This window comes from Mizuhopecten yessoensis, unplaced genomic scaffold, assembly GCF_002113885.1.
Source record: "Mizuhopecten yessoensis strain PY_sf001 unplaced genomic scaffold, ASM211388v2 scaffold4899, whole genome shotgun sequence".
Taxonomy (NCBI): Eukaryota; Metazoa; Mollusca; class Bivalvia; order Pectinida; family Pectinidae; genus Mizuhopecten; species Mizuhopecten yessoensis.
Window position 1 is genome coordinate 80,012 of NW_018405777.1, and position 144,179 is coordinate 224,190.

Below are 144,179 nucleotides of genomic sequence, written 5' to 3' on the forward strand. Positions count from 1 at the left end.
TTATAATAAATGTTTTCTTATCACAGGGATAATCCTGGAGGGGGCCATGGGGCCACTGACCCTTCAAAACTGAAATTGACCCCTATATGTTCCAATATGTTTTTATTTTTACATAGAATGGCCCCTTTTAATTTTAATATGGACTGAAAATTGCTGAAAATGGCCCTCTGCTCTCAATTTCCAGGATTTTCCCTGCTAACAGAATATCTAAATTATTATTCTTATTCCACAAACGTTTTTCTAACACAATATTTCATATACTGTCCTTATTCTATATTTTATTTTTATTTTCTAATAGAATATCTCGCATACTGTCCTCTTTCTATTTAAATACCTCTTCTCCCAAATAAACATTAGTAATATTGCCCTGGTTGTGAAGCAACATAATTAATCAAGAGGGGAAACAAGGAATAATGTTTCCCTACCACAATGAATATTCAATTATTTTACCTAAGTAGAACAAAGATGTAACAATAAAGACGATCAAATACACAGGTTATATCCGACACCTGCTTCATTCTCTAGGATCTCATTAGTGACACATCTTCCTTAATATTCTAGAGAAGCCAAAGTCCGGGAAACTCAAGCAGGTGAGGGAAAGACAATATTTCCCAGTCATGTGATGAAAATAATCCAATCAATTGTGCCATTAGATAGATATTGAGACATAATAACACATTTTCTCCAACACCCTTTTTTCTACTTTTTAAAATTAAAAAGTTTTCACCAGATTACTGTGCATGTTAACCTACAAACTGTCAACATACCTATTTTAGTGCACTATCGTTTTTAACAATGCAAGCTCTGATGTAATAATAAACATAACAAAGGAAGTTGGATTAGTACAATAATGTAAGTGTGGAAAGAACCAATAAAATATTATTACAGTACTGCTAAATTACGTATTTCTACAGTACTGCTAAATTACGTATTTCTACAGTACTGCTAAATAACATATTTCTACAGTACTGCTAAATAACATATTTCTACAGTACTGCTAAATAACATATTTCTACAGTACTGCTAAATTACGTATTTCTACAGTACTGCTAAATAACCTATTTATACAGTACTGCTGCTAAATTACGTATTTCTACAGTACTGCTGCTAAATTACGTATTTCTACAGTACTACTAAATTATGTATTTCTACAGTACTGCTAAATTACGTATTTCTACAGTACTGCTGCTAAATTACGTATTTCTACAGTACTGCTAAATTACGTATTTCTACAGTACTGCTAAATTACATATTTATACAGTACTGCTAAATTACGTATTTATACAGTACTGTACTTTGAAAGTTAAACACATTCAATGATTTTAACACCAAATTAATTTTCAGTTTTAATATAACTCATGGGTGCAAATTGTTCTCTTGATACCGTATATGTGTACAACTTTTGACCCTTTAACCTTGACCAATGAACACAAAATCTCATCATGTGTAGCACCTGATCATGATGTGACTTGTTATTATACTATGTACAGTGATATTATAAACTGAATAGCTAATATCCCCATCCACTATCCAGTTTGTGTGGGATTGTGGGAGGGGGCCCTGGGGTTGAGGGGTATANGGGGGGAAGAGGGGGGGGGGGGGGGGGGGCTATAACTATTATTGACCCTTCTTACCCTGAAAATAATGTAATATAAACAAATTGAACGAAATGAAACATCGACAATACTTCCCGTTCAAAAGAAAACATTAAATATTTTAGAAGTGTTCAGAATAATCAACTTTATTGAATATTGGTCAATTAAGGCCAATTAGCTGATTAATCGACTACAGAATTCACGATCAGTTTTAATTGTGTGTAGATATTTCTAAACATTTTCTTCAGGTTGGTAAGTATGGATTATGAAAAGTTCTTTTTGACCATAAAGCGTATGCACACAAAGGTGTAAAATGTGTACGAGTTGTCCACAAAATCACAAGATCACTACAAAGCATAGCTGGATTGAGTCATTTCGGTATTTATATAACAACTATTGTACATACGCTTACAGCGTAGCCGAAATCGTCGTCGATTTTGTGGCAACTTGTACATATTTTGCACCTTTGTGTGCATACGTCATTTGTCTGATGAAGGTGACAGGGTACATATCGTACAAGTCATCGAAACGTCACATAGAAAATTGTATTGGTTGTGTAAAAAAGAACTTTTCATAACTGTGTGTAGATATTACGGAGTTTTCTGTAGAGTGACTCAAGTCTATCACTTGTTAGATACGTAAACATACAAACAAGACTTAAACAGCAGAAGTGTCCTGATATTTATTGCTATGCTGGCATTATTACCGACTTACTTTTACTTTCAAGTCTGCTCATGGCCACATAGGACTATAAATTACAGACCAACCATTTGAAACGATCTTATTCTTACTAGTACAGTTTTTCATTTCCGTAAGTGAATCGCAACAACAGCATGGAGGATCTGATTATGTATATATCTTTGAAACGATTATTAATCAATAATTGGTTAGCAACGATAACCAATGATTTACCATAATATTTCAACCAATTTCCAACAGATATTTTTCTGCCAAAATTATATGTTCCTGCCGTAAACACTGCTGCTGTTTATTTAGAGAAATGACATCATCATACACACATATATATATATATATATTGATCCAGCCGAACAAGGAATTGATAGGGGAATAGAACGGGCTCCCTGACAAGCACTAGAAAACATTATACAGGCCTAGCCTGTTATCTAACTGTTTCATTCATACAATCAAATTTGTTCAAATGAAAAATATAATAATGGTGTCAAGCCAATCAAGGTTTTACTGTATGTGCTGAATTCTATGAATTCGGCTAAGGTATAGTACTAAGTGTATACAACGTATTAGTAGCCCCCACCACCACCACTACTGTATCTTCAAAGTCTTCATTTAAATGTCATTCAATCGTCCAGGAAAAATAATGCTTCAGACCAAATTTAGGAAACGCCCATTTTGCTTTTCTGTACATGTAGCATTTGGAACCAAAAGCTGACAGTGGACTTACAGAATTATGATGAAGTCACAACACAACACAGGCTTACTTCTTGCCACGTAAATTAATAGATTTGAATGAGGGACATTACATATACCAGGATGCTGTACTAAATACTTTTGTTTAAATAGGTACGTACACATCATGGTTTGTGAAAGAACATCAAAGGTTAATTTTGAAATCCGTAACAAACAAAAAAAAAAAAAAGTTACACGAACCAACCAACCAACTATTTAAGTTACACGAACCAACCAACCATTTAAGTTACACGAACCAACCAACCGACCATTTTAAGTTACACGAACCAACCAACCAACCATTTAAGTTACACGAACCAACCATTTTTAGTTACACGAACCAACCAACCATTTAAGTTACATGAACCAACCAACCAACCATTTAAGTTACACGAACCAACCAACCAACCAACCAACCATTTAAGTTATACAGGGAATCAGGCAGCCCAACAACTGTTACAGAAACTCTAGATGTTCCAGTAAAACATTGATGTACATGTAATATAAAATAAATGTTTATTTTACAAAAAAGATTAAACCAATTGTTGGCCTAAATGGTATCCTCGCTATCTAGGGGTAATGCTCACTTACACTCTCTGCACCCCTGGAATATGTCATAGTAAAATTTTCGGCTGATTGTGCGCCACATTGTTGATGAGACAATAAGACTAGCTTGATCCTTTGTTAGTTTGATGTACATCAAAATAATCTCGCGATGGCGTAACGGTAAAATCGACTGACTTTGAAGTCGGGCATCCCTTCTCTGTAATCAAAGGACAACAATTGGTCAGGTTTTTTACCCGAGACCAATCAAATACCTATTATGCTAGGACTTATTCCAGGGGTGGAGCGAGTGTAAGTGAGTGTAACCCCCTGGAGTATCGATGTGAGGATGCCTAAATGAAAGTGTGCAAAAGTTCTAATGAAATGACAGGATGACAGAAGAAAACAAACCAAAGTGATTAGCACCTTCAGGTGACAGAGACATACCAAGTGTGTGGATAAAATAAATCATAAATAAAGAGGCTTATCACTCCAGTCAACGTTGTCCTGTCATTTTTTATATCTAATGGTACAGGTAAGTATATCATACTTCCTGTTTCCAAACACCTCGACACATGGACTGTGACATGTACACAGTCATAGACTAGGACGTCCTAAGGGCAGCACGCCTGAACTCGGACAAATCTTAAATGCTATATGTATTTATCAAAACCAAACAGTCTACTGTCTATTATCAATGCAAAAATACAATTACAGCGATATAAATATAGTATATTGTGTGGCTTTAATTTAATATCAGGACTTAATTAGTATGTACATTAGAATAAGATAAAATGAAGATAATAGTTCCTTGATAAAACTGTTTTACCATTATCAGTGGGGGTTTTATCTCAATTTTACAACAGCACCTGTTCCTTTATGCATTGGGAAACTAAAGCATTATTTGTACTGAGTTTGGGGATATATTCCAGTTTTGTTTGGTCATTTTGGGAAGATAAGGCACTTTAAGCTATAGGGGAAACAGCCTGTATTTGGCAGTAAAACTGAGCAGAAAAAACCCAATGATTATTGAAACTGGAAGTGAGAGAGTGATTTTTTATTAGTACAGTGTAGTGCCATAATATATAATAGCATAATTATACCATTTACTGTGAACTTAGCCAGACTGTATTAAACGTTACGTATTAATTTAATTAATGTAATTAATTTGTAATGATATCATTAATTAGTGTTAATACACTGTGTGGTAGGACATTCGACCATGATGTCTTTGTCTGCCATATACATACAAGGCATCATTTCTTTCATTAGACAATAGAAGGGCTGCTGTACCCACACAGTACATACAGTATCAGCTCTATTGATTTTTAACAAGATAAACAACTAATTATATATATAGTCACAATGTGGTCACAATATAATTGTGTATATATATATATATATATTGTATAGTGGTGTATTTAGAGACTGTTAGGGTCTATTCTTGGAAATAATAGTCAGAAAGTCAGAAAGCAACCAGAAATTCTGACAAATTACATTATCCATGTTAACCCTTTCAACATTGTGGTGTAGTTAAAGAAATTTACAAAAAAACATCAAACAGTTATTCAGACCAGTTTTATTCATTTTCGTTATATTTTTATAGGGCTTTTAAATAAATGAGACTTTATTTTTGTTTACCTGCCCAGGAAAACAAAGGTGTCGGACGTTTAAGTGCATTCCAGTTAGTTAAAATTGCTCATAGAGGTTAAAACTAGCGCCAGTCGGGGTACCTGAAACATGTATAAATATGTTTTTTGCCTATGGAGCGACAGCTGCATTAACCATGTTTAATAGAACTTTTCTCAACAAGTCAAACCTTCACCAGGTTTGTTTTCATGTTTTAAGGGGAGACAATGATAGTTAAAGTGTTCAATAAAATTATTCTTCAACGGCCATACTTCACTTTAAGTGTTTAAATTGAATCAGTTCATGATTAACTATATATAGCAACAGTGACATTGGCCGTGAACTTGGAACACTGAAACACAACAATGTCCCAAGTATACTCATACTTGACCTTTGCATAAAGTTTGACCAAAATCCATGAAAGAATGAAGTTGCTAAGTGTTTAAATTGAATTAGTTGATGATTTTCTATATATAGCAAGTGTGACCTTGGCCTTGACCTTGGATCCCTGAAATACAACGATGTTCGAAATATACTCATACTTGACCTTTTTATAAAGTTTGACAAAATTTTGTCAAAGAATGAAGTTGCTAAGTGTTTACATTGAATAGGGACGGGACGGACATGGGCAACACTATATGCCCCCCCATTTTATGGCAGGGGCATAAAAATCCCATAAGTACGTCCTGTGGCCATCTTGTTTTTATGATCACTCTCCAAAGTAAACAAACACAACTACAGACCAAGGGAACCTACATGTCAAATTTGAGAAAGATCCTTCCAGAACTTCCTGAGAATGTTCCCTGTCAAAATCCAAGATGGCCACCTGTTGGCCATTTTGTTTACCTGATCAGTCTCAAAAGTAAATATGCACAAGAACAAGCTAAGGTAAACCTACAAACAAAATTTAAGAAAGATCCCTCTGGAACTTCCTGAAAAATAGTGATAACAAACATTCACTGTCAAAATCCAAGATGGCCATCTGTCGGCCATTTTGTTTTACCGATCAGTTAACATGCGCAACTACAGACCAAGGGGAACTTTCATAAAAAAATGAAAGATTCCTCCTGTACTTTCTGAGAAAAAGCTGTACAAGAATTGTTTACGGACGGACGAAGGGTGATTTGAATAACCCACCATCAGATGATGGTGGGCTTAAAAGCAACAAGATGATAATTCAACCCCAGGACCTTAAAACCTTTAGGGGAACGCTCTAACAAACTGAGCTACATGGTCACTAACCAGTCCAGTTTTGCTCCATCCTTCTTTTTTCCAGAATGCCTTTGATCAGGTGACACAGTGGATACTACACCCATCTTTCACCAAATTGGCAGGGGTTTGATTCCCAAATCAAACCGTGAACTAATGGGGTCACCTGCCAAAGCACATGGACTTACTACGGAATCTTCTAATATTTCAGACTACATACATGCTTTAGTCCATTGTCATCTGCGGGATAACTGAGCTACTCGGTAGTGAAGCGGACATAAAACCAATCAATCAATCTTCCATCCAGGCCAACAAGAGTGGTTAATATCACAGGGACTAGAGAATTTGTTACAGAAAGTCTATATAAACCCCTAAATCATGTAAAATTACTATGAACACCTTAGTTTAGGTCTAAATATAGCTGTAAAAAATGATCATGTCCCTGTGGTTGATATCAGTTGATAGAACTTTATTCATAACTGTTGTAAAATAAAGTTCACATACAAAATATTTCTGATCCACAAACACACAAGACAATTCACGTATTCCATTGGGATATTTAGTTGGGGACAACAGTTCGGGAATCAAACTCATTACCCAGCTGAAAATCCAATGACCAGACGATCTACCTGGTGACCAGGAGTTGACCCAAGTCAAGGTTAACACTGATGGTCTGACCAGATACGGGATAAGATAAACAAATCTCAATACCGCAGTATACAAATGCAGGGGACATAGCATACGATAAATATGCAAGTGCACACACGTACCGGTATAAAATCCAAATTTATATTAGGATAAATAATGTTGAACACAGAAGAATTGTTTTTGCTTTGTGGTCATAACTTGAGTGTCTAAGCTTAAGATCAGTTGCATCAATTTTTGACACGCAATTTTGATACCATCGATACAAATGCTGATACGTCCGAGGAAATAGAATCAGGAAACCAGACAAATCCAGTTATTAAACGATTGATAAGCAATGGCCGAGTCAGATCAGTAAAGTCTGATGTCGGCAACAATGACCTCTGCCGGTCATACAAACTTACCTTCGGTTAATCAAGTAGATGTATTACTGTGTCGACATGGTGCAATGTTCCACGCCTAGCTGGGTGGACTTGTTATCTGTTCTAACACTATCACCATATTGTGACCAATGTCCAGTGCAATATGCATGAAGTTGTTCTCACCGGACATGTGCGCATTGAATTTTGTCAACAAGCCCATTACAGAAGAAAGGACAATACTGATTGGTTGACTTTCATTCACCGACCAATCGAAATTGGCGTTGTAACCATTCCGCATAATGAGATATGGTAAAGGAGAGAACCGTATGTCGGTTCCCGGAAATCTTATAATCATATGATGCAATATTTGACACTATATACCCTCAAGACATCGGCGGTCTGCCTTATCGCAGTCACAACAGATCCATCACATCCGTAGTACTATATCTACCTACCAAGGATACCCGTGGCAGGTAGAAATGCCATTCATAATTAATAAGATTGAACCAATTTATTCAAGCAGGCCGCCTGGATACTGTTTGCTATAGGCCTACACGTCTCTGTTTTCAATAATTTTATACAATGCAATTTTCGTTCAAAAAAAATAAAAAAATAAAAAAATAAATCAGTCAACAAATGAAGATTATATATGTTTTTCAATTTTGAAGCTAGAGGTAAATGATAGACTCACAGATAGCTTCCGTGGTATAAATGTGCTTTACAAGTATGTTTATTAGAGCGGATACTAATTCCGAGTTAATTCCTACACATACAACAAATTACAGATACTACCCACAATTTCCCCCAATATCATGTTGCAGAGTTTCACCAATTAATAGGAAAACCAGGTACACACACATATATATATATATATATATATATATACACTACGTCTTCTCTCCCACTGGGAAAACATATATTTGACAAGTACCTGTTCAATAGAGGATGTACGAACGAGGATTAGCATTGGGACCCAGCAAGACAACAACTAGCTATCTCCGTCCCGTCATAACCACGTAATTCACACTGACTAATACCAGAAGTAAATAAGTGTCAACTGATGTTTACATCGACTAGTGTATGTCCCGTGGTTTATTTATAGCTACAAGCTTAAAAGTTCCCCGGGCAATTGAGAAAGTGCTATCGGATCAATGAACATTGACTTTTTGCTATAGCCATACGCTCTGGGTTCTCAACCTCAAACTTTGATTATGTGATCAAACCTATGCACTTTATTGAGGACATGGAAGAATTTTGGAGAGGCTTAAGTAATCAGAAACCTGTTTTCAATGTTTACACTTGACTTTTTGACAGTGTTACATGGCGCGAGTTGCAAGAAAGTTTGTGTATGAATACGGGCCCCGGTTTTGCGCGTTGAAAGCAGCATCATCTTACTATGTCGACCTCCTACCGGTTCATCAGTTTGGATCGCGATAATTATGAAGAAGTTTGTTTTTGTGAGCAAAAACGTTTGCCTCCAATTTAACGATTTAAAAGTGACGGCCCGGACAAAGATATTCATGAAAATAATGCACTTGTTTGACCTCCGAACTCGAAGTCAAGGTCACAATGACCTAACGATAACGCACTTATACTGCAAGTTTTATCAGGATGGTATCTTTAATTTAGCACTTGTTTGACATAACTGTTCGAAGAATTGCCAACTGCTAAATTATAAAATACATATATGAACAAGTTCTAATTGTAATGGGGACCATTACAGAAGTCCTCAAAACTGACTCCATAATCGCAAATGATGTTTGGATAGAGTTTACAATGCCATCATATACTTGCATAAAAAGTTAAAGCAAAATCTGACACAGTGTGGGACCGTTGGCATCACCTTGGCGTACACATTTAAATGTTATTATAATAATGAAATGGCGACCACTTGTATTGAAATGACTTACCTTGGAATATCATGAAATTGCAGCCTTATGTAATGAAATGACGACACCTCATAATGAAATCACAACCCGTTACATATTGAAATGACTAAACGTTTTATATCATGAAAGGACTATGTATGGTTTGGGCCTGTTTTGACCCCCAAATGCATCAAAATTCAAAACCTTTAATTGATCTTTGAAATGACTGTTTATTTATTTTCGAATACTTCCAAAATGCTATTATGAAAATATTTATTTATAATTCTAATTATTGTTGCCATGGTAACAAGTCAAAATTTGCATAAATTAGAAAAATTTGAACATTCAATGAATATTGTGATATTTTGCTTAGTTTTTCTCCTAGAAACTATAGTTGATATAGTTGTCGACACCAATGGAAAGCTTCAGGTAGCTTCTTGCGGCGCATTTTAATGTTCCTATACTAATACTCGACTTCCGGTGCGTATTGATATAGAGGAATTAAAATCCAGAAATCTTACAGTTAAAAGGTGAGTTAAGATATCAAATGATCTGACTGGATCTTGCTAATAGAAGGAGGCATTGAATTTACAGGGGTGTTCAGAACAAAACTTGTTGAGTCTGTGTTTAAAACTATTTACACTAGGGGCATTTACCACATGGTTTGACAAACTATTCCAGGACTTCACAACCCTGTTGCTGTAGCTGTTACTGCTTAATTAGGGATTTCCATTTCGGATAGAAATACTTATTGATATTGTTCTGTTTTTTTCTTACGATTTTTATATTTCCACATATCTTGTTAACACTTTATTATGGCAAGCCAATTTAACATTTATTCAAGGAGCAATGTCGATCCTGTATTTCATCGAATTATATAAGATATCTTATATAGCATATGAGATATCTTATATAATATATAAGATATCTTATATACTATATGAGATATCTTATATAGAAATTAAATGATATGCTATGTAAGATATCTTATATGATATATAAGATATCTTATATCGTATATAAGATATCTCATTTAATTTTCTATATAAGATATCTTATATAATATATAAGATATCTCATATAGCTATATAAGATATCTTATATAATTGAAGTCTCGTTACTAAATAAGATATCTTATATAGGAACGAGATTTTAACAAAATGTCGAAATTGAAGTCTCCCCGTCCAGAATATCTCGAGGATCTACGTAGGGACAGTAGGCTCGTTGTAACAACACGTGTTCCTGTCGCCGCCATTATGTCAGAGCCCACTTTAAGAGTGCGGGAAATGGCGGCCTCTGCTTTGGCCGCTATAAGAGAGACAAGGCGAGCTAGGCCTAGGGAAAATACAGCATCCGTACCATCCCTCTCCGCCATTGCGCCCAATGCAATCCTGAATGTGCTCCGAATGATTCTCGACGGAGAAATTAGTTTCTGGTTTTTAATGCCACGAAATCTCATTCTATATCAGATATCTTATATAGCAACGAGATTTCAATTATATAATATATCTTATATAGCTATATGAGATATCTTATATATTATATGAGATATCTTATATAGAAAATTAAATGAGATATCTCATGTATTATATAAGATATCTTATATAGTATATAAGATATCTCATATGCTATATAAGATATCTTATATAATTCGATGAAATACAGGATCGACATTGATCCTTGAATAAATGTTAAGTTGGCTTGCCATACTTTATCTCAAGAACGAACAAAGATATGACGTTCATATTTCAGTACATGATAAAGGACAACGATCTCACGATACCCGAACAAAATCATGATTGTAACTCCAAAGGTCAAGGTCACAGATATATAAATATAGAATTATTGAACGTTTTTCGAACGTCTCTAACTTCAAAACCGTTCGTTGTACTGCATTAACGCCTTAAACTTCACGCAGACCTTGGTCGCGGCTAACTTTTTTCCATGACATGTTTTCAGAGAATATCTCAAGTTAAAAGCCTCGCTATGGGGTCAAATATAGGTCAAAAATGAAAAAATCAAAATAAGTTCAATTTTTATCACATCACTAATGGCATGTTTTAATGAAGGTATTTCCATAGATTCAAGGTCATAGCATCAAAAATGACGAAGATATGCCACTTTGAATATTTCGTTTCCCACCAAAATTCAAAATTTCCAAAAAATACTAAAAACGCTGCTTCTCCTTCATTAAGACACATACAGAGTTGATATTTGGCACATCTATAGTATGTATGTTCAACTTCACATAGAGTTCAGCATTTTGACCTTGACCTTCATTCAAGGTCACAGGGGTCAAATGATCTTGTGGACACTCTATCTCAAGAACGAATAAAGATATATCGTTCATATTTCAGTATGTATTAGAGGACAAGGAACACATGGTATGCGAACAAATTCATGATCATAATGTCAAAGGTCAAGGTCACAGATCTAAAAATAGAGTTTTTAAAAACGTTTTTTGAACGACCATAACTTCGAACGCTTTAGTTGTACTGCATAAACGCTTCATACTTCTTGTAGAACTTAGTCGGGGCTAACTTTAATAGGGCCCCGTATCACTCTGTCTGTCTGTCCACAAATGTTGTTCCTGGCTGATAACTTTGGTATGTATTGACCGATGTACATGAAACTTTGTCAAGATGTTCAGTTCACAAAAATACACATTGAGGTAAAAAGTCAAGGTCAAAGGTCAAGGTCATTAGGTTCAAAGGTCAAGGTCAAATTTTACATCTTTTCACTGATGAACATTTTGTTATGACATTATGAATCAAAGTTGATCAGAATTAAACAAGGAGTCAACTGACCAAAGGATAAGGTCATCGGGTCAGGGGTCAAGGTCAAATTTTATAGCTTTTCACTGGTGAACCAATTCGCTATGACATTATGGAGCAAGGTTGTTAGGAATTAAACAAAGAGACACACTGAGATAAAAAGTCGAGGTCAAAGGTCAAGGTCATTAGATTCAAAGGTCAAGGTCAAAGTTTGCATCTTTTCACTGATGAACATTTTGTTATGACATGATGAAGCAAAGTTTATCAGAACTAAACAAGGAGTCAATTAACCAAAGGTCAAGGTCATTGGGTCAAAGGTCAAGGTTAAATTTTGTATCTTTTCACTGGTGAACATTTTGCTATGACACTTTGAAGCAATGTAGCTCAGAATTAAACAAAGAGTCAATTGACCAAAGGTCAAGGTCACCGTGTCAAAGGTGAAGGTTAAATTTTGTACCTTTTCCCTGATGAAAATTTTGTTGTGACATTATGAAGCAATGTTGTTCAGAACTTAACACAGAGTCAACTGACCTTAGGTCCAGGTTACGGGGTCCAAAGGGTCGAGGTCAAGTTTTGTATTTTTCACTGATGAACATTTTGTTATGATATTAAGAAGCAAAGTTGGTCGGAATTAAAGAATAAGTCAACTGACCAAAGATCAGGGTCACTGCGTTAATGGTCAAGGTCATTTGGGTCCAAAGGTCAAAGACAAAGTGGATCTCTGACTTTGACCCTGGCTCACGATGGGGGAGGTATATAAGGTGAAATAAAACAAATCAAAGCTAACAAATGAGTATTGCACCGGTATTTACATTTCTGTTAGCCCAGCAAATATGTAGGTGGAAGGAAACAAGACTCACATTATAGTACATGTAAAATGTATATTTTGCGTCCTTGCAATTCTTTTTGAAGTCCAAATATCAAACGTCAAGCTCAGCTATATGGGCAGATTGCTTCTTGATGATTATGGGGGATATATTGCCACAAGACGGGGCCCTTACTGACCTGTCAGTGTTCTAGTTCTATGACATGTTATCAGAGAATATCAAGTTCAAAGCCTCGTTATTGGGTCAAATATAGATCAAAAATAAAAATCATATAGGCCTAATCAGTTCATTTTTTTTCAAATAGCAAAGAGCAAGGACTATTCAAGGTATTTTCAAAGTTTCAAAATCATAGCATCAAAAATGACGAAGATATACCACTTTGATATTAGGGATTTCCATTTCGGATGGAAATACCTAATGATATTGTTCTGTTTTTTCTTTAAGTTTCTAATTCTTATTTCCAGATATCTTGTGGACACTCTATCTCAAGAACGAATAATAATAATAATAATAATAATAATAATAATAATAATAATAATAATAATAATAATAATAATAATAATAATAATAATAATAATAATAATAATAATAATAATAATAATAATAATAATAATATACAACATTTATATAGCGCCCTATATAATTTGTAAAATTACTCTAAGGCGCTTTACAACATATGGATAATAGTAATGGTTATAATTGTGAAAACAAACAACAAAGGCTTGCAATCACTTTCATACATTAAACAAGCAATGTGCACATAATTGAACAAATAAAAGGGGGGTGTTTACATGACGTCTTTGCAAAGATGCAAAATGCAGACGTGAAGAGGTGAGTTTTATGTCCCTCTTGAACTTGGCCAGGGTATTTGATTTCCTAATAGCAGATGGTAAGCTATTCAACAACGTAGCCGAAACCCTCCCAAAGCATCTGTTTCCGTAGGTCACAGTACGAGATTTTGGGACAAACAACAAATATTCTGACTCCGACCGCAGTGTTCTTGACGGCTGATACAGGGTAACAAGCTCCTGTAGGTACTGAGGAGCCGTTCCATTCAGTGCCTTGTATGTGTATACCAGAATTTTGTACTGCGACCTGTATCGTACAGGTAACCAGTGCAACGAATAAAGCGCAGGTGTGATGTGCTCTCTCTTTCGAGTACGAGTAACTAGCCGTGCTGCAATACGTTCATATTTCAGTATGTATTAGAGGACAACGTACACATGGTATGCAAACAAATTCATGATCATAATGTCAAAGGTCAAGGTCACAGATCTATAAATAGAGTTATTTTAAAACGTTCTTTGAACGACCATAACTTCGAAAGCTTTCGGTGTACTGCCTGACCGCTTCATACTTCTGGTAGATCTTGGTCGGGGCTTTCTTTTTTCCATGACATGTTATCAGAGAACATGTCAAATTCAAAGACCGCTGACCTCCAAGCACCAGTCACTATGACCCCTGAACTACTTCCTATCATCAGTCGCTATAACCGCTGACATCCAAGCACCAGTCACTATGACCCCTGAACTACTTCCCATCACCAGTCGCCATAACCGCTGACCTCCATGCAGCAGTCACTATGACCCCTGAACTACTTCCTATCATCAGTCGCTGACATCCTACCAAACTAAGAAGCGTGGCTACCTCTTACACCTTTGCCATCTCTTGTTACAATTATATCTAAAAAGAGATTAATAAAATATTTTATTTGTAAGTGATCGAGATCGGGTTTTCGCAGTCGAGGGCTAAGACTCTGTAACATAATCCCAACCGAGACGCAAGCCGAGGTTGATTGCTACATATTCTTAGCCTGGGACTGCGATAACCCGATATTGCTCAGTTACAGGTATCTTTTTTTCGCGCACCTTTTAGTTAGAAAAAAAATCTATTAAATTTTGCAAAAGACAATAAGCTAGTCCGTCCTCACAAAGAAGACAACGTATTTCACAGTGTAGCATATATTTTATCTACAACATCAAATATCCAACAACTTCATCGTATAACGACAAAACAGAATATTTATGATGCAGAATGACAAGTTCAAGCCGTTACCAAGCTGATGAAAACATCGTAGTGTAAGAAATATCACGTAAAGGTATCAGACATATCGGACGAGATAGAACAATCTAGCACATGGGTTATGACGTGGGATAACTCTGTTATAGGTACGAGAAAATACAATTGTAAAGGGGTTACTTCATGTACACTAAACAACAATGGAATTTCTTATTTCATGCAGTGGGTCGGAGATCCTTAGAATAAAAGATTTGTGATGGCTGTGTGTCGTAAGCACCCATGTACGTCAATCCATATTCCGTCTTATTGTGAGAGAATTGTAAGCGAACAAGAAATGTATTGGTCGAAATAATATCCTCAAGCCAAATATGTAATTTAATGGAACTACATATCAATTAACGTCCGAACAATATAATACTTGCCTCGTTCGGGCGTACGTCAACCTGGATATAACATTATCAAACTCGTGGCAATTATCAATTGAAGTCTGTCAGGGGCTAGCGGAAATTGAAAATTGAGCATTCGTGCCAAAAATTCCTATTTGAACTTGAAATCCATTATGATTGACTCTTTGAACTGAGTGCAGTTAATGTTTATTTTGTATACTTTGGCAATAAGTATTGTTTACATTTAAATACAGTCAATGACATTATAAAGATAGCGATCCAATAGATAAGCACATCACGTGTTTATTAATTCAATCATTGACGTATTTGGTATCTTGTCAACCCACTCTCACCTAGATTTATTATGAAAAAGGTATATTTCAAATGACAAAAGATCTACATCTGTAACTTCACAACAACAACTTGTTTATTTTTAAAACATTTATTTTAGGTACCTGCACAATAAAGATTGCAATGAATGCATGAGTAATTTCTGAAATGCTATCACTAGCATGCTTAAAGCCTTGGCAAAAACGTACTATCATATTCATATTTATGATAAAACTGAACCATTTTACTATGCCATACGGTCATGTCATAAATATGGTATTACACATGTGTAATAAAACCTAAATTGGTCAAAACGGTGGGAACATATCCCTATGCCACTACAGGTATTATTTTTATTAACTATACCATATCACACATTTTAAAATGAATTTGAAATGTCTATTTCGTTATTTTTATTTTTGTTGCATAAAAGGAACTTCTTTGCACTGCGCGGAACAACACTACTATGATCGGAATAAAAAGTCAGCCAAGAACAAAATAATTGTGTTTGAGGGTTTTTTCAAATTATGAATGTTATGTGATAAATTAAATCTTACATTCGTGTCCATGCCGTATTTAGTTGATAAAACTCGTTCAATAATTTGCTACGACACTCGCTTACAGGCTCGGGCCATATCCAAATATTACTCGTTTAATAAATTCAATTTGACATGGATACTCATGTAAAATCATCTATTTACGGAAAACATTGTGTCATTCGTCCAGTGAAGATAAAACCTATGTTAACTCATACTACCACTTCCTCGGCCACTTTGGTAAACAATCTCATTTCACGTTTTTCAAACGTCCATAACTTTAAAACCGTTCATTGTACTAAATGTGCGCTTGCATACTTCAGTAGATCTTGGTCGGGGCTAACTTTTTACCATGACATGTTATCAGAGAATATGTCAAGTTCAAGGTCTCGATATGGGGTCATATATAGGTAAAAATTGAAAATATAAAAAATATAAAAAAAAAACCTAAAAGAGTACGATCTTAGGATGGTATGTTGGACGTTTCAAAGACATAGCATAAAAATGACGAAGATATGCCACTTTGAAAGGGAAATAACTCTAACAGAAAACTCAACCTCTTTTACCAAATTGTCAACATTCTATGAGACATTGTCCGTCCTGGACTTAGGTGTTGCTCGGTCAAATTAACAGAGCTGTCAATCACCATTGCCTGTGTAACTATCATCATACCTACTGTTGTTTGGTGTACTGTGTCCAAATAACAGAGCTGTCATTCACCATTGCCCAGGACTATCACTGTGTGTACTGGGTTTGGTGTCGCTGACATTCACAACTACCTCAAGTAAATAACGTCCCCACAAAGGTAATGAGGTTCCCACAAAGGTAAGGGGGACGGAAGAAAGAAACACGTAACAGCTTTCTATCAATGCTGACTGTTCAGAAATAACTTGACCCTATGGTAAGGTTGGTCAAAGAAGGGAAGCGAAGGGAAGCGATCGTCAGTCCGAGAACATATCTTTGATCCTTTTCCTGTTGGAAATCCCGTGTTTTGATCTTGATCAAATCTAGTTGTCTATTGGTTTTCTTTTTAAACAGCTTTTTGTTGTTCTCTCTTGTTCAGGAATCCTGAGTTTTAGTGAACATTTTGCTGTGATCTACTATGTCTATTCCCTCTAGGATCTTGTATGTTTGGATCAGGTCAGCTCGGTGTCTTCTGTACTCTATAGAGTATAGGTAATCCTAGATGGCGCAGTAGGGTTTGTTTGCTAGACTGGGAATTAGACGAGTTGCCTGCCCTCCTTTGTACATTTTCCAGTAGTTTGATGTCTTTGAGCAAATATGGTGACCAGACAACACTTGCATATTCAAGGTGTGGGCGGACGAGAGATTTGTACAGTGATAAAAACATATTTTTGACCATAAATGTAAAGGTTCTAAAGATGAGTCCTAGGTTCCTGTTGGCTTTTGCTACAGAGGGTGATATGTGATTTTCAAATTTTGCCTTGCTGTCTACAATGACTCCGAGATCTTTTTCACTGTCTACTGTACATATATTGTGTATCTGATCATCCTGTTTGATAGGGTAGTGGTGAATGTCCCTCGTCTGTCCAATGTTGAGATGTTTGCATTTGTCCACGTTGAGTTTCATGAGCCATATGACGGTCGAGTCACAGATTAAGTTAAGATCTGTCTGGAGATGATCTGTATCCTCTCTGCTGTTAACAGTTCTATAGAGTTTTGAATCATTTGCGAAAAGTTTTGTGGTACTGGAAATGTTATCTGGGAAGTCGTTGATATATATTGGAAAGAGTATTGGTCCTAACACACTCCCCTGTTGGACCCCGCTCGTGGCGTTTATTGAACTTGACGCTGAACCGTTCACTACTACTTTTTGTTTTAGGTTCTTCAAAAAGTCTTCTATCCAGTTGAGGGTTTCGCTTTCCACACCGAAACTTGAAATTTTATGTAGTAGCCTTCTGTGAGACACTTTGTCAAAGGCTTTGCTGTAATCAAGGTACACTACATCAGTTGTCTCCCCTTTGTTTAGCCCTACCATCCAATCTTCCAAGGATTCTAGTAGTTGGGTTGTACATGATCTACCCGGTCTGAAGCCGTGTTGGCAGTTTGTTAAGAAGTTGTTTGTTTCCATGTGTTCGAATAGTTTGTCCCTGATGATTCGTTGCATAGAGCGCATGCTTGAACAAACTTAATATCAAAGGATAATGTGTAGGCACCTGTAATACATCTTTAGGAGAAATATAAAGTTTGTTCAAGAGTGCGCTCTATGGTAGCTAAGAGAAAAACTAGGTGAAAACCTGTCAAAATTGACCGAATAATCAAATTTCAATAATTTATGCAAATATGACCTGGTTACCATGGCAGCCATTAAATGACATGATCCCCTTGTATAATGACGACCATATAAAATGCAATGATGACGTCATATAATGAAATTACAATTGTCCGCAATGAAATTACGACCACCACAAATGACTTTACTATATCCCATATAATTAAATAACACATCGACATCGTTTTCCATAAGTAGATAAACATATATATACGAACACGAAGTGCAGAGATACTTAAACAATATTAATAATGATGTGCGAAATAGACCAGTTTGAGTAACTAGTATATCCTTACACATGACAGAAAATGACACAAAAAACTTTCTTTTTTAAAATGATTTATAATAGTGTATGGGGTATATAGTTGCCGTTATTATGATAGTTAACCCTTCTTCATAAAGTATGTTTAGTGACCATATAATAATAAGAAGAAAACGTTCCTACTTGTCACAAAATTGGGGGGAAATATCAATATACCTGCAGAGTTATATTGGGAGTCCATATTTTATACTTCCTTACCTTTCCTCTTTTTGTGCTTTAATAAAATGTTATATCACATTTAAAATGCAACGGTAATAAACTTGTATTATTTTATGAAAATAACTTGTTCGTTTAAAAGCTAAGATTATATTTTTACATTGCCACTGCACGTTCTTCTATAAGCATTACAAAAATATAATAAAAATGCGCGTTCATAGAGCTATGAACGCAATTTGATCAGCGTAATTTTTGGAGCTTCTCTCCCGCTTTGAATAACATGAGACAACCTTTAGAAGCAAACATTTTTGTGGCGTTAGGCTGTTCCAGGAATCTCGTTTGCACTGACGACAGAGACACTTTCGAACATCGAAAATACAAGGGAATATATGTTTTTTGGTCAATAATAACTAAAAATTAAGAATGTAAATAAACGGATTGAATGGTATTTTTTCAATGTTCATGCCGGTATGAACGCAAATCGGTTACATACATATTAACCATGAAGCCCGCTATGAATATGTATGTAAACGATTACATATAGTTGTAGACGCCTATGGTAAGCAGTATAGCTTCTTTACACTTCCGGCGCTCTTGAATAAGGAGATGTATAGTAAGATGTGCAGATAGCACTTTATCTCGAATTTTGACTGATGATATTTCCAAAACGTAATGAGTAATTACCACCCCGTTACAGCAGCTGTTACCGTAGACAAGTTTACACGCCCTCCGTTTAAATAATATCTTTTGTGTTGCCTCTTACTACGCTCAATGGTGCGTTTTTGAACATATTTTCATGATCTAATATGTCTATTCCTTTCATTTTTCCAAATTTTGAAGATAAGTAGGAAAACGTCTGCTCTATCACATGGGTATAAACTATTCCAAGTTTGGTAATCCTAGTTTGCGGGGTCTTTCTGGATAAGTAAGATCTTTTAGGTTCTGAACCATTCTAGTTGCTCTACGCTGCACATTTTCCAGCAGTATTTGATCCCTTTTTAGACATGGAGACCAGACAACGGATGAGTATTCTAAGTGTGGCCCACTAACGACTTATATATAATGTCACAGACAGAGTTTCGTCTACATATGTGAAGGTCCTGAATATTAGGCCTAGGGTACTGTTGGCTTTTGATACCGAAACTGATATATGGTAATTGAATTCCAATGAATTGTCGATGATGATACCAATATCTTTTTCTTTCACGACATGTTGGCACTTAGTGAAAAAGTCGGTTTCCTCCAAATGTTAAAAAAACCCTCGTTTTTCACTTTTCTTTGCATAATTTTACTAGCTACTGATTTTAACTCATTGGGCGGTAGTTGCTTGGTAATTTCTTACATCAGAGCTTTATTTTTTACACAATGTACGTATTGGACGTGTCGCAACGTTTCAAGACCAACTGGTCCCTTTGTCAAGCTATGACTGAGTGAGAGATTTGTTTTTTTACCTGTACAACGATGTGACGAAATAGTATATATTTGTATGTCACTCGACTCGGGACGATAGGGTTACCTATCTCAAAGTAAAGCTTGTCGTATAACATATTTCCAAACTGATGAATCTTATTGGAGGTATTGGTAATTCCTTTTTTCCCCACTTTTAAATATTGATGTTACGTTGATTTGCATTCATACCAGCATGAAATTGAAAATAATAACCCGTTCAATCCTTATATGAAGACCTGCCTAGAGAGGCATCACCGCCGGAAAAGATTGATGAAAGAAAAGATACTCAACAAGTGATGCAGTGAGCAGCAGATTTTTGTTTTGTTTCTTTAATCACTGTAGTGTAGTCTGTTCGTTAAAAAAGTTGGGACTGTTTAAAAGATGGCAGCTGCCAAAACAAGTAGAAGGTGAGTTCTCGCAACTCGCGATGTGCGAATATGCTGTCCCAACCGTACTATTTTACAACTTTGCATCCAATGTCTCGACCGTACACAGTCGTAAGTTACGGAGTGTCCAAACCGTACAAAATAAAAATCGATATCACCTCTTTAAAATGCATATTTCTACTTGTTTGTAGCATATTCTGCAACACTGTTAGATTATCATTAATATATAAAGGCTTAACTTATATCATGTGTCGATATATACTCAGAATTATTCAAACTCGTCGTCGACTGAACATCCTGATTGCCGGCTCCTGTCATCTTGCAAACGCTATACTTTAATAAAGACGCTGTTTTTGAGTGGAATAACAGCACTCAAAGTTTAAACATTCGTATCAATATCTATTGCTTCAGTACATCCGCTGGTCGCTAAAAAAAGTGTTCAAGTAGAAAAAAAAATATGTTCTGAAAAGTTACCTTCTACTTTTTTTGGCGCGCAGTCGCCATCTTTTAAACAGTCCCAACTTTATTTTCAACGTACAGGCTACACTACAGCGTTCATGCCGCAAAATCAGACGACACAGACTGTAAACTCCGATTCTGGATTCTGCTAGGGGTCCCACATTAATTGCCTCTTAGGGTGAAATGCAGTGCGACACAACAGGTCTATATCTTCATTTTTATGTATGAATATACAGCAAGTTAAATAAGTGCCCTCCCTGTGGAAAACAACACAACGTAACTAGAGAAAACTGGGAGGGAGTTCAGAAAGATATTACCATCGCTTCATCTTATCAAGGTATTCAGACTTTGTTCGCAGGGGGTATAGGCCTAATAAACGAATCACAAATCCTTTATTTATGACCCTTTAGCTGTTAACAGGACGTTAAACAAATTAAAACCAAAGCCAATCCTTCCTTCATGCACACCAACATATGATGTACGTTCACTACATGCAGAGGTTACACAAAAACATGAAAACCAACGAACAGTTCAGGAGGAATTGCGCTTACAGATTTTCTGGAGCAGATATTAAAATTCCAAGTGCCACAACTCCAGGAAAAATGGCTGAATTACAAATTATTTTCTTTGTGCACACCAACATATAATGTACTTTCACTGTGGCAAGTAACAACAAAAATCAACAAACGGTTGAAGAGGAGTTGCGCTTCCAAGGTTCATGTTCAGACGGAAGAGCAGATGATTCCTTTATAACCCCTTCCCTACCAAAAAACTTCGTTTGCAGGGGTATAAAAGTAACATTGTCTGACCCCCTCGTGTACAACTTTTTTAACGTATTTTAAAATATTCGATTTTTGAGACCTTGAATGAATGGTTGATCGTCAGCAATATTTCCCAACCTAATGCAATTCATTTAAACGATAAGCCGCTAAATGTCAATGCCTTTTGGTTATTGAAAAAGATGGTTTTATGGAAAAAAGGAAAAGAGCAATTAATTCATTTTTTTATCAAAATTATGTATAACAAATTGTCAAATACAAATTTTTTGGGGGATTTAAAGAGTAAAAGAATAAAGAAAATCAGAGAAGTTTATATTATATGTAATATATACGTCTCTGGGGAAATTAACGTGTACAAATTAAGAGCATTATATAAATGTTGTTCCATTTGCCATATATTTTCCTATTAATTCTCCCATATAAATACGTTAATTCTTGTTTAAACTGTATTTTAAAAATTCAAGCTGGAGACGACAATAACTGCGTAAATACCGGTTGACTACATACTCATTCATCCTTTTAACACCCGCTAAGAAGGCATATTCTTTTTTATTTATAATTAAGAACTAGTGCAAGGCTAGTGTTCTCGTGTAAATAATATAGTAGAGTTACTTCCCTTATTCTACCAATGAAAATCGTACTTGCATTTAGGTCAACCNCCCCCCGCCGTTTGAACAACAACACTCAATAGTGTTTCTTCTTTTGGTATACTTACAGTAGCTTTCTTAAACAGGTTGGGCATACGGCGTATATGGGTAATAATCCTGCACTTGAGTAATAGTTACCCATTTGAGTAACATTTTTTTAATGAAAGGGAATAAAGTATAATGAAAATACCACAGGAGTCTGACGTTTAATTAATATACTGTATGTATAATAGTCTATATATAAAAAAAAATACCTCGTATACTATAAAAAAAACTGTTGTGTTTTTTTTATAGTATACGAGGTATNGTTTCAAGACCAACTGGTCCCTTTGTCAAGCTATGACTGAGTGAGAGATTTGTTTTTTTACCTGTACAACGATGTGACGAAATAGTATATATTTGTATGTCACTCGACTCGGGACGATAGGGTTACCTATCTCAAAGTAAAGCTTGTCGTATAACATATTTCCAAACTGATGAATCTTATTGGAGGTATTGGTAATTCCTTTTTTCCCCACTTTTAAATATTGATGTTACGTTGATTTGCATTCATACCAGCATGAAATTGAAAATAATAACCCGTTCAATCCTTATATGAAGACCTGCCTAGAGAGGCATCACCGCCGGAAAAGATTGATGAAAGAAAAGATACTCAACAAGTGATGCAGTGAGCAGCAGATTTTTGTTTTGTTTCTTTAATCACTGTAGTGTAGTCTGTTCGTTAAAAAAGTTGGGACTGTTTAAAAGATGGCAGCTGCCAAAACAAGTAGAAGGTGAGTTCTCGCAACTCGCGATGTGCGAATATGCTGTCCCAACCGTACTATTTTACAACTTTGCATCCAATGTCTCGACCGTACACAGTCGTAAGTTACGGAGTGTCCAAACCGTACAAAATAAAAATCGATATCACCTCTTTAAAATGCATATTTCTACTTGTTTGTAGCATATTCTGCAACACTGTTAGATTATCATTAATATATAAAGGCTTAACTTATATCATGTGTCGATATATACTCAGAATTATTCAAACTCGTCGTCGACTGAACATCCTGATTGCCGGCTCCTGTCATCTTGCAAACGCTATACTTTAATAAAGACGCTGTTTTTGAGTGGAATAACAGCACTCAAAGTTTAAACATTCGTATCAATATCTATTGCTTCAGTACATCCGCTGGTCGCTAAAAAAAGTGTTCAAGTAGAAAAAAAAATATGTTCTGAAAAGTTACCTTCTACTTTTTTTGGCGCGCAGTCGCCATCTTTTAAACAGTCCCAACTTTATTTTCAACGTACAGGCTACACTACAGCGTTCATGCCGCAAAATCAGACGACACAGACTGTAAACTCCGATTCTGGATTCTGCTAGGGGTCCCACATTAATTGCCTCTTAGGGTGAAATGCAGTGCGACACAACAGGTCTATATCTTCATTTTTATGTATGAATATACAGCAAGTTAAATAAGTGCCCTCCCTGTGGAAAACAACACAACGTAACTAGAGAAAACTGGGAGGGAGTTCAGAAAGATATTACCATCGCTTCATCTTATCAAGGTATTCAGACTTTGTTCGCAGGGGGTATAGGCCTAATAAACGAATCACAAATCCTTTATTTATGACCCTTTAGCTGTTAACAGGACGTTAAACAAATTAAAACCAAAGCCAATCCTTCCTTCATGCACACCAACATATGATGTACGTTCACTACATGCAGAGGTTACACAAAAACATGAAAACCAACGAACAGTTCAGGAGGAATTGCGCTTACAGATTTTCTGGAGCAGATATTAAAATTCCAAGTGCCACAACTCCAGGAAAAATGGCTGAATTACAAATTATTTTCTTTGTGCACACCAACATATAATGTACTTTCACTGTGGCAAGTAACAACAAAAATCAACAAACGGTTGAAGAGGAGTTGCGCTTCCAAGGTTCATGTTCAGACGGAAGAGCAGATGATTCCTTTATAACCCCTTCCCTACCAAAAAACTTCGTTTGCAGGGGTATAAAAGTAACATTGTCTGACCCCCTCGTGTACAACTTTTTTAACGTATTTTAAAATATTCGATTTTTGAGACCTTGAATGAATGGTTGATCGTCAGCAATATTTCCCAACCTAATGCAATTCATTTAAACGATAAGCCGCTAAATGTCAATGCCTTTTGGTTATTGAAAAAGATGGTTTTATGGAAAAAAGGAAAAGAGCAATTAATTCATTTTTTTATCAAAATTATGTATAACAAATTGTCAAATACAAATTTTTTGGGGGATTTAAAGAGTAAAAGAATAAAGAAAATCAGAGAAGTTTATATTATATGTAATATATACGTCTCTGGGGAAATTAACGTGTACAAATTAAGAGCATTATATAAATGTTGTTCCATTTGCCATATATTTTCCTATTAATTCTCCCATATAAATACGTTAATTCTTGTTTAAACTGTATTTTAAAAATTCAAGCTGGAGACGACAATAACTGCGTAAATACCGGTTGACTACATACTCATTCATCCTTTTAACACCCGCTAAGAAGGCATATTCTTTTTTATTTATAATTAAGAACTAGTGCAAGGCTAGTGTTCTCGTGTAAATAATATAGTAGAGTTACTTCCCTTATTCTACCAATGAAAATCGTACTTGCATTTAGGTCAACCAATCAAAAGCCGTGGCTTGTGTACGAAGTTTGAATCGGGGGGAAAACATGTCGGATATTTTTGAGAGCATTTTATAAAAAGAAAACAATCAAGATGTCGTTCAAGTAAGTATTATCAATAGATAAGTCATGTGAAATATTGCACCAGAGATCATTTTACTTGATTGAGGGCATTTTCGTTTTTTCCACCAGAATGAATCCGGTATGATTTCACTTGAACCCTCGATGTGCTTACCATCGGTGTATTTTGAAACGTATGATCACACAATATTTATAACTGATAATCATCTAAACTTATTTCATTTAAACACAAAATGATGTCGTTGAACAGTTACACCTTTAGACATTATATTATTCGTGGACGTNTAAAGTATAATGAAAATACCACAGGAGTCTGACGTTTAATTAATATACTGTATGTATAATAGTCTATATATAAAAAAAAATACCTCGTATACTATAAAAAAAACTGTTGTGTTTTTTTTATAGTATACGAGGTATTTTTTTTTTATATATAGACTATTATACATATATTAATTAAATGTCAAATTCCTGTGGAAAATACTCACCCAGCTCCTTCGACTCTTTTGAATATATCGCAATGTATTTAAAAACTTACAATTGCAAAAGATTGTCATGAGTGATACTGTGCTTTCATTTGCAGAATATTATGACGTTCATGGTATTAATGATACATTTCATTGCATTCTAGATCTCAAACCACAAAAAAAACTGAACCTGCTTGCATTTATATGTATCGATAAGTTTTAAATATAAAAATATATTTTTTATGAGCAATGATAACTTTGATCCGTCTTTATGAAAGTATTTTTCATGCTGCCTAGCTCTTAGTTTTTGGCATAGCAAAATTAATCCATGTTATAGAGATGCACAACAAAGTTGCACTGCTGGGAGCAGAGCTGGTCCAACACCAGGTTTTAAAACGTTGTAGACCTGATCACAACTGATTAATCGAAATGGGCTGGGTACGTCATGAATAACTCAGTAATTGTTTTGATTTGTGTATTTTCAGTAAAGAGAAGGTAAAGAAGGAGTTGCTACAGAGTTTGGAGGTAGCCATGTGTAAATTACACAGAATATGGAGTGAGATTGGTATCTGTGAAACACAACGCCAGGAAAGATCTGGGACTGTCATGTTGCATCTTCGCAATCTCCTGGATGAAATGGTTAATGAAGAGGAATCTTTGAAAAATTCCATCTCACAGAGAACAGAAAAATACAGACGAGAGTTAGATATTTTAACTGAGGAACTGTCTATGCCAGAATATAAGGTAAACTATATATATAATAAGGCAAAACAAAGTTATGTATCCGTTTAGGGTAACATATATAAACTCCCATACAGAAGAAATTGGGAAGCTAGGTGTTTTTTTTTATTCGACCCCCCAATAGTAATACACAAGGCAATAATATGCCTGCTCTTGACCAGTTCAATCTAATAATAAAAATGTAAATTATAAGCTGCCATATTTATTTCCATTAGATCAACTGAACCTATTTGGTAAATGAATGGTCAGGATAAATGAATGGTAGAATGTATATTCAACAATTGTTAACTTAATATTTCCTTTACAGTCTTACTTTTTTAGGTTAATGCACATATAGCACATATATACATGATCATTTTGATTTTCAACTCCATTTCTAGGTCAAAGTAGACCTGTCAATGCTCCAACTGGAGAAAGACTTGAAGTTGAAGTGTGAGACACTGGCGTTAGAGAAACGCGAGAGAATGAAGGCCTTACAAACTCTGAAGGAGGAGGATCAAAAACTGTGTGATCTGATGTGTCTGACTCCCTACTACATCCCCACTGGCACCACGCCGAGTGCTGAACAGTTAGAGGCCCTCGAAAAACATGTCAACTCTCTCAAAACTGAAAAGGTTAGACCAATTGAAACATGCTAGGAAGTTGAATGAGATTTGCTAAAAGACTTAGTTATTATGAACAGACAGAATATCAATTTGGGCTAGCCTGACGGTTTGGGTTAGTAGGTTTCATGTCATGTCTAATAAACATTTTCAATATTTACTGTGACAAACATACCTATATGTATGTTAGGTATAACTGCCTTTGGGATACTTTAGTACTCTAAAAGTGAATTGTTCATCCCTTGTTACACTTTAAAGTTCGAGCTTACATGTAAGTTTTGAAATTATTTTTTAACTTTCCCCACCTGTAATTTCATGGGAAATATTAGTGTTGTGAATCGGTTGAAATTTTATGATTGATCATTGTTTACCATTAACCAACCGATAATCGATTAATAATCGTTTTATAGAAATACATAGTGAAATCCTCCATGCTGTTGTTGTGAGTCACTTAGGCTAATAATAAAGGGATACCATGTAATTATGATATAAGAAATGCCTCTCTTCAAACACTGAATATGTAATATATAGTCCTAACTAGCAGCCATGAGCTAAAAGTAAGTCATGCAGTGATGATGCCAACAAATTTACATTCAGGGTAGTAGCTGGGGAAAATGTCTTCTGAAAACCTCCATAATATCTACACATGAGCATTCCGACTAAAATCAATCATGTATTTTGTACTCGATTGATCAGTTTGTTAGCCTAACTGACTGATGCTCGACTTAGTCGATTAATCAGAACACCACTAGGAAATATTGAAAATTTTCACTAGCCATGACATAAATTTACTTGTCAGGAAAATGGGATGGACCCTCAAATTTTGAGTTTAATAATTGATAAAGTAGTGAAATCTGTTGCATTAATTTATGCTATTTTTTGTCTCTCGGTTTATAAATGTCAACTAATGCTGTAAACCCAGTGTCAGCATGGATTACTCTCTAAAGTACTGGATTTTAATCTTCTGCTCTTCAGGTAAAACGATTTACAGAGTTTGTAAATATCAAAAAAGGGATTGTGGTGCTATTCCAAGAAATGGACAGAACACCAGAGTCAGACTTTGAAAGAGATGTTATATGTGAAGAAGACAACACATTCCAGTTGTCCGAAGACAACCTGAAATCCTTACGATTATTGAAGACGGAGGTATGTGAAATTAAAATCAAAAGATGCATTATAAATTAAACCAACCTATAGCTATCTTTACCCAATCACCATCCTTCCCTAAAAATATGCGTACACTTTTCCCTTAGGTAGAATACCAACTTCTGTTTAAATTGCGACATGTCATTAGAGCTGAAACGATACGCCTACCTCACGATACGATACGTATCACGATACAGCATTCACGGTTTGGTACGTTTCGATACGATACAACACTTAATACAATGCTATACTTAAGAAATAAAAAATATAATTATAAACGTAGTGTTATAAGCTGATTGAAGCTTATAAATAAAAGTAGCCAAGTGCTACTTTGGCTACCGACAGCGTGAGCACTGTGATTTTCCTCAAAATGATACAAAACTAAATGAAGAAAAAATAATAACAATTGTAAAATACAAATACAATCTTATAAAAGATGAATTCTTTCACTCAAATGGACAATATTTTATAAAAATAATGAAGTTAATATCTTCTTCCCTAATGAAGTGAACTCACAGTAGAGTGTTAAAGACTCCAGCACTGGGTGGGTGAACAGCTAAAATTTATTTACAGTTTAAAAAGTTTAAATCTTATAAAACATTTAGAATCATAGCTCTAGATCATCCATATTCTACTCGTCGCTGTGTACTTGTACCTAGGTTCCAACATGCTAAGCATGTTTTGAAACCCGCATTCTCAACTACCTAAACCGGCCTCATATCGACAGCAATGAATCTGCCCTTCACTGTTTTGATTGCTTCAAGTCGTGGACTTTTGATATTAAATTTTTGACATCAATTGAAAATGTCAGGAAAACACATTTGACTGTTACTTTTATGCCATCCGGTCAAACAAAACTATTTAAAGGGCGGTAATCCAATATGACTGACCTGAAACTCGAGAACAATAACCCAAGAATGACTTGTTTCTGCGTATATTGCGCACCCCCTTTTTGACATGACAATATTTACCTAAAAAAGTGCACACTATACGCACAAATTTACAATAATAGTAATGACTTCAGTGTTTTGTCGTCACTAATGTCTTTTTCTGTGGAGCCAGTGATGGCGATATCAAAGCCTTTACCTCAAGAAAAATGTCATGCTTCCTCTTTAGAAGGGAAGTCATATTTGTTGTGTTGCCTGTTTTTTAATTCACGTCAGTGAAACAAATAGTACACATATTAGCAAGTTTGTAAGGTTATCGTTTACTAAATGTATCCCCAGACAGGGGACCGTAATGATGCCCAACATTTTAACCTAATGGAGTCCTCAGAGTTAACATGTTGAAGAGACCAACCAATCAGAACCGACGTTATATTGGGGAGTGTTGTACTATCAGCCGAGCAGGCAGACATGTACTGACTGTGTGTACCGTGGGACCACTCAAAATAATCATGAACCGAACCGAAAAGAAATACTGTTGTGTATCGTTTCACCCTTACCTGCCATAGATTAGAATAAAAGATGTTTTCTCTTTCTTTTTTTGTCTTTTGATTAAGTTCTCATACAATCTTCCGCTGAAAGTATCACTAACATGTTCTTATCCAAACACAGAGATCTCACAATGAAAGGTCCTATCCTTAGATTAGAGTTTGTCTAAAGATCTCCAGGATCAATCAAATGTAGTCTTAGTCTCTTAGGTGAAGTCTCAACATTAAGTATTGTAATTTAACTAAGTTTGAATTCGATTAGAAGGAGGCAGACTGTGTTATCATGGCCACACATTCAGAGAACCAAAACATTTTTTTCCGGTACATATTGGTGTTTTTACAATGTATTACTATTTAAAAATACAACATTTTACAGTGTATAAATTATAAGAAACCTTACAGATGAAAGAATAACAAAACTAACTCATTGTCTGAAATATTTACTCTGACACTCTAAATTTAAGTTAGGGTTAAGAGAAATGTTACCATAAACTGTATTCAATCTGATTTTTCTACAGCTGGAGGAGCTTCTGGAAGACTTGCGTCAGGAGTCGGTTAAAATGTGGGATAGAATCCATGTCCTGTGGGACAGGCTAGCAATTTGCAGCGAGGATCGTGCTACCTTTTCAGGGGGCAAGGAAGGGGTGAAACCCATTGTCATGCAGGCTGTAAGTTCTCACTACTCTGAAAGACACTGCTCAACCAAAAGAAACCATCTTCTTAATACATGAACAGTAGTTTTAATTAAGGTAGTGAGTGCCATGATCCAGTGTTGTATCTCCAAAAAAGAAGAGTTCCAATTTGCTCCATATTTGTTCAGTGCTCACTTTCTATAACAAAGAGTATAAATATAAAGGAAGGAAATGTGAACTATGGACCCAAACTCTTGGTTATAAGGATAGATCATAGATCCATTATATGCTCTATGTTATATCAATAAAACAAGCTGTAGTTGTCTTTGTATCGATTTAGAGGAAATAACATAAATTTTATAGAAAAAAATGGTTTTAAATGCCTGTTTACTATAGAAAAATGATGGGACTCTCTACCTTAAAAGACTCAAACTTCAATTAAGAAAAGAATGTATGAATAATTCCTGCAGAAAGCATGCTGAATGTGTGTTTATTTTATTCATCTTTTAGAGAGATAGTAAAAAATCACAATAGCCTGAGGGGAAAGACCATTTCTTTTACAGTTTTAGCTATTTAATATATTTTGAAAGTGCTCTTTCTTTCTAAAATGAAAAAAATATTAATATTGCTGTAAACCATAGAGTATTTTACAGAACTAGGAATTAGGAGAGGGCTTGTCTAGGCATTACGCCTGTTGTCCAATTCCTTTTGAATTTGTATAAAATGTAATATTCAATAAAAAAAATGTGAAATGAAAGAACTATGACAGGGTTGGTACTCAATATAAGATTGTTCTATATGACAGATAAAAGAGGAGATCACTCCATGTGAAAGGCTAGTTTTCTATTTTATTTGACAGTTAAAGAGGAGATCACTCAATGTGAAGGGCTCAAGTTTTCTATTTTATTTGACAGTTAAAAGAGGAGATTGCCCGGTGTGAGAAGCTGAAGTATGAACACATGCAGCGTTTCGTGGACAGTACACGGCGGGAACTGTCAGAGTGGTGGGATAAGTGTTACTTCAGCCAGCAGCAGCGTGATGCCTTCAAACCCTTCCAGATCAGCGGTAAAACTCAACATCAAATGCTCTTCCTCACACTGATCAGTCTTGCCTCTGATAAGGTTGTGATAGTGCAATATATATCAAATCGAAATTACTATGACGTCGATCAATTTCTAGAGCTCTAAGTACTGCCCCATTTGGTGGAGGGAAAGGGAATTACCCAGAATTTTCTACATGTGTCTTAGACCATCTGTAGATTTGTTTATCAGCTGAAGACTACCCACCAATTAATTTTTAAGTTTTAGACAAAATGTTTGCATCTTGGTGATTTGTCTCCTTCTAATCATTGAAGAACCCTCAGAAATGCTCAAGGTTGAAAAATTGGTCAGACATCTCTGGCAAGGTCAAAGTGAAGCAGGTCATCAGCAGAAGTTTGACCTAGGGTTCATACCATGCTAGTTCCATTCTGTACAAGTTAAAAGTGATGCTGATTGCTGAAGAGTGTGATATGTCATGTTATATTGACTAAGTTAAAAAGTAGCTTTCATTTCAAAGACTTAGTGTAATTATAAATAATAGCCTGGCAAGTATTGCAGAGTTTCTTCAAGCATTTGGATTTTTTTTCACAGTATTATGTATAAAAATTAACGTGACTCATATAAAATAGTTTAGTACTAGTAGCAGAAACAAGCTTATCAAAGCAACAGCTGTAAAAATCTTTCAAACTGGCAGACAAAATGTCAATATTCTCACCAAAACATGTTTCCTTATCCCCTAGTGACCAGGTACCATAATGTTGGAGATTAACATAATCTTTCCCCACCTAGGGGGAAAGACCAGAGAATCTCAACCCAAGGGAAAAGATTCTTAAATGTCCAGCCCGAGGCTTTTGCCCGGCCGAGACATTTAACAAATCTCTCCTCAAGGGTTGAGATTTTTGTGTTTTGCTCGTTAAGTGTGGAATGATTATTTTTCTCCCACTTCAAATACAAGTGGTTATTTCATGAAATGCAAACATTTCTTTCATATTTTCCATCAGATCAGAGCTATCTTCCATGATTAACTATTGTTGACACTACATCATGCAATTGTATGACGGGGGAATCCCCCTGTCTTTACCCTTAGGTAAGACCGATATTTCTCCCACTCTTCACAGGTGTGTCTCCCTTTTAAGCCGGAAAAGATCAGCTTGTTACCCCCTAGGGGGAGATAGCCTCGTGCATAACAATAGTATGACATCACGTCATCAATGCATTGACGTCGCGTCAACAGTACAGCAGGCCATGGAAGACAACTCGAGTTTGTTGGAAAAACATATTTACAATCAACGCTTATATTTCCTGCTATCACCGCTTGTCGGTGGATTTGTGAGTGAAAAAAGATGGGAGAAAAACAATCATCCCCTACCTTGAGGGTGTGACAGAGAAATCTCCAACCCTCGGGATGTTATTCTCAAGTTTCTTACCCACGGCATAGCCTCGGGGTAAGACATCAAGAATATCATCCCTCGGGTTGGAGATTTCTCTTGCACACCCTCAAGGTAGGGGAAGATTTTATTAAACTTTCTAAGACCAGAAGTGTGGATATGTTTGTCTGATGGGGGCTTCAAAGTGGAAAGGCCAAGTGACACTTTTTATAGTAAATGTCATTGCTCTCCTCTAGCATATAATGGTCTGGTTTTACAATACCTCACTCCCACCCTCATGTTTACCACTGTGTAACACAGAGCAGATTTATATTTAATTTAGGATCTAGTGCACTAGAGTGGTTTCTCCTCAACCCATTAATGTTTTGATACCCTTAAATAATCTAGATTATACAGCATCTTTTAGCTAATCATTCAAAACACTTCAGTGTTTCCATCAAATTGTAGTATTATAACCCATTATAATTGTTTTCACACAGATGACTACACGGAGCAGCTACTTGAGCTCCACGATCTGGAAGTGGTCAGAGTACGGCAGATATACAACAACCATCGTCAGCTGTATGAAAACGTGGCATGCTGGGAGGTACTGTTCACACAGATGCTTGAGTTTGAGGTAATTATGATGATGATAAAAAATGTCAGTGTCTTGGATTTTAAAAAAAGTGGAATTTATTTGATTGTTTGATGATATGTGAATCATCAAAACAAAAATGTCTCACTCTGTAGATAGAGTGTGAAAATATTTGATATTGGATGAGGCAACACGAAATGAAAGTCGGACATTTTTAAACAATGACTAAAGAATTACCAGAAAAGTGGGAATACAGACATATTTGGTGGTGGTATTGGCAGTGACTGGTTTTGACAAGTAACAGTTTTTCAAACTAAAAGGGAAAATGAGATCTTATGTCCGCTAGTGGGGTTCAGTGAAGTTCTGCATACCCAAGGTGATTGATTCCTTATGGAATTCACTAGTCCAGCCATGAGAGTAACTGAAATTCAGAAGAAGAGATGACCTGAGACTCCATTTTATGTTGTCTGGTCATGTCTTTTTTAATTTCTCAAACTGTATCAAGTCTAGACATATCTCTTCAGATAAATTTAAAAGATACTGTCTAGATATTCTTCTTCAATATTTGGAATATGTTGTTGACATTGAAGAAATCGCCATTGGTGTTCATTTGTTGCCCATCTTGCTTCAGAGAAAAGCGTGTGATCCCAATAGATTCAATAACAGGGGAGGTAATCTCCTTCAGGAAGAGAAGGCAAGGAAGAAACTCCTCAAGGAACTGCCCAAAGTAAGTAGATTTAAGGTTTAAATAGTTGTCAGTAGGGTGTTGTAATACAGCTGAAGTGTATGTGTACTGTATGGGTGTTAAATTTTGCAGCTTTATATTTCATGGTCGTCACGTTTAGAGCTAGTTTGCAGGGATACAATTTTACTATGGTACTTTTGTATTTTGTGATGGGATTCATTTTACAATTTTATTTTGGAAAACAACCTTTTTTTTAATTTTATTTTTTATCTTCAGTATTTAACAGTAAGCGTGTAAACAGTTCTATCTTTTGTGGTTGTAGTACATATTCACATAGATTATAATTCATAAGCTGTAGATAAATATTGCGATACAGCAATATTTCGCTTCAATATTGCAATACATTACAATATGTATTTGTCATCAGTGCTTTCTACTAAGTGTATTTTTTAACCCAAGCCCTGTCAGATCATGAAAGATTTCTTCTAAAAATATGTTTTATTGACAATTTGAAGACTTAAATTTTCCAGTCAGAAAATACATTTGGTATATGACCCAAACATCAGAATTTAAGGAATTATCCCAAAGGGTTGATTTAAATTAGATATTGTCGACAAAAAATACTGTTTGTCATAATGTGCGAACTGTCGTAGAAATACCAGGCATGAACGAGTGTAAAAACTGCTGTTTCCTGTAGTGATTCTGTTATGCCTTGCACAGGTTGAGGAGGAGGTGAAAGAGAACATCGCCGACTGGGAAAAGGCCCAAGGACAGCAGTTCCTGGTGGAGGGCGAGCGGTTCATGGAATACATAGAGTCCCGATGGACCAGGTACCAGAAGGAAAAAATAAAAGAAAAAGAGGACAGGGTAAGAAATAATTGGTGTTTAATTTCATATATATAGGGTGTTAGCAATCCTCAATACTCCAGGGGTTACGCTTTGCCTCCCATGTCATAGCTAAATTGAAGGCCCCTTTTTCAAGGCTGATACCTGTCGTTTGGAGATTACCGATGAAACAACACCTGACTTCAAAGACGGCAAATTTTACAGTTACGCGACCTTGAGATTCTTTGATGTACATCAAAGAATCTAACTAATCTGTTTGTGTCATCCACCAGGTGGTGCACACTGAGTCTTCAATTTTGCTTTGACATATTCCAGGGGTGCAGAGAGTTTAAGTGAGCGTAACCCCTGGAGTATTGAGGATGGGTACTAGCCTGCAGGCAGATTATAATAAATAATTATAGCATGGTGTTGCGGAATTGTAAACATCTTGGAATAATATGGCAGGTGGATGAAACAGAATTTTGTGCTTTTCTGAGTTTATGCATTGGGAGATTTTGCCTGAGAAATACATATTTATATATACATATATGTAAAAGTTTGCATTTATTAAATGATCTTTAGAGACCAGATTATCTTGTGCTAAGTCATGGAATATCTCAGGGATATTATAGCTTGTAACAGTAAAGCCAAAAAAAACGTCTCTGATAGTATTTCTCAAAGGCTTGGTTTACGGGACTACTGCTAATTTTGCAAGCTGGGATATTAATAAAGAAATTGAATGGTCTAATGAAAATAAATAATCGAAGGATATTATACGCGAATTTGCAATCGACACAGGAGAAATTAATCAAGTTAATGTATTCCCACAGAGTAAAGCCAAGGCAAAGTTGATGGAGGAAGAGGTATTCTTTGGCAGTAAACCTAACACTCCCGCTAAACGGCGCTTCCTCGGGACCCCCAGTAAAACACCATCAAAGATGAGGAAGGTGAGTGACTGTGTGCATCTTAAAATGTTGGTGTCAAGTTTTATATCATTTATTATACATGTACTTAATAGAAATAAACTTCAGAATTCTGAGCAAAAAGTCTTTTCATCAAATACATAATGTGAATTTGTATTCTAATTCCAAATTTTTTAATCCCAGAGATGTTTTTTTTTAACCATATTATTTCTCATTTGATGATGTAGTCACTCCTGAAATCTGGGGACTTTTCGAAAATTGCATCTTTTTTACAGTCAGCTTTCAAGACACAAAAGTTATTTGGCAAGTTCTGAAACCTTGGTTTCCACATGCAAATAAATAGTATTGTAATTGGGAAAGAAGTCTTGTGGTAAAACAGTTGAAAGAATGAACACTAATTTTTGGCTAGTGTGAGTTTTTGTCGTGGACGTGTAGGTGACTAGTGTGTGGTGCAGTGAGTGATCATGTGTTGTGTTTTGTCTTGTGTCACAGCTCAATGATGGTGGAGTGTCTGTTCAAATGTCCCTAATCTCAAAGGTAACACTTTCAGCCAGCCTCCTCCTCCTAGTAATATATGCTCTGACACAGAATATAACCCAAATCACAATCTATGGTCAAGAATCAAGATTTTCACAATAACCTACTTTTCGTAAAAACAATCGTGTCTTTGTACCTTTGCTCTTGATTTTGTTTCAAGTCAATATTAAAAATACACTTCAAATTATTACAAATTTTTCAAGGCATGATGTCCACATATGAATTAGGTTGATATGCATGACATATTTTTCACACTCAAAATTTTATTTTTTGTTACTGTATCTCTTATCCCCTCGCAACGAAAGTTTGAGTGGAAATCTATGATTCCACCCTATGTTAACTCTTTGTCAACTCTCTAGTGACTTCATTCCTAAATGGAATTTCATGAAACTTCATACAAGTGTTTTGTATGGCAATGCATTGAACAAGTTCGTGTTTCAGGTTTCTATGTTGAAGGTCAAGGTCACTGTTACTATTTTTAGAAACAAAAATGGCATTGCTCTTGCAACTTCATTTTCTCTTACATATATGTCACAATGTGTGAATGCAAGGGAATTTGTATCACTTGTGATGCCTTGTTAATTTATTTTTTTATTTTTTTGACTCTGTTACCATATTTACGTATTGTAACATTGTAATATGTAGAACTCAAACAATTTAATACATGCCATATGATTTGAAAATACAAAGTTCAATATTTTAAAACAACTTGGTCTGGAAGATTTATTGTTTTGTAGAAAATGATCCCCTTGATAGACATTTCAGCTGTTTCAGTTTAAAGAATTGGTTTATAATATTGATGTTGTAGACTTAATAAGTACAGTATACATAAATCCTAGAAATATCTCAATAAGAAGTCTTGTGCTAATAGTTTGCCTCCACCCTGCATGACCCCAGATCTATTGTTTCCTGTTTCTTACTGCACTGTTTGTTGCCATTATGGTGCTCTGAACTGCATGGGCAAGGATTTAAGTTTTCTCTTTCATACTTGTTTTCAGCTGCTTAGCAGTTGTGTTATTGAAAATCTTTTTGATTTTTAGCTCGACTGGCCCAGATGGCCAAGTGAGTGTATTTTGTGGCCTCAATGATCTGTCTTCCTTTTTACTGTGTTTTAATCAAGAGAGAAACTTAGTGTGTAAGAATAATAAAAAAGTAAAAACATTTCCTATTAAGTAATGAATTCACTTTGAAAAATGAAATGGAGCACAGTGATTTTTTTGTCTACTTTTACCGCTGAATTCAGACTGCTCCCCCTTGCAAAAATTGTTTCATTTCTCCCGAAATGAAGTGGGCAAAAATGAGGAATGCATTCATTATGAAAAATAATGCGTTTTTTCCCCCAATTAATGTAGAAACAGGCTGTTGCAAAATTTTAAATAATGCATTATTTTTCCAATTTATGTACATGTAGTCTTAATCAAGCTGTTGCAAAATTTAGGTAGAAAAAGAACAAAGATAATAAATTTCCACAAGTTGATGCCAGTGACCAGAATTTTAATTCCAAAGGATGCAGTTGCGTTAAAAATTGATTGAAAAAAAAAGACTTTCTTCACAGATCAGAATTATTATTTTTGTAAAATGTATGAGTGATAATTATTCACTGGCCCCTTGCTATACTTTATAATGTGAAGATATAATTTGTGTAATACTTACAGCACGAAATGAAAAAATGAAAGTGAAACAGTGTCATTAACAGATTTTGTGGGGTTTACTCTTTTAAGTATTATTACATGTAGTTGAAAAAGTCTGGTCTGTTATGTTTATTTCTAATGTTCTTTGAATTATAATGGCGTATTCTGCAGACTTTTTACTGCATGTGCTTTCATTTTGCTTCCTGTGTACAAAACGTGAATATATATTCTATTGAATTGATATATCAGCCATTATGTTAAAAGTGTTTTCATTGCAATCTCATGTACTTGGTTTTACTGTATACCATGAAATTTTGAAGTTTGATTTTCACCATTATTGCCCTCTGCATTGTCATTACTAATATTAAAGGCGACTTTGCCACTGGGCAATATTGATTTTACTGGTAAATGATGAATATTTGACTGAGGGGAAGTTTCTCTGTATACAGTATCAGTTTAATATCAGTCATATTTAGTTGTTATGGTTGGACAGCATTAAGAACTTTCATTACCAGAAATACCTTCAGTAAGACCCGTACATGGACACAGATTTAGTTGAAGCTTTATTTTCTACAGGGAAATGATACCACCCGTACGCCAGGATCCTGTAGCAGAATCGCTTCATGTAGCCGTATACAGCATAGCAGTGTGTTCGCCTCCCCTTATCGTAAACCCCCTGCATCTACAAGTAAATTGGTGAGTTATATATGTATAAGAAATCAAAAGAAATCTATTTGCTTCTGTTTTATCATGCCGAATAAATTTTACTCAGATCATCGGGTCATTTATGTTGGTCCGGTGGCATAGATGCAGATCGAGAACACACCATTCACAAGGACATCCGGGGTTCATCTCCCCGATTGGAATACATGGGTTTTCTTTTTTCCTCCACATTGAGACTCCTGTCACCCTATCAGAAAAACAAGAGAGATTATGTATAAGTTGTAAAGACTTGTAACGTAATTGTTATAAAATTAATGAAGTTTACGTTGAATCATCAGTGAGAGGTCATGGTAATCACTTGCAGTCTTCGAATGCCAGCTTACTTAATAAAACTAGTAAAATAGAGATTCTATTAAGATTTGAAATACTCTATGTGTTTATAAATGGTCAGCTCATTTTTATTATTTCTCCACCATGTAAATTTAAAGGTAGTTAATTATTAGACAGTAGAAATATAGGATTTTATTCAGATTTTTCCCCACTCCAGTGAGAAATATCAAAATGTTGAAAAAGAACAACTTTGTAGATTCTAAGCAAAGAAACTAAATAATACAAGACCAATGGATATATAAACAAATCAGAAAGCTAGAAATGTGCTTGTTTGATGTTTGACTGTCCCACAAAGTGACGATGTTTGGACATTCTGAGGCGCTCCTGCTGTTTATTACATGGTCATTTTTTTTCATCATGGCTCTGAAAATGTTATATATAAACAGAAAATCTCATGGATTTTCTTTGAATATCATTAATTAGATTCACTTATGTGGCAGAATACTGCAGAATTGTTTTCACCTGTGCTGGTGCCCTCGTCTATTTTACATTTTGCCACACATGTGATTACAAATGGTACTCAATGGGGGACTATCTTGTACACTTGAGAATCCACCAAGCTAGAAATAAAAGAAGAGTTTGATTGCAATTATTTAACAAGAGCAATTTGTTTAACCTTTTGTAGACCCCTGCTGGTATAAAGTCGGGTAAAATAGCCCGGCGACGGTCCAATCGCATCGCCCGTAAAGTGCTGTCGGAAAAGAACACACAGGACAACCATGCAGTGACCAACGAAACCATGTTTAGTCACACGACGGTAAGCAGCTGCTTCCAGCCCCTCACAAATACAGGAGAGCTATCCGTCGTGTCAACTGGGGACTACAAGGAATTTGAAGTTTGTACCATTTATTTTATATCTCATCTGTGTACTAATATCACAAGCCTCCTGTCATATCTTCATCATTCCAAGGAGAGCTCTGCCAGTCAACACTCCTAATTGCCTTCTTAAAGTTCGGCTCATCCTCGACACACCAGGAGAAACGCTCACTTTTGCTCTCAGCACCCCTGGAATATGTCATAGCAAAGTTGAAGGTACAAAACTAGCTATTTGATTGGTCTCAGGTGCTCACTGAACCTTTGATTTTACTACGGCATATTCCAGGAGTGCAGAGAGCGTAAGTGAGCATTACTCCTGCAGTTTCGAAGATGAGTTCGTCTTTGCATACTATAATAATAACAAAACTCTTCATCAAGTTAAAAAAAAGACTTGTAACCTGAAGATCTAACAAAGGTGATGGTACTTTCTGAAATCAGTAGGTTTATTGATACCCACTCTCATACAACCTCAAACTGCTTTTAACAGGATTTTGTCACGGAAAATTCATACTTTTAACAGGCCTCCTGACAGTGTAATCAGACTTATATATCTAGGGAATCCATAAATACTGTATACCAGGACATTTTTGCTTCTGTTTCATTTTTGCCCTTTTCTCCCCCCGCAATAAGGACAAAGTCATCATAACAGCAAATACTACTAGTACACAATCTACCCTATATATAAAGGACAAAATTTACACTGGGGGCATATAGATTTACCAGTAAAGGGTAAAATTTACACAGGGCAAATATAGATTTTACCAGTGAAGGGCAAAATTTACACTGGGCGAATATAGATTTACCAGTGAAGGGTGAAATTTACACCGGGCGAATATAGATTTTTCCAGGGAAGGACAAAATTTACACTGGGCGAATATAGATTTACCAGTGAAGGGTGAATTTTACACCGGGCGAATATAGATTTTACCAGTGAAGATTGAAATTTATACCGGACGAATATAGATTTTACCATTGAAGGGCAAAATTTACACCGGGGGAATATAGATTTTACCAGTGATGGGCAAAATTTACACTGGGCAAATATAGATTTTACCATTGAAGGGCAAAATTTATAGATTTACCAGTGAAAGGTGAAATTTACACTGGACAAACATAGATTTTACCAGTGAAGGCGGAATATTTGACAGGGCAAAAGTTTCCTGATATATAGTTATGTCCTCAGTATGTTAATTTGATTGATGCTCATTCTATAAATAGATCACTACACGTAGAAATATGCATTATGTAGCCTGCTAGTCATACTCATTCATTTTAACCTTCTCTTCTACCAAAATGAGCCACTGCCAGATTGATAAGTTTATAGTTAGAAAAATGTACATTACAGAATGCTTGGTTTGAGACTTCTGTCGGATTGTGTCAGTTATTTCTATACATATTACTTTTATAATTGATAACTGTAGGTCTTGTGTCTCAATGTACATGTTAGACATCTCTGTAGAGATTGATATTGGAGTAGGTTATGGCCTCTACAAAGAAACTTACATAGGAACTACTAGAACAGATTGAGTAGGTACAGAATACACTGTACATATTGTGGCCTGTGTTAATCTTGTTGAGGTTCAACACGCCCCCTAAAAGACACATAGTCACCCAAGATTTCAACACCCTGATATGTCATATTCAAAAACACCAATTAAAAAATCAAAATTGTAGATGTGTTTTGCATATATTGAACTTGTACATAGCTATTACATGTAAAATGGTTGTTGGCGAGGTTAACGTAGTCAATAATACGGCATTAAGGCTGATGTCTTCATAAAAATAGTTCACCAGTTATAACATGTCAATCTCTTTTGTATTTCGAATGAATACTTTGAAATGACATATTATCGAAATTAAAGTTCATTTATATTCCGTCTTTGCGTATTGCAGAGTTATCTTCTCTTGTGAGTAGGTATTGATTGTTACGTCATTGGTTTGTGTGAGAAAATTACGTGCTTTTCTCTTAAATTGATGACATTACTCTCACAAACTAATGACTTAACAATCAATACCTGCTCAAAAGAGAAGATAACTCTGCAATACGCAAAGACGGAACACCTAGGTCATGGCCATGGGGAGCTTAATTTATCCTTCGCTAGCTGTGGAGAGTGGCATACCGGCCCGGGGGCTTGTTGAACCTTAAATGTTACCTCATGGAAACTTCGTGTACCTGATCAGATATGATACACATGTACTAAATGCTATTTGCTTTTTTTTATTTTACAGAGAGAGATCAAATCTCGGCCATATTGTCGCAGTAGTATTTTACCAAGTCCTGGGAAGAAGGTGTGTTAGTGACCGATAACACAACGTGTACATTGTAACATTAACAGATTGATTATAAGAAACGGTGCTGGCATAAACTTGGAATGCTACAAACAGCTTGTCACATTTCTCGCCCACAATACTGGACAGAGAAGTTGTAAACAGCTACGGAAAATATTTTACGGCTTCTTGTGTATAGCTTTTACTGAGAAAAGACTGAACGCTCATGTTTACCATGTCAGGACAGTGAAATCTATTGTGTGATGTATTGGTATAAACCATAGTCCATTCATTCTATTATTTTATATTATATAAGTGTTATACTTCTTAACAGTTAATCTGGTAATGAGCTTGTGTTCTGTAAGTCCACTGTGGCAATATAAATACACTGAATGCTTGTTTGTCCAAACATTTCAGTTTTTAAAACAAAAATTAACCCAATTCACTTGACATGAAATACTGAATTCAGGAATCCTGATAAAAAAAATTGTTTCCATTTCTGAAAATTTCCATGTAGTGCAAATCTTTGTTAATTTCACAATAATTTCATATATTGTATGAGGTTTATTTATAAAATAAATTCACAACATAAAGTTCATATATAAGTCAAACTTCCATAAATTAACTTAAAAGATTCCAATTTCTTGATGTGTCGAAATTTCGGCAAAGTCTGAATTTCCGCCTTATGATAATAATACTAATGATTATTCAGACTTTTACAGTTTATACAGCATCTCAAGTTCGACATTCGTGACTCAAGTTCAAAACATTGAAGTTTGACTGTACCGATAAGAAATCATACGACAAATATTTTGGCTGATATTGAGTAGCCATGTTTACTGATTTCCTTGTATCATATTATAAAATCCATTTAATGAGTAAAAATCCTAAACCTTACGAATATTAATAGCTATATAAGCTATTAGCTTTAGGAAGCACGGTAGTCAAGTTGTAGGACGCCGGGCTAATGACCGAAGGGTTGCAGGTTCGCGTCATGGTACGGCACTGTGTTGTATCTTTGAGCAAGATACTTTACTCCGCTTGTTCCAGTCTTCTCGGCTGTAAATGAGTATGTGGTTGGGAAGTGCTCGAATTGTTGAATGATAGCTGTTAGCACCGGCTGTATGCTCCCAAGGGAGTTGAGAAAGATATTGGCTGGTTGCAAAGGCCCTATAACCATGGATAATAATTTGTGAACCGCTTTGAGACGACCTACGAACTAGATTGTGAAAAAGCAGTATATAAGAACCTCAAATTATCATTATTATTATTATATACAATGTCATGTCCGATCTATAAATGGGTGGAACACATTTTATATTTTATTTTAAAACTGACAATAAAGGTTTCATTTTTGCCACATAGCAAATACCCGAAAATCTTTTTTACAATTAACTTTTGTTTATTTGATTACTTTTGTGATTTTTTTATATCTTGGGTAAAAAGAAAATTCTTGTGAATCTCAAAGCAGACAAAAAAATGTTTGTGAACCACGGATATTACCAACTAAATAAAATTTTACAGGAGCAGAACTGGCATGTGATGTTAACATTGATAATATTAGCAAACAAGATTCAGCATCCGTATCCAAAATCATACAAATGTTATGGTGGTCTTCTGTGGACGGATTCTTAAGGGAATACACGAGTCCAGCATAAAAAGTAATGATTACTCAGTCAGAAATGGCTGGACAACATCCCTCGGAAGGTGAGGCAGCACTATTTATTATAGTTTACATGTTACGGCACACTTCTTCAGAACTATGTGCCATGTTTATGATATTAGCATAGCTAGTGTGCCAAACCATGTAGACTATAATAGATAGTGCTGATTCACCATCTGTTGGTGTTGTCCAGCCATTTCTACCAGAGTTGTGACAATGTGTCACTAGACTTCATGGCTTCTATTTTATATATAAGTATTTTATTTATTTCAACGCAATGCTTGTGAATAGCTTACCTATCTTAACACTGTGTCAACTCCTTCAATGATTAGTAGGTCTTGTGTTTGATTTTAAAATGCCGATATAGAACACTGCTGTATTTCTGCTATGTGTATCTAGCTTGTGTACAAAGTGAGTTGTATATATGTATATTGATATGTGTGTCCGTTTTGTGTACAAATCAAACATCTGTTAAAACGTTGAAATATCCTTTTTTAGGATTTTTTTAAGATTTTCTATAATCTGTCTAGTCATCAGCTTTCGTGTTCGGCCAGGTCTGTGTCCAGTGTGGTCTATTCAATGTGGGAAATTGAGTTTGAAGTCTGAGGAATTGACTCGGACTCAAGTAAATCCCAGTTGTAATATCAAGAGTTTAGTTTATAAATTAAGAATCGGATTGATGATTTTGGAGGCTCGTCTTTCTTGGTAGCATATGAACTAAAACTGTGACATTGTACATATTGTGCCAGATCTTGCTGTTTTACAAGGCACACTTTTTTCTTAGTGACCTCGCGTTAGTTATGTTTGAAGTGATAGGGTGCAGTGATGGCTTCTTGGCACACAAAGGGAACTTTTAAAGGCTGATGTTTTCATAATCAGTTGAATTAATCTTTCATGATTTTTTTGATCTGTAATAAACAGTATCATAACCTTTATTTTCCTCATAAATATTCTTGAAAACATTCAAAAAGACTTTCATTTTAACCGTGTAACTGTAATTTGAAAACCAAAATGTGTGTATAAACTAAATTCTACTATATCATAAATAATCTTGAAAATGTATTCAAAACATAATTTTATATCATAAAGTGTATTTAAATATTATTAACATGAAAAGGGTCTCTTAATGTTGTTATTGATGGAGGGGCGGACAAAATCTGTTTCTAACTAGATCAAGATTGACAAGTGAAAATTCATTGTTGATAAAAAAAATATCAATATCGGATGGATTGAAAAATTATGCATGTTTGAAGTAATAAAGTGCAATACAAATTTTCTGCTGAAGTTGATTTAACTAGGGAATAAAATGTGCATTTGTTTTAGAATTTTATTGATCATGATCATTGATAGAAAGGTTGTTCATTTATTGTTCATGTTAACTGCACTTTGCTAAATATTCTATTTAGTGAAATACCTTAATCTCGTAGTTATTCACTTATACTGGCAATTGATGAAATATCCTGTTACATGTTAAAATCTAATCTTACATATATGTATAATTTAGTATTTTGTATTTGTACAAATAGAATAACATTTTATACTAGTACTGTATTATCATTGGAGTACATCATGACGATCAATTATTAAATGTACATATGTAATATCTGTAGTGACCAACCACTGTCTTCAGTAACCAAATTTATGATTAGTCTGTATATAGTAGTATGTGTGATGTAAAAACCAATAGCTACCGCATTCCACCTATCTAGTGTTCAGGGCAAGAAATATTACTGAAATATTATTGAATACATATTCAAACATATCAAGGGGCCACGGTGGCCGAGTGGTTAAGGCGTCTGACATTCTGCTACATGTACCACTAGCCCTCCACCATTGGGTCACGGGTTCGAGACCTACCTGGGGAGGTTGCCATGTACTGGCCGTAGGTTGGTGGTTTTACCACCTAAACCAGGCACGTCCTTAAATGACCATAGCTGTTAATAGCAAATAAAACACAACCAAACCAAACCAAACCTATTCAAACAGGTCATTCATTGCTATATATACCAATTGGATTTTCTACTTTTTGGTTCTTTGTTAGTTTTGTGACATAGCTGCTTTAGTTATTGAAGTTTGTTGTTTTAGTTTAAAATTTGANGGGGGTATATGGACACTAGTTAGGTCAGATACTGTATCTAGATCACCAATGTCACCTTCCATATGAGCAAATGTTTTTCTTTGCAGAAGATTTTTCAAAAAGGTGCACAAAAATAACCTTTAAAAGATAAAAGAGTAGGCACAAAATATGTATCTACGTATTGACGATGGGAGACTTGCTATGCTCACATTCGTATTGACGATGGGAGACTTGCTATGCTCACATTCGTATTGATGATGGGAGACTTGCTATGCTCACATATAGGCAATCAAGGCCATTGATCATTGTGCAATTAACATACAACATCCATTAGTTAACCAGCCAACAGAACGGATGTATTGGTATCCAGTGTGTATCTGTAATAACAACTTATATGCTTTATTTGAAAATCTATTGGCTTCTTATGAATAATTTAGCATCCACTTCCAAGGGATTTTTTAGACTTTTGCAACAGCTTTCACATCACTATTCTGCCATATTTGCTGAGCATATTTTTTTTAGCTATGAACACTAAATTATCCTCGATAGGAGACAATGTCATTTTGACTCGAATGTGTAGATTGTCTTTCCTTCAAAATCAAATGGAAAAATGTATATTTCCTTTCACAATTAAATCATTTTCATACTTTCATAATAAGTAATGATTGGCAATTAATTAAAATCTCTGATAGATGGAGACAATGCTCCATTGTCTCCATGATAAGCAACAGAGAGCAACTCCATCTTTGTGAATCCCCGGAGTGATTAAAACAACCGACACCTTAGCCGTCAAAAATTATATGATAGGGTTGAGATATTCTGTGTCACATAGGGTAATTGTATTTTGTGAATATCCCTCCATTTCCTGCCTTTCCTTTGGCGAGTGCGGTGAGCGAGTGTCTGTGTATGCGTGTCTATATTGCGTCTTATCTTCTCTTCTATCTGTCACTCTGGGCAGGACATGTGAGGGATATAATCATGCTTGCTTCGCAAATGATATAATGATGGACCTCAATATAAATATTGGTGGAATCTTATGTTCTAGTTTTATTCTCAAGATTCAAAATCTTAAAAAGAGTTCAATTTGTTTATTAGCAAGTCATGGAATTATATGTCACTAAAACAAGGATGCTAGTGGCAAGGTGGCATCTACTAATTAAAAAGTTTTTAAAGTTAGCTTTTAAATTGTCAAACAAATTTCTTGATGTAATGTTTTATATATTTTTTAAAGAACTGGAACTTGAACATTGTAAAATAAACATATGAATCATTTGCTGCTGTCAAATTTTCGTTTTTATTTTTCTTTGTCGCATGTAATGGGATGACACTGGCACTTCTAATGTAAATTGAGGATAATTCTTCTTATAAATCTCATTGCAAAAAAAACCCCAAAAAACCTTTCTATTCATAATATTTTTAAAAGACAAACAATTAACTGTATTTATTAAGCATTTTGTTTTGTGCATGAAAACACAATATAAATATATTTTTAAAAGTGCCAGTACATTTCAATTTCGTCTGCAATTACAATACTACTACATGATATCAGTTTGGTGTGAAAAACAACCAAAGGAGGGTTAGTTTTCACACTTGTTGAGAACAGTTTTTTAATCAGTTTGTTCTTGAACATCCCTGAGGCAAGGGACTCCATGAACATAATGTGGGAATAAAGGGCACTTTTGTCACGCCGTTACGAAGTAGTGGTAGCGAGACTTAGGTGTTGCTTTTCCGGCAACATCAACCTTACATGGTCCATTGTCCTTGTCAGCATCTCCATCAACATTAAGTTTTTGTTAGCTCACCTGAATAACCAAGAGGCCTAGGATGATGATATTTGACAAGTAACATACTGGGATAAAGGGCCTTCAGGTTTGTTGAAATGAATGACCTTCATCCGTTTTCATGGTCACAGGGGTCAAATATGTTAAAATCTTTTAACGACTTCTGAATAACCAAGAGGCCTAGGGTGATGATATTTGGCCAGTTACATGCTGGGATAAAGGGCCACCAAGTTTGTTCAAATGAATGGCCTTGACCATTCAAGGTCACAGGGGTCAAATATGTTTAAATTTTTTTAACAACTTCTGAATAACCAAGATGCCTGGGGTGTTTATATTTGGCCAGCAACATGCTGTGACGAATGGCTACCAAGTTTGTTCAAATGAATGACTTTGTTCGACTTTCAAGGTCACATGTGTCGCATGTTTTAATAGATTCTTTTGAATCAAAATACTGGTATTTTGCCTGTAGCTGTATTTTAAGCCACTTTTAAGATTAAAAGTAAGATAAATACCAGGTGAGCGATTCAGGCCCATTGGGCCTCCTGTTTAAATTAGTTTCACTGAAAGCATAAGTGCTAGACCAACCAAACTTGGACTAAAGATGCATCTTAGGTAGTACATCTCAACCCATGCATCAAATGCTGGATGCGGCCTACCTTTCATGGTCCATTGTCTGTGTCAGCATCTCATTCAACATGAATTTTTTGCATTCAAATTTGTTTCTCTGAAACTGCTACACCAACCAAACTTGACATGTGCATTGATGATTCATCAAGAACTTAAGTTGCAAATGGCATAATTTATAACAGAAAAAAGACAATAGTATGGAGAAATTGCTTTTATTAATCAATTAAATTCAATCACTGTAAAAGATATTCTTTCAATCTGGAATATCAAATATCTTTCACATCTTAATGGGTACATGTAGTTTATCTGTGTTCTGACCCAAATTTGGTCACAGGTAGGTAGGAGTGGATACAAGCAACATCTTTCCCATGTTTTTGTCTGACTGATGGGAAACTATGGATTACCCCATAATACTTTGCTTTGGTCATTATTTCTTTTATAACATTGGAAGAATAACTTTCCAACTTTTGTCTTGGTCTTAAAAATCTTCAGAAAATTTTGAATTGTTTTCGATAATGTCTCCAATGTCAAAAATATATAATTCTAGTATCCTTTTAACTGATATTATATTCCTTAAATGTCCATCATAGCATCATCACATCTAAAGTAATGTCTAAATGCTTTAAAAACAAAATGGTGTCGCATAATAATCGTATGCATAAATTGTTCGGTATTGATGACATTAAGTTACAAGTTCTACTGTTCTTTAGTATTGTCACTGATGATCTCAAGATTGCTGGATTGACCTCGAATGTTCACTTTTGATAAAAGCTTTCATAGTACTTTGATAACATCATTGTAGAGATACACTCGTCAATTGTGACGAAACCTGCAATGTTTAACTTATATATCTGACACCTCAGATGTTTTCTGTTTGAATGTTCACTTTTGATGTCATTAGAAATTATCACTTTTGAATGTTCTGCATTATTGACATTATCATGTTGACATTTGGAATGTTCACTTTGATAACAGCTGGATGTTCACCTTGATACAGCTTGATTTCTCGCCCTTGATGATTCTTCGAAAGTTCGCATTTAATCATTGACAACTAGAAGTTTCAACTCCATGACACTTTCAATGTTCTCCCTCGTTGGTAGTTAAAATGTCCACCTTTGATGACATCAGGAATGTTCTCAATTCATGACAGGTAGATTTTTCCTCATCTTTGTTGACAGCTGGAAGGTTCAACTTTGTTGACAGCTGAAAAGTTCAAATTTGATGACACCCGGAATGTTCACTTTTTGATGAAATCTGGAATGGTAAACATTGTTTGAAAATTTACCAGAATGTCTGCAATTCCCAGTTAAACCATTATATCGAAACATTGCAGAGTAATTTATTTTTTTTAAAGATTTTTGTATGGCGATTATCAAAATCATGTGCAAATAGTTTTCTAAACAGCGATAATAATTTGGTTCAATTTAATTAAATGTACCCGTAAACATATTTCCCTGGACATATATATATACCTATATACATTTTTTCCCTAAATAAACTCCTGGTTTGGGGAGAAAATGACAATTTTAGTGTTATTAAATGAACATTTGTTCCTATTCCTAAAATGCATATACTACAACATTCATTAAAGTTTCATATAGTCCCCTTCTACAGGAAATTTAATTTTTCATGTCCAGTGACGGCATCTTGACAAACCGTTTCCCCAAAATTTCACTCTATTTCTAGCCACAGTGTCCGACTCCAACACCAATTGTCTAATTCCCCCTCCCCTTTGGACACAGTTCAATTGTATTTGGTTTTAAAAGGATTAATCATCTTGAAATCATGTGTTTTCACTGAAAGGCGGACATTCTATAACTGCCAACAATGGAAAGCGTCATATGTTTTACATAGCACCAACAAGGTGGAGAACGAGGTGTTCTATCTAACAAGCACCTACTGGTGTAAGTTGAAAATATAAACCTAGTATTTTCTGTGATTACAGTTTCAACACATCAAGACTCTGCCAGAAAAAGTGATGGGTATATGGTACCAATTGTTTTTATTTCAGAAGCATAAGAACAAGTAGGATGCATTAATGTATATAACCTCGGATATACTCTCTACTGAATCATATCCTTCATAAAGTCTCTTTCACATAACAAATGAATTTTTGTTGTTTTTAAGCACAGCTATGACTGTCCTCAAAATTTGTTTTCAGCACATCTAGAATATGTCATGACAAAAGTGAAGGCACATGGTTAGCTATTTGATTGGTTTCAGAATTTAAAACTGACCAATTGCTCAGAAGATGCCTGAACCATGTCCTTTGAAAGATTACAGTGGAGCGACACTGAACTTTAAAGCAGGTCAATTTTACCATTAAGCTGCAGCACCATTCTTCTGATGTACATCAAAAGATCATCCAAAGGGTGGCATGTACAGTGATATTGTCATGTTTTCCTGGGGTGCAGAGAAAGCAAGTGAGCATTGCTGTAACTCCTGAAATTTTCAAGAAGAGGAATCGAGATTTGTTTGGGAAAATATGAAATGTGTATAGTAACATTCACATATAAAACATATCTTTTAAACTTAAACCAGAAAATACTGAATAAGCTGGACAATACCAGTTCATATACCAGGCTGAGCACTAAGATATTCAAGCGATCATGGTAAAATGTTCTCATTAAATGAATACATGGACCTCTTAATGTGTATGCATATGTTCATGCTAGCAATTTTATATATTGTCAAATGTTTGGGATCTAGTGTGCCCATGTTATATCCCTTAGGGGTGGGGACTGACCTCCAAAGCTTTTTCTGGTAGCATACTCGTTTTCATCTTTGGCTGTAGGATAGGGATCTAGTCCAATTTAAAATAATGATCCAGGGACTTATGTTCAAGTATATATATATATGGTTATTGGGTGGGCATCTCAGCTGTTTCAAATGTATGACCCAAGGACCTAGTCATATAAGAGATCCTAGAGGGATCTTGGTGCCCACCATTGTACCATCTTCATTAGTTCTTTGTCAGTTCGATCTTTTCTCAAATCTGTTTGATCGAGTCATGTTAACAGTAAATGCACCTTGAGGTAACTTCTGATCTAAACTTAATACTGCTGTGTATAAAAGACAACCTTCAAAGTGAGTTTGTCATTTCATATATTTACTAGTACAGTACTTAATGTGAAAGAAATAGAATCGATCATTGCAATATGAGAAAGATCTGTCAAGTTCTTCCTTTAGCCATCTTGTTTTTATGATCAGTCTCAAAATATAACATGCACAACGAGGGATCAAGGGGAACCAACATATCAATTTGAGAAAGATTCCTGAAGTTTTTCCTGAGAAAAAGTACTAACAAACCTTCAATGTTGAAAATCGAAGATGGCTGTGGGTCGGCCATTCTGTATATCTGATCAGTTTCAAAAGTAACCATGAACAATAAAGGATGGTGGAATATAGAATTTGAGAAAGACCCCTCCAGTACTTCCTGGGAAACAGCACTAACAAACCTTGACTGTCAAAATCAAAGATATATTTATATCATAAGTCTCATAAGAAAACATATGCATAACTTCATACCAAGGGGAACCTACACAAAACAAAAGGCCCATGGGCCTTAACTGTCACCTGATATATTTATACAGAGAGTTGATTTGGTTTTTAACATGAGCAGAAATATTATTCAAAGTGACAAAAAACAATAAAACCACCTTATTCAATTTCTAGCATACAGATTTAAGACTAAAAAGTATTTGAAACTAGCACTCCTTTGGGCCCCACCCTACAGCCCTTGGGGGTAGGGCTGGCTCAAAATTTTCAAAGTATCAAACTGTCAACTCAAGGTTATAATTCCAATCAAGTTATTAACATGTAATATTCAAAGTATCATTTGCCATTATAAACCATAATAAATTTTGCCCCCCCCCCCCCCCCCCCTCCTTCCCCAGGGGGTAAGCACGAGACCCTAGGGTCATAAACCTGAAGACCCTTCCATCTATGAAGAGTGTTTGATTCTACCATATCTGGGTGTTTGGGAAAAAGATTTTAGAAATTTCTGTCAGTTCAACCCTTTTTTGTCCCACCAATCAGCCCCGGGGGGTCAGTCAGGGCGCATATATACGTGTGCATACCATCAATTTGCTATCCAATGCTGATAATGCTAACCCAAATTGATTTACTCCCAATGGAAATTAAACAAATGTTGGTCCAAAATGTGATTTCCCTATATGAACTATAGTAAAGTTTACCCCCCCACCAGGGGGAAACGTGAGACCCCAGGGTCATGAAATTCACAATTTTGGTAAAGCACCTTAAGACCCTTCCAGCTATGAAGAGCATTTGATTCTACCATATCTGGGTTTTGAGAGGAAGTTTTTTGAAATTTTAGTCAATTTGACCCGTTTTGGCCCCTGGAGGCTGGGGACCAAATCGGCCATTGTTTTTGTTGACCTTTGGCCATGGAAGGTTTCTGCAAAATTTCATTAAAATTGGTTCAGGGGTTTTGGAGAAGAAGTCGAAAATGTAAATTGTTAACGGGCGCACGACGGACAAAAGGCGATCGCAATATACGTCACTCAAGACTTTGTCTCGGGTGACCTAATAAAGACAGACCAAAGCTGTGCCAGAAAACAAGCTGAAAGACAAAACTTACTAGAGGACCATAGCGATATATGTACACAATTATCCATCCCCTTGTATGTTGGGGATATACATATACATACCTGCACTTACCCACTGCATTCTGCGTGAGCAAGGCAGCCGACATGGAAAACCCCTGCAGAACTTGGGTGTTTTCTTTTCTGCTCTCCACTGAAATCCATGAGTTCCACTTCAAGTAGCCTCATGTCGGGTCTTCGACGGAAGATAAAAGACTGGGTAAAACCAGACTGTTTTAGCTCCATTGTAATTGGCAAAGGACAGCGATCAGCTTAATGATTGGTCCAATTTTAATTACAGCTGAAGCCGATCCAATAGCTTAGCAAGTCTTGCTCAAAGAGGAAGGTTATGGGTTATGTTCCCTGCGAGAGCATTGGTACATGTACCATTACTTAAGCTGGCCTTGCTGCCCTTTTGCTTATTTAGCTTCAAATGGATGTTGGCAAGGACCGATTTCATTTTGCTTGCTGTCAGCTTTATAAGACCTGATGAAATATCTTGCCACCATGGCTACTAGATGGGGCTTAAAATGGCCATATATCAGTGGTCAGTGGTGCAGTGGATAACACACTCACATTTCACTAATATTTCTGGGATTTGATTCCCGAAAAGGTATGGGGTCACTCTCCCCACATCCCCTACCAGTCAACAAGAGAATAATATTCTTATAAATTATATTACTTGTTCCGTAATTGTTGTACTATAAACGATACTTTTAATATTGTTGGTGGCCAGTCTTCCTATGTATGACCCTAGAAGTTTTGAATTTTTTAAAACTTACCATCAAAATTTAGACCAGCTAGTACAATTTTTCGATAACAATCTGCACACTATGAAATTGTTCTCCCTTTCAAAATGAACTCTCTATATATATTAATGCCAGGCAGCTTAACCGGATGATGGATTCAAAGTATATATATATAATACTATAGCAGTTAAAGTACTTACCGTGATATACTTACCTGCCACGGGCGGAGAAATGCACGTCTGTTCATCATTCACCATCAGCATCGATCTTACAACTTCAATATTATAGTCCAAATCAGTATGTAGCTTTAAAACCAATACTTTTAAATTTAATATTTGAAAACAGTAGTTTGAAATTAATTACTTATCATGTGTTTTAGAAATATAATCATTGCGATTCATTATTAAATTCTTATAATAAAATTATGTTTTGAATCTCCGATATTTAGAATATTTTTCTGATAAACCATTTAATTAGTAAATGAATACTTAGTTCTGCACAGTTTACCTTCCACCTTACATACCAGAAAGGCGTCAACCCAACATATATCTAGACAATCACAAACACATAGCACATACACACAGACAAACAAAAATATGTATTTTGCGTTTTTCGAGCGTGCCAAGGCACTCTTTGAGGGAATTGGGGGGCCCTGAAAAGGGCCCAAAGATGGGGAAATAGTAGAAGCATTTGGTATTTTATTAGAATGCTTTTTGCTGAGTTTTATCTGCTGGCGTTGGAAATAGTCTGTTGTTCACTTCAAAAATTGTTGTAGACTGTAGGTTTCCTTAGAATTTTTCAAAAGCTCTGGAACTTTCATCACTTCTTCATATCACAGATACTAACATTAAGTAGATGCCGTTGTCCACTTCATCACAGAATCAGCACTGTCAAGTCCCTGCTAAATGTATGCAAGATTGTACTTGCCACATCAAAGTTAATAACAGTATTGCGAAGATCCTGATCCAAAGTCTTTCTTTCACACAAGTAACAAGTCACACTTGACATCCAAACATGGTTGATGATGATGATGATGATGATGATGATGATGTTTAATGAACCCGAGTTTCACTGGCACAATAGACTAATGGAACATGAAAATGAAGTACGGGCTATGGGATGAAAAAAATCAAATAAAAAAAATCTATATTTATAAATATATGCATGTTACGATGACCATGATCAAAAAAATAATTCAATGCTATTGCATTTGATAAAATAAAATAGATAAATGAAATGGGAAATAATGATCTTGATGATAATGGCACGTAGATGTCACTAACTTACTATACCTCTGCTCAGACACAAGCATCTTCTCATAGCATCTATTTCAACATTTATCACATAAGTTATGAAGGTAAAAATTCCATTTAAAATATAAATTTGGCAAACATAACTACTGCACTTTCAGCAAACCTACAATTTACACAATTATTTATCTACAAATTTTATTTACATTTGAGTGAACAAGTTTATATTTCTATTTCCAGCACATAAAATGGTTTGATCTTTGTCTTAGCCAGGATATAAGGTTTGCTTTAAAATCGCAAAAATATACTTCTTTATGAATAATACTTAAAAATTTAATCGCAGTTCTTCAAAAACAAGTTTCATTTCTCATTGATGTACACATATGATCGAGTTTAAAATAAAGGATTTCATGATCAACTTTTAACGCAAGACATAGATACAATTCTTCTTGCATATATGTCTTGAAATTTTTACAATATAAATGGTTGAATTAGAATCAAAATAGATATTAAATATATCCGCAATCAAATATTTACATAAATATAATGGCCAAACATTAAAAATACATAAAGAGGAAACTGCTTTGAGAACTTTATCCGGAAGTAGCAAATATGCCAAGTATAAGAATTCTGAGAAAACAACACAAATTCTTACTCAGTTACTATTGATAATTCTTTTAGTTTAGATATATATTAAGAGCACTAAAGAATCACTCAAGTTAAAAAGAATCCTGGCGAGATCAAAGATTTCGGTTTTGAGAAAAGATTGGGGGAAAAAAAGATCAGACTGTAAGAACTTTGATTGAGATCGACATACATGAGACTTACATATAAAATTTACGAACATTTTAACAATGAAAAAAAAATTTAAATTAATACTGATTCACATTGCTACAAAAATATAGCTCTGGAATGTTCTCTAAGATTCGAAAGTTTGGAATCCCTAAGGCCTAACTACACCTGAACTTTCAGAATCATTTTTAACTGACTGCTCATATCAATGTTATTTTGAGGTTCTTCAAACGAACATCTCATCATCCAGTGAGATGGTGGTTTTGGAAGCACTGTCGGTGAGGGGGGGTCACTAAATTTTGCCCCAGCATAAACACCATTCGACTGTCCGTCGGGACTTGGGGTTCTGGTGAAAGCATTTTCCCCGTCATATCGTCCTTGATCCTTCTGAACTTTCGGGATATAATTTCCATTTTTTGATGAAAGGTGAGGTCGAGGGTCGTTGATGGCAGACACTGGCGATGGTACGCCTTTATCTTTGCCACGATTTGGTGAAAAACGTCCTCCCGCGAAACGCCTTTGTTTGGCATGATACTCCGAAGATTTTTTCATCTTACTCGCGTTTGAGATCTGTGGATAAGTCATATCCACCAAGAACCACGAAAATATATGTTCCTTGTTACAAGGAATGAGACAAAGTACCAAGAGAACGAAGTCTTCTTCTAAAGGTGTTCTCGAGGATGTTGTTTACAAACAATGTTCAAGATGGCGCCCGATGTTCTGCCAACTTCAATCCAACTCAGCGGTCTTTTAAGCGTTCAAATATGAAATGCCAAAGCCGTCCTTGTAATAAGTAGATTCGTTGATTATGAATTGTACTTTCTGCAGTATCAAAACGACCGAATTCTCCTCAAATTTGATAAATTTCAACTTTCCAAACCTTCCTCTCTTCTACTCCTGCTTCTCTTCCTGCTCGCTACATAGCTCCTGTCAATGACAACAACTCAAGGTCGTGATGTTGACCAATGAAATCTGCGAGCACCTGTCACGTTGGGACGTTTAGCCAATGGTGCGAATGCAGCTTACATTCTATTTTTAGACTATGCCATCATGACTTCATTTGTTTTTGAAAGAGAAAAGGTAATAAAATGATTTTAAAATATAAATCGTTTCCATTTCTTCCTTTTAATAGCATTTACATATTCAGTAGATAGCTTATATTAATTTTTGATATATATCATTGCAGGTTAGAAATAAAATTAGCATACGACAAAAGTCGGATATCTTCGTTATATTCCGTTAAAGGGAGGTATTTCCTTTCGGATATGACGTCACAACGTAGGCGGGGAATCCTTGATTTGATTATCGGTTCAGAATACACTCAGAAATTGTTGCAAACTGTGTCATTCGTACTTTTGTTCACCACGAACCAGCACGTTCCTATGTTTAAAGGATTTATCTGCAACTTTTAATCGATATACTTGATTTTGGGTGAGTATATGTACAGTAAACGTTCTCCAAAACTGGCGGAGCAACGCAACCATTCCGTGTGATCCCATGTTGATTGCCTACAACAAGATACGACCAACCCAACTAAGCCAATATGTTACGCAGCTATAACAGTCATTATTAAGAATGTGCTTCGTTTAAATTAGCGATTGTGAATGGACATTGTTTCGAATATAGCTGTTCTAACATTGCTGCACACTTTTAGCATACCATTTTTGGGTGAAGAAATCGGTCAGGTATTTTTATGTTGTCTGCATACGTACTGCTGTACTGTGTATGGATCAATCGGGCTAGCGTTAGCTTGCTGTAGTAGTCTATTTATTCGGCACAACCCCGCCTGGTATATGTTGCCTCGTGACTAGGTTTGTACCTAAAATCTACAGCGAAGTGTACATAGTCTGAAAACACGTGCTGTACGATGTGTTATACTGCTACATAGTGAAGATTATCCTATTTTCTATTTGTTTTACTGTCAAACAATACATGTGCTATTCACATTCCGAAAAATCGATAAAGCTTCATACAAGTGTAGTCTCCCCCAATAACGTGAGTCGAATTCCGTTTATTGCAGGAATTTCTGATATATATCCAGCTCTTAGTTTTAGTCACCAGGTTTAAGAAAGAAATAAGCATAGATTTTCTAAACAAAAGCAAATTAAAAAGCACCCCACCCTGTCATACACTTCTCATGTCAAAGCTTTTAAAACAATAAAAGTTTGTTTATTGTTTCTTCATTAAAGTTTATCATAGCTTGCCATTATTTGTTTTATTACCACTGACTATGGGGTTACACTCTGATCTTAAGGAAACTGTTCAGTAAATGGTGAACCTAATGTGTGGCAAATATTTACGTATTGTCAGAGACATATTAAGTGTAGTATTAACGTCACTGGTATTGTATATTCCTGCCTCATTTATATATCCCTTATACAAATTCTTGCACATAAATTTATCAATTTCAATTCAGCATAAACTGTTTGAGCTTGGGATAAAACAAAAAGAATAAGTTCAATCTACATGATAACAATTTAAAACAAAGATAGATCTGCTTAATTTTTACTATAAAATGTGTTTATTTGTTAAGTCATTTAGGTCACATCAGGTTTTTGTATAAATTATACATAATATAGGATCTTACATGAGTTTCTATTTCATACATTTCTATTTCATATATGAAAGGAGTTTAAGAATTTTTCAATTTTCATATGAAATACATATGAGTGTAAGATCCTTTTAATCACATACTCAAGATTTGTTGTATTTATCCGTGTCAAATGACAATTTTCATGAAACCTTGAAACGTAAAAAAAGCACGCCGTTTTGACTCCAGTGTGTAAGTCTGTGACGTCATGTATTTGTCCTAGGTGTGACGTCATTATTGAAACTTACAACCACTCACAGGGCTGATAGGTCATATTACATGGGTTAATATGCCAAAAAATATGACATAGGTATATTCACTAGATAACACAGTACATTATGTGATAAATATATATATCAATGTTTATTTCATATTTTTTTTCTTTCGTATCTTGAAGATGTGCACGGAAAAGGAACCTATAAGATACAAGTTGGACACTACCATAGAATGCCAGTAGCCGCCACCCAGAAAGATGCACAGATATACCAACATTATCACCACCTGCTACCAAAATCTCCCGGTTGTCACGTGACTGGCCAAATCTCCCCCACAGCCTTGGTGACCAATACTGAGAACTTCATTGGTCGCAATGGCGCTGCCTTTGTAACAGACTTTGGGCAAATTGCAAGACAAGCCAACTCCAATCCCGACAGAGCAGGAGGGTTTTTCAGCACACTAAGTCCTCCAATAATCAATCTAAGTCCAAATTTAAGCCCAACTGTAACAGAGCCCCGCAGAAGTCCGCCGTTTTACGACTTGAGAGAAACAACCAGAAGACGCGGATTGCAAGGCAAGTATTTCAATATACATATACTGTTCTGTTGTAATTTGCTTAAAGAGCATGCATGTCCCCATGGAATTGAAATTCCCCGAAAAAAAATCCATCACAAATTAGTCCACACAGCTTAGCTACTTTCAGTCTTCAATAATACTTGCAACAAAACTTTGTACGGTGCAAGGTGTGGTGAGGTCAGTTTTGACTAGTTTTATATATATCTTAAATTCTCCTGGTTGATAAAAGTTGTTAAATGTTTGGCTGCACTGTTCATTGGTTACCTTGTTATTACGTCTGGTCAGTCAGCTATATATCTTCATCACACATGACTGATCATAATTACAATTTACTTTTTAATATTACTTAATCTCCAATACCATGTGCAATATACATAAATTATCTCTCCCGGATCTTGTCAATTTTCATCCTTTTTTCCTGTTTGACAAGTATGAATAATTCAAAACAGAAATGAAATGCTTTATTTTTTGTGTATTCCTCACTCTGTATATATGTGAGGCCTTAGATGAAAATACACAACTTTCTGGTAACCTTACTTACCCTACTTTCTCATCCATGTCCTACCAGCTTTTATGCAAACTGAACCCAGCTCTATATAAACTTGGTTGTGTCTTGGCTGTGTATTGGTAGCTGGTTGGGACTTCCTGGGGACACAAGAAAGTGACATCGAATTGGTGTAGCTAGGGAACTGAGAAATTCTGTCCAGAAGTTGAGTTAGCAATATGTTTGGAGATAAACCATTGTTCTATGTTGTTTGAAGTTGAATAAAACAATATGGAAAGAAAATCATTGAAAATTGGGTCTGGAACAGTAATTTGTCATCTGGTTGACTTGTACATATATATATATAACATAGTTTGTTAGCAAAGCGTAACTGGATAACCTTGCCTTGTACCATAGCCGGTAATCACATTTTACTGTAGATATATCTCAAACAGAATCTAGATAAATTACATACGCTTGGTAATGTATCCTCACAGCTTTTTTAAAAAGTTAATCCAGCTAGGGTTTACCCTGTATCATGCTTTCATGTGTGAACGCTCTGCTGGACACGAGCATTTTTTGACTGAACGACTTGTGCTGACCAAAACCTTGGTTTGGGCGACAGAAATTGGCTAAAATTTGCACATTCTTGCTGGTCCAAAAGTTTGATATTGGACTTGTTCTGAATTCTCTGGATTTTTTCCCTTATCTTCATGTATTCTTGCATGGTTAGCATTGGGCTGGAACAATGCATCTATTATGGTTAGATTGCAGTTTTCACCTTCTAAATACAAAATACAGGTTACAAACTGAGCATTTGTCAGAAAGTCACATTAAAAAAAGTAGTCTGTTACCATAACAACTCCTTGCAGTGCTCAGGTGATTTAAGATTGTCGTCTCACGGTCTGCAGGCGTGACCTTATTGTACAAAAAAATATATCGCTTCCTGAGTATAGCCTACAAACATTTCTACTGTCGTTCCGTCAACATTTTCTTAACTTTCAAATTTTTTTTGGCTTTCTTTTCCTAGTTTTTTCGGGGTTTGTCCATTCCTCAACAATAACTGCCGTGGTAACTCAAGTTAACATGGCTTACACCTGACTTGTCAGTGTCGAAGGGATTCCCTGTGTCTCTCAGCCAATCAAAAATGCCCCATGAAAAAAGTTAATTGTCCTCATAGGCATGTTTTTAAAGATGTCAACCTCTCTGACAGGATTTGATCTGGTACCAGACTATCAAACCAGTTTCAAAAATGAAATATTGTTTTAAAGATTTAGTGCTTTTCAATCTGGAGTTGGTTGTACATTAACTTTTGCTGCAACTTCAAAACTTCATGACCTTTCATAAACTAATATACTATATAGGATGTGTACATAAGACCCGAAAGCTATAGGTAAATTAATGCAAAGAGAAACCCTTTTGGTTTGTTGCTTTGCTCTTTGTTCTCAGGTTGTGCCTTATAGTTTTGGGCTCCTGACATTTATCATATTCCATTTGACCTAAGAAGTGCTAAGAACTGATACATTGATATGGGGACTTTTGGGTTGGACTTGAATGGGCTCTATTACTGATTGAAAAGTTTTATTTCATATTTATACGGATTCCCAATATTTGCTGTTTACTCTTAAAAATGTCCTTTCCAATTGGTATATTTTCTTCCCAAGTTGTTTCAAAAAGGCTCCATTTGAAAAAAATGAAAAAATAAGCCCACTGCAGTAATAGGTCTATTTATGTCATTTCAATTTTGGAATTTTTGTAATATGTTGCGATGAGAGAGACTTTATATTTGCCTGAATTGTTTGGGAGATGACATTGCTATCTTCGGATGGGAAATAGGAGTTATACATGCATGTAAATTTGTGCCAGGTGTACAGCATTGTTATGATATATGTTCCATTGTGTATGCGTGCGGTTTCTGTATTTCTAAATTTTGTGATAACTTTGCAGTCTGGTGCAGGCTCCGGGAACCAATTTGAAACACACACTGGTTCTAGACTTGAGATAGCTCTAGCTCTGTTTGCTTGTAATTTCAATTTGGTCCAAATATTTTATTGTCTAACTCAAAATTCTTCTACAAATAAATGTTATATCCTGTTCGTTAACTAAAGCACACATTTTGCCAGCTTAGTCAGACACTCTCTTCTTTTAATAAATATATACCAAGTCAGTTATATTAGCCCTTTTGTTCCTTTACCCACAAAGGATGGTGACCTAGTTTATTGATTTAGAGCACTTCCTGCTCCAGGAGGGCCTACACAAGTTTGTGGCCTTAAACAACCCTTTCTCGCCATCCTTTTCCCCTTGGGTGAGACTGACAAAATTCTTTCTCCAAGTCTCTCGGGCAGTAGAGCCTGTTCTTAGCTGGTTATTGTTTACTTGGAATTTTCCATTGAAATGTATAGCATCTATTTGACAGTCTGAACTTGGCCCTCTCTTTAGTATAGAATACAACTCTAAACAATTTCAATTCCGATCTTTTGTTCCTGGCAGTGTTTTGGAAAAGTGTTTCATTCCATTGTTTATAGTCTAGTAGATCTCGGCATGTTTGCCTCATGATCAAGATAACATATTGTTTACAGAATTTTGTAAGAGATATTTATGCTAAAAGCAATAATATTTCCATTGTTGTTGTTTTTTAAAATTTATCTGTATTGGTTATAAAAATCGAGATTTCAAATATTTTGTTTCACATTTTACCAAACCTGGCATATATTATAACTGCCTGGGTATAAAACTGAGCACTGTATGTCATATTGTATGAAACATATTTATATCACTGTAAATATGTATGCATAAATTCAACCTATTATCAGGTGCGTATGTTGTCATCTGAGACCGGTTTTACAAAACACCGCTGGTAGTACTACTGGTAACAGTTTACGTTTTCACTTTATTATGCAGTCAGTTTGACAGGTCTAATTAACGTTGGATCTCTGGAATGAGGATGGCAAATTACAAACTGTAAAGGGAATTCACCCCCAAAGTGGATTTATTTCCTAGCTTGGTTGCTTGTGGCTCAAATATTGACTTGTTGTCACTCTTTCAGCTGGTTACCGTGGTTACTATAGCTTTTTCCCACAATGCATCTGATCGGTAATCCTTCACCTTAGCTGAAGGCAGCTTAAGTTACATGTATAAAGGTTACAACACATGGATGAAATTCTAGGAAACTTGTTAATGCTACAAATGAGAGGTTTTTTCATGTGTTATTTATTTTTATTATTAATTTAATATATATATGTTGTTTAAGAGATAGCACACAATTTAAAGGTATCAATGAAAATACCTGTGTTCACATGATATTACTTTTTTTTTAAATAGGAAACATTTTAAAATATAATCTAATGTCATGAAGAAATATTTTGTTGTGTCAAAAATTCTAATGTAAATATATAGAGTATGATACAAGCAACAAAAAAAACCAGTTATGAACTATGAAGTAATATCTATAAATAACAGTAAAATATCTTATCTGAACATTAACCCATTTACCCCTGAAGACACGTTTGAACTCTTCCAGTTCAAAGGTTGGAATCGTTCATTATGAAATTTCAAGGGTGAATGAGTTAAAAATAGTCTAGAAAAAGCATAATTGATGTTATCTTATTTTGATGGTTAGATATCAATCTACCATACCGTGTGTTTATTCTAGAAAAAAAATATCATTAGTGTCAAAATTGATTGTTAGTAATCATCTATAATCTGTATTGAGTCTGGAAAGCAAAACTACAGTGGCATAATCTAATATTATACTGTGATAACTGTCTCGGTTTCTGATCATGTGAAAGTATTATTCATCCGGTGTCATCTAGGTCATGCATAATTGATATATAAACATGGGTTCTGATGTCATAAAGTGATAATTTATTTGATAATTTAGGGATCAGCTCAGGGAAAATAAAGTTTATTATGTATATCTGTACAGGACAAAGGGCTTATATAAGCTTTTGTCTCTTCAAAATAACATCAGACAGTCGGGCAATAGTCGTTTTGATGTAAGTGTACCCAATATGATATGTAGATGACTGTTTGGAAAGGACCTTACGGACTCCATGCCGGATATTTCTTACAATAGTTAATAGCATAAAAGTTAGTTTTGCTTTTGGTTTTCTGTTGAAATTTGAAAAGAACTTTAAAGTAAATTTCAAATTTTACTCTGGGTCAATGCCAAATGACTTACTGTGTTATTGTGTAAATTATTTATCCACAAGTTATTCATTTCTTGTATAAATCTCAACGAAAATAGATAACTAATTCAACTATCTCTTGAATATGTACATAGATCTGTATTTGAATAGGAAGGCTGAAGCTTGTTCTTTTCAAAAATTCAGATTCATGCATAAAAGTCATTTAAGTGAAAAACACATGGAAAACTTACTTATTCATTTACAGTAAACACGGAAACATATTTAGAACAACATCATTTGACAAATATATTTATATATGTGTCGACAAAGTACGAGTTAGTATCTGGTGGGCCGTGTCTGTTTTTTGTCTTTTAGCCGATGTTCAGTGACTACAAATATGATGTAAATATATTACGGTTGTGTATATATATCATCTCACTAATAAATTGCAATAGTTCATTTTGTGACTCATTAATGCCAGTACATATATACTTCATCATTTTACAGTGTGCAATTGAAATTATTTGGAATACAAAAGTTGATGTCATACCGGTGCTGTTATTGTTGATATAAGTAAAACTGAAGAAAATGTAATGGGTAAAAAATGTATAACTGTATTTTCCGTAATAAGCGCTCCTCCTCCTGTAAGTGACCCTCCTCCTTTTTGGGAGAAAATGATGAACTTTTGTAGCTATATAAGAAAACATAGAAGAAAACCATATATCGGACAAAAAGTGTTTTGACAGTATATTCAATATTTATAACAATATTTTGAGTTGTTTTAAGTATTGCAGAGTATTTTGTTGTGGTATATTGCGATAACATGCCTAAAAAAACCCATCATAGATTTAAATGTTACATTTTCAAATGAATTTTGAACTTGAAAAGGTCTCCGTGAAAACGTTGAGGACATTTTCTGACACCAAATAAAATCAATAGAGAAAAATGTGTTCCTTGACTGCTGAAGAGATACCTTCCCTGTTCTTCTGTCTCTGATCGCTTCCAGGGTCATTTTACCGAACCGAGTCTGTCTGTTTGCCAATCTCTCATCTCCGCAGTAATACAGATCTAGTGCGTTCTTCCCAATTTCGTGCTGACGCTTTGTCAGGCTAACTTTCCAAAGGAAGTACTGTAAGACGTTTTTTGTATTGACTCGAGCCAGTCAAGGACTGAGGTTTGTTTGATCACATGACTTCATTGTCATACAGAAAATACACATACGCCTATGGGCAATAAGGGCGCTTGGCATAGGTCAATGACAAGTGTGGCACCATCATCATTTATACATTTTCCATTTACAACACCCCTCATATTTTCATTTTTTATTTTCTTTTGGCGACAGAGACATGAAGGTGTCTGTCCAATGTTGAGTTCCTCGTTGATAAAGTGATGCATCATTCTGAAATGATTCTTTGATAACTGTTTTAGCAGGTGTCTTTCGGTGGCGGTTTTGTTTTTGTTCAATACACTGTGTTAAGTGCCGTTTTTGTGGTGGATTCAAGAAAACCAACCCTAAGATTCCGAAAATTATTAAATCTTGAACTTTACGATAACTTGCAAAGTCATGTATTGTTAAAATCTTTCAGGGTGTCCTTATTGTGTCAAATACGGTACAAAATAGCATCCATTGTGAGGTCATCATAGACAAAATATATAACACATTATAAATCATTATGGATTTAAACTCACTTTTATTCTGAATACAATAGTTTTAATGTACATAGATGGCAATGATGAAGAGTTGACAATTGTTACGGAAAAAGTTTACAGATATTTTTGCATAAATGATAAGTAATGTAATTTATGGATTTTGAATTTGTGTCGTTATTAAGTCTCAAAAGTTTCTCTTCAGGAGGGGAGAGTCATGCTATAATGTAAACTTACAATGTCACCTGTGCACAATAGCATATAAATGAAGTGAGACTCGTGAAGGTTTAGGGGGGGGGGGGGTCTTTTTTGTTAGTAGACTTATACCTATACAGCATGATTCTACTTGTAGTTTGAACTAGAAAACTACAATGTATGGAAATAGGATTTGACAAGCTGTGGTCTTTACAAATCTTTCTGGGAGTCCACATACAAGAAAAGTAATAGAATCTGTTGTATTGAAGTGCTATAAACTGCCTAAATCTGCCCAGTCTAAATCATTGTGTCTTTATATACCAAACAGAATGTCTGGCTAGATCAAACTGGTTGCTGCTTGCATAGAAAAGAAGCATTATATGACATGGAAGTGTTAGAGGATTATAATCAAGGTGATGATAGTGGACATTACTTGGCAGAAGCAGAGGATTAACTCAAACCTTTCTTCTAATCTTGTTAAGAATGATTGTAAATTTATGCATTCAAAATGGCTGTAAATGGTACAAATGAGGCAGATACTGGCTCCACTGGAAAATAGCTGGGGGAAGGTTGGCAGAAAGGGCCATTTGAGGCCAAATCATTATCTAGGTCGCTTCTGATTGCTGGCCTTGAGGGGCTGTGACTAACTATAGCTACAGGCCTGACAGTTTGACACAGATAATATATATCTAGGTCTATTTATCTATAGACTATAGTGTGCATAATGAAATATATAACTCTTAAAATGAAACATTTGAATGCACAACATGTGATGAACAGAAAGAGAGATACATATATTTTATCAGAATTATTTTCGGCGTAGGCTAAATGTGTTTTGTTGGAATAACGCCTGGGTCTGCCTTGGCGTCTGGGTTATTACCAGGCATACAGGTGTATACAGTATGTGGCTTGTTTCACCAGGCACACCTGATCAGTCCGTATGTATATACTACCATCATATATACCAGCTAAAATGTTCATAATAAATCAGGTTTGGGCTCACGTTTTCAGGTGTACAAAGAAACAGTGACATTCGTTCTTCTGTCAGAGGAGAAACGTATGAAGTGAACATCATTACGATTCAAAGTTACTTTTATAATCAAATGAAAAGCAATGTTTGAAATCTACAGATGTGTGGACCAGTGGGTGTTGGGGCTTGATATAGTTGTGTATACATACATTATATGATAGGCCTTTTATTATAGGATGAAATGCTTGTTTAATGTCTGTACCAAGCTACATAAGTAACTTGCCGGCTAATACAGTGTATTAGGGACGTTTCAAAGAAAGGTACTGGAATTTCACCAACCTGAACCCTATTATATATATATATATATAATATTTGAAGCTTTTGAAATAGTTTTACATTCCTTTGTTTTATATTTGAAATATAATTTAAAACAGGAATGGCACTTAATAATAAATTTAAACAACAAACAATAAATATAAACTAAATATAAACAACAAACAACAAATATAAACAACAACAAAACATTGCAAACTTCATCAGAAAAATCTTGTGTAAACCTTTGTTTATTTTGCAAAATATGTTATTTATGCATGGTTTGTTATATAAATATGCACTATTGTTTATTGTTTTGCACTAGTTTAGAGCTGATCAATTTGGAATCTGATGTAAACATATTTTTTTATTTAGCTTTCACATCCAGATGGTAAAAATAAAAATTAAAAAAATACCATGTTACCCTGGACAGGTGTATCTGCACTTATACCGGTGTGAGATTTCCTTATCTCACCCTAGGGTTGAGACGGGGGGGGGGGGGGATTCCCCTATTCATAACAATGGCATGACGCCACTTCAACAATACAATGCCGTCACGTCAACAATACAATGACGTCAGGTCAACAATCCATCAATGTCATGTCAACCCTGAATTTAGCATGTCATGTTATCATTACATTATGAATATGATACACAATGGGAGAACAGGGTAAGAGAAAAAAGAATCATTCACCCTCTTGTTGGTGAGATAAATCATGGGGAAAGATTCTTAAGTTGCTAAACACTCGCCAAAGCCTCATGTTTGGCAACATAAGAATCTTCCCCTTGGGTTGAGATTCCCACATCTCACCCACAAGGGGGTGAGAGATTCTATTAGTCTGTATGCACATTATTTGCCGTAGTTTTCCCCTAGTCTTGCACCATTTTCTGGTATGTCGTTTTCTCCCTGAGGAGTTTAAATCAAGGTCTCAATATATAGCTTGGACCCTGATAATCTTCATGAGAGTGAAAGTAAATATATCCAAAAAATATTGAAATTCATAATTATGATCACATGCAGAAACTTTATCTGAACATTCATCTGATGAAAAGTATTTGTCCAATATATTATTTTGAAAACTTAAATGAATGATTAAGACTTGGAATAACTGGGTCTTGGCTGTAAGATCCATAGTGAAGTTCAAAGTATAAATGTTCTATGCATAAAGTTGTGCATGCATGGACATTCCAAATTTAGCTGTGTAATGAAGCAATGCTCAATTCTTCCTTAATAGGTGTTTTGTTATTTTAAAGAATTCACAAATAATATCAGTGTTTTTTTCTTCCTAAATTTTAAAACAGCCTGTTCTCACATGAACAAGGAAAATACATGTATATATAGCATTATGTTTATCAAAATTGGGCAGTCCTCATTTTTTCTTCATTTTGGGAAAATAAAGTACTCTTTTNGGGGGATCACTGAATTTATCAACATTGGAGCTTTGCAATTTATATAGAACACAAATGTATATTGTATATTCCAAAATTATTCTTTGTATACAGGTATTTTGTGAACTCCATAACAAATTCTTGATCTTGTCACAGTCTTGTGGTTTGAATATTGAAATTGAAATAAAAATATGAATCATAAGGTGATATCAACCCTGGAAATCATAAATTTCCTGTATTTGTAAAGACCTGATATTTTGTTTTCACAAAAAACTAACCATGCTTTACGTGAAAGTCGGTGTGTACAGAGATTTAGAGGGCAGTGTTGAGGCCAGGCAGAGAGGCTAGGCTGACTGGGGGGCTCTTTGTGTGTCAGTGCTGGTTGTGGTGGTGGTAGAGAGCTAGGCCGATCTCAATCTACTAACTTATGTGGCTGGGTTAAAATGGGAGACAGCCCAATTTTATCAACCCATTTAGCTTCTCTCCTGAATACTAAAACTCTATCTTTCCCTGTTATTTAGAACTTGAGTACATGGCGCAACTCTATCAAATTATTTAGTCTATCTCCACTCTCTCTTCTGAACTCTTTTCAATTTGATAAAGCATTTTTTCAATACATTGTTTTTTTTGCTCGAAGTCTTTCTTTGTTATAGGTTTTATTTTTATCTGAGGTTTTTGTCAAATAACACAAACATTGTGATTCTATTGCCTTTGTTTTTAAAGATTCTATCTGCGTAAGTATATTCATTAAAAATATATTAATTTGTTTTGTTTGCCGATAATTTTGTTAATCTGTATTTGTTTATCGAAAAAAAAATGCACAACTAGATAATATTAGTTAGACAATCATCTAGAAGAAAAGACAATTTCCTCATAGGGTACCCATCAAATAAATATGGGTGGCCCGCATTTTTTTTATGGAGATTTTTTTTTCTGTTCTCTCCGGTCTGAAAGCCATCTCCACAATCCCCTGTGAATTGAGGAAGCATCGGGGGCCATGTTGTCTAGATTTAAATGACATGCTAGCTGGGCCTGGAGGAAAGTCAGCTGTCTCAGAAAGCTGGCGTTAGTTGGTGTTCCATTATCCTTGACTGGCCTTCCAGATTCCAAAGGATAAGACTGCTGGTTTTCTACCTTCTTTGTTTGCCCCAGAAGAGTTCTCAGCCTGGGCTAATATCGTTTTTCTTTCATGCCAGCGGAGCTGGATGAACAGGCACTCTGTCAAATGAATTTTACATGTTCACCGTAAACCACTTGTAAAATTTTGTGAAAAGATAGGTCCTCTTGATGTGGTGGCCAAGCAGAAAACCTGTATAAGCCTATAGGCCAGCTGTGTGAATTAGAAGCAGTAAACTTAGTACAGCTCACTGTCCCCATAAGTCATTCACTAGGATGCTGCAATCAAATTATACCTTTCAAAGCTGGGATGCATTTATGCCCTAGATGAATTATTTTTATTTTGTTAAAACTAATTTTGAAATTTATTCATTGGGGAAGTAAATGGATGAAATTTAGGAAACATGAACCCAGGAGTGAATTTATGATGTTTGATGTGATGAACCCTGTATAGTGTGGATATCTATACCCTTGACTGGGTTCTTCTGTTTATTTATGTTTTGATGTCAAACAAACCTGTTTTAGCTAAACTTTTGTCAATTCCAACCAGACATATAGATCCTGCATCTCTCTGTTGTTATAAAATGTGTATAATGATGCCCTACACAAACCAAATCAAGTTAAGTTAAGGCACTTACCGTACAGAAAGAATTGTAGAAAATTTTGTGAAAATTTTGTCACATATATGACTTTTTAGGATGTGACTGTAGTAATTGAGTGTTCTGCTGACTTCTGCTCCCCCCACCATACATAGAGAATAATACATGCCTTTTTCCATATCACACCCAGTATCAACCCGAGACTACAATATCAGCCCAAGGACCGAAGGCCCGAGGGCTGATATTGGTCGAGGGTTGATACTGGGGGTTATATGGAAAAAGGCGTGTTTTATTCTGTTTATTACATACTTACTAATAACAACTACTATCTTATGATTTATTTTTATTTTTGAAATATTGAAAAAACATTTTTTTTTCCAAAAGGGGTGTGATATGGGTTTTGCGAACTGATACAGGTTTTGGGGTGTGATACGGCGGGGGGCTGATATGGGTTAGAGCAATTGTGTCGTATCGCATATACAAAAAACCCATATTTATTAGTAAGTATGTAATAAACATTAATATCATGTATCTTCCAATATCTTTTCTTTAAGATTAATATAATCTTTCCCTACCTGAAGGGTGTGACTGGGAAATTTCTAACGGGTGATTATTTAGGTTGTTTTTCCCGAAAGACTGTTGAGGTTTAGACAATTAAACAATCATTAAGAGGGTTGCAGATTTCTCTATAATACCCTCATGGTAGGGGGAGATTGTTTTTCTCCTGTCCTGTTATCTTAGTCACAAATTCACATGCCAATATTGGCCATGGCATTTCTTTCTTCTGTTTGTTATATCCATGTATAAAGCTGAATTGTTATTTATCACATAATCGGCCTGTTATCCAGTGAATTCGCGCGTGTAATATTTTTACATATATGTCACTAACTAGTGTAATATACCCTGGAGCGTTTTTCATTGGCTGTGCCAGTCAGAAATTGATTGTGACGCCATAATATGGACAATGACGTGACGTCATAAATTTTTAATGGCGCAACAAAATGGCTGTCTCCGTTTGATTAGCCCTCTACATTTTGGCTTTAAAACCTGTCAAAATGTAAGTTTTCTGAGTTCTGTGATAAAAAGTATCTTAAATTAAATCTTTAATGAGTTTTCATTTCATATGAGCTTTTATGAAACTCGTCTCGAAGTTTTAATTTTTGCTCGTTTCATTAAATCTCATATGAAATGAAAACTCATTAAGATCCTATATATATTAAAAAAAAAAAATGTATGATTTGGTAATATATTGGAAACTGTTTCACTACAAATCCAGACCACTATCTAGACTATAACATTTAAATGTCACTCGCCTACCATTGACATCACAGTGACCTACATAATAATGCACTGCAGTTTAATACACCAACAAGTACTATTATATATACACACCGGTGTTTCTTCTATATACATTAACCGATAGATATAAATTCTCGGTGGCTGGTGGCTATTCGTTTCAAACACCTGATTCCGGTTATACCCTTAGTGACCTGGCCCATCCCCTCCAGGGGCACACCCCCTCCCCACACACCTTACACAGTACTGTATACCATGAATCATTGGGGCCCACAGAGAGGTTACCATAGGAGGACTAAAAGTCCTGCTTCACTGCTTATTCAAATAATATATTCATTAGAAGTACTACTGCCGTAAATTTACATTCCATCCTTTATTTCGATTTGTAAATCTTTAAAAGTCTAAATAATGTATGTGGTCTGTTTCCAGTATTTAAATGTGGATTTATGTTATTTTGATTGTACTACAGGTGTCTGATTTGTCGGTTTTCCAAACCTATTTTACAGCTTGATGCCTATCTGCACTATAAAGTAATATAAGCCTTTAGCATTGTAGAAATTACAGCTGGGCTTTTCTGTACATATTTTGTTAAAGTCTTACTGCTTGAAGTTTTTAAACATTGGCTTGTTCAGATTTCTGTACAATGTCAGCTGGTGTGTGTTCAGTACTCTAGGCAATTTGAAAAACTGTGATATTATATACACGTACACATGTGCTCACACCAAACCAACACACGCTGATGTAGAATGTGGGTGTGGTGATTGGCTACCTGGTCAAGTATGGGAGACCCCGGGAATGTCTTTGTCGGTGTGTACAATGTGCGAGTGTGTGTGTTGTTTACACATGTACACACTGGGTAGCGTGTGCTTGTTTACAAAAGATTTCCTACGTACTGAGCACTACGTAGCACAGGGCCATACAGTTGTACATACGTAGGCGGTGTGCGCTGGTTGACTCAGACCATGTGTTGAGCTGTGTGACATGACCCGAGTCATACGCCGAATTACAGCTGACTTGTTAACTCTTCGACTGCACTTCCTACTACCATTACCTGAATGGTTTAGTTTTCATTCTGATATGTAGGCGAGTCTTTCAACTCTTATTCAGATAAAAAGTTGAGACTTGTTGTCGGGAGTTAACACTGTTCGATTTGGTTTTGCCAGAACCACCTTTACATGTGTACGAAGTGATAGACACTACAGGTATGGATTCTCTAGTCATTTTACCTGGTTCCCACCCACTGGACTTACAACACTCCAAGGCCTGTCCACAAGGTAAACCATTTACTTCTAGGGGAATAATATCAGGTCAAATTGTTGCAAATATTTACTGTCTTGAACTTTCACCTCAGTTTGCCTTGTTGAAAGGAACAGGAAAACTCCCTGGTTTAGAAAAATGTTATAAATTTCTTATTTTCAAAGCTGAAAGTAAAATACCTTTTAAGCTTTTTACTTGAATGTCCTTTTTTAAAATACTTTCTTGTAATTCTTGAAACAAAGAGTCTCACTTGTACAGGAATGTTGACTGTTCAGTGACTTAGCTTACTTGTAAGTGTAATTGGTCTGGCAACATTATGGTCGTGGGGAACGTTACAGTCAAATGGTACATTATGGTCAAGTATACTTGTTAGCTTGTAGATGTATGACAAAAGAGACTTGTGAATTAATTCTTGTGATGTTTTTCCTTGAGAGCATTGAAATTGTTATCTTTAGTTTATTATCAAGGAAATATTTAATGTGTTACCTGCAGGGAAACATGTGGAATTGTTACCTGTAGTTGTATGACCAAGGGAACATGTGGAGTTGTTACCTGTAATTGCATGACCAGGGAAACATGTGGAATTATTTCCAGTAGTTGTATGGGAACATGAAGAGTTGTTACCTGTAGTTGTATGACCTGGGAAACATGTGGAGTTGTTACCTGTAGTTGTATGACCAGGGAAACATGTGGAATTGTTACCTGTAGTTGTATGACCAGGGAAACATGTGGAATTGTTTCCTGCTTGTATGACCAGGGAAACATGTGGAATTGTAACCTGTAGTTGTATGACCAGGGAAACATTCGGAGTTGTTACCTGTAGTTGTATGACCAGGGAAACATGTGGAGTTGGAACCTGTAGTTTTATGACCAGGGAAATATGTGGAGTTGTATGACCAGGGAAACATGTGGAGTTGATACCTGTAGTTGTATGACCAGGGAAACATGTGGAATTGTTACCTGTAGTTGTATGACCAGGGAAACATGTGGAGTTGTATGACCAGGGAAACATGTGGAGTTGTTACCTGTAGTTGCATGACCAGGAAAACATGTGGAGTTGTAACCTGTAGTTGTATGACCAGGGAAACATGTGGAGTTGTATGACCAGGGAAACATGTGGAGTTGTATGACCAGGTAAACATGTGCAATTGTTACCTGTAGTTTTATGACCAGGGAAACATGTGCAATTGTTACCTGTAGTTGTATGACCAGGGAAACATGTGCAATTGTTTCCTGTAGTTGTATCACCAAAGAAGAATTTAGTTTGCAATGATGTCATAGACAGTTAGCCTTAGATGGTGTGACAATGTTCAGTCACAGAGTGGCGCCATCTCTATAACTAGGTATTGTCCAATCTGAACCGATTAACTTATATTTTGTCATGAGGTATACTTTGGAATCTTTTATTTTTAGATGACAATTTTTTATTGTTCAGATATGTCAAAATCATGTCCCCTAAAACCCTTGACTGGATTTAGAGAACCCTATAAGTACTGATTAGATATTGCGGAGGCTGAACTGTATTTGGCCTCATCATTGTCACATCATTATGGCTATTTATACAAATTATTACAGTCAGGACTGCCGATAGGATTACAATCTCAAAACTTCATAACCGCCAGCATTGGAATCTGAATGTGAAATCACTGAGTGTCACATACCGGTAAAAATCCTTAGAGCCAAAATATTTTGAAATTAACAACAATTTAAGGTACAGTGAAAGGTAAAACTTATTGTTGTTAATTTAATATACACACCTGGGCCCGTATTCATGAAACCATTCTCATGTTCAAGCATGGATTCTGTGCTCAAAACAGCTTTCTTGTAACTCGCCTAAATCATGTCAAACGATCAGAAAGTAAAATTTAAACATTGAAAACAGTATTCGACTCTTCAAAATATTTTCCAAATCCTTGATTTTTTATTTATTTTTAACTATTTATATACGAAACAAGAAATTGAGCTTGAGAACAAAATATATGCTTGAGCATAAAAACGGTTTCATGAATACAGCCCCTGTGTATCTTAACATGTGTACATATATATAACACATGACATTGAATGATGTATGATAGAGGCAATACTTACTGTACATGATAAATATGTGGTCTAGAACTGATGTCAGTTTGAATAAGCTCGGGAATATTCACTTGATATAAATGACATAATTTCATATCCATACATCATTTGGCAGATAGATATATATATATATTATATAGAAGCAGTCTACAATCTGCTGGAGGACTCGAATCACTAAAACGAAATGTTCACAATAAGATACAATGGCATTAATGTCTAAATTTAGGATTAATGCAAACATCAATATTTTTTTGATAATTAGTCATAAACTTGCTTCCCTGAGGTTTTAAAATATGAAAAATATGTTGGGTGTACGCCAGGAAAGGGTAGATGTCTTTAGATGGGAAATAGCTTTTTATTGGGGTAAAATAGTTTTATACAGCAGCAGACAAAGGGTGAGGATATACCTGTGATGCTTTTGCAGCTAAGCTAAGTTTGGTGGGCTTTTATTTTGTCAGAAATTGCTGGTGTTGGCTTGTTTTTGAAGTCGACTGTTGTCTGTAGCTAGGCATATAGGCTCGGTGTGTCGTCTTCCAGTCATGATCGAGTGAATGAGTGAAGCTGTGGGAATTCTTCCGAGAGGAAGTGAACAGACTGGGTAGTGTTGGCCGCAGGCTTTGCAGAGGCTTCTCTTCACAGAAATAGTCCAGCACTGAAGCTCGCACCCACGAGCGTCAGTTTGAATCAAGCCCCACTTGAATATTCAAATGAGATGTTGAGGACTATTGTATAAAGGCAGGTCGTTGACAGAGCCGGTTGTGATGGAAGTACATGTGGAAGAGACTGTGTGTGTAGTTGTGAACGTGTTGTGTACCTCATTCTTGAAGTAGCGGCAGCCATGTAAATGCCGGCTTCGATACGAAAACCTGTCAGTTCACTGTAGGTACCAGTCAGTGTCACCAGGTGCTATTTATAGTTCATCAAACATTTCATTGAAGCCAAAACACAATTAAATATGTTTATGTAGATACACAATAATTGGAATATATAGCTTAAATAAAATTCAATTCTTCTCTAAAAACTTCTCAATTAATCTGGTGACCTGTATTTGTTCTGAAAGGATTTTTCAGTAGAAGTTGCACGAAAGAAAATCATCACATTTTATTTCTGATAATTCATTGTTAAACTTGTGTGTTATGTAGGTATGCATGCATGACAGTGTTCATCTGTGTGTGAGTTTATTCTGTATGTGTGTGTGTTCAGAGTATGTTTTTGATGTTCTGTATGTGTGTGTGTTCCGAGTATGTTTTTATGTTCTGTGTGTGTTTCTGTGTGCGAGTGTTTCTGTGTTTTGAGTATGTTTTTATGTTCTGTGTGTGTTTCTATGTTCTGTGTGCGAGTGTTTCTGTGTTCAGAGTATGTTTTTATGTTCTGTGTGTGTTTCTATGCTCTGTGTGTTTCTAGTCTGCTTTAGCTAAATATTGATCTGCCTTGTATTGATTCGATGAAATTTTAGAAGGTTAACGGTAATTTTCATTTTGTAACCACCAGATCTGCAGAACAATTACAGCCACATCTACCACCACCACCATCAGCCTGTGCTTCATCAACAGCCAATGCAGAACGCCGCCCAGCTATGCGCAGCCGCTGTGGAAATGATCTCGGAGGACTCGGGCAGAAAGGTTAGTACTCACCTTCCCAACATGCGCATGCATCACTGGTCCACATGTACAGAGTGAGGCAAAGTCAAACGAGAGTTGGTGCATGCTAAACACAGGCAAAGCCACATTGATTTTGTGTTGTTCTGTACTGATGTATGACTGCTGATCGTGCCCAGAATGGGTTTTTTGCATGTCCTACTAAGGCTTGATCAGATTGATTTTGTGTTTCGGATACAGAATGATGCAGGGTCTGATTGATTTTACATTTGTTCGCAGGCAAAGTCACTTTGAATTTGTGTTCGTTTCTCTTTTTTGAATACATGCAAACTCGGAGCGTTTTGTATTTGATCGAGATTGATATTGTGTTGGTTTGCATGCAGCGTCGGATTGATCTCGTGTTTATTTGCAGTGAAAGTCATATTGGATCAGCCTTGGTTAGTTTTGTACGCAGGCACGTCGGTTAGCGTGGTGCCTACTCGCAAACGCAGTGTGAAATAGATTTTTGCGTAGTGGGCTAAGGGAGATCAATTTGGTGGGATGCCTTACAATGATAACCAGTTAAGGTTGTTTCTATAGAAGAGAACGGCATAGTTAGTCTTTCTACACACGCAGCGTTCCTTGGGTTCTGTTTCTCTGTAGTGTACAGCGGATTCATTTATTGGTAGAATCCAAATTGAATCAATGTATTTATCAATGTTTATGCTAATTTCAGACCACGACCTTATTTTTGAAAGACTGATTAGCCAAAAGACCCGTTCTTAAGAAAATTATTTCATCTAGAATTAACTTGCCCTGAACAACTAGTCTAAATCAAGCATGATAGGAAACACTATTTTTGTTGAGAATTAAACCTTTAATATAACACTCTTCATATCTTAGCACCTTAATTGATCACTGTCATCATGGTTCCAAGTTCTCTGCTCCCGGTCATGATAATTCCTTTATGCACTTCCTTCAATGTTTTGCCATACCCCTCAGAATTCCAAAAAGCAGGAACACCAATTTGGGCCCTCTCCTGGCCATCACAGAAAAGTTTCCTTTGTGGTATAAATATGTTTTGGTTATGACATCATGCTATGGCTTGAAATTTATGGTTAGCTTTATGATTTAGTAAAATAGAGGATCAAAATCATAAATGGCCTCTTTTTGTGTAATGCGACGTTATTTTGGAATTTCTTCATAATTTTGATGTATTGTGTAATTCAAAGCTGCATATAAAAAAAATAAAAACATGGTTCCTACAGTTGTCCAGTTTATATAGGGTTTCTGTTAGACAGGTAGTTATAAAATAAAAAAGATTTACAAATGTGCAAATAGAAGTCATTGTTTGCACAGCTTTTAGACATTTTCCAAAAACAATGAAAATGTAATTCTGACTTGAAATACACAAAAAATGCTGGTCAAACTATGAAATAGCAAATACTCGGAACCTGAAGTTACTGGAAATATTAAGCATTTTCAGAAAATGAAAAAAATAATTCGCTTTGAGTTTGCCTTAGAACTATAGTACATTTGATTGTACTTTGGTAAAAAAGATTGTGAAAAAAAAATTATGATCTAAGTTTTCAATTTCATAATTGTCAGCGTAGTATTAGAAATAAATATTTTACATACATATACATACCCCTTTGGTACCCCTTAGTTAGATCAATAATGTAGGGCTACCAGCATAAAGAAAAACCTGTTGATTTTTTAATGTGATTTTTTTTCTGAGCACACATTTTTATGAAATGAAATTCTGATAATATTGATATATCCAGGGTATGACAGACTCAAATGCCCATTAATTTTAGCTTCAGGGCAAGCTAAACTAACAATAGGTTGGTACAACCAGGCAAGAACGAACTAAACAAATCTAGTTTAGTATAATAAGGCAAGTACAAACCAAACACATTTTAGGTTGGTACAGTAGGGCAAGGACAAGCAAAACACTCTAGGTTGTTACAGTAGGGCAAGAACAGGCCAAACAAACTCTAGGTTGTTACAGTAGGGCAAGCACAGGCCAAACAAACTCTAGGTTGTTATAGTAGGGCAAGGACAAGCCAAACACACCCTAGGTTGTTACAGTAGGGCAAGAACAGGCCAAACACACTCTAGGTTGTTACAAGTAGGGCAAGAACAGGCCAAACACACCCTAGGTTGTTACAGTAGGGCAAGGACAAGCCAAACACACCCTAGGTTGTTATAGTAGGGCAAGAACAGGCCAAACAAATTCACAAAGTTGTTACAATAAGGCAAGGACTAGCAAAAGAAAACTTAGAATTGTGACAGTCAGGCAAAGGGGGACTAATAAAAAACTTGAGGTTGCTACAATTATGCAAGGACAGGTCAAACAAATAATAGGTTGTTACAGTAGGGCAAGGACAGGCCAAACAAATAATAGGTTGTTACAGTAGGGCAAGGACAGACCAAACAAATAATAGGTTGTTACAGTAGGGCAAGGACAGGCCAAACAAATAATAGGTTGGACCATACAATAAGACAGAATCTTTAAAAAAAATAAAATGTTGATGAAAGATTCATTATTTCTCCAGCCAAAACATGAAGGCAAGTCAATGTCTTTGTCTTTTTTATATTTTCATTTTGAAACATATTGAACTTCTGCGTATAGGTACATGTCAGGATAAGTTTCACGTTCACAAGAGTGGTCCCAAGTACATTTCATTATACACTTTCCTCCCATGATACAGTTTTGTCGTCTTTCAAGTACATGGAATTAAACATATGTGTCGGTGGTTTCACAAAGGAAATGTCTGATTAATGTCATGCTGTTCGGGCCTTTGCTGTAGGAAGCGGCACACACACTGGCGTAGTCCTCTTGGCACCATAATCTGGTTGTGGCACCGTGCATCAAATACCGTCAATTTAAAAAAAAAATGACAATATCTCATCCTGTCAGTAAAGTGAACACTTGAAGCTAAATTGTTTCATGAATATTGCATTATGTAAAACGTAGAGGATTGGGGGTGGGGGGGAATTCTTGTCAAAGTTTTTTTGTCTTAGGTCCCCCTGAACCACCACCACCGACAGCATCATCTTCTTCAAGCTTACATCCATGCTCCATGTAGTTGTGGACAGTGTGTCTTTCATTGTTATTTCATTTTATAATAAACTGTTTATATGGTAATTATATAAGTAAAGCTGTTATTTTGGTTATAAACAATGTTTACATTTATGAATCACCATGTTTGGGAATAATTCAGGAAAGAATTTGGCAGGGCATTACAGGGTCTTTGTGAGTTTGGCAGCAGACTTTTGTACCCTATTGAATATTCGACCAGTCTATAATTTCTATGTTCAGTCAGTTTTGACACAGCAAATCAGGCAATACAAACAAGAACCAGACCTAAAATATCTCAACACAAAAAAGACGTATGTGTAGCTAAATGTATGGGGTGGGGTATTCAGTTGTTAGCTTGTTAGCACAAAATTAAAATCTACTTGAGAGAGGATGAATTTTGAAGTTTCATATAGAGTGGAGATATTTGGAAATTCGTTAAATCTCCAGAATCAATATGCAGACGTTGGGAGGATCCCCTCATGGACGTTTTGTGATTGAACTCGTTGGGTTCCATTGTTTTTTTGTCAGAAGCTTAAAGTAATTTATTGTCCATTGTGCTTTGACTCGGAGTTCTGTCCGGGATTGGATGACATTGCGTCATGTGATGGGGGCTCAAAGGCCAGTATTGTCCCAGGACTTAGCTCCGATCCATTGAAATTCAAGATAGAAAAAGTAAATACTGCAGTGTTGCTAGTCGACAGAGCCTGTGTTGGGCATCAATAATGTAGCTTAGCTTCCACCACACGAGGCTCCCTCTACCTATTGATTTCCCTTCTCTCATGCTCATCACAAACACTGCCAGACTACAGAGTTATCTCCCTTGCTGGAAAAAAGGATCTAAAGCAATTTAGCCACTGACATTGATAGAATATGGGGAAAAAACAATGACATTTAAAGCTAAAAAATTCAAGATGGCTGAATTATAAATTCTTGTGATACCCTGCTTTTTTGCATACATATTATATATGTATGACATTGTTTTGAATTTTCTGTTGAAAACAAATTGCTAAGTGGATAGAAAATGTATATTGACTTATTCTATAAGGAGCAATTTAGACATCCTTTACATAACCAGATCAAAAACCCGTAAGACAAAACGCGATTATTCATTTATTGAAGATGTCACACGCAAGGTCTGTTGGGATTCTGGTGATGGTTCTGGATAAACGATGGCTGAGAGACGATAATGTAGTCGCCGCTCTGTACAGGAATAAGCATCGGCTCAGTCATGGTGCTTATATATACCACACTGTCAGATGGTGATACATGAAGTTTCATGGAAAACTTAATTACATCCTAAGACGACTGTCCCTTCAAGCTGAAGAGATAAGAGCACCATGTCTCGATTGGGGGTCAGTGATGGTGCTTTCTCTTACTCTTAAGTGATTCTTGGTACTGAACCGTTCAGTGTTTGTGTATCAAATTTTACTTTATATACAAACAATGTTATCAAATGTGTCACAAAATGCTTCAAGACCAACTCGTCCCTTTGTCAGGCTAAACATTGTGACACGTTTCATACATACCATATTATTTGTGTTAAATCTTTGATACGTACATATCTCTAAACTGATGAATCTTATTGAAGACATTAACTATTTGGTCTGTTCAGAAAATACCTGGATTTAAGACTGTATACGTATTAAAAAACGTTAGACATTTGACAATTAAATTTGTAATAACAATATATTTAGATGTTCTTAATGTCGTTTTTAAATATTTTGCTATAAATGCCAAGTTATTGCTTTGTTAAAAGAGTAACTTATGAATAATTTAGATTAACTAGCCTATTTCAATCTGCTATCTATATAGGTAACAATGTATTCATATGTATATAAAATTGGTCATAATGTATGTAACAAGCGAAAATTATTTTCAGTGACTACAAATTTCTCATTTCCTGATGACTGTTAATTTAAATTTGTGGCAAGTTTCCTTCGAAGTCTGTTTATAGATCTATATATGCGAGAATAAAACGAAAATATTTTGTTCTCCGCTGATAAATAAGCTTGGCAGCTGTTATTATGATGCAGTATTGAATGATGTATGCTAAACTGATGTTTGCTGAAAGCTTTGAGGATTTTTGTCCGAGATGTGTTTTCTAACTGCACTGCTGCATTTAAATTTGAGGCTGAGTGAGGAAACCTCAACTTTGTCTTCTGTGGGAAGTTGTGGAAACAAATTCTAATTTTGACATGAGAAATTAAGGGGAGAATATTGCTATTTTCTGTTTTGCTGGTAGCTTTCTACTTTGGAAATCAATAAATGTTTATAGGTCATTGATTGTGCTGGTTGTAACCTGGTTGTGAGCCTTCACTGTCGGAACCTTGGCGAGAAACACAAAGGGAGATAAAAATTGAAAAAGTTCACAGAGCCTTTCAAAGAACCTTGTACAGTTTCACATTTGTAAAAGCCACAGTTATTCTTCCAGAAAGGCTTTGAAACTTGGCCCTAATTGGAATCCTCCCTTCTGTGCTTTACACAGATAAATAGCTGTTACCATGTATCCAATAGGGCCCCGCAAAAGGGAAACGCAAATAGGTTAGTTTACCTTATCATGAATGCAAATACACCTGCCGTTTTGATACATTTTTTGTAAAACTGTTATTTTAAGTAAAATTAATTCTTCATATAATGTGGGCAGTTTTATGGATTGGTTAGTTTTATAATTGTGCGAGTGTTGATGATTACCCCTTTGGTGGCCCCTGTAAACGTTGGAGTGCTGGAGGCCAGCAAGGCTTGTGTGAAGGAGAGAGAGAGGGAGAGAGAGAATATTGTATGTGGGAATGATCAATACTGAGACTGCTAACGCAGGCCTAGCTGATAGGAGTCTGTTCACTATAGCGGCCAACTCTACCAGGCTGCCACATTAACTCAGCACAGCCAGCTGCCCGATTTGTTGACCAAAACTATGTAGGTTTCAAGATAGGGAAGAGGATAGAAAATTGACTTTCAAATAAAGAACCCAGACCGTATATTTTTTCCTGCCGCACACACATTTATTTATTTGATGTATTTCTACCCAAGCAATGAAAACTTGTCTAGGTCACCAGGCCTTGTCAGTATTCGTTGAGGTATATTTCATACTGAGCCTCGGGCCTAGCGACGTGTACATGATAATTTTCTCACGAAAAGGCTTCCTTTGTACTGTATCTCTCGGGGCTATGTGGGCTGTCAAATGTGTGTGTGTGTGTGTGCGTGCGACTTTAATAATTAAAACAGGATTAATAATGAGTATATTCTACTGAAAGCTAACAAGGACAGTTAATATCCCTTGTAATATACCGGTATTAAAGTGTTTTTTTGTGTTATTGTCGTTATTATAACTATTCACCACATATCAACGACTAGTCATCTTAATCTTTTGCATGAAATGAAAATAATTTTCCATCATGAATAAAGGACAGCGTATCTATATGTAAGACCTGTGTGATCGGATTCTAATAATAATTTACGGTGTTAGGTTTTTGAAGTCCTTTGTACGCTTAGAGTATAGAAAACGCTGGCTGGCAGCAGTACTACTGTCAACAAACCTAGGGTTTCATGAGCCTATACCATTGGAATGAACCGGAAATACCAGGTAGATTGTGGCTCATTTAAATATATTGGGTTTTGAATGCTTCAATTCACCCTGGTTACTGAAGCGAGGATGACATATTTCCTTATGATAAAGAAAGTGGCCAGGCCTCATCAAGGGCTATTATTAGCTGTCTACAGTATACCGTTGTGATTTTTTTAGTAAGATACTGAATGAAATATTTATCGCAAAGTTGAATAGAATGTCAGTGAAGTATCATCCGACATCTTGTATGTTTTTATGGGTCTTTTTGTGCCTCTGTGACTATCTCCTAATCTTAAAGATACTCTCGAAGCCAACTTGAATTTTCATGATTTATAAGTGATAATATTTTCAGCTGGATGCTGATTTGATTATAGGTATAGATGTATGGTGTAGATTGTATTTGTCCCTTTTTCAGTCTGTCCTTTCCTTTTTTAATGCCTGAAATATCTAGATTTTTATTATAGCTCTAATCTAAAATTGTATTCATCCTTTTCTCGAGCTGTGCTTCTTAATCCTTGCCTGAAAACTAGATTTTATCATAAATCTTATTATAACTGTATTTATCCTTTTCTCGGTCTTAACTTCCTAGTTCTTGCCTGACAGGTAGATATTATCTATTGCTATAATGTAAATCTGCATTTGTCCTTTTCTCACTCTTTACTTCCTAATCCTTGCCCAATAGGTAGATATTATCTTTTGGATTATCCAAACTGTCTGTATTTGTCCTTTTCTCACTCTGTACTTCCTAATTCATTATCCTTGCCCAACAGGTAGATATTATCTATAGATCTTCCAGTATTATGATTACTCAGAACTTTTTTGACACCCTGCCATAATACAAATATCTGCAGATCTGCTGTTGATTTTATTTGTCCTTTTCCCATTCTGTCCTTCCTGCTGTCCTATGCTAGGTAACTGATGACTGTACTCCAGGGAACTGTTTTGTTGTGGGCCCTCTGAGATGGATTGTGTGACATTTCCTTTATGCAGAGAAGCCTGACTGATAAAGACTAGGTTCGGTGGGTTGTTAGGCAGAGAGGGGACCGTGAGCCCTGGCAAAGATCTGGCAGATAGGCTCCCTTGACTCATACTAATGACTCCAAGGATAGGGAAATAAACACCCCTCCCCAGGATATCAGCCTTGTCATCCTTGAATGCCAACAGTACACCAGCTACTCCAGATCTGGGTCATGCCTACTTGGGAATTATAGTATAGGGGTTAGAAATTAGCATATCCAAAGGGTTTCTGACCAGAGCATGGCTCGAGGGCTTTATAGCATTGACCACTGCAAGGCCAACCTGTGGTGCCCGTGTAGCTGGACATAGGTCAATTGTAGGAGTGGGCATTGACCACAGTCATCTCAACACCAACAATGCCATGCCCCAGGGTTCACATGCCTCCACAAAAGATAGGCAACGCAGTGTGCCTTCCCGATCCCCTCCCTGGGCACAATGGCCACACAATGCAGCTTAAAATGAATTTAAATTTAAATTGCAGTCATGAACCAGGAGAATAAAACGGGAGAGAACCGCCTGTGTACACTGTACACACATGTGTTTGAAGAATGAGGTCGCGGGGCAAAACATTCAAAGAGAAAATGCTATGGGAACTTCCAATCAGAAAACAAAATCTTCCTCCACAAACCCAGCCCCNCCCCCCCCCCCCCCCCCTCCGTACAAACCCAGCCCCTGCGACAAACGGGCCATAGATATGAAAAGTCGGGCGCTATGTTGTCATTATCATACATAAAAGGACGAGGCTTATTGTATGTATACCAGCTATATACATACATGTATATGAAATATATTCCAGTAAAAATAACTGACATGAATAAGGTGTCTATGAAATTGTATATGACAAATGTAAATTCAAAGTTTGTGTAAGGCCCGGCTATATATAGCTATCCGGGCACGTAGAAACGTATACAATTGTCATCTATTTGCATGGTTTCCAATTTAAAAAAAAAATGAATTAAAATTTTGACATTTAAAAATAATATTCTACCTATGAATAGATTATTTCATGCCTCTTAGCCAATGCAAATGTTGATGCATAGCCAACATGTCTATGTGTGCATACCTGTATCGCACTCACCGATAAACACCCAAAGGCAAATAGATTTTAAAACAGTTTAGATTTTGTTTACAATATGTTAAAGACACAAAACTTGTTTACAAAACCAGTATCTTTTCGTGTACTTGCATATTTACCTATAGGAGCACATACTGGAGATATGAATTTTCTTCAACTTTTACAGATTTTGGAGTCTTTTAAAACAGTCTTCTGAAACACATTTGCATAAAAGAATCAAATTTCTTTTATGAAAATTAAAAAAATAAATATGAAAAGTCTCCTTTCTGTACTAAGATATAATTTTGTTGAAGTACATATTGTGTTTGCATGACTATGCAGGGTTGAAACGTGATTAACCCTGTATAGCCCTTCAAAGTCCAGATCAATATACCACAGTGTTTAATCACATGTGGTTTTGTCCCCTATGTCCAAATCTGATGGCGAGTTGGACTACAAAGGAGAGAACGCGGCCGTCTACCTTATACCCTACACATTACCTACACAGTGGCTCGTGTGAATCATGAAACTGGAATTTAAAGTACCTCAAACAACAAAAACAAAGAAAAAGCCGTCCAATTTCTGTTATCCTGTTTAAAGCTTAGCCTGAGACCTTGTGGAAGCATTGTAGAAAGAATTACAGATAGAATTGAGGGGTTTACATGGAAAAACGGTACTTTTGGTTTTTAAAATTATTTGCTTGCCTGCATTATTGTGTGTGATTAGGACTGGTGTCGGCTCCCGTTTGAAGCAGTGGAGACCCTAGTACAGTCATATGTTTGAGTTTTGAACTATGTTGGTACATGTATACAGGTAGAGCACATGATCAGCATACCTGTGGTTTAGTATCAGAACTCGAAGTGCTTTTATAGGACAAAGCATTCGGACAAACAAGATAGACTGATTGTAGCAGGGGGCAGTGTTATCTACAGAGCCAAGCCTTCAGATAAACAAGATAGACTGAACCTGGTAGAGAGAGAGGTTATTTACTGAACAAAGCATTTGGACAAACAAGATAGTAAAACAGAAAAATACAGTGTTTATGTTTAATATAGAACAAAGCCTTAGGGCAAACAAGATAGAAAAGCTAGCTGTGAACTGTAATATTTTTAGCATGTGTCACTCGACACAAGAAACAGATCTTAATGATAGACAGATAGGGAGAGGGAGGCATACAAAAAAACAATGAGCAATAAATAGCATTGTGTCAGGAACAAAGACCATTGATTGGTAGAGAGATAGAGAGATGATTGTAGGAAGGAATACAGAGCGTTGGGTTTATAACTTTAGCGTGCTGGTTCAGCTGTGGCTAGGGATACAATCAATACTACTGACTGATTGAAAACGGAAGCATATAATGGCTTGCTTGTACAACTTTCAGAGTGAGAGCCCAAGTCGAAAGCGACGGAAAACCTCGGGAAGTTACATTGATTTGACCAACTCTCCGAGTCCACCCCCTTCACAGAACCGGGAAGCGCTGACAGAGAGCGCCAGGATTGGCGGAGTGAGGCGCAGAGCTGCAAGTCTTCGTAGGACGTCCTTAGATCGCAGCAACACACCGAGGGCTCGCAGAAGGTCAGTATCTATTATCACTGTTGCGTGTCGCTACGTCGCACACACATACACACACACTCACAGTCATTTCTATATACACTGTGGGATGCATGCACAAACGTTTGTTGGTAAACAAAAGGTTCAGAAGTTGAGCATACAGAGACAGCATTACAGCATTACAGCATTACAGAATCATATGTATCCGGTACAGAAGGGTTAAACAGTCTTCTTCATTGGTAAGGCATGAATTATACAGAGATGTTGTGAGGCAGTGTGCTTGTACTGCTCAAAGGTGGAGCTGTTGTTTCTCTGTTGTAGATGATTTAACAGTAGCGTTGTTTCTCTGTTGTAGATGATTTAACAGTATTGTTGTTTCTCTGTTGTAGATGGTTTAACAGTAGTGTTGTTTCTCTGTTGTAGAAGATTTAACAGTAGTGTTGTTTCTCTATTGTAGATGGTTTAACAGTAGTGTTGTTTCTCTGTTGTAGAAGATTTGACAGTAGCGTTGTTTCTCTGTTGTAGATGATTTAACGGTAGTGTTGTTTCTCTGTTGTAGAAGATTTGACAGTAGCGTTGTTTCTCTGTTGTAGATGATTTAACGGTAGTGTTGTTTCTCTGTTGTAGAAGATTTGACAGTAGCGTTGTTTCTCTGTTGTAGATGATTTAACAGTAGCATTGTTTCTTAGTTGTAGATGATTTAACAATATTGTTGTTTCTCTGTTGTAGATGATTTAACAGTAGTGGTGTTTCTCTGTTGTAGAAGATTTAACAGTAGAGTTGTTTCTCTGTTGTAGATGATTTAACAATATTGTTTTTTCTCTGTTGTAGAAGATTTAACAGTAGAGTTGTTTCTCTGTTGTAGATGATTTAACAATATTGTTTTTTCTCTGTTGTAGAAGATTTAACAGTAGAGTTGTTTCTCTGTTGTAGATGATTTAACAGTAGCATTGTTTCTTAGTTGTAGATGATTTAACAATATTGTTGTTTCTCTGTTGTAGATGATTTAACAATATTGTTTTTTCTCTGTTGTAGAAGATTTAACAGTAGTGTGGTTTCTCTGTTGTAGAAGATTTAACAGTAGAGTTGTTTCTCTGTTGTAGATGATTTAACAATATTGTTGTTTCTCTGTTGTAGATGATTTACCAGTAGTGTTGTTTCTCTGTTGTAGAAGATTTGACAGTAGTGTTGTTTCTCTGTTGTAGAAGATTTGACAGTAGTGTTGTTTCTCTGTTGTAGAAGGTTTAACAGTAGTGTTGTTTCTCTGTTGTAGATGGTTTAACAGTAGTGTTGTTTCTCAGTTGTAGAAGATTTAACAGTAGTGTTGTTTCTCTGTTGTAGAGGATTTAACAGTAGTGTTGTTTCTCTGTTGTAGATGGTTTAACAGTAGTGTTGTTTCTCAGTTGTAGATGATTTAACAGTAGCGTTGTTCTCAGTTGTAGAAGATTTAACAGTAGCGTTGTTTCTCTGTTGTAGATGATTTAACAGTAGTGGTGTTTCTCTGTTGTAGAAGATTTAACAGTAGCGTTGTTTCTCTGTTGTAATTGATTTAACAGTAGTGTTGTTTCTCTGTTGTAGATGATTTAACAGTAGCATTGTTTCTTAGTTGTAGATGATTTAACAATATTGTTGTTTCTCTGTTGTAGATGATTTAACAGTAGTGTTGTTTCTCAGTTGTAGATGATTTAACAGTAGCGTTGTTCTCAGTTGTAGAAGATTTAACAGTAGCGTTGTTTCTCTGTTGTAGAAGATTTAACAGTAGTTTTGTTTCTCTGTTGTAGATGATTTAACAGTAGCGTTGTTTCTTAGTTGTAGATGATTTAACAATATTGTTGTTTCTCTGTTGTAGATGATTTCACAGTAGTGTTGTTTCTCAGTTGTAGAAGATTTAACAGTAGTGTTGTTTCTCTGTTGTAGAGGATTTAACAGTAGTGTTGTTTCTCTGTTGTAGATGATTTATCAGTAGCATTGTTTCTTAGTTGTAGATGATTTAACAATATTGTTGTTTCTCTGTTGTAGATGATTTCACAGTAGTGTTGTTTCTCAGTTGTAGAAGATTTAACAGTAGCGTTGCTTCTCTGTTGTAGATGATTTAACAGTAGCGTTGTTTCTCTGTTGTAGAAGATTTAACAGTAGTGTTGTTTCTCAGTTGTAGATGATTTAACAGTAGTGTTGTTTCTCTGTTGTAGAAGATTTAACAGTAGTGTTGTTTCTCTGTTGTAGATTATATGACAATATTGTTGTTACATAATATAAGATAGGATTCTTGTATCGGTTTCATTTCTTTCCTGTAAACAGAGTCTAATACTGATGATCTAATCTCTGTGTAGAGAATGTGTAACAGTGCTGAATTGGTCACTGGTTCACAAGGCCAATCTCTGAGTGAAAAATGTGTAACACCTGATCTGGTTCACAAAATTATTATCTGTCCCTACGAACAACCTGTAACACTGGTGCCTCAATCTCAGGTTCACAAGATCAATTTCTGTCCATGTCAACAGTTTATTAAACTAGTGAAAATGTCTCGAGTTCACATGATTAATATCTGACTGTGAAAGAACGTAAACATACAATATAAACAAAACAAAAATTTCTGGTTCACAAAAATTATGTTTCTGTCTCTATGACAACTTGTGACACTGATGACCTTATCATTGGTTCAGATGTTTCTTGTTTTCATGCTTTGTGGCCAAGCTTTAATGTTAGTGTACGACCCTATGGATCCAAGCACACAAATCTAAGTTGAACAATCAAGCCCTTGTTCACCGTCATTGTGAACAACCTATTAGTTTCTATCTGTGTCTGTCTCTGACAACTGTCGTGAGACCTAAACACCAGCTCACAGGTTTTCCAGTGGGTAAACATTGGTGTTGTCATTTCGTTTTTCCTGGAGCTTGATTCATCTCTGGCTTACACAAATGTTGAAGGTAGAATGGCTGTTTAACTCATCCACCCCTGAAGACACATTTGAACTCTTCCAATTCAAAGGTTGGAATAGTTCATTTTGAAATTTCCAGTGGGTGAATGAGTTAATACTGAAACTAATTTAGTCAGGAAGAGCTAATTAACAGCTCTGGCGTATAAAGGACTTCTCCGTTTCGAGTGCTAATGACTGCTGGTGTTGCACGTGCTGGTGAATCGTGAATACCGTCAACTGCTCTCCATTTCCTACGTTACACAACAGCCATCCTTTATAGTTTTGAGGTAGTTGCAGTATTTTTAGTGTTGGTCAAAATGTCATAAACCATTCAGAAATTTGTATATATTAAATGTCATAATTTGATAAGATAAGGTTGAAGAGATGATATTTACGTATTTTCCGGAATTTTTAAATTGTCAAATAATTTGTTTTACCTTATTCTAAGAGTATTACCTGTAGGTATGTCCACCTGTTTCAGTGGTTTGAGTAGATTAATAGACTTGGTAGAGAACAGATTTGTTAGAAAAACAAAAACTCAGAAAATTAGAAATAGGAACAAAGGAGAAAATTAAAAATAGGAACAAAGGTGACTCAGAAATGCAATAATTTTTTGTTCTGTAAGCATGAATAATATCAACAGCTCTTGTCATTTTCATGAATACAATATTACTGTTTTCTATTGAGAATTTGTAAATTCATAATGTACAAAATACAGAACTCGTATAAAGAGGATTTTTTTGTAAATTTGATTGAACTTTGCAGTAATAGTATTTGCATATGACATTATGTCTTTAAACTGTGTTTAGCAAAGCTTTATGAAAAAGTTATTCAGTATACAATGTCATCACAACTTTTCTGGTTCTAAAAATTATGTGCTGAAATAATATAGTTAAAAGGTCCCTTAAGGAGAGAAAGAAAAAGCAAACAATTTGAAATGTCTACTAAAAACAATATCATTGTTTTTGGTATGAAATTTCCACCATCAACATACAAGCTAATCACATAATGTATTAAACTATTATGTTTATATCAACTATATGGTGACATAAGACAGATTTTGAGCATATTTCAATCATGGACTGCTCAATCAGTGGCTGTTCTGATGGTAGTCCAAAGAAAGTACGGGAAAATAAGCTTTGTGATGTCACAATGGGATGAACTCAGTTGACCTCTTTAGTTTATTGTTGATGATGTCATCATTACTTGTGATGATGTCACAATGTAATAGTTGCTTATGAATGTGCCTTGTGTAGATTGCTTAGCAACAAAACAAGCATGCATTTTAGCATATTATTTCTCCTTCACACATTTGAGAGAAGTTTACAGAACTCAGTGGATTGTGCTATGAAATGGCAAGTGATTGGACTGTTGGGGCTTCTGTTGTGCGAGGTGTTGGTCCTGTACCCATGGTCATGCCGGTGATGTCTGGTAGTCCACTGACAATGGAAATGATGCCCAGTAACTTTGTGCCAGTAGGACGACAGGTTGTGATGTTTCGTGAAGCGGGTATTGACGGATGTGCTTTGGAGGTTTGTCCCGGAGAGTTTCTCTACATACCTCAGCATGGAGTTCCTCACCGACAGCCAGAGCATGGAAACCAACAAATACCTCGGAACAGTTCCAGACATGTCTCTCAAGCATTGAATTCTCAGCATCAGCAGCATTGTCCTACAGCCTCACTGCAACACTCTCCTGCCATGGTGGAATATCCTGAACAACTGCACGAGCCATCGTTGTCCCAACTTCACAGTGAAGGGCGCTTCCATCCCTACTACACTGGAAATATTCAACATCGACCGATGCATCAGCAACCAAGCCAGTTTGTTCAAGGAAGATATTTAGATCCTGCAGCACCAAGCAGTCAGAGGCAAACCTACAGTCATAGTGAAAATACTCAAATACAGACTGTGCCCTCTAATGTAGGCCACAGCGATGGTTACATGACTAACCAACAGAGAGCTACGATTGGTCACTCATTAATGTTGCCATCAGAACAGAGACATCAGATTTGGATGGACAATTCTGTCCATCAAACAGCTATTCATGGTCACAGTTCTTCTCCTGTTTATCAGCAGCAGCAGACTACAGTATTACTACTAGGAAGAGAACATCAAGGAGAATATCCCTCCGTACAAACGCAAGGAGAAAGTCCACATCCTTCCTTATATAATAGTGTAGGGTCCACATATTCGGGAGTAGACAGGACCTTTGACAACCAAACTGGTGTATACAGGTCTCCACTTCCGAACCAAGATACTGCCTGCTTTGGACAGTTAGCAAACACTGGGGTAACTTGTAGGACCTGGATACCAAACCATGTTGTTGCACCTTCAGTCTCGTTACAAGACCAAAGCATAGCTCATACATACCATGGCATGGCCCCATCAGTTTTACCAGTAAATATTGGCATGGCCCCATCAGTTTTACCAGTAAATATTGGCATGGTCCCATCAGTTTTACCAGTAAATATTGGCATGGCCCCATCAGCCCAGCCACCAAATGTAAGCATGGCCCCCTCAGTCCTACCACAAAATCATGGAATAGCACCTCCAGCTCTACCACAAAATCATGGCACAGCCCCTCCAGCTCTACCACAAAATCATGACACAGCCCCTCCAGATCTACCACCAAACCAAAATACTGTTAACCCTGGCATAGGGACTGAAACGGATGTACAGTATAATGGTCACACACATGGAGGCCATGTTCAATACCAAAGGGAGACAACACCTGTCTTCTATGGAGGTGAAAGTTTAGAGGCTTATCCTTGTATTTTGGGTTCACCAGATGTTACTAGAATAGATGAGAATTTATACAGAGAAAGATATCAAGGTTCTGTGGATGCTGGTCCGACAGCAATAGAAGAACCTTCTACAGTACCTGGACATCATAGTTCACGAGATTCCATCCCTGCTGGTGATTCAGAGAGCAGTGATAGCTCAACACTAAGTGTGTCATCCTTGTGGAACCAGGCCTTTAGATGGGTTAGCTGGTTAGCGGGCAGCATCATCTCCCGTGAGGGCATCCATCGGTCAGACAGGTCCGATGTCGAGGAAGACATTACTGGGGCAAGAATGACCAGAAGTGACAATGTGGGGGAAGTCAGTGATGATGATTCTAGGGAAAGGATGACCACAGATAATATTGCTAGGGAAAGAATGACCACAGATGATGTTGCTAGGGAACCGATGATTGGGGATGATCTTGCTGGTACAAGGATGACCAGAGATGAACGACCTATGATACCTCGGAGAGTGGCACAGTCCTTGTGTGTCCTTTTCCGCCAGCTTCAAGCACGATTTTACGAAGAGTGCCATCACTGGGCCTTTGTAGAGCTGACCCAAAGAGAGGAATACCGTGACCTCTTGACCCTGCTGGACACCATTGCCCGCATGGTCAATGAGTCGTCGTACACAGTGACACACACAATGCTTCGAGGCTTCATCACAGGAGCGGCCATGTCCCAGGCACGGCGCTACCACCACATTGCGCAAATCCTGCAGGAAGTGGAAGGAACAAGGGAGATAACTTTCAGGGAGGCGGCTCTTCTGAGGATCCAGTCATTCGTGTTGAACCAGCAGCTGTCGCCCCAGCGTCTGTTACGTCGGTTCTGTGTGGTAATACGTCACACTGCCAGGACCATGATTGTGCAGCGACGACAGCCCCAGCCAACCTATCCCTTAGGGTAAATCAAATGAAATCATAAATAGACCCGAGTACATCGTTTCTGTAGGCATTATTTGAGTAAATTTTGTCACCTCGTAAATACTTCCCGTTAGGCAGTCATTATGGATTTTCTTTTGTCTTTTTGAAAGTTCACCTCCATGAAATTGTAAAAAAAACTTGCTTTAAGTAAGCAACTTGTATATAGACCAAGGTAGATGGTTTCTATAGGTGTTCTTCAAGTAAACCTGTCAACTAAAAACAGATATGGTAGGCTTTTTATACATCCGTCGAGTAATTTCTCAGTCTTGCCAGGTTGACTTTGGTTTTCTGAAACACTGTATAATTAGTGTGAATAATTGACAGTGGTATCACAAATATTATAACCTGTCTTACAAATCTACATAGATAAACCATGGAACCTCAATTATTGAATAAAGACGTTACTGTAACTGACAAGTTATTAATAGTAATTAACAACGATGACGATTGTAGTCATTAGTCAGTAAATAGTCACCCTGTACTCCGTCATGATAAACGGTATTTTTGTTCACAGTTGGGTAAATTTCTTGAGTTTTACTGAAAACATTCTACATCACAGATACTGAAGCTAAAAAAAGAATTCAAGTGAATATCGTGAACAACAAAAGAAGCAAACAAAATTTCATTATTAACCAGCAATACCATACACGTATTGAAAATGTTTGTATAAATCACAAGGAAGATCAAATTTAAGGGTATCGCATGATGACTAGGTGTTTTGCATATTAAAATTTCATGATTTTGTTTTATGGCAATTTAAATTGACCGTGCAACATGCTCATTACTTTGCCTGTTTTATTGGGCACTGGTATGAGACGCTAACCTTTCGTTTGGGATGTTTTTGTGAGCTACTGAAATAGCTGTAATTAGAGCAAGTGTTCCCGGATCATTAAGTGGCACTTTGTCCTTTATCACGCCATTTCTGACGGAATTTTTAATCACCGTGTTAAGGATTCTGATCATTTTTTTTCTTTTTTTACATTCTGTGCCATTAGAATGCTGAAGATGTTTCAGTAGCTGTGTCCCCTCCCTTTTAGCACTTTTGATTGGTCCGGACTATTCCATATTGATCTGGCAGGGTATGAAGCTTGGTAATGATTTAACGACACGCACACAATGTTAATACTAGCCAAGCTTAAATGTTGTGAATACAGAGGATGGTCTGGCATGAACACAATAGGAACCTGCGTTATTAGCACAGCTTGGATTTGCATAGAAATATAATATGCTCTAGAAATTGGTTACTCCTTGGACCCCTTATTTAGGCAAATGCCGAGAGTTCTGGATTGTAGAGGAACTACTTGTATAGTATATACATTGTCATTCTCAGAGCCAAATTCTCTGGCCGGTTTAGACAAAATCCAGATTGCATGGTCTTGTTTTAGGAAGTACATACACATACATGTAGGCCATAGTTTAAGTTCTGCTTTATGCAAGGTTTCAAATCATGCACAGTTTCTTGCTGTTAGGTTATGCTAACAAATTTTCACTTTGTTTTTCGACTGAGGCATCAGCTTTTTAGATATATACACGATTGCCTGGAAAGTCGGCTAGAGAAGGGTTCATCATTGTGACTGTTTGTTCGATCAGATTTGTGTGGTTTTGACCCTGAGGTTTACATTGCATCCCTCCCTCATGGTCCATCAATCAACATACCTTGTGTCACATTTGATCGGGATCCTCAGTGTACATTTTGACATTTTAGTCCGGGAACGAGACGGCGCACGAGAGATAGAAACATTTTACGTCACAATGAGGGTTCCCCGGAGCGGCGTGCGTTCCAGCCCCCAAACATGATGGGTCACCAGATCCACCCAGCGGCTCTTCCCCCTCACCACCACCAGACAGTTCAGCAGCAGCCTGTCCTGATGGACATGGAGAGGGTAAGTACCCCCATGTCTGGCCAGGCCTGTACAGGCTTTTGTCAACACAGACGCTCAAACTATGTATACAGTGATGTACATAGCTGTTTTGTTTATCTCGCCAGTTGTGGTAGATTTTTTATTTTTTTGAAAAGGAATGCAATATTTGGGATTATTAAAACAAATGCTAATGAACCATGGGAAAATGCAAGTGGAAAGTGCTGGAATTTGGCTGTATAAAAGCTATTTTGTTTAGATTTAGAGATATAGGATTGTGTTGATTTTCTTTCTCTAGGTCCCTGTGTCGGCTCCGGTGACCATGACACCCTATGGTATCCCAGTATGCACCGGTCCGCACCAGATCACGATGTGCACGGCTGCTGGCCACCTGCCCGTGTGTAACAGCCAACCGACGTGGTCTATCCCCGCCTGCAATGTCCAGATCCCCGCGTCCTGTGGGGTGCAGCAGATCCCATCCTGTAACATACAGCAAATCCCCATCCATCCAAACTCCATACCACCCATGTTTCAGCCCCCTCACTCCACCAGCCATATACCTCAGCATCAACTGGCCTCCCGACCGCCACAGTTTACAGGCCCCACCCATCAGGTAAATTGGCAGAAGATGTTAATTCCTTTTCAACATTTATCATTTAATTCAATAACGGTGACTTCTTTTTGACTTACTTAACTTTTAGTGTTTAAACCTTATTTAAGTCTGACCTTCACATTTCAAAAACTATTGTATAGTAATTTTTCTTTTGTTCTGGACTGATTTATCTTTCAATGTTAGAACCCTTATTAACTCATTCACCCCTACACATATTTTATCTGGACTTGCCCATTCTTTGATTAGGTAAGGTTCTTGATTAGGTAAGGTTCAAATGTGACTAGGGGTGAATGGGTTAAAGACTGACTTTCATGTTTCAAAAAATGTTCCATAATTGTTACTTCTTTTGTTCTTGACTTATTCAACTTTCAGTGTCAGAACTTCTGACTTTTGACTGATTTTCATGTGTAAAAAAAGATTTTATAATAAAAAAAGAAACCCACCTTTAACCCTTTGAGTGATAGTCACAACTATAGTTGCGCTGTATGTCTGTGGCCACCACTGCTGGGCACAACTATAGTTGCACATCAGGTGTAAATTCTATAAAATGTTATTTTATATGGTAAACAGCTAATCGTGTTGATTAAAATTTAATCAAACATATAAAAAAAAATCCATTGGTATTAATATGTTTTATTGTTGAATATAATCAACTAAAATTGTGATATAAAATAAAATTGTTATTGTTTCAGTGTTTTATTTGTAATACTTGTTTGATGAGAAGTTTTAAATGCCAAGTCGAATTTTCGCCTATAATCTGAATTTTTAAATTCATCAAAAAATAAAAAATATATCAAATGACTTTTTCGTGCAAAAAAATTAAAAAAAGAAGTGATTTGAATTTTGTTAATATTTTAAATTTGTTGTATATTTGTATAGGTTTACTGCCTGTTTAGTTTGTTGACTGGTTTGATATGTTGTGTGTGTGTTACAGCGCCACGAGGAGGAAGTCCAGCTTATATCAGATCACCGCCATGCCTATCCCCTCCAAGCAGCTCTACACCAGCACCACCCGGGGGCCACGGCCTTCACAGCCACGCCCCCAGTCCTCCTACAGGAGCCCATGGTCCACCCCTCCCCTCAAGACATTTACGTAAGTCCCTACTTACAAGTACGACAAGATAATTGTGACATTCCCCACCGCCCACACACCCATCAAGCTACTGTACTCCACTCAGTAGGTGTCTTGGGCCCAAATTCATAAAACTGTTCTCATGCTTGAGCATGGATTTTGTGCTCAATCCAACTTTCTTGTCACTTGCCATGTGACACGGTCAGATAGTCAATTTGTTAACATCTAAAATAGAAAACGGCTTGAAGTTTCTCCCTAAATCTGTCAAAAATGTGAACAAATAGTGATTATTTTATGAATTAAACACTGGAACAAGAAATTGGGCTTGAGTACAGAATTTGAGTTTGAGCATGAGAATAGTTTCATGAATACGGGCCCTGAGTACCCTCTCTTACAGACACATGCCTCCAGCTCTCCTAACGGAGTTGGCCCGTCATCCATGGCTCTTCTCGAGATATCTATCCCCCTACCACTATAAATTCAACATTACGACCCTCTCTCTAAGTTAGCTCATCATTCACCAGGCATTTTATCTGTTCACTTGATAACGTCTATTGTAAATATTGGACAGATGAGATCTGTAACTGTGTTTAGAAATCTCCCACAGATAGATTATTAGTCTCTATCCCGTCGAATTCCTGAATGGTGATGAAAAAGCAAGTAGTTTTGTGTGTAATTCGTGTTTTAAGTGCTACATTTGATCAGCAATGTGATTCTTTCGTGTAACAGGGACCATTTCACAGATACTATGCACGCCACCGAACGGCTGGCCGCAACGGTAGACTACGCTCCATACCTCCTCCTCCACCACCCTACCCAGGGTTCCTGCTCCACTTCCTGTAAGTATCCAACACTTCCTGTTTTGATCATCTGTATATTTATTTTGCTTAGCAGTGGTGTTGTATCTTTGAACAACAAGAAATGGAATTTCTGGAATTTGTTTGGTGTAATATAAATATAAAAAAATAAAAGTCATATGCTTATCATTTCATATAATAAAATTGAGAAATTTCCTAACCATTTATGGATGAGTAACTATTCCTATCTGGCTGAATAGTAAGTTCTATACATTTTGATATTCACATTTGTTCTGCACTTCCACTAAATATGCATCTTGAGTGGTGATCAAGACATCATTATGATTTTTACGTCACAATCGTAACATTTGAAATAGATAGCTGATTTTGGTTGTCGTCTGCGCCATTAATTGAAAATTTATCTTAAATTGTTAACCGCCTACAGACGAATCAGAATCTTCACAGTCGTGACTTCAGTTATGTCATCATTTCAGTGCCATGTTGGGTAACCCTCCACTGCCGAGATTTGGACGGGAGTTCCGAGAAGACGCAACAGAAGTAGAAAATTACGAGGCATTACTGAATCTTGCGGAGAGACTGGGTGACGCCAAACCCAAGGGTCTGACCAAGCTGGAGATCGACCAGCTGCCCGCGTACAGGTTTAACAAGGAGACGCACCACTCGGGCATGGATCAAACCTCCTGCGTTGTGTGCATGTGTGATTTTGAGAACCGCCAACTCCTCCGTGTACTACCGTGCAGTCACGAATTCCATACCAAATGTGTGGACAAATGGCTCAAGGTCTGTACACCGATATGTATTGCATTTCCCTCTGTTGAACAATTTTCAAGGTTTAGAATCAAAACACTTTGGAATGTATTTCAAAAATGCAATTGCAATGAGGAATTCAAATACAAAAAGAAAGTCAATTTGCCAAAATAGAATCTGTGACTTATTTTTACGTACTGATCATGAAGGAGAGTATATATGTTAACTGTATACTGGGAAGTTTTCGCTGCAGTTTAATTTTTGCCTTTTTTGCCCTCCCTAATGAGGGCAAATTTATCATTGCAGTTAATATAAGTAAACAGCACGATAAACTCAGTATTTAAATATGGAGGGCGAAATTAACACTGGGCAAAAATAGATTTCTTGGGCGAAGGACGAAAATGTCTTGGTATGCAGTATGTGTTTTTTTTATTTATTTTTTATTTGTTAATTAATTACTTTGAAAAAACATCAACATAAAAACATAATTAATTAACAATTGTAAGTTGTTTTTTGTTGGGTCAATACAGTAGCTGAACGTTATTTACAAAGTTTCTGGGGTTTTCTGTGGGAATAACAATTTTCTTTTTTCTTTTTCAGACAAACAGAACTTGTCCTATTTGTCGGGCAGATGCAGCAGAAGTAGCCAGCCAATCAGATTAGATGTTACTTTTAATGGTCAGCCAATCAGATTAGGTGTTACATTTAATGGCCAGCAAGTCTGATGTGGCTGTTACCTCTACTGATAGCACTGTTTGGCTGTTCCATCTATCAAACACACCTAATAAGAGCTGTAACAGGGACACTTAGGTGCAGGATGAGTAGATGGCTCGGTCGATTTTTCAGTGGTCGACGTATGAGCTGTGTGAGAAGGTCGACCCATGAGCTGTGTGAGAAGATCGACCCATGAGCTGTGTGAGAAGATGAGATTCTACGGAACACATCCCTAATTGATGAATTGATTCAAGTTTGACGAAAGAAACATTTTTTCACGAAATGGAATGGCAGTTACATGAATGGACTGTACTCCGCAGCATTTAAAGTTTCTTGGAAGGTTGATATGGCATGCTCTGCAAGACAGTTTTTTTTGTTTTTTTTGCAAAAGACTATACTTAATATTGTAAAATGGTGCATTATAAGTATTGAACAATTCATACAGACTTTTTCTATAAAAGCGACCAAGGTTGAATTGTGCGATAATTAACAGATTCATTATTCTATGTACCATTTTTTTTTCCCCCAAACTCTTGTCATGAAATATCAGTATGAAGTTGTAGTTTCATTTTTTAGGTGTTACTCAATTGTTTATCATGTTTTGTTATTTTCTGGGTGTTTTTTTTGTTGAATACCACTTCTGGTAGCCGAGTGTGTTGTTATACAGTGATTAGTACCAACAGGTCACTAGCCATTCATTGCCTTTGGCAACAACAGGAGATAGAACAAACGCTGGTTGTCATTGTTGGAGGGGTGTCAAGTTATGATGTTTATTGGAAATACAACCTTATATGGAAAGGCATTGCTTGTTATGACCATATATAGTCCAGCATTGCTTGTTATGACCATATATAGTCCAGCATTGCTAGTTATGACCATATATATAGTCCAGCATTGCTAGTTATGACCATATATAGTCCAGCATTGCTAGTTATGACCATATATGGGCCCACATTGCTAGTTATGATTAAATATGGACAGGCATTGCTAGTAATGACCATATATGGACAGGCATTGCTAGTTATGACCATATATGGACAGGCATTGCTACTAACGACCATATATGGACAGGCATTGCTAGTAACTTTTCATCTTTCCTATCAAGTGTAAGAAATGAGTTTGGGCATTACTGAGGTGAAACCTTTGTCTGTTATTCTTGTGGAGCGTGACGGAGCCTGGATTCACCAGCACCAGATTGGTTTTTATAATAACTCGATTATCATTGCTATAAAAACAACTTTTCTGGATTACCAAACCTAGAAATGTCTCTTTCATTACATGCTTTTCTAAATTAATTATTGAAAACAAGATTCTGGACTACTGCACTGTAAACGTTCCAGATTTATACACGGATGTGATGACCTCCAGGCTTGGTCAGTTCACCGCTGTGACCAACGTGCATGATTAACAATGGTCACAGACTGAGTAGTTTCTATCTACTTACAGTAGATAATTTGGTTTGTTATACTTGTTTGTATATTTTTTGTTGCCCCTGTAATACCAGTGATGGACAACAAATCCTGATGCTCCATAACCCTGCGTGTACACATCCATTTCTGTCTCATATTTTTGCTATACAGAGTAGGCTCCCCTTGTTGTGCTTAATCGATTTCCCTGCGGTTAAATCAGGGACATGAAACTGGTATATAGAGACCATTATTTTACGGGTGATTCATTATACCGGGTATTTACAGCAAAGAGATTTTTTTTTTTTAATAAGTTAATTATTTTTCTTAATATTAATTAATGAGTGACATGGGTTACAATGTCTCTTTGACAGTTCAAGAGACCAACAGAAATAAAATACCTGGTAGTTTAAAATTGTCACATGTTGAGGGAATATTTGTCTTTGAAAGTGTCGACGACTTTGGGAAGATGCAGCATTGAAGCTGTTTGTATGGCCAGTAGTTAATAAAGACAAAAAGAAATCTGTTTTTGCTAAATCGTTTGGAATTATTGAACGGATCAATCAACTGACATCAATCATCTAAGCTGACGTTATATCATTTTTTTATTTTTTTTTGACGGGACTATTCAACTTTTTACCTCTCATGCAATCCTGATCACCCCTAAATTTCCACAATAGAATGTTAATGCTGTTTGTGTAGGAACAGTCTATTTCCATCTGAGGGGGTAACCAGGATACGTTCAACATTCTCATTATTGTAACATGCCAAAACAATTTGTTTGGCATATTTTTGTGCTTGTAAAGTTATAAAATTTGTCTTCGCCCCATCCTGAGTACTTTTACCAAATCTTGACTGTAAAAAATATCCAATTATAGCACATATTTCATATAGCATACTGTTTGTATGTAACTGTTTAATCAAAGCATAAACTGAATGTTACTCTTGGTGTTCCGTAAAAGAAGCTGATAAGTTATACCTACAAACTTCTTTTTTACAAGATATTTATAAAATCAGTCCTTCAAAATAAAGGTTAACTTAACAATATGGTGACAACCTTTTCCTCGAAGCATAGTTTCCAGAATTTTGAATAACATTTTTAGAAAGAAAAAAAATGTTAGCATTCAATTCAATTTTCCCTTTGTAAAAATGCCATATATTTAGTATTAAAATTTGAAAATCTGAGTTAACAAGCTTTGATCCATTGTCCCCAGTTATATATGTTATTTAGCAATATTACGATTAGCGACTTCCCCTTTGTTATTGATTGTTTTCCCGTTTTCTGTTTGCCAATTTTGGGTATTAAGGGCTACGTATTTACCATTTTTTAAAGGTTATGTTTAGAGTGGGTCACCTCTAACAAGAACGGGGTTCCTGAAAAAAGACGACCACATACGCACACAACAATAAAACTGAAAATGTCTGTCGTTCTGTTCACCTCGACTCATTGTACAAAATACAACATGGAGTGAAACAGCTTTAGATTTGGTGATCACTGTATACCAGGAAATTTTCTCCTCGGTTTAACTTTTGCCTTTTTCGCCTTTCATAATTAGGGCGAATTTATCATGCGAATGTTATTACACAACGTACAACAATATATAGAAAGTGTTCATAAAGGGCAAAATTAAGCCTTGGCAAATACATATTTTCACAGTGCAGGGCTAAGGTTTGACTTGAAGAATGTTTCACTGTTTACAGCTTGTCACTAGTGTTTCGTTGGCACTGCATGAAATTCATGAACACAAAATTTATTCCAAAGTCAATATGAACATTTTGTAAATTGCAAGTTTTCGCATTTTTCTGAAGAACATTGTGAGTTTTGAGTGTTACGGTGGACAGTGCTACGAGACATTTGCGTTGAGGGCCCATCATTGTCTATGACCGACTGCCCAACATTGTAACCCGTTTTTTTGTCGTTCGTGTTGTTACTGCATTTACATGTATTATGTTTAGTGCATATTTTGTTTACAAATTTTACAATTTCACATTATAATGATTCTTTTTGCTATATTTAAAAGAATGTTGTAAATATCTTGTTTTCTTCATTTAGATTTCAAAGTTTAAGCTTGGAATAACATTAATCTTGACGAGATTTTTTTTAATTAAATGTTATGTGCTGCTTGTTAAGACACCATGTTTAGCAAGTGTGTATTTCAGGGATTTTCACTAGATTCCAGGGCAGTATGATTTTGACTGATTTGATTGGCTATTATTTGAAGTTATTCCAAAATGTTACCAATCATTCAGCAGAATTATGTTATGAACACATGAAGCAAGATGGCTGGTAGATTATTGCAAACATTTTCTTTGAAAACACTAAGCCAGAATAAAATTTATGAAATCATTTTTTATTTAATGGGGGAATGAGGCCCCCATTAAATGGCATTGGGGACAATAGTGATGAAAGTGAAATGAAATATACGGGGAATAACATTTTAAAGTAGATTGATATTTTACTTGTTTGGTTGTGATGATATGGCCATTAGTTTGTATTAGATCCTGCCTGCAGACACTTATAATTATGTTGAACTTTGTCGAAGTAACAACAATGCAATATACCGGTATCTATATCTGCTCAGAGCTTGAAACATGTATGTTTTTTTCTCAGGCCTGTGTGCTGAACTGTTTTAAGCATTGCTTCGGTTTAGGGTACAAGTTGGCAATTGTTTGTGAGGCATATATAATCACAGAGTCTGACTTTAAAAGGGACCCAGCCTTGTTTTTTAAAGCAAACCCGAAGTTGAAATTGAACAGTATTGCCAGATCTTCTTAAAGAGTAAGAATCTGGCATTGTTGTTGATTCTCGACGTCAGAGTTTTATTTTTGGTCAAATAAAGAAAAATCTGTTTCCTATTACAATGATTTATCTCATTTTTGGTGTCAACCTCAACATTTTTTGTTTGTTAAGTATTACCCACACTGGGGGACAAGGCGGAATATTTTTTTTCTGTGTTGTGTTTGTCCCTGCTCAATTTGTAAACTTCAAAAGGGACTGGTCAAATGAATTGATTTCACGATGGTGTTGACAAGCTGGTTAACTGTTTCATGAAAATAAATCATTAGACCTGCAATGTACCCGTCAGAAAAATGGCAAGTCCTGTTTCTAACTGGCTTAGAACAAATCACAAAGAGCATTTGTAAAAACAATTTCCAAATAGGTTTTGTCTAGCTTCCCTCGGTTTTCAAAGAATGTAGCGGGAAACAGATTATTTTTTACTTTGACTAAGGAATTGGGGCCATATGCTTCATATGTATGTATTTGTGTGCACATTGAGATTTTCATATTCATATACAATTCGTAAAATTGTATTTGTACGTGTCCTTGTTTCAGAGGTTAACGTTTTACCAACTATCAACTCTTCCTCTACGGAGCTGCAATAACTGTCTTAGATATTTTTTTCTTCCATCATTTTGTTCTCATCCGATTGTTCTTTCGTTGAAGAATTAACATGCTTTTTCTAGCCTTATGAAAGACACCCATATCATTTCCAAATTCATACCTCACGTTCCACACGATGTTAAAAAAATCCTGTAAGTGATGTAAACAGCAGGTTTCTTGTTTATGTATATTCGACGAAGTGTCTGTTGTCTCCGTATATGAAGGGTTGGTGCTGTTAGATAAATATTTTTTATGCTCGCTGATGAATATTTCTCTCTGAATATTCTTGTTCCAACTCCATGACGACATTCAAATCTATTTATAGCTTTGCGTTTTCTCTTCAAATTTATAATGATTTTTATTTCCTTGGGTCATCTAGTGAATGATCTCACAGTCCAATATATTTTCAAAAAGTTACGAGTTTTGGAACTTAAAGCGCATTCTATATCTCATATTTAAAACCTACAACAGTTCTAACAAGATTCAGTGCTAACTCCAAACCTTTGTCAATGCCAAACCAAATTGTTAATTATTAATCTGATGACCAATTATCAGGTCTTTTTATAATACAAAATCATTATAACGAAGGGAAATGTTATAAGCTTTATGCTAATAATGTTAGGTTGTTTTTTTTATACATTTTCATGTTATGTAATTATTAGTTGCCTGCACTGTTTATCAAGTGCTTAGCTAAATGATTTAGGAGTTTTGAATTTTTGAATTTCATCAAATATGGCGATTATTTCTTCTTTTTTTCCCCATATTCTCATTAGAGTTCTTCAGTTTTGTTTTGTGTTACATAGAGATTACACAAATATGTCCTATTTTGATTCATGTTGCCAATAAGACGACAACTGTAATAGAACTACATCAATTAATCGCCCCCTCGAGTAACAAGGGGCTCACTTTATCTACCTCTTTTGAATAGCTAGGCCAGCGATCTGTAAAATAATTATCATATATTTTGCAAATCTGTCCTGCTTTACATCATCAATAGACAAAAATTATATATAATTATAAATTACATATATTATATACATATATTATATACCAATTATCGTATGTAAGAATTTGCACAGTTTCTATTTTACAGAAGAGTTACTATGGTTAGTTGGTTCTGGATGCATTGCACCTCTTCTGTGACCTTAGAATGACCTCTCCCGTGAACTTTGACCTTTAGCACACCCCTAGCTTTGTTACGACCTTGATTGTTTACGGATTTTAACTGTACTGTTGTCCAGACCAGACAACTACAGTCGAGCAATAATAAAGTACAGATATCTTTACCCACGTCTTGTGTCTTCTGTTTCCGTGTCGTTAATCATTGCTGATATCTTTAGTGAATCCTTTTCAGCCATGTTTGGCTGTTTCAATCACATTAATTTCATGGTGCAGCATCCGTCCGTCATACAGTCAGTGTGTCGGTATTCCTCCGAAAGTACGAATGGGATCAGAATGAAATTTGCTATGCATGATCCCACTTGTCACGTGCTCCAATTTGAATTGGATACGAAAAACAAAACGACCGCCAGGCAGCCATCTTTGAATTTGCATTTCAAGTGTGTTACAGTGACAGTGAATTTACAGTGACTGCGAATATTAGAACACAACATAACCTATATAGTAATTACCTATAAAGGGTGAAATGGACACTGGGTGAACAGGGATTCTAATGGTGGAAGGCGAACAATTGACTGGGGGAAAGTTTTCTGGTCCGTACTATTTCTCAGAAACTACTGAAGGGTTGTAAAGAAACCTGTTACGTTACCTCAAATTCAGAAAAACAAAAGGCCATCATTGGTTTTTGTATAGATACTGCATGTAAGTTTATAACCGCTATTTTCAGAACGGACTTTGGGTATTGTTATGAAACTTGCTATACATGTTTGCCCTTGTCCCTAGTTGTACAGCTCTGCCTGTTCGAGATGGATAGGGAATTCTAGCTTGGAACAATCCCCTCAAAGATAAATTACATTCTAGCATGGAACAATCCCCTCAAAGATCAATTACATTCTAACGTGGTTTGCATGATCCTCATAGTACATATACATGAGCTCGTTCAAGACCAGAGAAATTAAAAGAAAAGAATAATATACTGGGATATTTCAAGATCTTTTCAATGGTAATACTAATTCTTTTTTTTAGGTTACCTGACCATAGGTCATGGTAACCTATTGTGATCGCCTTTTGTCCGTCCTCGTGCGTCGTGCGTTAACTTTTCCTTGTGAACACGATAACTTCAGTAAATGTTAACCGAGTTTGATGAAACTTTGTATACAGCCATATATGTATTATGATCTCGGACGAGTTCGAAAAGGGGAATTATTGGACAGTAACTTACAGAGTTATTGCCCTTTGTAATATTATTATTATTGGATCTTGTGAACATGATAACTTGAGTAAATGTTAACCGAGTTTGATGAAACTTTGTATACAGCCATATATGTATTATGATCTCGGACGAGTTCAAAAAGGGAAATTATTGGACAGTAACTTACAGAGTTATTGCCCTTTGTAATATTATTATTATTGGATCTTGTGATCATGATAACTTGAGTAAATGTTAACCGAGTTTGATGAAACTTTGTATACATCCATATATGTATTATGATCTCGGACGAGTTCGAAAAGGGGAATTATTGGACAGTAGCTTACAGAGTTATTGCCCTTTGTAATATTATTATTGGACCTTGTAAACACGATAACTTGAATAAATGTTAATGGAGTTCAATGAAACTTTGTCCGGTAATTATTTAACGGTAACCTGCAGAGTTATTGCCCTTTGTCATTATATTATTATTTGTCCCTGTGATGTTGATTGACATTACACAAGAATAGATGTAAATTCATGTGGTACATCTTTTTTTTCATTCATGACGCATTTTTGCTACTAACAAGGTGCTATTAAAATCTTGTGCCTTATTTAATAAATCATTGACTTACGCTTTTACTTGTTTCTTTTAACCAAGAACAGAAGACATACAGTTACCAAATTTGTTCAAAACAGACCCCTTGGGTCAAAATTTGAGTCACACCCATTTATTTCAGTTATCGTGTTCACAGGGTCCAACAATAATAGAATTACCAAGGGGAATAACTATGTAAGTTATGGTCAAATTGGTCCGGTATTCAAACTCATCCAAGATCTCATTGATACAAAGCTGCATACAAAGTTTCATCAAAATCGGTTCATTTTTACTGAAGTTATTGTTTTCAAAAGGAAAAATTAATGGATGATGCAGCAAGATCACTTGGACTGAGGAAAAGTATGAATTGGCCCCTGGATGACAGTCCTAATTTGAATCGGTTGTCAGGTGACCGTTAAGGCCGATGAGCCGCTTGTTTATTTTAGAGTATCGGACCATCACAAATAAAAATAAAAACACATTGATTTGCCTTTTTCAGCTATGGTTCCCCCAGTTATTTTCATACCAGATGTCAGCTCTGACATAATTTGGGTGTTTTGAACGTGACATCGTTACGATTGCGACAACAAAAATATAACATGTCAGATGGCTGGTTGATACTGACTAGTCGCTGTTTTATTCATTGATTGAAAATTTATCTCAAATCTGAAGGACAAATAACAACATATTACAAAATTTATTGTCAAAATCAATGTACCATATAAACATTCTGTTAACATGATTATTTTTGTGCACTCAAATTTTTGTGCATAATTAAATTTTAACAGCATTGATAAATTGGCGCCCTCATATTCTATGTTATGGAAAACAATGTTCAGGATCTGTATACAATCATAATTAAGTGCAATATTTCATGAGTGAAAAGCACTAAAGTAAGACCTCCGCTAAAATATATTGGTTTACAAATACTGTAGTTTTAAATTATATTCTGTACACATAGCCCTATAAATTTGAATAGGATTAGTGAAAAATAATCGTGATACTCGAACACATGCTATTGGATTTGTCTAAATCTGCTGAGAATTATAGGGCTATAACTATGAACAGAACACAGTTTAAACTTAAATATTTACATTTCTGTTGTACAATCCTTAGAACCAGGCAAAATAGTTTCCAGTAAGAAACAACTCGAGTCCATCATCGCAAGAGTGATCGGGGACCAACCATGACATGACGTCAAATTCAAACTAGAAATTTCTGAAAAAATATCTGCCCTTTGTCAGAATAATCCATATTAGCTCAGTAATAATTCTGCCCTCCACATTTAATCAGTAATAATTCTGCCCTCCACATTTAATAAGTAATCAGTCTGCTCTCCACATTTAATCAGTAATAATTCTGCCCTTCACATTTAACAGTATGTATATTATGTTGTTTAATCAGTAATAATTCTGCCCTCCACATGTAATCAGTAATAATTCTGCCCTCCACATTAAATCAGTATGTATATTATGTTGTTTACCCAGTAATAGTTCTGCCCTCCACATTTAATCAGTAATAATTCTGCCCCCCACATTTAATCAGTAATAATTCTGCCCTCCACATGTAATCAGTAATAATACTGCCCTCCACATTAAATCAGTATGTATATTATGTTGTTTACCCTGTAATAATTCTGCCCTTCACATTTAATCAGTAATAATTCTGCCCTTCACATTTAATCAGTAATAATTCTGCCCTTCACATTTAACAGTATGTATATTATGTTGTTTAATCAGTAATAATTCTGCCCTCCACATGTAATCAGTAATAATTCTGCCCTCCGCATTAAATCAGTATGTATATTATGTTGTTTACCCAGTAATAGTTCTGCCCTCCACATTTAATCAGTAATAATTCTGCCCCCCACATTTAATCAGTAATAATTCTGCCCTCCACACTTAATCAGTAATAATTCTGCCCTCCACATTTAATAAGTAATCAGTCTGCTCTCCACATTTAATCAGTAATAATTCTGCCCTTCACATTTAATCAGTATGTATATTAGGTTGTTTACCCAGTAATAATTCTGCCCTTCACATTTAATCAGTATGTAAATTATGTTGTTTACCCAGTTATAATTCTACCCTCCACATTTAATCAGTAATAATTCTACCCTCCACATTTAATCAGTAATAATTCTGCCCTCCACATTTAATCAGTAATAATTCTGCCCCCCACATTTACCCAGTAATAATTCTGCCCTCCACATTTAATCAGTATGTATATTATGTTGTTTACTTAATATGGTCGCTATAATGATAAATTAAATTCGCCCTTATTATGGCGGACAAAAGAGGCGAAAAATAAACGGCAGCAAAACTGTCGCGGTATTTACTACTGATTTATGATTGTCGCCTTACTGAAATGGTATCCAGAGAAAACACGACATTGTAAAAATGTATCGTCACCAACAAGAAACCACATAACATTTCCTTTTATTATTTGCATATAAATGTGAGGATTAAAATGTATTATATTGATATCTATGATGGCATACAACACAGGGTGGTTAGTTCATCAAGACGGCATAGGTTTGACTCCCAAATCTGACATATCGTGGAATGTTTGAACGGGAACCTTAAATAGTGGCGAGATATTTAATACATATAATTAACTGTCCAGGTGAAAAAGTGTAAATACTGGCAAAGACTCCCAACAACGCCATGTTCTCGCCATTTAGGAAAGGGTCCATGGCTTTAAAATTTGAGAAGATATGCCTTTCGGAAACCAATTTGAACATTTTTGGAATTATACCCAAATACTGTTTTTTTTCCCCCGGTTTTATTTTTGTGAAATAATAGCAACATTTTCCATTTGGAATGGGACTACAAAATGGCAATAGAAAAAGCCCTGGGTAATAATCATACCAATTATGAAATAATATCCAGACAGTGACGAAAGCTAGAGGCTTACACTGTTGTTACGTACAGTGAGCAGATACAGTAGATTATAGTGATGTTATCTACAGCGACAGATACAGGGAAAGATACAGCGACAGATACAGGGACAGAACAGCAGCATTCAGTGATGTTACCTACAGTGACAGATACAGCAGCATACAGTGATGTTACCTACAGCGACAGATACAGTGAAAGATACAGCGACAGATACAGGGAAAGAACAGCAGCATTCAGTGATGTTACCTACAGCGACAGATACAGTAACAGATACAGCAGCATACAGTGATGTTACCTTCAGCAACCGATACAGTGAAAGTTAAACAGATTACAGCGATGTTATCTACAGCGACAGATACAGGAAAAGATGCAACGAAATGCACACACTTTTGCTCCAAGTTTGAAGACAATTTCTAATATAAGAAAAAAGGAGAAATAGTGGATATTGGAGCGAGTGGTCTGGTGGGTCTGGAGAGTAGTGATAATGTGTACTACAGCTTCTGACATGTTTTTCACACAATTCAGAGAAAATTATTGTTTTCCACACAATGGAAATACCTTTAGTTTCTTCATAAGAATAAGAAGAGGTGAATAACCATTACAGCAATTTAGACCCCGTGTCAGCACGAGATGTTTAAACATACTCAGCCTGGTGTCCATTAAAATATCAACAACTGGCCAACAGGGGCTAGATAAAGAGATAACTGGTGTATCAGGGGGGATATAAGTACAACTGGTCAAGGGGGCTAGATAAAGAGATAACTGGTGTATCAGGGGGGGGATATAAGTACAACTGGTCAAGGGGGCTAGATAAAGAGATAACTGGTCAAGGGGGGCTAGATAAAGAGATAACTGGTGTATCAGGGGGGATATAAGTACAACTGGTCAAGGGGGCTAAATAAAGAGATAACTGGTCAAGGGGGGCTAGATAAAGAGATAACTGGTCAAGGGGGCTAGATAAAGAGATAACTGGTCAAGGGGGGCTAGATAAAGAGATAACTGGTCAAGGGGGCTAGATAAAGAGATAACTGGTCAAGGGGGCTAGATAAAGAGATAACTGGTCAAGGGGGGCTAGATAAAGAAATAACTAGTGTATCAGGGGTGGATTGAGAGACAACTATCTTGCAGGTCTAAGGATAGGCTGGATAGGAGGTATGATGATATACTTGAAGCTGGAGAGAGAGCAAACTAGTTTAGTAGGGTAGCAGATAGGAAGAAATGGTAAAGTAGGGCGGGATAAAAGTACAACTGGTTTTGTAGTGAACAAATGATGGAAAACTAGTCTAGTTAAGCTGGATAAAAGTACAACTGGTCTAGTGGGGTTGTTTGAAGGACAACTATTCTAGTGGAGCTTAATAAAAGTACAACTTGTCTAGTGGAGCTGGATAAAAGTACAACTGGTCTAGTAGGGCTGGATGAAAGTACAACTGGTGTAGTGGGGATGGATGAAAGTACAACTGGTCTAGTTGGACTTGATAAAAGTACAACTGGTGCAGTGGGGCTGGATAAAAGTACAACTGGTCTAGTTGGGCTTGATAAAAGTACAACTGGTGCAGTGGGGCTGGATTAAAGTACAACTGGTCTAGTGGGGCTGGATAAAAGTACAACTGAACTAGTGGGGCTGGATAAAAGGACAACTGAACTAGTGGGTCTGGATAAAAGTACAACTGAACTGGTGGGGCTGGATAAAAGTACAACTGAACTAGGGGGGCTGGATAAAAGTACAACGGAACTAGTGGGGCTGGATAAAAGGACAACTGGACTAGTGGGGCTGGATAAAAGAACAACTGAACTAGTGGGGCTGGATAAAAGAACAACTGAACTAGTGGGGCTGGATAAAGGTACAACTGAACTAGTGGGGCTGGATAAAAGTACAACTGAACTAGTGGGGCAAGATGAAAGTACAACTTGTCTAGTGGGGCTGGATAAAAGTACAACTTGTCTAGTGGGGCAAGATGAAAGTACAACTTGTCTAGTGGGGCTGGCTAAAAGTACAACTGGTCTAGTGGGGAAGGATAAAAGTACAACTTGTCTAGTGGGGCTGGATTAAAGTACAACTGGTCTAGTGGGGATGGATGAAAGTAGAACTCGTCTAGTGGAGCTGGATAAAAGTACAACTGGTCTAGTGGGGCTGGATAAAAGTACAACGTGTCTAGTGGGGCTGGATTAAAGAACAACGTGTCTAGCAGAGCTGGATAAAAGTACAACTGGTATAATGGGGCTGGATAAAAGTACAACTGGTCTAGTGGGGCTGGATAAAAGTACAACTGGTGTAGTGGAGTTGGATAAGATTACAACTGGACTAGTGGGGCTTGATTGAAGTACAACTGGTCTAGCAGAACTGGATAAAAGTACAACTTGTCTAGTGGGGCTGAATAAAAGTACAACTGGTCTAGTGGGGCTGGATAAAAGTACAACTGGTCTAGTGGGGCTGGATAAAAGTACAACTGTTCTAGTGATGCTGGATAAAAGTACAACTGGTGCAGTGGAGCTGAATAAAAGTACAACTGGTGCAGTGGAGCTGGATAAAAGTACAACTGGTCTAGTGGAGCTGGATAAAAGTACAACTGGTGCAGTGGGGCTGGATAAAAGTACAACATGTCTAGTGGGGCTGGATAAAAGTACAACTGGTGCAGTGGAGCTGGTAAAAGGACAACTGGTGCAGTGGGGCTGGATTAAAGGACAACTGGTCTAGTGGGGCTGGATTAGGGCTGGATAAAAGTACAACTGATGCAGTGGGGCTGGATCAAAGTACAACATGTCTAGCAGAGCTGGATAAAAGTACAACTGGTCTAGTGGAGCTGGCTAAAAGTACAACTGGTGCAGTGGGGCAGGATAAAAGTACAACATGTCTAGCGGGGCTGGATAAAAGTACAACTTGTTTCGTGGGGCTGGATTAAAGTACAACTTGTGCAGTGGGGCTGGTTTAAAGTACAACTTGTATAGTGTGGCTGGATAAAAGTACAACTTGTTTTGTGGGGCTGGATTAGAGTACAACTTGTCTAGTGGGGCTGAATAAAAGTACAACTGGTCTAGTGGAGCTGGCTAAAAGTACAACTGGTGCAGTGGATCTGGATAAAAGTACAACTGGTGCAGTGCGGCTGGATCAAAGTACAACGTGTCTAGCGGAACTGGATAAAAGTACAACTGGTCTAGGGGCTGGATAAAAGTACAACTGTTCTAGTGATGCTGGATAAAAGTACAACTAGTGCAGTGGAGCTGGATAAAAGTACACCTGGTCTGTGGGGCTGGATAAAAGTACAACTGTTCTAGTGATGCTGGATAAAAGTACAACTAGTGCAGTGGAGCTGAATAAAAGTACAACTGGTACAGTGGAGCTGGATAAAAGTACACCTGGTCTGTGGGGCTGGATAAAAGTACAACTGTTCTAGTGATGCTGGATAAAAGTACAACTAGTGCAGTGGAGCTGAATAAAAGTACAACTGGTGCAGTGGAGCTGAATAAACGTACAACTGGTGCAGTGGAGCTGAATAAACGTACAACTGGTGCAGTGGAGCTGCATAAAAGTACAACTGGTGCAGTGCGGCTGGATCAAAGTACAACGTGTCTAGCAGAACTGGATAAAAGTACAACTGGTCTAGTGGCGCTGGATAAAAGTACAACTGGTCTAGTGGCGCTGGATAAAAGTACAACTGGTGTAGTGGAGCTGGATCAAAGTACAACTGGTCTAGTGGGGCTAGATAAAAGTACAACTTGTTTAGTGGTGCGGGATTAAAACAACTTGTCTAGTGGGGCTGGAAAAAAGTACAACTTGTTTAGTGGGGCTAGTGGAGCTGGATAAAAGTACACCTGGTCTAGTGGGGCTGGATAAAAGTACATCTGGTGCAGTGGAGCTGGATAAAAGTACACCTGGTCTGTGGGGCTGGATAAAAGTACAACTTGTTTCGTGGGGCTGGATTAAAGTACAACTTGTCTAGTGTTGCTGGATAAAAGTACAACTTGTGCAGTGGGGCTGGTTTAAAGTACAACTTGTATAGTGTGGCTGGATAAAAGTACAACTTGTTTCGTGGGGCTGGATTAAAGTACAACTTGTCTAGTGTGGCTGGATAAAAGTACAACTTGTATAGTGGGGCTGGATTAAAGTACAACTTGTGCAGTGGGGCTGGATTAAAGTACAACTGGTCTAGTGGGGCTGGATTAAAGTACAACTGGTCTAGTGGACTGGATAAAAGTACAAATGGTCTAGTGGAGCTGGATAAAAGTACAACTGGTCTAGTGGGGCTTGATTGATAGACAACTGGTTCATTTGGGATCGAGAGAGAAGAACAACTGGTTTAAGGGGGGCAGGAGAGAAACAAGTTGTTAATTTTGGCTGCAAAATTATTAAGTGGGGCTTGATAGAGAGACAATTGGTATGAGGGACAACTGGTTTAGGGGCAAGAGAGAGGGACAACTGGTATAGCAAGGCGGAAGAGCGAGACAACTTGTCTAGTTGGGTTGGATAGAGGGACAACTATTCTAGTTGGTTAGGAAAGAGGGACAAATGGTTCAGTGAAAATTGAGAGATGGACAACTGGTTTAGTTGTGGTTGAGAGATGGACTGCTGATTTTAGAGGAAAGGAATTGAAGGACGAATGATTTAGAGGAAAGGGAGAGAGACAGCTGGTTTAGAAGGTTGGTGAGAGGGACCCAGCTGGTTGAGAGGAAAGGGAAATATGGACAACTGATTTAGAGGGAAGAGAGAGAGAGGGACAACTGATTTAGAGGGAAGGGAGAGAGGGACAACTGATTTAGAAGGAAGGAAGAGATGGACAACTGATTTAGAGGGAAGGGAGAGAGGGACAACTGATTTAGAAGGAAGGAAGAGATGGACAACTGATTTAGAGCGAAGGGAGAGATGGACAACTGATTTAGAGGGAAGGGAGAGATAGACAACTGATTTAGAGGGAAGGGGGGGGGGACAACTGAATTAGAATTAGAAGGAAGGGAGAGAGGGACTGCTGATTTAGGGTGAGGGAGAGAGAGAGGGACAACTGGTTTATTTGTCCTGGAGAGAGTGAGCTGGTTTAGAGGGAAGGGAGAGATGGACTGCTGGTTAAGTGTGGAGGGAGAGAGGAACAGGTGGTTTGGGGGGGGGGAGAGATGGACAGCTGGTTTAGGGGAATGGGAGAGATGGACTTCTGGTTTAGTAGAAGGGAGAGCTGGACTGCTGGTTTAGGGAGAGTGAGAGATGGACTGCTGGTTTAGGGGGAGGGAGAGATGGACAGCTGGTTTAGGGGGAGGGAGAGGGGGACAACTGGTTTAGTGGAATGGGAGAGATGGACTGCTGGTTTAGTAGGAGGGAGAGATGGACTGCTGGTTAAGGGGGAGGGAGAGATGGACTGCTGGTTTAGTAGGAGGGAGAGATGGACTGCTGGTTTAGGGGGAGGGAGAGATGGACTGCTGGTTTAGTGGGAGGGAGAGATGGACAGCTGGTTAAGGGGGAGGGAGAGGGGGACAACTGGTTTCGTGGAATGGGAGAGATGGACTGCTGGTTTAGTAGGAGGGAGATATGGACTGCTGGTTTAGGGGGAGGGAGAAATGGACTGCTGGTTTAGGGAGAGGGAGAGATGGACTGCTGGTTTAGGAGGAGGGAGAAATCGACTGCTGGTTTAGAGGGAGGGAGAGATGGACTGCTGGTTTAGTAGGAGGGAGATATGGACTGCTGGTTTAGAGAGAGGGAGAGATGGACGGCTGGTTTAGGGGGAGGGAGAGATGGACAGTGGGTTTAGGGGGAGGGAGAGAAGGACTGGTGGTTTAGGGGGAGGGAGAGAGGGACAGTTTGTTTAGGGGAGGGAGAGAGGGACAGTTGGGTTAGGGGGAGGGAGAGAAGGACAGTTGGTTTAGGGGGAGGGAGAGAAGGACTGGTGGTTTAGGGGGAGGGAGAGAGGGACAGTTTGTTTAGGGGAGGGAGAGAGGGACAGTTGGTATAGGAGGAGGGAGAAAGGGACAGATGGTTAAGGGGGAGGGAGAGAAGGACAGTTGGTTTAGGGGGAGGGAGAGAATGATAGTTGGTTGAGGGGGAGGAAGTGAGGGACAGTTGGTTTAGGGGGAGGGAGAGAAGGACTGTTGGTTTAGGGGGAGGGGGAGAGGGACAGATGGTTAAGGGGGAGGGAGAGAAGGACAGTTGGTTTAGGGGGAGGGAGAGAGGGACTGTTGGTTTGGGGGGAGGGAGAGAGGGACAGATGGTTAGGGGGGAGGGAGAGAGGGACAGTTGGTTTTGGGGGAGTGAGAGAGGGACAGCTGGTTTAGGGAGAGGGAGAGAGGGACAGTTCGTTTAGGGAGAGGGAGAGAGGGACAGTTCGTTTAGGGAGAGGGAGAGAGGGACAGTTCGTTTAGGGAGAGGGAGAGAGGGACAGTTGGTTTTGGGGGAGTGAGAGAGGGACAGCTGGTTTAGGGAGAGGGAGAGAGGGACAGTTGGTTTAGGGGAGGGAGAGAGGGACAGTTGGTATAGGAGGAGGGAGAAAGGGACAGATGGTTAAGGGGGAGGGAGAGAAGGACAGTTGGTTTAGGGAGAGGGAGAGAGGGACAGTTGGTTTAGGGGAGGGAGAGAGGGACAGTTGGTTTAGGGGGATGGAGAGAGGGACTGTTGGTTTAGGAGGAGGGAGAGAGGGAGAGCTGGTTTAGGGGGAGGGAGAGAGGGACAGTTTGTTTAGGGGAGGGAGGGAGGGACAGTTGGTTTAGGGGGAGGGAGAGAGGGACTGTTGGTTTGGGGGGAGGGAGAGAGGGACAGATGGTTAGGGGGGAGGGAGAGAGGGACAGTTGGTTTAGGGGGATGGAGAGAGGGACAGTTGGTTTAGGAGGAGGGAGAGAGGGAGAGCTGGTTTAGGGGGAGGGAGAGAGGGACAGTTTGTTTAGGGGAGGGGGAGAGGGACAGTTGGTTTAGGGGGAGGGAGAGAAGGACTGTTGGTTTAGGGGGAGGGAGAGAGGGACAGATGGTTTAGGGGGAGGGAGAGAGGGACAGTTGGTTTAGGGGGAGGGAGAGAAGGACAGTTGGTTTAGGGAGAGGGAGTGAGAGACAGTCGGTTTAGAGGGAGGGATAGAGAGACAGCTGGTTTAGGGGGAGAGTGGAACATGCACTAATTGAAGATCGCTGGTCTTTCAACTTTGAGAAAAACATGTTATTTTTCTCTACACAGTGTGAAATCATGTCAGTAACTGAGGTACATAATGTCAGCTACAAGAATACATCTTCTCAGTTTTACTATTTGTGGCTATATATGTCTAGCATACGTATCTCCCTCACTAAAGAGTTCTACAATCATAAACCTGTAAATTACTTTTATAAAAAGTGAATTAGATTTAATTGTTGAAGCGATGACAAATGTAATGGATCTATTGATAAAACTCAAGTTATTCTAACTGTTTATGACTAATGCTAATTAAAAGCTTGCCCCTTGGGTAGGGACAGACCCCTACATGGATGAATGAATTATTTTCCTAATTATATTTCAAGCAATGCAAGGGTATATGAAGATACAGGTGAATTTGTGCAATTCTACAATTAACGGTGAACGAGACAGACGCTTTTTCTAAAAATTTGTTGATTCCTCACACATTTTCACAGCAAGCCAAGCAAGTTAAGACATTGCAGTGGGTTTCTCAAAGTTGGCTTAAAGTAATGACACAAAATGGCTATTGGTCCCTGTCCTAAAGCTGAGGCAAGACCCTGTCTTCATGCCGAGCAATTGTATACTGTTCAGCACTTTAAATTCGCAGGGTCAATATTTTGGGGTTTCGTATTCAATACATATTCGCGGGGGATAAATTTTACTGTGCACTCGAATCCCATGTGTCGTAATCAATTAATCACCTACTTTGTACACATAAATATGTTGTTGCCACTTATATGTAAGTGTTGTTTTTACATGGACTGCCCAGTTGTCCAGTGATAATCTGATTTCAGTTCATTTAAGCTTGCATAACATCGTAAGTATTTTCAACATGTTGCGATAAGGTCAGTAAAAATGGTTTACATTTTTGATAATTTTGCTGGTGTTTAGAATTCGCAGAAATTAGTCAAAGCGTGAATATACAATATGAGGTTATAGATTAGGGATCTCAACCGTTTCCAAGTAACAAACCAGTTTCCCTATTGGACCCCACCCTAGGGTGAGAACAGACCCCAGAGTAAATTTTGGTAGCATGATTATATTGTCTTATGATATCAAGTATTGGTAAAATGTGGAAATAAAGACTGTTTTTAAGCTGTGATCCAATTTCTCAAATTAGGCCCAGCCTGTCTGCCCCACAGGGGATCACACTCTCCATGTATACAAAGTTGAGTTCCTTTAGCCCAATGCTGTTCTAGAACAAGTTTGGGTCAAAATTCCTCTGTTTTGATAGGAAAAAGACTTACCTAGAGTATTAGATTAATCTCCATTTTCTGTATTTGACCCTGCCTCTCTGCCCCAAAGATGGGAGCAGGGATGTTTTCACAAAATTTCGTGACAATGCCTTTATTTGTACACAGGGAGAAGGATTTTAAAGATTCGTCTGTTTTCCCAATATTGTGCCCTGCTACTCTGCACCAGGATGGGCCACACCCACTATTTATACAAAATTGAGTCCCCTTTGCCCAACAGTACTGCAGATCCACAGAGCTCTTTGTGAGTTGTAGCATTCTAAATGAAAACATTGGTTGATGGACATTGCACCATGGCATTAGCTAATAATAGTCCAGGTAAACCTATAAGGGAGGTAACTCTTAAATATATATCGTTCACCTAGATATTTAAGCAATCACTACAAAATATTCTCATTAAATACACTTCCAGGTAATATCGAAAATATTCCAAATATTGGCAATGTCTCTCAAAAACATTCTGCCCTTATAGGTTCCTTCCCTCTATACCCATATGTGTGTGAGTGTGAGGATGTGTGTGTGGTTGTTTTTTTTTTTGGGGGGGGGGGGGGCACAACCAATCGTTTATACAACATTGAATCCCTATCATATGCATGGAAGAAGGATTTTTGAGATTTATCCCTAATCCTTTTATTGAGGCTGCACCTCCTCTCCCATATATACAAAATGGATTCCTTTTAGCCCCCAGCAGGGAGCCACATCCTTTATATACAATATTGATACATGTTGGGCAAATAATGCTCTCAATCCTATTTTGTTTGAACATCTTCTTCTCCAAAACACACTCTGTATGTATAATTCACAACCATGTGGTTTATTGAACAAGAAAACATGTTTTAATCTTCTTACCCATCGTCTTGGTTGACCTTTGACCCAGGTCACTGATCAAAGTTGACCTTCGAACTCAACAAAATATATTAGTAATTAGATTTGCATTGCTATAACATTGCCAAATTTCGTGGCTCAAGGCCCTATGGTTCTTTACAGCTGTTTGTAGTTTTTAACATATTTGAATCTTGTGACTATCACAGGTAACAAATGACCCCATATTGAACCTGGACCTTACAAAACTATTTACATGTTCAATCCCATGTTGACATTGACCCTGGCCAGCACTTGAAGTTTGCCTTTTATCTCTGTATAATATGAAAAGTTGTGCACCGCTGATCTACATAATATCATCATGTACATGTACATGTATTACAGCTTTTTACCCCAGCTACAGTTCCTTTGATAATGTTTAAACTCAACATAATCAACCCCTGTGACCTTGAAAGTAGGACAAGGTCATTTATATGAGAGAACTTAACAGAACTCGATCCAAGGTACTTGCTGACAGATAATCAGGATTCAGTTTTTAGTTTTCAAGAAAATGTATCTCATAGAAAAAAAATTGATGATGACACTGATGACAAATGCTTCTCAGAACAATGAAGTTTGCGCCAGGTGAGCTATAGGTCATATGAAAATGTTCTCGGTTACGTAGTTTGATAAAGGTGAACAGGTGAATGACGTAGATAAATAAATGTGTCCGCCAATGACATTAAGGATTGCTATAAACAAGATTGACCTGTTATAAACATCGTAATGATTACACTTTCTTTTTTTTTCTTTGTGTGTTTATAACATGTCTATATCTATAGCTATTTTTAAACGACACTGAACGATATTTGGGAAACACAATATCGAAAGTTGTCAAATCCGTTTGATCATATCTATGCCTGCCCAAAAGAAGTTTTATACTTTCCTTCCTCCACGGATGCTAGTTTTATACTTTAGGCTAAATCCCTTCCACCTGTATTAAGGATCCTCGTTTTACTGTCAGAAACGGTGACTAATTGTTGGAAACTGTTTTTTTCCAGCATAACTATACCTTTGATAAATATTTTTTGAAAAGAAAACCATGCCTTCATTACAGGACTTTTATAAGAAATATAATCAAGATGAAATGTTCTGAGCGTAAACACAATCACTGTTGGGGCTAGACCAGATTCGAACCTTGGACTTCTGACAGCTGAGTTATTGCTCTTCCCAATTGAGCTATCTGGTTGACAAAGTGCCCTGGCCCGATTGTTCTACAATTATATCTAAATGGAAGTTAAGGGGAGATCACCTGTTTCTTTTGATACATGAAACTGACATATAGGTAACTTCAGACCAAATTTGGTAACTAGAACACAAGACTGTTTAACATCACTTGAACAGTTCTTAAGATATTGTTGTTTGAAATTTGAAATTTGAATTGTAAAGCTTTTAACCCACGTTGACCTTTGACCCCCCCCCCCCCCCCCCACCACTAGCACTTAAAGTTGACCTTTGACCTCATTACTGTATTTCAGAAAAAAGATCACACAGCTGGTCTACATAACATACCCAAGTATTATGACTGTAGTCCAAATGGTTCCTAGGATATTTTTTTGAGGTTTTTAACATATTTGACCCATGTGACCTCGAAAGTAGGTCAAGGTCATTTTAATGAAAGGCAGGTGTGACCATGTGTTATCCCCTGCGGCACCCAGAATAACCTTAGATGTATCTAAAACTCTTCAGATAAATTTCTTATTTTTTTTAAAATTGAACTTTATGGCCATGAAACTTTCAAGCCATGCTATAAAGTTCAAAGTATTATTGTGTGCTGTATGGGTTTTATAAATATAAATATACAGATAAATATAGGGCTAACTAATACCCCCACATTTTGGCTGCTTGTTGCCCCTGTAGGGGCTAAGTAAACAAGGAAAAAATATAGAGAAAGATCAAGGGTCATGAATAAGTCTAGCCTCAGATGTCGTATCGACAGACCGATGGAAAAGACAAATACCACTACTGTGACCTTTGACTCAATGACCTCAGAATTTTGTCACTATGTAGCTTGCATCAATTCTACATTTACTTCAAGGTATGTGTATACAAAATACCTACCATTTCTGCCATAATTAGCCATATCAGTAACATAATGCATCCGTGACCTTTGACTTTGGAAGTTTGTCATAAAATAGCCTGCATAATTGGCTACGATACTCTTATGCATGTGTGTAAAAATACCTACTGTTTCCGAGATTATTAACCATTTCGTTAACATAATTCATTCGTGACCTAACAACCTCAGAAGCAGTCAGAAGAGTAGATTGCATTAAGGCCTACAATATTTTAAAGTATATGTGTATACAAAACACCTTCTGTTTCTGAGATATTTACCCATTTCAGTAACGTAATTCATTTGTGAACTTCTAGTATTACCATACCAAATTTGGAAGAAATTGAATAAAAAAGTTCTGGTGTTTTCTATACAATGTCATGGTCTTGAGAAGGTTTATGAAGTTCGTGCAAAGGGGGAGATAACCCAATTAAAAGTACTTCGCACACATCTCCAAGCTGCAAGGATTATTATCAACAAATTTCGGTGAAATCCATCCAGAAGTTTAGGAGGAGTACACGGTCCTACATTGCGTCCACATACGGACAGAAAACCTGATTCCAGTATACCCCACCTAGCTTCATTGCGGGGGTGGGGTATACCAATTCGAGAGCTGGTGTAGATAAATCATACCACTTCAGAAAATGTGTCCCCAAATGACATTAAGGATTGCTATAAACCAGATTGACATGTTAAACATCGTAATGATTACACTTTCTTATTTTTTCCTCACTATGTGTTTATAAATTATAACATGTCATGCTCATTTGTAACGACACTGAATGTTAATTTTATGAAGTGGGTCAAATCAGTTTGATCATAATTATCTGCACGTGTCCACAAGAAGTTTCATAATTTACCGTACATCCAATTACTATGCATGTAATGTTGTTTAATGTTGTTTGATAAAGTCGCTGTTATGATAAATTTCGCCCTCGTTACGGGGAGCGAAAATAGGCGAAAATTTAACTGCAGCGTACATTTCTGTTTGTGGATATCTCCTATCTAAAAATCTGTAATCCAGTATTCCAATTAAATTTGGTCTATATCCAAAACCACAGAACCCCAAAACCACAGCCAACAATTCATGTTGAACCGTATAAAGTGAATCTCCTGTTTGTGACATTTAGACTAAAAGAACAACAAGAATGAGACAATTTAAGTAGATAAAAATTTATTACACTCAATATGATTTGACACAAGTCCCTTTTACAGTTGTTTGGAGGGATGTAGATTAGTGTATGTGAATAAATAATACAACGTTGTAAAACAATATTGGCAGGCTGACAAACACTGCTTGGATACCAACGCATATATAGTCGAATCAGCAGCCTGGCACGACACCACACGACAACACACAGATATTTCATAGGTTAACCTCTTATTTTTCTTTATAATAATTTGATATTTATCTATAATAAATTTATTTGAAAATATTTCTCTCCATAATCACCTACCCGCTTATTTATATCTATCTCCCAGGATGCATCATCTACATATCACAGGCATGTTTCGGCCACAGGGGCATGGCACAGATCGTGCGACACACACAAACTGTTGGGATCTGTGCCATGCCCGTGGTTTTGGCATCACAAATGCTCTGTTTAGCAAACTAAAGCCATCTTTGTTTTAAAACTACAAATCATCTTAAATCTTAATATTTGATAGACCTTATGCTCCAGCCAGAATGAGTCGCTAGTTATTGGGACATAAAAAAAAATCTTACCCCGGTACTCTAATCATAACTCTATTGATATTATTGCACTCATGATTATTTTCTAGATTGAATGAGTTGATGATAGGTGATTTCTATTTTATCAACAATCCCAGATTGCACGTCTTTTCCTCTAAAGAGATAAGGGAGAACAATTTCGCTCACAAATATCGATATCTGGTTAAGAACGTCTTAAAGGCGAGATGATTTATAAAGGTTTGAATGATCAGAGCTTTGGTGGACAGAAATATGTCTTCTTCTTTTAACACGGACAATCAAATTTCATCAAATTCGTGAAAAATAGATTTTTTCCTGTTTGTTTTTCCACCACTTACAACACAATAAATGGACACTATTTACTATTGGTATAAGCTATATTGAAATAAAAGCTATATAAATATCAATTTATATATAGTTTTAACTTTTTAGTACATGTCTATGATCATTACCGGTTAATCTCAGCTGTCGGAGATACACTGGTAACATCATATCGCCCCTTGACCGAGATAAATCGATACTGACCATCAGTATGTAGTCATCATGTTAATTATTTTCACATCAACACCATTGTATTTCTATATTTCTCATAATTCAGCTATGAAGCAGAGGCATATCTATATGCAGATGTACTATACACTAGCGAACTCCCTGTTACAATAACAAACCTGACAATACCGCTCCATACCTGTATTACCAGAGAGGTAGTAAACTATTCTCTTCCTTACAATAAGCCTGACAGCGATTTACAACAACCCAATTTTTCAAAAAAAAATTCAGACGTCATCTTCAAAACATTTCCATAGAGGTACTTTTACAATATTTTGTACTAGTAAGCCAGTTTATATTTACAATATCAACTATCTATTTCTATTATAATCTACTGTACACATTACAACACTGGACTGGTAATATCCTATCTCACCCACTTAATGAAGCAGATCTGCGGTATTTTATAGGAAACTCTATTAGAAATAAATTAAAATAACTTAATCAATGCATAACAAAAGAAAACGTTTGTTCCCCAATCACATCTCTCCAGTTAAGTATTCATATATATTTATATTCAGATAGAAAGAATAGATGGAAAGACAGTTTTAGGATAAAGAAAAAGAAATTAGAATGTTAACGGAAGAAATGTGATTGAGAAATAACCTATAAGAACAAAATAAAAGAATGAAGCCTAAAATTGACATATTCAGGCTAAAGCTTTCAAGATTTTAAACATTAATAAAATAATGCATAAAAAAATAAAACAATAAAATCCCTGAAAGTATTTCTCTATTTCAGTGTTAAAACAACAGTGCCATGATTCATAGAATAATTAAAACAGGCTCATTTATACTATGAAACAAACTCTGAATTTTGTCATTTGTGAGTTGTCTGCCCTTTGCACAATATGTCAGAACAAGTTGACTGTGTATACTATAAATAGACTCTGTATTTGCTATACAGTATGTATACAGTGCGTCCCGTAGGCCTCTCTCCCACAGGTAATGGCACCCGTTATAGCTCACGTACACACGCACACAAATCTTGTACAACAGCAGACTGACTTCTCACTTTACATTTCTCACTTCAAACCTCTTACTACACATAACAGCTATCAGCACACATGATACATTCTATTACAATCATTTTCATCAAAGATCTCTCGCACACCACTTTAAATGAACATACTCTCCAGTCATTTAGGATATTATCTTACAAAATTTCAATTTCAATACTAACATAGATATCATATTTTAACCACTTGATCAGAATTTCAGAAATATTTAAATGTCAAATACAAAATATATTTCAACCTGCTAATACTTGTGCTGCTTTTTGCCCAATTAGATCGTTTCTCAAAATAATCTAAATATGAAAATATGCAAAAATTCACACCAGAAGGTTGAAAATGATAATAACGTTTACACATATCGGAGTGCTTAACCCAAAACAGATATACATGTCTCCATATGGGTACAACAAAACAGCAGAAACAGCAAATTTTGCTAAAGGTAAGTTGGTTCAACCATTTTGCATTAAGTGAACACTCACACACACACACAAGAACTTGCCACTACAACACGGCCCATCCACCCACACATAACTAACACTACAGCACTATCGGATTAGACAAACACACTGCCTGGGGAGCCGACAGAAATAAATAGATATAATGCTTTGATAATATTTTACTTGCTACATCTATGTACACCACATACATTCTGTACAAGGCTTGGAATGAGGTGTATTCACAGGGGTTAACGGGTGGGAACAGATTGCCTACCAGACTGATCTACTGGTTTTATAAATGAAAAAAACCCATTCCTCTATTAGAAGATCTCGTGGAGCTCAATGACGAAATCATGGCTGATTTGACACTAAGAAGTGTCGAAACTAAGGATATCAGTTTCAATTATTTAAAAATTTCAAAAATCTTTTCAGAATATTTTTCCAATTATGAAACCAAGTGATTCTAACTGGAGTTACTGTTCCATATACACACAGGGCTTGGTAAAACGAACACAATACACAGCAACACATATGTACACACACGCACACACATACAATCTCGAATCATTTCCAACAGTCAATAGTTAACAGCACTGAGACTGTCTTCATTTGTAGCAAAGTACTAATAGTCTTTTGTTGTATAAGTTGTAGCTTTTTCAGGTTTTTTGTTTTCTTATAAACAACCTTAAATTTTCAAAAAACAAACAAACAAAAACAACTTAAAACAAGGTACAAAAAGGAAGAGAAATAAAACAGAGCAAGAGACAGTTGTAGGAGTAAGATATGGGATAGAGACAATGTAAGATGTTATCAGGCGAGATAACGGGCCAAACGGCTTCAGCACATTCTAGCATCCTCATCCTGTCGCCAAGCCTCACGTAAAGTGAACAGCACAAACAGTTCTGTTGACACTGCGAGATCACTCTCGATTGTTTGTATAGGACGGTTACCACTGGAGTAATTTGTCAATAAAAAGCGTAACCCACAGAAACACTGGACACCATTGATGCTAAATGTTCCATCATTACAATGACACGGTGGTCGGCTAGGCGGGTCCCGGGGCCCTGGGGTACACTAAAGCTGCCTAATTCACAAGGTCTACAGGAAACCCACTCAGAACTTGAGAGGTCTGAATCCTGTCCTACCAGCCTTTTCTCCTGCCCACGACTTGGACTTGGCCCGGAAATGTCTGTAGTCGGTTGTGTGGTCCTTGTGTAGCATGGGTTTGTAGCTTCGTGGCTCACAGTGATCCTACAACCCAACAATAAAACACTTATACATATATCTAACGATAGCCTTCCTGTCAAAGACCTTCATGTTTAGGAGCAATTTTTAAATTTTTGATATATTATGAACATTTACAAAATAGAAAAAATATTTGTTGATTATTTTGTTTTCAGAATGCAAGTATTTATCTGTTTTCTTTGATAATCATTGCTAAAATATGATGTTCTTTATTAGTACTTTTTACGATAAAAATATGAAGAAAACATTATATACAAGAACATAAATTTTGTGATGACTGATCCTGTAGAAAGCTACAAATACTTAAAACTTAACTGATATAAAAACACATTGTTTCCAATGACTTGTAGGAAGATGTGAAGAGACGTCTGTTTTTAGTGTATGTCTTACCTTGCAGTCCTGGTAAAAAAGCTTGTATCCTCCCTCGAGGAGGTACAGCTCTGGGTAGTGGAGGGCGGGGTAGCACTCTTTGTTTACATCTCGATCCATCTTCCTGAGGAAACGTAATCTACAACAAACAAAACACAGTCAGACACTGTACACCTACTTTGTGTGATGCAGGTAAACTTTTTAAACTCCACCAACATATCTTAAATTGTTTATAATTTCACTGAAAACTTTCACTTATTTGACCTAGATGTGAGAGTCACATCGCCCTATTTACAGTAAACTGCACACCTTCGGTGGGTGAAACATGTATGTCTCATGTTTCGTCAGATATCTTTTACAGTTTAAAATGTACAGCCTTTATCAGCCAAAGCAGATACACCATGTCTCCCTACATATTTATCACAGGACCTTTTAACCAGTAAAACTAAAACACTGTCAGGTCGGCAAGGCCCCCGATCCCCATCTATTTTTAGCAACAGTGTCTGTGACACTGACCTTAGAACATTTTTAAACTTCTATTACACATCTACATTTGACAGTGTATCAACATGTCAAATTTCAGAAAGATTGTTTATTTAATTTCTGAGAAACTCTCCGGAAACAAAGTGTGGACAGACAGATGACACTGTGATTACTATGGGGCACCCACACCTTAGATGTGGGTCTGTAACTGTAACCATTGTTTGAGAGAACATATACTTACAAGGATGGACCTCTCTCTGAGGAGAACTCGCAGTGGAAGATGAGCACGACACGTTTGTTGGAGTCCGATGTGATGGGCTTTTTGATGAACTCTTCAATGATTCCCTCCTTTGTGTAAATGTTCTTTGCGTCCTGAAAAAACAAAACCATCATGAATAAATTGACATAAACATTGAATTAGCCTGCATTATGATAGCCTGAATGTGGGGTAATAAGGAACTCCCTGAAGTTCTCATGCTATATAGGGGGAAGTTATACCCTTTTCTCCTGTTTTCTCTCTGGAGAAAAAGTTTCTGAAGTGCTTTTTGTTATAAAGCATCTATCAAGAAAATGAACTTTTTATGTTATTTTCAAGTTGTTTTTTTTTGTTTTTTTTTATCAAATTAGAAAGGTAAATGTTTAAATCTCTGGGTTCAAATTTCCGGGCCCAAAAAGACCGGCATGACAAATCATGAACTTATATAAATAAGGAAAACTCACAGAAATTATCTTTCAAGAAGTTTATACTGATTATATATATATTATGAAATTTCTTGCAGCAAAATCTGAACATTTTAAATGTGGTTGCTATCTGACTGTATGGTATTTCTGTCATGAATACATTTACTGGATGATTTTAACATCAAATTTGCATTTTGGTATATTTTCTTCAATGCGGATTAGCTTGTATTTAAGGATATAAAAGTGTCACAACATTGATAGGTCATAGGTCGTGGCTTAACGGTCCAGAACAGCCAGAGCCACATGCAGACTGCCATTCTGCATAACAATATCGTGACCTTCAATGAACTTGTAAAGGTAACGAGTCAGCAACAATATATTTCTTTAGCTCGAACTCACCTTAATGTGACCTCCGTCAAACTCGTAGGGGTACCGACAGTCGATAACGATGTACTTTTCCAGGTCTTGGTCATAATCATTATTTAGTACACCCACCATCTGTAAAGAAAGATAAAAAAAGAGATGAGTTTTAACCTTTACAGAGCAAAAATACAATACTTTGCAAAGATTTTTTTTTTTTTTTTTTTACTTTGTGAATCTGTAATAATTTCTGCAATATGTTTATGGCACCTTAAAATTTTCAGAATTTAAATCGCAACAAACACAAGTTATTTTGTGTATTCTGACTATTTCTTTCTTTCAAAATAACCAAAATGTATGAATCACATGCTGAAGGCTTTGGAAATATCTACTAAGCTGTGATAATTAGTAACAGGAAGCTTCATTACCATGAAGTTACACTCCCCATGTTGTGATAATCAGCGACAGGTCAGAGAAATTTTGATAAGGGTTACGACGAACCAATACACTACCGTACTAATTTTTTTTTGTATTAATATTTCTTGAGTATGTTTTTATAAAAATAATATGGAAGTAAACAACAAAATCTATATACATATATCTCCATGTTTACTACTTAGCTTGCTGTTAATAAAAAATAAAGTATTTATAAATCAGATGCAATAAAATATTAATAAGTTACCTCCACACATTTCTGATATCTCTATCAGAGTTACTGTCCTTCGTTTAGAACAAGATTGTCAACGAATTTGTGAAGGAAATTGTTGTGTGTTACTTCAACTAAGCCTTCATCTTTCCTAAGTATTTTTTTTACAAAGTCTCATAAGAATCAAGTTATTATTGTTAATGACAGTTGATCACACTTGTACCATCCTTTATGTTATTATCAGTAGTAGCTGATCACAGCTGTACCATCCTTTATGTTATTATCAGTAGTAGCTGATCACAGCTCTACCATCCTTTATGTTATTATCAGTAGTAGCTGATCACACCTGTACCATCCTTTATGTTATTATCAGTAGTAGCTGATCACAGCTCTACCATCCTTTATGTTATTATCAGTAGTAGCTGATCACAGCTCTACCATCCTTTATGTTATTATCAGTAGTAGCTGATCACAGCTGTACCATCCTTTATGTTATTTTCAGTAGCAGTTGATCACACTTACCGTCTCCGGTGCTATGCCTTTGAGATCTTGGTGTTTCCCAGAAATTGTTGGCAGGCAGTAAGGCTACAATAAGCAACAAGTTATTTAAAGCTACAGCAGATAACATTTAGCCCACAGATAACATTTAGTCCACAGATAACATTTGACTAATTAGCCCACAGATAACATTTGACTAATTAGCCCACAGATAATATTTGACTAATTAGACTGCAGATAATATTTGCTTAATTAGCCTAGCCCGCAGATAATATTTGCTTAATTAGCCTAGCCCGCAGATAATATTTGCTTAATTAGCCTAGCCCGCAGATAATATTTGCTTAATTAGCCTAGCCCGCAGATAATATTTGCTTAATTAGCCTAGCCCGCAGATAATATTTGCTTAATTAGCCTAGCCCGCAGATAATATTTGCTTAATTAGCCTAGCCCGCAGATAATATTTGCTTAATTAGCCTAGCCCGCAGATAATATTTGCTTAATTAGCCTAGCCCGCAGATAATATTTGCTTAATTAGCCTAGCCCGCAGATAATATTTGCTTAATTAGCCTAGCCCGCAGATAATATTTGACTAATTGACATTTAATTTATAAACTATATTTATTTTACAACAATTATACAACAATATATTTCAACCTATAGTAAACACTCTTGTTGGCCCGGGTGTTTAAATGTGGGAGGAAACTGAAGAACCCGCAGAAAACCCAAGTGGTCGGGCAGGTGACCCCATACTTTTCCACGACCGATCGGGGAATCAACCCCAGCTGCCTTGGTGAAAGGCAAGTGTGCTATGCACTGCACCACCCAACCACCTAATTAGACAATCTGTATGTGGACAAGAACATCAATGAAATCCTAGATTTTCCCCCCAATTTCATCCCAGTTTCCATTTCCCAAATTCCCTGATAAACCCCTGTAACCAGACTACACCTAGTTTGTCACACCTATGCGGAAGGGTGCTTCTTGTCACAGTTTCCTCTCAGAATATAGATTAGTCTTACATACATCCGTTACCTAAACTTTGTCACAGCATGCAGTTCCTTTCAACCCAGACAATGAACTTTCGATTAATGACTAGCCTACATGGATATCGACCCCCACACAGCTACAAGGACGATAACACCTACCTTAGAACAGTCACCGATGAGGTCGGGTTCAGTGGCAATCCTGTTCAGCGCCGATTTAATCACAGCTTCTGTTTCAGATTGGCAACGATAGAGTTTTGGCTTGGGTTGCGTCTGAAAAAAATAGGAAAACATTGATTAACTTCAAGTGAGGACAAATATTTTACATAACAATGTCACTTATATGGCACTAAAAAAGCCAAGATGATTACAACTCATCTGTAAGCGAAGTATTTATGACATTTCCAACCTAGATTTTTCTTACCAAGTGAGCAATCTGCAATTATCTTATCTTGTATGGAATAAAACTATTTATAAAACATATACTGTACACCGTGAGACTTGCCCCGTCAAATATTCACCCTTTGCAGAAAAAATCCATGTTCCCCTTGCATTCATTTCGCCTTTCGTATGTTATGTTGCAACTTATAATCGCTGTTATGCTTAATTTGTACTCATTGTTGAGGGCGAAAGTTACACTGCAGTATAAATTTCCCAGTGGTCAGTATATATGCCCACACTCCCACTTCGATGAGAAAGGAGTTACTCGCAAAGTCCAACCATAGTCAGAAGGCAGGAAATATAGGTCGCAGTGACCTACAATCGAGGTATTGCTGTAATACTGTCACAGTGACCTACAATCGAGGTATTGCTGTAATACTGTCACAGTGACCTTCAATCGAGGTATTGATGTAATACTGTCACAGTGACCTACAATCGAGGTATTGATGTAATACTCCTCAACATGTTATAACTTTGAGCAGTTTGAGGACACATGGACTAATGTCTTACCAGTGTGTCCGAGGGACAGAAACATAAAACACTTAATGATCAGATTTACTATTATGTGGGGAAAAACAACGAGAACATCAATCTATTCACAATTTTTGTTAAATGGTCACCAATTATATTTTTGAGAGATATAGTTATCGTATTCCAACTCTCACTTTTGTAAAATAATACAACTGTGCGTCATTTAGAGGTTATGCTATTTATGAGTTGTCAAATTGTATTTTGCCGAGATATTGGTGAACAGTTTCATTTTCTAATCCATTTCTTTTTCAATCACTGAAGAAAATAAATAAGAAAATGATTTTTTTTTTAAATAATCTCGATTGCGTTACACCGGAGTGTGCATATTTCGTGAAGCATACCTTGTGTGTTTCTTCCTCTAACACGGGAGAGCTGGTCGAGATGATGGATCGACGGCGCTTACTCTGTGTGGGTGTTGAGTCATCTGTTGGGGGTTCACGCTTGTTAGAGTTGAGTCGACTTCGTACATCATACGACTGGGATCTGTTCAGGAGTCTTCTGTTCGACCTCTTTATCTGAAACGGACAGAAAGGACAGCATTATAACACAGAAAAATATGGATTCTTCAAAATGTAACAAAATACCTCGTCAGCTTTCGACATATACTATGTAACAGTAAAACGAAAACCATTCTCAATTTATTATAATTTTTTCTATGTTTAAATATAAGATGTAATATATTTACCAAAATTGATTATCAAGAAACTAATTCAACATGGCTTATAATGACAGTATGTAAACCTTTCCTTCCCAATGTCGATAATGAAGTAGTTATTCCTACAGTCTATATTACAGAATGATGACAAGAGTAACACATTTAGCTTCCTTCAAACACTTTATATCTAGGAACGTATCAACCAAACTAAGCAAACTAAGCAGCCGTGTGATACGGAGTACAGCATCTTACAGAAGCTAAGCAGCTGTGGGATACCGAGTACAGCATCTTGCAGAAGCTAAGCAGCTGTGAGATACGGAGTACAGCATCTTGCATAAGCTTAGCAGCCGTGTGATAACGAGTACAGCACCTTACAGAAGCTAAGCAGCTGGGTTATACCGAGTACAGCATCTTGCAGAAGCTAAGCAGCTGTGAGATACGGAGTACAGCATCTTGCATAAGCTTAGCAGCCGTGTGATCCGGAGTACAGCATCTTACAGACGCTAAGCAGCTGTGTGATACCGAGTACAGCATGTTACAGAAGCTAAGCAGCCGTGTGATAACGAGTACAGCACCTTACAGAAGCTAAGCAGCTATGTGATACGGAGTACAGCAACTTACAGAAGCTAAGCAGCTATGTGATACGGAGTACAGCAACTTACAGAAGCTAAGCAGCGGTGTGATACGGAGTACACCATCTTACAGAAGCTTAGCAGCCGGGTGATACGGAGCACAGCATCTTGCAGAAGCTAAGCAGCTGTGTGATACGGAATACAGCATCTTACAGAAGCAAAGCAGCCGTGTGCTCCTGAGTATAGCATCTTAAAGAAGCTTAGCAGCCGTGTGATACGGAGTACGGCATCTTACAGAAGCTGAGCAGCCGTGTGATACTGAGTATAGTATCTTACAGAAGCTAAGAAGCTGTGTGATACGGAGTAAAGCATCTTACAGAAGCTAAGTAGCTGTGTGATACGGAGTAAAGCATCTTACAGAAGCTAAGCCGCTGTGTGATACGGAGTACAGCAACTTACAGAAGCTAAGCAGCCCCGTGATACGGAGTACAGCATCTTGCATAAGCTTAGCAGCCGTGTGAGAACGAGTACAGCATCTTACAGACGCTAAGCAGCTGTGTGATACCGAGTACAGCAGCTTACAGAAGCTAAGCAGCTATGTGATACCGAGTACAGCAGCTTACAGAAGCTAAGCAGCTATGTGATACCGAGTACAGCAGCTTACAGAAGCTAAGCAGCTATGTGATACGGAGTACAGCAACTTACAGAAGCTAAGCAGCTATGTGATACCGAGTACAGCATCTCACAGAAGCTAAGCAGCTGTGAGATACGGAGTACAGCATCTTGCATAAGCTTAGCAGCCGTGTGATATTGAGTATAGCATCTTACAGAAGCTTAGCAGCCGTGTGATACTGAGTATAGCATCTTACAGAAGCTAAGAAATGCCACAGAAACAGCAAATAACCAAAATTAGCTTCCGAGCTCGGAAAATCATAGTATGCAAAATATCAATAACTATAGCATGGCAAACTCTTTCAATTTTTTCTACTGTCTAATTTGCTACATTTGTTTGTTTAAATGCTACAGTGTAATAATTACCACAGGCGTCTCTTCCTCCTCCTCCAACTCCAACCGGCTCGCCAGGCGATCCTCGTTGACAACGGGAGCACTAAACAGGGATGCCATCGTGTCCGACACATCGGGATAATTATCATTGATCTGTAACAAGCAAAAGGATCAGGTTATGAATTTATCGATTCTTATTCATTATTTATTCTTTGATAAACTGACTTGAAGCCATATTGGGTTTTTCTTTCTTGTTCTTTAGAGCTTTAAGAAAAACTTAATATTAATTTTACTGCTAAGGATTGAAAATTGGCAACATTTTTTTTTTAACTTTTAATATATTTTAACTGAATTTATTGTGATGTCTTTGTAAATTTCCATTCTAAATGTCTGGTACAAATATAGAGTATGAGTATCATAAATCTAATATGAAGGGAAACGAATGACAGATTCTTTTTATCATATAAAACAAAGTAAACTCTATAATTGTGATCTGAAACTAATATTTTGCACTTGGCTGCCTCTGAAACGATAAATACTGCATCTGCTTCACAATGACGTGACATTACACACGTTACATAAACATAAGTTATGTGATGGCTTTATGACACTGCATAACACAGTGTTCATATGATAAATATATATATATCAGTGTTACTATTTTTTTCCTCATACACCTCTCCTACATACCTGAGCGATCTCACTGTCCATGCAGTCGAGGAAACCATCATCTACATCTTCATCGTCGTGACTGAGAAGGCGGTTAAACTTGAGGGGACTGTCAGACTCCTCCATGGGTCGAATGTTAGCACCAGAGAAATCCTACACAAGGGCAGACAACCATCAATAAAAATGCATACTCCGAAATACGGGAGAAATATTTTAGAGGGATGAAACATTATTTAGGAAACATTTAGATTGATGTGGTTGATATTTGGGGTACAAGGGTAGATAAAACAATACACACGGTTACTAACTGAGACCAGTCCTTAGATAAAACAAACTCTTAATGTTCAAGTTTACTTTCTGTGACAAATTGACATTTTTTTTCCAAGTTCTGATATTCATCTCTTAAGCATGAGTGGAAAATTACTTGCTTTGCAAAAAATATTTTTGATCTTACTTCCATTGCAGAAATTATTTTCTTATCAAAGAACAGGTCTTATGCAGAAATCCACACAAAGTAATACCAATATTTTGGTATGTCACACAATAATTACACTACACACATGATAAATTCCCACATTGTATGATGATAAAGAAATGAAACGATGATTTTCTAGTGATACATTAGACTATGAAATGATGAGATGATTCTAGGGTTGGAAAATTAAAGTGAGAAGTCACACAAATAAAAAGTGAAAAAGTACAAGAACGATGGACATTGTTGTCATGGTAATAAAGGGCAAAAGGGAGATAACTGCCAGGGAATAGTAGGCGACACCTCTTCTTGCAGAGCTAATAAGTAAGATCAGACTCTGTAATGGTAATATTCCACTTCTACTAGTACATACACACAACTACAAGGGGAGATAACTGAGAAGACTAGAATGTCACCCAATCCCCTGTAGCTTAGATGTGTTACAGACAAAACTCCATTTTGGGGAGAACTGCTGTTCTGACTTTTCTATAACATATATGCTAAGGAACTACAAAGGGAGACTACTGGCAGAGGAAAAGACTTCTACCTCTGTGTAGTGTAGATTTGTACCAGACAAGACTCCATTGAAGGGAGACAAGCTGTCCTTATCAAACGATTTACGTATTAAGTTGCAAATGTCAACAAGCTGTTGGTTATGAAGTAAATCTATATTTTGTGCCCTTGTGGCACATTTGGTAGGTTAACAAAGTAAGGTCGTACCAGGCCTGTAACGGGGACCGACTTAGATCGTGGTCGTGACGGAGAGTCGCTGTTACTGTCGGTCAGGTACTTGACGGGTGAGTATTTGTGGGGCGAACAAGTGTCTTCATTGATAATCTTCATCTTGTTACGTGGGGGTACGCCGATGGGGGCCGCGAACTGGAACTCATCCTGAGGGGTGACAAAAGGGTGCTCTTCTTTGTAAAACAGGCTCAACTTTCATAGAAACTTTTTATCTGATTTCCTTATGCATTCATCAACAAAATAATTTTATTTTAATTCCATCCTGATATTATAGAAACGTTGTTTTCTCTCGTCAAATATTTTAACTGATATATTTATATTTTGTTCCCCCCCCCCCCCCCCCCTTGAAAATTTGAAAAATATCCCATTAATGAAATTTTTCAAATGAGAAATCTATTTGCTGGTCTAGGTGCAAGGATAATGCAAATTACAGTAGTATGTATGCCACACTGTTATAAAATTAAGTAGAATCAAATATTTATTTGACTTTGATTTTGTTGATGAATACAATAATGGACTCTCAGACAACAGAATTACCCATCACCAAAGCATTGCTACACAAGCACCTGTCACCATAAATCCTGGTTTTATGTGGGAGTTACTTCCCTTGGCATGCTGTTGAAGATTTCCTAGTATATATATGTTATGTTAATATTAAAGGACAGGACACATCTTGGGCAAAACAGATTTTAATTTGTTATTATAACTATTGATATTGAAGAGAGTTAGTTTTAGATCGTGAACAGCAAGTTAATGGTAGAATACAAAAACTTGAAAACAAGGAATGTATTTAAAATATGAATATTGAAGAGAGTTAGTTGTAGATCATGAACAGCAAGTAAATTAAAGAATACAAAGACTTGCAAACAAGGGAATGATTTAAAAAGATAATGAAAGGATTGAATATGAAAAGAACAGCTAATTTAATATGCGAGTTCCACTATAGGGAAATGTGAGAAAAAGAAACTTCTTGACATCCTTAACAAGAAAAAAATATCTGTGACTTCAGAGTAAAACCATTACAAAATATATTGTACAATTGGAGATTTATCGACCAAAACATTTTTCCAACAGAAATTATTGAAATCAAATTTAAACATTGATTTCTGGAAAAATCCAAGAAAACTTTATATTAATTATGAAAATATTTATCAATTAACATTTCAGAAAACCTAACCAAATAATTTTCATTGGAAATTATTTTTATTGGCATCTGTGCTGATTTTTTTGTCATCATTATTTGAGAGGTTTGTATGATTTTCCATACTTCCCTAGAAATAAACATTTGTATCTGCCAAAAGTAATATGATCCAATTTAATTGTTAAGCTAAATTTTCCACTTATTTGCGATGTCAGAAGTTGCTTTTTTTAATGGAACTCATGGATGAACATGTATTTATCTGGCACATGCATATATATGACAGGAAGGATATAATGAGATGAGGAATGAAAATGATGAATGATAAAAAAACATGAATGGCCACCTCAATGTTTCTCGATACATTCAAATAATCAAATCTATACCAAACTCACGACTCATATCATATTTCATTAGAAGTAACATAATTTTTAAGCATTTTAATGGTCTATTTGGGGCTTAATTTTAGCCTTTTTTCCTTCGTGAATATATTAAATCATACATATTTTAAAATATTGTGAAAGTGCTTAAATATTTTGGTTCAGATTTTGTAAAAATTGCAGTTCTATGATGTTATATTAGAATTGACAATAGAAGATTCTTCCACAAATAATAAGAATCTTCACGCATTATTTGAATGTATGACGTAACATACTGCCAAAGTGGACATTTACACAAATTCTTAATTCAATTAACGAGCCTCGTTAACCTGTAAAACAAACACTGACAAACATGAACTGTTTATTCAGAACATCGATTGTGATTTGCAATAGTTTGTGATTACTTCATGGAATTTTACAATCTTCACGACACATCTTACTAGGCTTTCCGAGTTGCCCTTGAAGTGTTTAACAACCCAAATAGAATAGCATTTGAAAAAAGTCCCTTATCTACGACATGTTAAAACGTGCGTTCAATGTCTAAAATGCTTATATACAAGGAAAGTGATACTTTGACGCTTTTTTCTGGTAATAATTATAAATTGAAACAATTTTTCCCCCAATTTGACAATTACAGATTGTCTATAGTTTTCCCAGAACACAAGTAAGTGCAGTAAATGTTTAGGTTTGGTCCGAGTCTTTCTTCTGTTAATCGATGAGTAATCACAAAATAGCTCAGCAACAATACGAGTGGAATAGTGAGTAAGGACAGAGCATGCTACTGAACAGTGGGGTTACCAGCACATTCCTATCTCCTGCTGAGAGGTTCGTAGAAATTACGTGCAAGAATCTCAATATTAGTAAGTCATTATAATCTGTATTACTATTATATAACTATTAAGATTTACAAATTATTTACAAATTGTTTGTTCAAAGCTCTTTTTAGGAAGTAATTGTTACATATACCAAAAACTTGTCTTTCTAAAATTAGCTGCGTATTTGCCGTCATCATGACGTTACTTTTGTTAAAGGAATGATTTTGATTTTATCAATTAGTGCATATTAAATGAATTATTTCAGATCACATCATCAGGTTTTTTTAGTGTTTTTTTTTCCAGAATTATTTTACTGTAAAAATTACACTTCCTTTAAACCACCCTAATATCTAGATTTACCTAGTAGAATTATGAGGTGCCACAGAATTCAGTCATAACATGTGAACTTACCCTTCCATCCCTCTCGAGGTCCACACCGCTGTCCTGGGAACTGTTCTCGTCGGAGAAGAACTTTGGCCGGATGAGTCTCGTCACCTCTTGGTCAGTGTCCAGACTTTCCGAGCTGTTGTCAGCATCAAGGTCACTGAAGGTCAAAGTTCGCTTCTCGTTCTCCTTGTCCATGTCACCACTGAAGTCAATCGGACTAAGTCTCATCATGGGAAGCTACAAAAAGATACAGATGTGTTAATAAGTATAAAATTAAGGCTGTTACAAGGTGGTTTTTTTGGGAGGTGATTTTTCAAAAAGTTTTAAGTAATCAGCCTGTATTCAGCTTTGAAAATAAAAAACGCTATACTGACAACTGATTCAGAAGAAGGTTACTGTCCTAGCTTTCTATCAGAAAACCGGAGACACTGCAGATCAACTTTACTGAACATCAAAGTAACGTCTTTCACATATTTGTTTTTATATATATAATCTACAAACTAATTCTGTTTCTGGTAACCTTATTAAAACTTCTTTTGGACATATTACCCAGCTGTTCAATTGACTAGTAAAAATTGCGTTTTGGGGGACTTATGATTTCCCCCCCAGTTAACTCTGAGTTACCTCCCGTCTACCACTGCTTCTATGTTTAAAGATATTTTGAGTGCAGGAGATTTTTTATTTTTTTTATTTAGTAAAGAATTGGAAAATTATTACTGTCTATCCTATAAAGCTTCATTCAGAATTTGTGTCTCATGAAAGTATAAAATTGTTGAATCTCAAATGATTCGAGGTCAAAATAGACATGACTGTTGATCTCCATTGTAAAATTAGGGAAAATGTATGAAATATCTCCCACAGAAAACAGAACTATTTATGGTAAATATTCTTACATCATTGTAAAGCTGAATAAAAATATGATTCCCCCTTACCCTACCTTCTTTATTATTTTCAAGCACAACCCTTGATCCCCCCCCCCCCCCCCCCCATTTTCAACAAGCACTGTTAAGATCAAGATAACTTTCCCATACCGGATACAAAATATCTTAAAAAATGAAAATGTTCACCTAAATTCCACCCGAATTTTTCAGACATATAGCGAAAAAATGAATTCATATTTCTGTCTTGTTGGACCTTAACTCATATTTGTGTAAGGTGTGTTGAATATTTTGCATTCATAAAAAAAATCTAAATTTCCCCCCACTTGTAAAACATAACTACTATTGGCCGAGAAACCATGAATATCCTCCATTAAAAGGATGCAACAAAAATATAAATTCAGTATTAAAACATGATACCTAGGAATACCACTTCAAAAAAAAAGTATCAACATGATGATTTCATAGTTAAGTTTATTTCATCTATTTTTTAAAGTATCATTTATTCTAGGTAAGATTAACTACAACTTGACATTAAAATCTTTACCGGTCCTTGTATTTAAAAAAAAAAATCAATACAAAACTTGTTGGTGTAAGGATTCAAAATGATTTACTTAAGGACAAACAAATATAGATCTATTTATTGAGTTTTGGATAGTTCCCGAAAATATTGTTTTGAAAGGATTAAAAACTAACCAGGTTGAACAACCATGTCAAGTATCCTTCGAAAAATGATTTTGTCCTCATCATACATTGGGATGTATTAACAAATTCAAACATGACTGCAGAGTGTAAATAATGTAAAATTAACTAGCAAACTAACCAAAATATTCCAATATTTTTATTTCTAGGTTTTGTTGACGACATAACCCTATACCACTATCCTTCGATAATGTTGGTTTTATATACCTGATGATATAAAAAGGAATAAAATAAATAAATAAAAAGAGTAAAAACTTTCAACAACATTTTGCAAATATCAATGAAAAGTAACATGGAGACTGTTATCAGGATCAACAAATAAAATAAATAGTTGGGGTAAAGTGCTACTCCCTGTGGCACTGTCGGCCCTTTTAAAAAAAAATATTCATAACATTTAATTAGGGACTTTTAATTGTTAAACACAGGAGCTGTCTTGTCAAATGAAACATTTTACTGCTGTAGTGTTACATAGTTGTATGATTTTCATTATAAAAAACCCCAAAACACATTTGTAACATAAAATGTACCAAAGATCATACAAACAAGTGAACTTATACCGAAGTTTTGTCATTTATAAGGTTTACATTCTATAGATAGTAGATATCAATTCATCTTTATATCGAACACATAATGAACTATTGAATCATCACAGTTTAGGAACATATCAAAAATTTATCACATAATTTAACCTTTAAAAACCTTTTTTTAACTTTAGCAAATTCTGATTAACAAGCTATATGAAATTTCCATGTAAAATACCTTAAATTTGATTTTTTTCAACCAATTATTCTACAAATCTTTTGATATGTTACACACAAAAACCCTGCCAGTATCTCAGTTATACACAGATGAATCTGATAGAATGTTACCCGAGAGAGCATCTAGCACTTACCCAAGTGTCACAGCAATACTGAATGGTGTTATGATACAAGTGAAGGAAGTCGCTCCCCAACACCAATTAACACACAGGTAAGTCAGGAAATGGTAAGTACAGGTAAATATGTCCAAAGTGACCAGTGTCCACTAATAGCAATAAAATGATTCGGAGTACTCACCGGCATTGACTGTATCCTTCTGAAGGCGATTGTCTTCTTCCTATTGGTGAAAGATAAAACTCAGGTGTGAAATATGCAAATGAGCTTCCTTTTTCCCCCCTGTACTAATTGGTTTACAGGTAACACTTAATTAGAGTCAGTCACAGTAGCTATTTTTTGCGTATTGATTAAGTTTGGGTTAGTCGGTGGCGATCTGACATCTGGAACCAGCAGAGGTCAGTCACAGTAGCCAGGCTTTAGTTTGCGTATTAGATGAATCTCAGGTAAGTTAATCTGACATTAATTACCTGTGTGGCCAGCCAGGTTGCAAGACCAATGCGTATTGATAAATCTCAGGTAAGCTGACATCTATAAATAAGCTTTGTAAATGGATTAAAAGGCGTGTATTATCAATTTCACCTTGGACAGCCACAGTGGCTGTATACTGGGTAGGGAAGTGGGTGTCTACCTGTGACCAGGTGAGGCTCCCGAAAGTCTCCCTTACCTGTCCAGTACCCACGTACTAAGTCTACCTATCCCTTATCACAGGTAAGCATCTCACCTTCCCTAGACAACAAGTCTAGAAGTCACAGCAGCAGACCAGTGTCATAAAACTAAACTAGGTACAATCAAGTTGCTTGAAAATGATTGACACCTCCCCTCAAACCATTAATGTTTTATGTTGACAAAATATAAAAAATAATTTCAATTAAGACATTTGAAAATTAATAACAGAGTTTTCTCAGGATATTCATGCAACTTTGAACAGTTCAATTTTCCTAAATATAATGATGTTGAATTATGAAATATGACATGCCCATCATACACACCATAATAACACAATACTCATGATCCTGAACTTTGAAATTGCACAGCATACAAACCTTAATAATGAAGAATTTTGTCCAATAAAATCAGATTTGAAAGCGGTTTAGAACTGATCATCTATATTATAGATAGAATGATCTTCAATTCTTACAGCATGCTTTATATAACAAATTTATATGAAAACTGCTCAAAACTTGGCACAGGAATAATGGAGTAAGAATGTCTGACCAGAGAGATGTATACTTTAAACAACCACTTACCTGTCCCTCTGTCTCCTTCAAACTGGACACATATCCTCTATTCATGTATATATACTTATCAAAATAAAACTTCAAACATCACACAAACATCTCAGCTCCCTGTTTTCCCACTCTCAGCCCAATTAGCACACCTGAGTTCAGGTAATACAACCTACCCATATTGTACCTGTCCTCTGTATCAAATAATATAATATAATAACTGGATATATTACATAGAACTGTCTACTCACTTTGTAAATGCCTCAGGAGGTATGTCCGGTTTGATGTTCTTGGCAAATCTGTGCATGCTGGAAAGACAAGAGACGGAACTGTCAGGTAAAAATTCTCACCTCGACAAATAGGTCACACCCACCTAACTACTGGGCACCAGGTCCAACAATAGACAGGTAATTTTAATCAGGTGATCAATCTAATTAGGGCATGATGTCTGTACTCTAGGTAGACAGGTATAACTGTAATCTAATTACCACAGGTAAAACTAAAATCCAATTAACCTGTATATTTTCCCATTGAAACAAATACTAAAAGTATTTGTCAGGTATAACTTATATGTCACACTGACATGGGAAATTCTTTATTTGAGTAATACATTTAAAACTGTCATTTTTTTATATATAAATATAGTAAAAAAAATCTGCTTTATTTTGCTTATATATATATCTATCTTCATTAAAATGACATATAAAAGGCAACAATTTTCAGATATTATATTTCATACTTGAAAACTCTCCCTATTTAGAGGGAAGACTCTGGAATATTACCACTTAAATTCAATATTTCCAACCATTGAACATTTTTAACTATTTCTATATTATATACTTAGATCTAATAAGATCAACTCAAAACATGCCATTTTAAAGGGTTATTTTGTCCCAAAGGGCGTATACACACACACACACTTAATTTATACTATTAATTTTGAGCAATTTCAAAACATAGGCAAGCATGATAATGTCTATCAAGTTTATATCAGTGTTAGAACAGCGACTTACCAATATTTCTCAGATGTGTCGGTATCAAGTTTCAGAGTTGTAATGATATGGGGAAACAAAGATTCAATAGGTCCTACATGTGGGGATAGTTTACTGATGGTTTGGAATACAATGGCTGGCTTCAGAGTTTCCATTGCAATTTGAACTTTGTGACAGTTATGGAATATGATAACGTGAAGCAGATGGTAGCCTGGTGGTATGTTATACATTAACATGGTACAAACAGGGGTGGGAAGTGTAAGATAAACTACTTCATTGTTTCTGTACATATTGTGATGCTAGTTCTATTTACAAACAATCTTTAGACATTGGGCTTCAACATTTGAGCAAAGAAAAGGGATTTTTGTTGTCTCTGCCCAGGTGCCGGTGTAAAATGTTGGGTCAACCCCACCTCTGTTCCGATCCCTTACATGGTGTTTCAGTAATATTTGTACTGGGTATATGTGTTGTGATTGGTATTTTGAGACAATGGCCAAACGTTTGTTTTTTGGCTTCAATGTAAGTATGAGTAAAACAAAATGTAGCGTTCTCCCTTTTTGCAGCGAGTGTAAACTGTTGTGATAACTTTGTATGCGAGGACAACACTGTCTCCCCCTACCCTGGGTAGGTGTTTGGACAAGGCAACAGGCCCAGCACAATGCTATCTAGAGCTGGATGAAACTGATATGACAATACCTTGCTATCCAACTTAGCATAATGTTACACAGGTGTTAATTTTGTTGTGTCAACCCCAGCACACTTTTCGTACAGGTGAAAATAAACTTAGCAGGACTCCACTCATCCAAGATTACCTAGTCTGGGGGGGAGGGCGGTGTGGTCAGTAACAACTTGCTAAGCAATTTGACCACCAGAATTAGGCAGAAACAGGTCAATCAAATCCCATTTATTTACATATTTTACACCAAATGAGAGGTTTTTTTTGTAAGTATCTTTAGCTGGTAATGTGCACACATTAATAAACCCATATAGCCTAACTATCAAGTTATTAGCAGTGATCAGTTTTAGCCTTTAGGCTTATGGACCTATGGCCATAGAAATAAGTTTTTCTCAAAAAACCTTGATTTATCCTAGGAATAAAGGAATTGTGCAGCTACGAAAAATGTAGACAACAGGTAAACCACTTCTACAAATGTCCATTCAAAATAATTAACTGAAAGTGGCAGGTGTGGTGAAATTTTAATGCCAACCGAAATTACTAAAATGAATTTCCAAAAGAATTTTATCATCCACTTGACCTTCTAAAAAGATATGGAATCTGTAGAATGGCTAAGTTTCGACTTGGACAGGGATACAACACTACATTTTCCAACAATTAAATTTGTCCATTTTCAGATTGGAACATAGATTTTGCTATATAACTTTGGTAACGACTTTCTCCCCTGGTGTTTGTTTGTCTTATGTATTTATATATATAATGTTAATTTTACCTGGATTTCAGTTTCTAATGTAGTTAATTAACTCATACCTAATGTAATATTTTTACATCATCAAAGCGTTTGGGAAAAAGGAAAAAAAACTCCATGAGTACTTGATTCCATTTCTAGTTGGGACATTTATCTATGTTTATCAAGAGAGTTTACTCTTTGAAATGAACATCAAAATAATGGGTCACAAAAAATACATCTGTTGGAATCATTCAATCAAGCAAAAATCCTTATAAACAAAAGGGAAAAAAAAATTCTGTTGCAATTTATGTTTTAGTATTAGGTTGGTGTTTAACATTACAAATTACTAAACATTTGAAATGTATGTCGAAGACCATAAAATCGACCGTTACTAGTGGTGAAAATCAGTTGAAATTATATATCCATTGGTTAACTCGATGTTTGTTTCAATTTGATAACATTCTGTCAATATTATTTTTTTAGCAGAGCACCTTTTCCCCTATAGCAATTTATCACAAAGGGAATTGCAATACATCCTTCTTGTATTGCAGTACACTTCAGGCGTAGTTTGACTAGTGTGACCTCGTCAATTTCTGATCATTTTCAAATATCATTTGTTGA

The 144,179-nt window shown here is 36.5% G+C and overlaps 3 protein-coding genes and 1 long non-coding RNA gene across 6 annotated transcripts in view; 1 reads left to right on the forward strand and 3 right to left on the reverse strand.

Annotated features, from left to right (window-relative positions):
* The window catches only part of LOC110450007 (glycerol-3-phosphate acyltransferase 1, mitochondrial-like), a 39,543-nt gene extending 31,120 nt beyond the window's left edge, over nt 1-8,423 (reverse strand). The window contains exon 1 of one of the 2 annotated variants that reach the window (XM_021497204.1): nt 8,340-8,423. The gene's annotated coding sequence lies outside the window, so the exon portion shown is untranslated. Of the gene's footprint in view, nt 1-7,450; nt 7,628-8,339 lie in introns of those variants that run through there. The other variant, XM_021497203.1, reaches the window with a different exon arrangement.
* A 16,882-nt stretch (nt 8,424-25,305) lies between these two features.
* LOC110450018 lies at nt 25,306-104,891 on the forward strand. Its single transcript, XM_021497225.1, has 27 exons — nt 25,306-25,391; nt 26,320-26,578; nt 26,956-27,189; nt 28,153-28,323; nt 30,274-30,423; nt 31,302-31,452; nt 33,295-33,431; nt 34,021-34,116; nt 34,795-34,941; nt 35,730-35,846; nt 36,315-36,359; nt 38,567-38,686; nt 39,669-39,878; nt 42,089-42,148; nt 50,221-50,257; nt 58,658-59,050; nt 76,015-76,145; nt 79,714-79,857; nt 86,200-86,393; nt 86,759-86,769; nt 90,604-92,974; nt 94,700-94,877; nt 95,152-95,466; nt 96,401-96,559; nt 97,268-97,377; nt 97,830-98,136; nt 98,704-104,891. The coding sequence occupies exons 1-27, from the start codon at nt 25,381-25,383 to the stop codon at nt 98,764-98,766; spliced, it is 6,321 nt and encodes a 2,106-aa protein (XP_021352900.1). The 5' UTR covers nt 25,306-25,380; the 3' UTR covers nt 98,767-104,891.
* On the reverse strand, nt 48,779-51,275 carry LOC110450008. The gene is made up of 2 exons (XR_002462922.1): nt 50,596-51,275; nt 48,779-49,529 (listed from the first exon to the last, which is right to left on the reverse strand). It is a non-coding gene; the product is annotated as an uncharacterized LOC110450008 (long non-coding RNA).
* Nucleotides 104,892-121,847: 16,956 nt separating the features above from the next.
* LOC110450009 (M-phase inducer phosphatase 1-like) overlaps nt 121,848-144,179 on the reverse strand; it is a 31,664-nt gene continuing 9,332 nt past the window's right edge. The window contains exons 4-16 of one of the 2 annotated variants that reach the window (XM_021497205.1): nt 141,412-141,468; nt 140,115-140,154; nt 137,504-137,716; nt 134,736-134,906; nt 133,565-133,696; nt 132,908-133,027; nt 130,984-131,157; nt 129,833-129,943; nt 128,712-128,774; nt 127,583-127,681; nt 126,744-126,874; nt 126,041-126,158; nt 121,848-125,656 (exon numbers count right to left, since the gene is read on the reverse strand). In XM_021497205.1, the coding sequence (XP_021352880.1) occupies nt 125,519-125,656; nt 126,041-126,158; nt 126,744-126,874; nt 127,583-127,681; nt 128,712-128,774; nt 129,833-129,943; nt 130,984-131,157; nt 132,908-133,027; nt 133,565-133,696; nt 134,736-134,906; nt 137,504-137,716; nt 140,115-140,154; nt 141,412-141,468 (1,567 nt within the window). In that variant the 3' untranslated portion in view covers nt 121,848-125,518. The remainder of the gene's footprint in view (nt 125,657-126,040; nt 126,159-126,743; nt 126,875-127,582; nt 127,682-128,711; nt 128,775-129,832; nt 129,944-130,983; nt 131,158-132,907; nt 133,028-133,564; nt 133,697-134,735; nt 134,907-137,503; nt 137,717-140,114; nt 140,155-141,411; nt 141,469-144,179) is intronic. The other variant, XM_021497207.1, reaches the window with a different exon arrangement.

Excerpts from the sequence above, each read along its gene's own strand:
- LOC110450018 (XM_021497225.1), top strand. Across the intron at positions 26,579-26,955 it reads TGTCTATGCCAGAATATAAG|GTCAAAGTAGACCTGTCAAT; the intron begins GTAAACTATATA and ends CTCCATTTCTAG. Across the intron at positions 42,149-50,220 it reads TACCAAGTCCTGGGAAGAAG|TTTCAACACATCAAGACTCT; the intron begins GTGTGTTAGTGA and ends CTGTGATTACAG.